Below are 144,179 nucleotides of genomic sequence, written 5' to 3'. Positions count from 1 at the left end.
TTTAGGTATGCTACTGTTAAAATATCAAATTAGAAAAGATGTGTTTCAAGAAATGTATCAAGTGAAAGTTGTTTTGGAGTCGCAAGCCGTGTCTTAGATCACCCCCACTACACTCATTCACAATTCCCTATTCCCTATTCAGCAGACCATAGTAAAAATAAAAAAATAAAAATAGATTAAAGGGGACCTATTATGCTTTTTCTTATTTTTAGCCATAAGTATGATGTTACAATGTCAGATGTTCATATTAAATGTGGCCAAAGTGTCAAATAATGAGGTAAACATACTGTATGTAGTAGTAATCCCTGTGAGGGAAAAGCTGCGCTCTGAACGCTTCCGATGTTTTTCTACTTTCACCCTGAGATGATGTCAGCTCGTGATGGATTTATTTATATGGTCATATGCTGTGAGTGTTTTTTTTCCTTCAATTTCAATTTCTTCTAGTAGCAATACATGGTATTGTAACTTGTGGCCCAAAATGCATTATAAAAGAGATGTTGGTAAAACTGTTGATAGGACACCTCAAACTGCATATAAATTAAATTATGACTCTTTACATTTGTAAAACTTTCCTTCTTTCAAGTGGAAGCATTTCCTGTCCCTCCGAGCCTTGAGAAAGTTAGCTTGCGAGGCAGCTGGATTGATGAGATCACGACATCACAAGATCACGCCTGAATCCATCTCGTCAGGCTTCGAGTTATGTGCTTGTGTCCAAACCGCTAATAGTTCGGACCAATCTGTGTTGCGAATCCAGCTTCCTCGCAAAAGAAGATGGTGATAGGCCGTGATGGACAGACGGTTCATCAATCACCTTCCAGTTTCCTATGACAACTTCTCAGATAGTTCTTTGAACAAACTATACGGCGCGTCAGGTTATTGAGAAAGTCAGCTAACATTGTCTAAGCATAAAATTAACTTTTACCTCCCGAACTCCAGACAACCCAAAACAGCTTCTGTAATAAAACATTATGACCGTAGATAACCGCAGAAGCATGCATAATTCATGTGGATGTATTCTCATGCTAGTTGCATCTGACAATGCGACACTTATCAAGGCTAACGTCTGTCATCTCTGTCTGAAGGAGTGCTCAACAAATTGGAGTGGAAAAGTGTCGGTCCAATTATTTAGCAGAGTCTGAGCAGGTGTCATTACCACCGACTGCATTGATCGCTCGACTTCTCTTCCAGATATCAATTCAGACAAACACGGGCGGCGCAGGCATACAAATGAGATGATGAAATGTGTCTGCGCATCAAAATGTGCGAATTTGAACAATGGCACTAACTGCACAAAAATCACTGGGGTCAATGCAAATAAGCTTTTGTCATGGATTGACCCGGGAAGAAAGAAAAAAAAAATGAAGATTTTACTTTTAAATGAAATAGCAGAGGGAGAGAGAAAGACACAAGATGCTTTAAAAACCTCTCTTGATTCATTAAAAAGTCTCCGTCACCAGAGACGAGGGGGAAGAGGATTAATCTGTGCTCTCAGTGTATGCGTGTGAGACATAGCTGAGTGATTCTCTTCATGTCTCTGAGGGGTAATTAGCTCTGGTGTGGCCTGTCGTTGCTCTACAGGCCCTCTTCGGTCCCGGGACTCGGCTGGCTGTGTCATCAGAGTCGTAGAGCTCCGTCTGTGGGGAGAACAGCAAGCGGTGGACCTCTTTGGATGGAGCCCTGAGGGGTCAGTCTCAAATAATCAGCCTGTCAGACTGAACTCTTTGTGTTGCATACTCCCCAGTGATGGTTTTCAACTGTCTCTGTTAGATATTACAATTCTTTGCCTTTCCTTTGCCTTCTTTTTCTCCACTGTGTTACTTTCCTTTGTTAGGCTTTACTTTCCTTCCCTCTTTCTTCATTCCCTATCCTTTCCTTTTCTATCCTCCCATTTCCTTCCCTCTTGTCTCAGCTCCTTTCCTTCATTCCCTATCCTTTTCTCTCCTTTCTCTCTTCTTTCCTTTCTTTTTTGCTCTGTACTATCCTATTTTTTTCTCTCCTCCCCTTCCTTCTCTTCTTCCTTTTCCTTTCCTTTGATGTCCTTCCTCTCCATTCATTTCTTTTTTTTCAATTACCTCCTTTGCTTCTTCACTCTTCCTCTCCTTTTCTTTTTCTGTTTTTTTATAATTTCCTTTTCTATCCTCTCACTTACTCTCCTTTGCTTCATTTCCTTCCCCCTTTCTCTCTTTGCATTCTTTCCTTTTTGATCCTTTCTCCTTTTCTCCTTCCTCTTTCTCTTTTCTCTCTTCCTTTCCTTTCATGCCTGTCCTTTCCTTTTTCCCTTTCATCTCCTTTTTTTCTCTTTTCTTTCCTCTCCTTTTCTCTCCTCGCAGCTTTCTTACCTTCAAATATACCCTCTGTAACACCACTGGCCACCACTCACTGTATATAACAAACATTTTTTTCCCATCTCTCTCTCTCTCTCTCTCTCTCTCTCTCTCTCTCTCTCTCGCTCTCTTTTTCCATCTCTGCGTATTCTTTTTTTCCCCCTCCGAGTCCCGCCATTGATTTTTCACAACAAGGAGCATGAAGCCTATCAATATTTCTAGCTGAAGAATGAAATCAATCGACAACGCCCCTACACGAGTGGTTAAAAATGAGTGCCCACTGGTATATTATTAAAAAGCCAGTAGCTAGCGTTCACCCACCCATCTCCTCATGTTCTGCCCGAGCTTGCGTTCACTAATGGCTGGCCTGTGACCCGCCTCAATATACTCGATCGATGTGCTGCCTTATGTGCTTAAAGAGACTATCTACATGTGGAGAAAGTGCTGCAGACAAACAGAATGTGGGTTTTGAATGTGAGGTGCAACTGCAGACAGCCAGTTCACTTAAAGCTTGATTATTACATGTGAAATATTTGGGTGGCCACCATAAAATCAGCTGTTTTCAGAACAGAGGCGGAACTCATTGAAATCTGATAGAATTTACTCTATAACTTTTTCAACTATTACTGTGAACCGATTATTGGCCTCACACAAGACAATAAAGCCTGTCTCCAACCTTTCTTCCCTCCATCCCTTCAGTTACTTACACAATTGCTTTTTTGTTGACCAGTAGTTTTATGTGAGGTTGGCATTCTTTTTTTGGCTGCATGGTGCCAGCATTTTCAACAGCTTCAGGCAATGGCTTTCACCTCATCACACATTTCCACCAGCCTCACCAGCAAATCACAGTCCAGAGGCTCACAGAGGGGCAAAAGTTGTATTATTGTGACATGTGTAAACACAGAGAGAGAGAGAGAGAGAGGGAGGAAAGAAACGGTGAATTTTCCATGATTTTAAAGGCATTTTATGAACTTTTTCTTCCTCTTGTGCCTGCAGTTGTCTATTATTGATATTGCCCGCTGCACAGCATCCACCTCTCAAATGTTTATCATCAAACATCGCTCCTTGTACTCCCATTCTCCAATTCCATTAGGCGCTCTCTCTTGCTTGTGGTTTCATACAGTTTTCTGTGTGTTGGTTTTTTTTACCTGGTAATGGCTGGATATGTTGAGCTAATGGTGATGAGCGCCCAAATGGAGCCCACTAGGCAGCTTTTTTTTTTTTCTCCCTCCACAAATGGAGGTCTGGCACTCACAGCCTGCAGTGTACAGGTCAGACAACATGCTAGACAACAGAGCAGATAAGCAAGACATTTCGGGTGTGCTACGATGGCACCCAGCATGTCCCATCACTGACAGTGGTGGCAGCTGCGGGCATGTGTATGTGCTGATGTAAGTGCATATCAGTTCCTGTGTGTGTATTGCGTATGCATCATTTGGAAGTGTTTAAAAATATGAATTGCACTTGGGATAAAGTACTTCTCATAAATATTCCTGGTAAGTCTCAATGCTCCACAAACTTAGTACCATTACTCCCTAATGTGATGTGCTTTCACAATATCCAACCAATCAGACTTTATTGGCTGCATATTTGTGTAGTTACAACGAATATTACACAGCATGAAGTCATAATTTGTAGTCTCAAAGCTCAAGTTGATGTAACCCTAGTGATGTCATAGCTAGGGTAATTTTCTCAGACTTGACACTGCTTTATTAAATGTATTTTATTAGGAATGGGTAATACTACCTACAAAAAAATAAGCAGTTAATGAATTAAGAAATAGCAGACAGATTACAACACAATACATTCTTGCTCAAATGTAAGCATTTGACTCATTGCTCTGTGTGAATATTAAGCCTCATTAAAAACATGAGACCTTTACTGTGGCGCGCCCCCTTTGGACAGATGGCGTGGTCCACCATTAGAATGCTATTTAGCTAATTATCAGGGCAGCACCCACATCCATACCTCCACCTAATTGCCAAACACACACACACACCCTACTTTGCTCTATGTGGTTGCCTGGAGGGGAAAAAGCCAAAGCTGTGGCTTTGCCAGTGAGAATCAGCAGGACACCACAGGGAGCTTCTTCCTCACTGGAGAGAGCTTAGAGGGCCCCGGGATGGATGATGATGGGAACAGGAAGTAGGGGAGGTATCAGCCATCTGTTTGACCTTCCATGTGCTGCTATCAATACTCAAGAAGTTCACAGTATTGAACCAAGCCGAACCCGAGTTCTGCTCCTCACCAGAGCAAAGGGAGTTTATAGTTTGATGATGAGCTGGCGTGATGTTAATTCAGCTAACATAAAGTGGACGAACACGCAGTGATGGACAAGGAGAATTATCCCCTCCACTGTGCAAAAGGCATGTTATAAAAATATAAATATGCACATACGCAATCCATCATTACAATGGAAACAAGAATAATTGGGCCAAACGCTGTGCATGTCAGTGGCACAGCATGAGAAATGGGAATGATGTATGAGTTTTCTTAATGTTTCCTGCTGAGGAGAGCCGCCGCACTGAGAACATATAAACACCTTCACATAAACAAATGGAGAGGCTGTGAAGTGATGGAGGGAAAACCACGTCTGTCAAAATGACATGTCGCATACTGGCAGCTGACATTTCACACTGCAGTCAACAATCAAGTCATTGTTCATTAACTGCACCAGGCTCTGGAAAAAGGAAAAACTGTCTGCATAATATTGATGCCAGCACAAACACATTTTTACATCTCTGCATACACACACACACACACACACACACACACACACACACACACATACATACAGGCACACGACCCCAGATTGGGGATCCCCATCTCTCATCGCTCCCCCAACCCCCACCTTTCCCCCCTCGGGCCTCCAGGCAGGAGCATGTTCACTCATCTACATCCACTGCAGAGACGGGGAGAACGGCTGTCCCACATCCAGACATTCCTTAATGAATGTGACATTTAGCTGATATTTACATGCCATGCATGATGCTAAATTAGCATGCCCAAACACTAAGCTTCAGATTAAACAAAGCTTAGCAATTGCACACACTCTATCACGCAAAGATTTACGACAGGTGACCCATGCAGCTTAGCCAAGACATCCACTTAGTCCTGTTTCCCTCCAAACCTTCATTAAAATGTTACACAGATCTCTTATTTACATAGCAGTGGAGCGAAACACAGTGTCTCAGTAGGGGAAACTTTCAATCCCGTCCGTCTGCTCAGGTTGAAATTGCTCTGCTGACAAGAGGCAAAATATCAATCAGAAGTCATTTCTTCCCACTGCCTCGGCTGTCTGCGCCGCAATCCAACGTTGACCCTCTGTCATAATACATTTGTTTACCGTTTACATCACTCACTGCGCCGAATCCAAAACGCTGAAAGATATAATGGCTCCAGCAAGCAAGAGAATTTAAAACAGCGAGGCCATTTGTATGGTGGATCCCTCTTTACCTCAGCAAAACTGGCTGCATACTGAAACGGTGGGTTTATAAATGCCAGCTGAAAAGACAGGCAGATATGTGAGGCGATAGTGAATGCTTTTTACATTAATCACATGACAGTGACGGTAAAGTCTGCCATCAACACCCCTAATGGAGATGTTACCTGACTGGCAGACAACCACCAGCAGACAGTAGTGCTTATATCAGCAGGTTAGCTCCCAGACAGCCTTGGGAGGCCCGCCGGAGTGCTTGTCAAGGCCTTAACTGATAGGGATTACTGGTTCCAGGAGAATGAGTGTCATTCAAATCATCGCTGTATATGTAGATGTGTCTTATGCATACCTGTCACTCGGCTTCTAACGCAGACTACAACGACGATGTTGCGGCCTTTCGGAAATCACGTCCCTCACTTCGTCGCTAAACGCCCCAGCGGTAGATTTGCATGGAGCAAGGATAGAAATGTCAGAGTGTTAATTGCCATTCTCACGGACATTTCCCCTTGTCTACACCTTAGGCCTATAGCAAGTCACGGTGACTTAAAATGATTTGCACAGGGTCACAGAGAAAGGAAAAAGCTTAAGGCCGGGTATGGGAACGGGTGACATGAATGACATTTTGAAGTTAAAAGTCAAGCACTGTTGGCAGCAAATTCCACAGCAAAAAAAAAAAAAACTTAATTCAGCCAAGCACTACTGTGTGACATTATGAGGATTATGTGTTGTGAATGAGAAAAGCGGTCACCACACTATGATAGCTAGAATTTTGTAGGCAGCATCAAAAAATATGAGGTTTCGTCATCTTCTAGTCTTTTATTTTTCTTCTTTATTTCTTCCAACTACAGCTGTGGCCACTGTCACTTGTTTGTCTGCTTTCACCTCAGCATCCCACAGGTATATGTGAGGTATATGTGTGTGTGTGTGTTTGTGTGTGTGTGCAGCACCCTTTCCAAGGTGTCTCGGAGCTGAGGGCCCATCTGTGGGCTTCCTCCTGAGCCTCTTGAGAGGGCCACAAAGGCGTCTAATTATCCCTGACCTTCTGGCTCTCCCTCTCTCTGCCTCCCACTCCGGGCCCCCGTGGCTCACTCAGGTCTCCTTTCTCCCCATGCACTCCATCCTCGCTCTGTTTGCCCCCGTGCACATTCAAAAAGAACCCCTCCGCTTGGCTCCAGCCGCTAATTGCTGCCATTTCCGAGACAAAGACAGTGTTTGGCGCAAGGCAATCCCCGAAGGTCATTCAAGGAGAAGGGCTCCAATAACACCTGCGTGTATGTCGAGGCTTGGTAGGTGTTTGGAATCACATTATTTTGACAGGCACAACTCTTTGTTTCAAGGTGTTCCATTTGTGGAGAAAATTGATGCTTCAGAACCGGTCATTAACAGCTAGTAAGACAGAGGACAGACAGGGAAGATGTGGTGCCTGACAGAACAGCTTTTATCGCTGAAAGCTGATGAAAAAAAAACAGCTTTTCAAGCTCAAGTCTATGTTTACTTAATATTTACTGTAGAAACATATAACTTAGTAGAGTCAAATTAGAAAAGGAACATTTTATACTTAATTTGTTGTAGAATTACATGCTCATTTTATATTTCTAGAATACCTTGGACCTCATTTTTTGCACTTGACATTGTGGTGTTGACACATGAAAAGCCTTCCTCAAACTGTTGTTGGCACATACTGTCTAAAATATCATTGCATTCCTGAAAATTGTTCCCATAATGGTAAATGGACTGCACTTATATCAGGCCCTTCTACCTTAACGGACAAAGCGCTTCACAATTCTCGCCTCTTATTCAATCATTCACACACACTCGCACACGCCAATGTAGGCAGAGCTGCCACGCAAGTTGTTTCTGATCATCGCGAGCAATTTGCGGTTCATCGTCTTGCTCTTGGACACTTGGACACACGGACAGGAAGAGCTAATGAGAGCTGAGCGAAACGCCAAGCCTGTGGTTAGTGGATGACCTGCACTACCGCCTGAACCTTCTAACCCCAACCCCAGCCAAAACCTTAAACCACTAACACTAACCCCAACCCTAAAATCCAATCATGTTTAAAAGCTTTTTTAGAAACTAAATATATTTAAAATCTTTTCAGCATGTTCAACAGTCCTGTGTCAGGTATTGAAAAGTTCCCTAAAAGACAGTGAAGGCAATCATTATGGAGGATTCAGTTCATGAGAGTCAAACCAAGGGAGGTAATAACATCTTGGAGTAGCAAAGATGCACAACGACAACCAGAAAATGTTCTTCTTTTATTTAATTTCGTGTGTGTATGTGCGTACTGATTTTGGTTTCGAGCACTTATTTTTTTGTGGCACTTAATATTTTCTAGACGGTCAAGTGCAAACAAACACTCTCAACAAACACTCAAAAAGAATTATTACTTCTGTGCAAGTGATTATACCCCCGAGGCCTAAAAGGCTGCTGATGGAAAGATAATCAAGGTCCAGTGTACCATCGATGGTAAACTGGACCAAGAAACATATAATGTTTGAAAATGTAATTGAAATAAAAGGGTTTAAACAATAGGCTGCGTGCCTTTTATTTATATATCAATATATATAAATCCACTTTCTAAAACCTAACCCTAACCGTAACCCCAATCGAAAATAGGGGGCATTAACTGTTTTACCTAAAAAGAAATGTCCTCATATGTTTGGCCACACAGTGGAAGATAACATATTATCATTAGAAAGGATAATGCTTTATTGAAAAGTAGGAATTTAATGCCTACTAAAACACAGGTTTTTTTTTTAACTAAATGCTAACTTTAGCATGCTAACATGCCCATAATGACAACTACAAGTTACACTCTGGTGTGTAGCAGTTATAATGTTTACCGCAGTCACTCTATTTGGTTTAACATACTAGCATGCTAACATTAGCTTTGTAGGAGACAGTGAACAGGGGCAGTAATTAAGATGCCGGCTTATTGAATTTCACATTCAAATTTAGATTTATCACCCAGTAAAAGGTGGCCTTGTTGTCTGCCTTGCATCATTGTGACGCCGTTGAACCAACAAACGGTGATTAGCACGTAGAGTAGCTCCTCTAATTAGCCTTAAAGCACATATTTGGAAATGAACCTCGGCGAGCTCTCGTTCTTCACATTTTCAGAGACCCCCATTAAACATGCAACAGGCAAACGTGCATTTCCCACCTGCCACAAACAATGAGGGACTTCCTATCTCTCTCTCTTCTTCATAAATAGATAATTACTGTATACCAAAATGTCCAGTCAGTAACCCGACCAACAGCATTGCCATGGAGACTGTAATTATGTACGTCCTGATGTGAGGGGTGAAAATAGACATGGGAGAGGAAAGGGGATGACACTGTAAAGCATGTCAGTGAATATCAGAGCTTGAGCCATGCAGTAAATAATGACTCCACTGCCGCACTCTGTCTCCTGCTGAACCTTGTTGGTCTCTGAGAGTTGCCAAGGAAACAGTGAATGAAATAAATCTACAATTTCACGTTGGAAGGTTGAGGGAGACTTGGAGAAGTGTGACAGGAGACCAGGAGGGATGATTTTAGAGGGGCAAATATTCAATTATGGAACCATTTGTGTCCTGCTTACAGTACATGTACAGTACATAGACAGAATAGTGATGGCTGAGGAGCTTTGAGGTTTTCTTCTCTTTTCTGTATGGCTAGTACAGCTTGTTTCTGCCGTGTCATCGCATCAAGAACAGCACATTCAACTGTAATGAAAAGCAATTTTAAGGCACACCTTGAGAAGCACTGGAGATAAACTTTTTTTTTTCTTTCAGTCTACCTGAAAGGGACTTCTTCTTCCCTGGAAACAAACTAACAAGGCCCAGGTATGAGATGAACTCGAAAACAACAAGCCCACTTTGACTGGAAACAATCAACAGCAGCATCACTGACAAACTGGGCAGCAAATCCTTGTTAGCATCTTGTTTGTGTTCATTCGGCGTATCTGTCAGTCGCCTGACTCGTGTTGTTTTTTACGTCCGCGTCTCCAAATTGACAAGTCGAAAGCTGCTGCCCCCCCTGTCCTTAATCCTCCCCACTCGCATTAATTAAACATACCTCCCCTTCTTCTAATTAACAGAGCATTACGAGAGCAACAAAATAAATCAGCGCTCTGCATACATCCAAAGTGATAATGTATTCCAAAGTATTTATCAGGCAACACAATTCTCCTCTCACTCTCATGTAATTAGACACTGATCAAAGTATTGCTTGATTTGATAGGATGCAAAAGAAAAAAATACTGTATAAATTATCAACAAAATAAATGCAAGTCTACACTATAATTAGTCAATAGAAGAAGAATGTGACAGAATTCCAAAACTCTCAATTTAACTTATAAAACACTTTGATTGAATCGGACCTTTCAGGACTTTCTTTTTAAGTGTTCTTGTGGCCTCTGGTGTAGCGTCAAACTTTCTTTTTTTTTGTGGAAGCTGCCACAAACTCTCTTCTACTGGAGGACTCTTACTTTTGAAGGATGGCTATTTGTGGCAGCCGGCTCTTGCAGTGATCAAAGGCAGCAGCTCCTTCACTGCAGTGATAGTTCTGCTGGATCACATTTGTAATTTTGAGTGTTTGCGTAGGTGGGGGAGCTCTCAAACACCCGAGCATGAAGACACACATTTCTTTTGAAAGCCCTTGATCCGGCTTTAACAGCTGTAGACTTTTAGCCTTAAACAGTGCATGCTGACAGAAGTGTCACTTTCTGTCATCCACCCACCGACTCATGTGATGTCTCCTCAGCAGCCAACCTGATTTGTTGTCCAGACCTCTGCAATGATTTAAAGATACTGGATTTCTTTTTTTTTATAGGATGTACATGCACATGTTTGTGTGTTTGGCATATGCTCAGCATGTATACATGTTTGTTCTTTGTACACCGATGTACTGCCTTGTTTCCTTCAATTACACGCGTTCAACTTGCCAGCAAATTCCCAGGTTCATCTATAATGGATCAAGGGATGTTCTAGCTGCTAGTACTGGATCACCTCAGTAAGCAGGCCTCAAACAGCCCGGCATGTCCTGGCGCTTGTCCCAGCGTGAGGAATGGGGACCCCGATGACACGGATGTAGAGCTCAGGCAGCGTCGAGCTCCTCAAATATTGATCAGTGGAGCTGTCTTTGAGTTGGTTAGTCTCAGCCAGTCAGTCGCCCACGGGACTCTGCAGCGGGTATAAAAGGCCACACAACAAAGAGGGAAAGAACTCGGCAGGCTTGTCTTACTCTGTCCTCATTCCTCTGGTAGATGCCGCCGCTTCTATCAGAGCAGAAGTCCTCAGAGAGAGGGAGGGAGCAGAGCATCACCTTTGTATTGATGTTTTGCTCAACTCTGCTAGATGGTGCGTCCCAGAGGATTGACCGAGGGTGGATAGTGGATCAGTGGAGGTCGATAAGCCATACGCGACCATTGTGTCTGATTACCGTGTTATCATACAGCATGTGGCTGTGGTGAACTCGCCATGAATTCATCAAATGAAGAGTTCTAAAAAGGTGATGAATAACAAAACTGTAACATGCCGACCTACATAAAAGATGTAGGTATTTTTGAAAGATGTAGGCAATCTGAGGTATGTTTCTATACATTTATTTTTGTGCAATTTTAATTTGTGTAGAAAAATGTAGAAAAAGCCAGAAAAAAGTATTGCAAAAAAAGTTTGGTTCAGGTGAAAAAGTTGGCAGTTCACTTGCCGCTCTTCTGCCTCGGGCACTTCTTTTGGCGTACCCATGGGCGTTCATTTTTGTGGGTTGACGCCGAGGTCTTGCGGCCTGGTGCCTAGAGCAAGCCAACACAATGCAGTTTCTCCAACGTATCGCCATTCAGTTTTGTTTGTTTTTTTTAGAATTTGAGCTGATGACGGCAATGAACTCAACCCCATGGTAGGCATCACATGACCACAGCATTGCAGTAATGCAATTGTGGAACAGTGTACAAAACAGTAGTGAAGAGAAATTTGGAGACACAATGATCAGAAAGAAATCTTTACAAAATACAAATGCAATCTTATCCCATGTAGAGGTCTATATGATCTAACTGACAGATCATATCAATCTATAGATACCCTGCTAGGGGTATCTCTTAATGCCAGACTCATTTGAGTTAAAAGCCTTTCCGACATGGAAGTTGACCATGCTTCATGATACTGAATATTCAAAATATAACTTTTGGCTCAGCAGCTCACCTGGCTGAGTCCGTAATTAAACTGAACTTTGTGATGAGCTCTAACTTTTACTTTACCAAGGTAAGCTGACCAGATGCCAAAGGCAATCTCACTCTGACTCCTATCCATGCTCTCAGATCCTATTTGGATGCCTGCCACTGATTCCCTGCACGTCAACACAGCATCAGGTGCGCGGCTGTATTTCGACTCATCCCTTGCCCAACTTGAATTTTCATCCTCATGACTGCAGGCTGCCGAGTGGCGACGGCTGGCCGTACATCACCACCCTGCCAGAATCCTGACACAGGCTGCAGATGCACAGGGTCCCCTCACCCCACTGGCATGGACCCCCGCCTGGCCATCTGGTGCCTCCAGAGTAGGTGCCAGTCACTCATCCCTCCCGCCCGCCCGCCTCCTCGCCTGCCTGCAAGACACGGCCCTCCACTGAGGCCTTCGGACCAGCTTCACGGCTCCCGCTCCTACCTCCTCACCTCCCCTCCGCCAACAGTGAGTTATCTCCTGCCCAAGACCGAACCCGTGGGACCCTGACGAGCCAACACGCTGTAGTTGTTCAGAATCAGCTCATATGCACGATGGGGAGCTAGTCATTTGGCTTGTGCAGAACAAACAGGGATGTTCAGAATAAGTGATGTGCATTTCGACAGATTGTCACTTTGCCTGTTCAAGACAAAGAGGAATGTTGGGGGAATGCACAACTAGGCAACCAGTCACTTTGTCTTGTCTTTTCGTAGCGAACTGTTGAAGAGGAATAGATGTGTCGCCAGGGCAGACAAGCTCATACCTCATCAATCCTTCTTCTGTCAATCAATGTTGGGCCGAAAGAAATTTCCCGGTCGAAGCTGCTGGGAGCGAGAGATGAAGGCGCTGATTTGACTAATGACATTTCAGTGAACATTAGCGCTTTAGCCGCTTTTCAGCGAAGCCCATCAATATGGCCACTTCGTTTTTTATAGACAGGCAGCACTTTGCTCCAACCCTAATTTTTTCTGTCTTTCATTTCATTAACTCAGATGTCGGCTGAAAGGAGCAGCTGTTATTTGTTTGTTTGCTCGCTGACATTTCCTTTGACATGGACAATGCATCATGGCGGCCATAATCTCTGCCCATCTAAATCGCTTCTTTTGAAAGGATTCAAGGATTTTACATAAGTCGCCTCCATCAAATCCATTACTTCAGCAACTTGTCAGTAAACATTACCAACTACAGTCAAACTAAATTAAAGTCATGTCTCTTAAATAAGGATGGATTATAATTGCGTAGAAAGGCTAAAATAATTCAGTTTGCGGTTGTTTGGGTTTTAAACAAGATACTTATATTTCAATTCCTGAAAGTCCTTTTGAAAACAAAATCACATTCTGTACCACTTCTGTTATTCATTGCCTTTCTTTAGAAGAAGAAGTTTGCTTAAAAGTCTCCCAGCCACATCAAAACTTCTAAACAAACTAATTTGAGGCCCGACTGTAAACCCTGTCTGTCTGTTACACTCGGTAGTGTGTTTTTGGGGGTTGCGGGGAAGAGGTTGACATGAAGACAGATGTTGTTTGGGCTATGTAAATGCTGGAGTTGTTTAAGGGGTGAGCAGGAAGACAAAATGATAAATGTGTGTCAGTGAGGCACAGCATCCCTCACACACAAGTTTTTCCTCGCGAGCTGGAACCTTGCTGTCTTTCACAGTCTTCAAAGGGCCGAACCGTGCCAGACGGCACGTTTTGCAAACCACAGCAGCTCTTATCTGGATAGTCCTAAACACTCCCAGAGGTCCGTTCTGTTTTGCTGTCATGGGCTTAATCATAAACTGGTGAATGTCCTTGTGGTCGGTGGTGATCTCAGCTCTAGATGAATCCTCATTCTATGCATTTTTTTCTGCTCAAACTGGACCAAGCAGATGAACATCATAAAGCTTTTCAACACACACGTGCAGATGCAGAAGCTTCCCCCACTGCGCTCAGCAGGAAACCCAGCGAGATACCAGCATTCCAAAACACATAACTATCTAAATCTTTCTGCTGCTCCAACACCCTGTGTATCTAACCCACTCTTCAGAGATAAAGAGAAAGGGACCGTATGCAAGCACACACTCGCTGACATACCAACACGGAGATAAATGTCACAGCACTCCTGGTCCACCCCCCTCCTAGATAAAGGCAGGCACAGATGAAAGCCCCTAAGAAAATATAACAGAGGGAGGCATTTGTTGTGTTTGATAGCATCGGCATGGAGAGGACAATAGAGATGCACAAGGAGGGCTCAAGAGGAGCATTCATGGCAAATGCATTACTTCAGAGGAAGCACAAAGACACCACTTGATTCATCACACCTGCAGTGTCTGTGCACCAGAGCTTACCAAGCGGAAGGAAAAAAGTAATCTTGGTACAGTTTGGAGGGTGTCAATTAGAAAACATTCAACCAACTGGGTAATGTGGAACAGTCAGGGCAACTTATAGATTTTGCAGATCAAGGAGTTATTCAAGGTCAGATCAGTGTTGGAGAAGTTGTCAGTTTTGCATTACCTGAGGACAATATTAATCTGAGGCACGTGATAAAACTGTCGATTTGCTGTTACAGTTCAAAAGAACCAAACTGCAGGAAAGGTTAAAGCAATTTTTCCCGGTTTCCTTCATTTTCGGAAATGTCTGACCAGGAAAGGAATGATGACCTAATGGAGAATTATACACTGTGTGGCGCAGGTGTCAAACGGTTTCCTGTTTTCAGTACTAGGAGATGATTTATAACCGTTTTAATAAAGACCCTTAACACATACTCTGAAGGAAGCAAACAACAAGCAGGTTTGTGGGTTCGACAGACTTAATGAATCATATACTGACGCAGAGTCTCATATCTCATATCTGTATGATAAATAAATAGCAGCCTGTTAGATGTGTTTAATAAGTTAACAGCTAGCTTAAACTAACCTAAATAGCTTCCCAGAAATATGTTGTCACTGTGAGTCATGTTATCATGATGAAAGCAAGAAATAGTGCCCCACCCCACACACACACACACACACACACACACACACACCTTTGACCAGAGCCTGGCTAGCTGTTTCCTCCAGTCTACATGCTAAACCAAGCTAGTTGGCTGCTAGCTTTAGTTTCATATTTACCATATCATAAAGCATAATGGCCAAACGTTTGCTAGTTCCAGCTGCTCCAATGGGAGGATTTGCTGTTTTTCTTTGTTTTTTTAATATATTTTGCTTTGTAATTTGAAGGAGGAAGTTGTGATTAGCATTTTTCATTCTTTTGTTACAGTAAAAGATCAATGAGATAAACCATATGTCCCCAAAATTGGTTGTCTTACCTTAAGTTTGGTTTATTTTTTCAGTCTTTATTCCAAGAAGCTTGACAGTGTATGAATGAAACATTTGCTTTTACTATATTTATCTCTCTTTGCTACCTCAACTTGATCTGTGGCTGTAGGCTAATTGATATCACAGAATATACAACTAGGAAGAAGAGATCTTCACTGCATTACAAAAGTGCAGTGACACCAACTCTTACACATTTCAATTCAGGCTCAATGGAGTATTGTACAAGGGTTTACAAGTTGATTTGCGTCCATGTGTAAAATGTGGTGCTTGTTATCACTGCTGTTCACTATGACCTGTGATACAAAGCACTATAGATCACACTAAAAAGAGACACAGTACATTCTTTTCCTTTGCCTTTTACTCCTTTTTGATGTATGTCCTCCACCTGTTTTTTGTTTTGCTTCAGTCTGTCTCCACAGATACAGTGAAATATTATAAATCACTGACCACTGACCGGATAAGCACATTCATACACTCATTCACAGTTTCTCCAAGTACACTCCCCTGCATGGTCACACATATCTTACATCGTTAAGGGGTCAACATTATCCATGTGTGCAGCGGGAAATTCCAAAGAAAGCTAGTTTGTTTTGAGTACAACAAAAGTATGTGAACAAATTATACATGACATATATTCTTAAGCAATGAGACTTGTTTTCCTTCAATTTGTCTTTGATAGATAGATCTTTGACATAAAAATACTTCAGGGAGCAGTCCACCACTTTTACACATGAAGATCAGTTTACTTGCTCATGAGCAGTATAATTCAGCCGTTGAGCACAGTATGTTGTGTTTTGTGTCTCTGGAGGAGCTATTCTTAAAAAAATAAGTTATCTTGGCCTCAGAACCAACGTTTTTAATAGAAAGACTGTGAAACTGAACCAGAGGTGTGGAAAAAGACAGTGGTGGAGAAGTATTTAGGTTTTTTAGTTAAGGAAAAGCACCAATACAGAGATGTAAAAATATTCCATCACAAGTAAAAGTCTAGATAAAATCCTACTCAAGTAAAAAATAAAGTATTAACAGCAAAACTAGGTGGCGCTTGTTTGAACTACTTTATATACAGTGACCTAGTTTTTTCCAGTGGTTCCCAATGTAGGGGTCTGGCCCCTCCAAAGGGTCACCAGATAAACCTGAGGCAAAACTGATATGCAAAACTGTTATTTCTCATTTTCGTTTTATGGTGAAATATTACATCATTTTAACATTTATCAAAATGAAACCATATGAGAGGCTTATAGAGGGAAAAAAACACTATTTGGTGGAGCTGGATTAATCTTTAACAATTTCATAGCTTGTTATATTATCCATTGTGTCAAATATTCATCTGAATGAACTAAAGCTGTTAAATAAATATAGTGGATTCAAAGTACAATATTCCCCTCTGAAATGTGGTAGAGTGAAGAATAAGACAGCATAAAATGAAAATACCTCAAATTGTATTGAAGTACTATCACGGAGGTCATTCACATCTGAAGCCAGAGACCATCTTTGAACAAAGACAGTGGCTATGAGACAAGTTGAGCGGTAGGAATGGTTTGAGTAGTTTGTTAGATTTAGATGACTAGATTATTATCACTGTCGAACACAAAAGTGGTATCAATATTCTCATCAAACTTTTGAGAAGAAAGCCAAGTCTCAAAATGCACATTTAAACAAAAAAGTGACTTTCCAGAGATGTCCAATTATTCCCCTCCAAACATGTATTAAGACATAAAACACTCTGCTATGAACAATCATTTGTGCCTGATATGGTCTTTCCACAAAAAACTATAATTACCTGTTTAAAAACCTTGGCAATGGCATCTACTCTGTCTAATTAAAAATTCCCGAATTTATGAATATGTAAATGTATTTCCTGCTAGAATTTTAATTTTGTATAATCTGAATATTTTGGCTTCCAAACTAGTTGTGATGTCACAAACGGCACTCATAAGCCCAACCCTTAAAATCTGATTTTTAATGAGCACAGAGAAACTTTCCTCTTTAAGCAAATGACTGTGAAAACAACCTTCTAGTACTTTCACAGCAAAGCTCAACTGTAGGAATAAAAAAAATAAAAAAAACTCATTTTTTTTTGAGTGGAGGGAGATTTTTTGTGATACTATTTCCGAGGTCAAGGATGCTGAATAAAATGTATAATTTGTCATTGTCTTTCAAAAGGATCCTTAAAGTTATACATGGGAGCATTTTATGTCCAGTCATTTACTAAAACTAAAGTAAATGTTTGGAAATGTTGGTATAAAGATAAACCATGATGCATACAGACTTACACTTTACCTTGATTTCAAGATGTTTTGCAGCACTTTAACAGCATGATACCACTTCAACCTTTGCTTTTTAAGTTGTAAGCATTTGCACTATCCTTTTGTTTTTTCTGGTAGGATGAGTCACAATCAAATTTTCATTGAAATTCAGTTTAAAAAACAACAACAACAACAAAACCTAATAGATAAAATCATGTTTGTGCGTACAGGTCCCTCACAGTGGGTGATTGTGGGTTTAACAGCAATCAGCTAAGAGCCTTCTGAGGGTTGTATTCTTCAAAATCAGCTAGCCTATCACTTAGAATCCCTTTTTTTAATCTCTTTTGTATGACAAACAACATCTTCAGAAAACATACTCAGCAATCAGCTTTTTACAGTGTGATCTCTGAAAATAGCCAATTTGCTCTTTGTTTTGCCTCCGCCGTATATCATCTTAGACAGGAGTCAATTTGGCTTTCCATTCTGATCATCTGCAAGCAGTCAAGAACACTTGATTGAGCTCGCTGAATGAGTCGCTTTGAATCATGATATTACGCTCATATATCCCATGAATAAACATAAGCGGTAAACACAAAGAGGGTGGTCTCTCCTCTCGCTGGGTTTTTGCCTCGTATTATTTTAATTTTCACCTATTAAAATGCATAATCTCCTTTTACCTCTTCACAATTGCCGAGAACAATTGCAGCCTGAGAGCCATCTATTGTATCAACAGTATGATCGCGAGTAACAAAGGCCTAATTACTACCTGCTGGATATGATGAGGAATAATTAGCTCGATCGCGGAGAGCCACTGACGACGACGAGCTCGCAAGGAGCTCACTGGCGCCCGTTAAGGGAGGGAAATAAATGCATGGTCTGATGTTCTCACGTGAGCAGTCAGCTGGATGTAATAAAAGCAAATGTTATCAGTTGTTATCAGTTAGTTTGGAGAAATAGTTAGATTCTTCTTGTAAGCTGTAATGCTGAAATGAATTTGAAGCAACCCCAAAGAGGAAAAGAAGTAATGATGTGAGAGCTAAATAAACCCCTCAGATAATTACCGGAGCTCCCTGCTCAGAGTCATGTTTAACAAGCTGCCATCCTCGCTGCCTCATGGTAAACTGCTGAGTCCAGCTGAGAGTTGACACTTCACCCCCCCCCCCCACACACACACACACACACACACACACACACACACACACACCCCTCCCCTGTCCCTACAGCCTTTACGCAGGGTCATTAAACAACTATGTGCACCTCCTCAATCTGCAACTGAGAGTTGAGAGCTTTTTAGAGCTTCACACTCTGGGTCAAAGTTTAATCCAGTGCGGCGCTGCGTTAAAAAACTCTGCTTTCTCGGCCCCTGCTGTACCTCCTCTGCCCGACCCCCTCCAGGCTGAACTTCCCTCCCTGTTGGTCCGTGCAACATTCCTACTTCTCAGGATGACCGAAAGTTGCTGCGGCCCATTAGCATTGAACAAAAGAAGAAGACAAAAGAGAGCGACAAGGAGTGGGAACAGAGTGGAGGCAGGTGCATTTTAATGACTATATGTGTGTGTGTGTGTGTGTGTGTGTGTGTGTGTGTGTATCTGTGTATGTACAGTCCATGAAATACACTGTTAATGACTCACACTGGTGTAGATGTGCCACCACTCGGGAAAAACATCATGTCTCTCTCCCCTCCGTGGTTTCTCCTCTCAGATGCTGTCATACATTCACAGGCGGATTTGACACACGCTGTGTGGTTACATGTCAGTGTAGCCAACTATTTGTTTTCCCCTCCGTGTATGTGTGTGGCCACCTCTGTCTCCTACCCAAAACATTACACATAGCTTCATAATTCAGCGGGGGCTTTAGCTTTCTTTTTTTTTTTCCCCCTACAGTGTAATTATATGCTAAAACACTTTCCTCTGTTCCTAATGGGAAGCAGTGATTATTTCACTCGAATTACCAAAATAAGTTATCGTTAACTTATAGTGTGCACATTACTGCGAGGAAAAAATAAGAAGCGCTATTGAATTGTGAAAAGAGAGAGAGAGAGGCGCATGCAGATGAAATATGTTAATAAGCTGCCAAGGCATGAGTGCAACTTCTGGTTAATGGCACAACACTGCAATCTGGCCCTCCAGGGGAGAGAGAAATGAGCATCTTCATCACCACAAGTCCTCTGTCTGAGAGAAAGGAAACAGTCAAGCAGACAGACAGCATTAAAAAAAAAAAGCCAACGAGAAAGACAGAGAGAAATAGAGAGAGAGAGAGAGAGAGAGAGAGAGAGAGAAGCTACCCGTCCGTACCACCCATGCACATTATCCCTTCAACCAGCGGAGAGGGAATCAGAAAAGAGAGAGTGGATAATTTCCTTGAAATATCAGAATAAAGAGCACATGAAAGGAAGAAAAAAGAGTAAAAAAAAGAAGAGGAATTGTAACAAAAGTGGGCAAGTAATACAGGAGAGAGGATGTGAAGCGTGAAGCAGCAGAGATGCAGAATGTTAAAGGGGGGGGGGGGACTGCAGGGGGTCGGCGTGAAAGTGGCGCATCAACACATCTCGGAGAAGCCGGCCGACAGATCCCATCCCTCTCAGCGCTGCGCCCGTTGCATTACACACAGACATGTTATGCCGTTTGAAACCCATCAGCCAACACTTCAAAGATTCATGGTCGACCCACTTCCACTCATGTCTCCAAGAAGATATTTTGACTTTTTTTTTTTTTTCTTCTTCTTCTTCTTCTTCTTCTTCTTCTTCTTCTCCTCCCATCAAAGGCGTTACTGATACCGGAGCTATGTGAGTGGGCGTGACAGGCGTCTGACATCAATATCACAACACAACACAACACCCGTCCTGGAAGTGTATCACACGAGTGGGTGGGCCGATCGGGCCGCTGAAGGGTGAATCCCAGAGACGGGAGGGGGGGCACGGCAAGGTCACGTTGACAGCTCTCAAGCGTGACGCAAATAGGAGAGGCAAAAGTTTCGCTGCAATCAAGCAGCCGGCGTTGATTAAAGCGACGCGCATGTTTTGCATAAAGGGTCTCCCAGTGAATGAAATGGCCTCGTTAAACAGTGGGAGAGGGAGTGATAGGAGGAGAGAGAGAGAGAGAGAGAAAAAAAATTGGGCATTTCCGTGTTCTTTTAATGAAACATCTCATGACAACAAAGGAGCGGTTTGAGTAGCGTGCATGTTTGAAGATTCACATATTTAGAGAATTTCAGTGGAGAGAATGAATTTCCCCTCAAATGTTACTTTTAAAGGATGAGGCTGGAAATGATGTTGTTTTTACTTCCTGTCAACAGATCACATGAAAAGCTTTAACTAACGAGGAATTGATTGCGTGTGTATCCAAAGTCTGATGTTGCTTATGCCACTGCGTCATGGACCTTCATTGTCAACTTAGAGGTTGTTTTGCGTGACACTGACCTATATTAGCACTGGCCTTTGTCACACAACTTTACACAGTGCTGTCCTTTGGAACAGTGGTTGGAAAACTGGTCTCTTTACTGATTACCTATGTAGATCAAGCAGGTTGTGAAAGACGGCAAACTATGGTTGGTGGTAGAGCCCGACCGATCTCAGATATATTGGTATCAGTGTTTATGCTGCCTGATGTGTGCCGATATATACAGTGCTTATAAAAAGTACAGTATTCACCCCTTTGGATGTTTTCACCTTTTTTTGCTTTTATAAATTGAATCATGGTCAATATAATTTGGCTTTAAAACATTTTTTTTTTACAAAAAATAACTATTTAATCTCAAAGTGAAAACAGATTTCTACGAAGAAATGTCAATTCATTAAAAATATAAAATAAGTGATTGCATAAATATTCACCCCCTTATGTCAGTATCACCAATCACACCACTGAGTCTGTGTGGATAGGTTTCAATCAGATTCGCACATCTGGACACTGCAATTTTACTCCATTCTTCTTTACAAAACTGCTCAAGCTCTGTCATGTTGCAAGAGGATCAGACCTGAACAGCCTATGTTTGTTTTCAAATGTATTTATTTATTATTTTTTAAATTTGACTAAACAACATGGAGTTCACTTCTTAAACTGTATATCACAGCCTCCATTACACACCTTTGTCGGAAGTGTTTTGTAACCAAATTTGAGGGACAATTGCAATAAATGTGTGTTTATGTATATATTCTGTATATATAAGATTATCGACATATATATCAATATTTTTACTCCCTAATATCGGCATCGGCATCAGACCCAAAAATCCAGTATCGGTCAGGCGTAGTTGGTAGTGGTCCAACTTGCAGTAACCATCTCTAAAGCCAGAAATATTGTGATTCCAGCATCATGCATTGTTGGTTCTGGACTTGTTAACAATAGGAAACACATGTAGTAAACAGCCTTATCATTTAAGGCAATCCTTCAAACTTTCTGCACCTTCTCGCAAAGGGTATGACATTCTTTTGCTGGAAGCGAGAGCATGTGTTTATCAGATCAAAATAAATGCTACAAAACAAAATAAAAAAGATTATCACTTTAAAACTTGCCAGCTGCCACAAAAAGAGAAAACAACACAGACGTCGCGCTGATGTGATCTCACCCTTTAATTTTTTTTACAGTTTCCTTCCTCCTTCTATTTACAGCTCGTTTGCACTCTTACTCATTTGCGCGCTTTTGTTTATTTCACCCTTCAGCGTCCGTCAAGTCTGGCCTCAGTGTGTGTGTGCCTGCTTTGCTCGTGTGCACATGTGTGACAGGAAGTTACTTTGCTTTTTAAAAGTGGTGTACTTTGTGTCTTTCTGTTAAGGGCATGCGATCGCGTTCCTCCTCCTCCTCCGAAAGATAGACGAGGCGTACAGACTGATGATACACATCGAGGATTGCGATTGCCCTGTGGATGCCTCTTTGTTTCTCCCCGCTTGATTGATAAGGGGTGTCACCTGTGTGTGTTTGAGCGTGTGTGCGCATGTGTGTGTGTGCAAACAGACTGAGAGCAAGGGTAGTAAACTTCTAAGGGGAAAAATAATACGGCTATTTAGCAGCTAGTTGTGCATAATTACGCCGTGAAAAAAATGTGTTTTGCACACTTAGACAGATAGACAATCACTTATGCTTCTATTGCACACACACACACACATACACACACACTCATCATTATAATAGCGTTTCTTAGCAGGCCCAGTTGAAAGCTCCAGTGCTGACAAGAAAATGTATCATAGAAAGACAAGAATTCAGCCTTCACTCACTTAACGCTATTAGAATTTTTACAAGAAAATATGAATTCTGCTCACTGTGTCTTTAATAACCCTAATAACATTTCATGTACATGTTTTGCTACAAGGCACACAGTTGGAAGAGATGAAGGCAGAGCTCCACCACAAACCCTGGCTGGCTAATCAAAAGATTTAGCAGAGCACTGGAGTTTGAGACACACCACCATGTTGCTGTAGTCGGGATGGGAAAGTCTAATTATGTCCTAAGGGCTGAGAGGGGCTTCCCTCGCTACCTCTCTCTACTCTCACATACTTTTTCTTTCCTCCTTTCTTCACAAACACACACGCTGAATCTTTCTGTTAACCATCACACACACACACACACTCACACAAGCTGGGGCTCATCTAACCCCATGTGTGTTTGCCATCTCCAGATCCTCTGACAGCTCCACTCTCTTACCTCTTCACACAGGAGCCTGCTCGACCAATCGAGGCCAGGTGACAGATAAGCCGGCGGACACTCCGCGTTCGGAGCTATAACGACGCTGACCTTTGTAAACACAGATAATCAGTGACTCATTCGGTCCCGAGTCCCAGGACCTCTGTTGTTTTCGGGAAGGTTATCTCCAACTAGAAGTGGAGTCTTCACCCTGCAGGCATGTGGACAGGGTGGTAAGCCCTGCGTGACCTTTTTAGCCTTTGTGTATGCAGAAACCTCAAAGCTGCCCCTGGTTAAAGGTTAACACTGGACATCATAAAAGGGTTTTCTGGGATATCATCAACTGTGTAAAGTCTACAAGTACTTAAACACAGAGTAAAACAAAAGACTCGCTCTGTGCTTTATCACTGCAGGCTGTGCAGTTTATATTCCAGACCTCCTTTACAACTTAACAACAACCCAGACTGTAATCAGCTGTAAATGAATCAAAGACACATTCATCTCATTTACATGCACACAAGAAACCAGAGTATTGGGATAATCATCATGCGCAGAAAATTGCACAATGTGTTTACATAACCTAAAAATCTGCATTCACATACATGAAGTCATTATTTAAAGCCCCCCCCCCCTCCCTCCACACATAAATATGTTTTTCTCCTTCTTCCTATAATTGGATGATTGAGCTTCACTGTGGAGAATGATGTATGTGCAGAGTTTATTTTCATATTCATCTACTAAAGATGGAAAGTTTCTCCATGCTCATTAAAACATACGATTATAAGGGGCGGGTCTATAAGCAGGATTTGTGACATCACGACTAATTTGGAAGCCAATCCTGGTACAATGGAAACTTGAAGCCTCCAGTGCACAAACACTGAGAATGAACTTTACAGTGAAGTAGGAAACATCTTGTGTCCAGCAGTTCAACTTCTGAAGTGAAATACATTTGCATATTTATACATTTTAATGAGGGGGGGAAAAGGAGGCAATGCCATTTTAAGGATTTTAAAGTGGTAATTATATTGAAGAGCACATCAGGGACACCTTATTGTTCCAAGCAGAGTATTTTTATATGGTTTAATATGTCTGGAGGCTCTTTAAGATTTCTCCCCATCCTTATTTTGGATAGACTATCTTAATATAGCACACACATGCCCATATGTGCACTGAAAGATTTACCGGTGGCTACAATCATGCTGCCCATACTCACTATATGAAAAGATACCTTCCCAGCATGATTACAGTGTAAGTTATGGAGGGACAAAAATTCAGAGTCCTTGCTCAATGATGCATTCTTCAGTTCAGCTGAAATCAATACGCTTCACCAGTCTGAGCTGGTCAAATCAAGTGGGTATTTTCCACAGTTACGCTCTTTGAGTACTGAATTCCCTGTTTGTGTTACTATCCCTCTGCCTCAGGAACAGGAAACGGTGCCTGGCAAACCACAAAAAACTTGAGATGAATTTAAGAATGGGTTTCAGAAAGAAAAAAGAGTGTAGATTAGGGGGTTTAGGTGTTAATAGTGCTGACCTTTGAGGGAACGGAGAGCCGCAGAGAGCGAAATTGAGGTATCTATCATAAATTAGCTGCGTTGGACCATCCTGTTGTGGTATAAACTCTAAATAGAGGTATGGTGTTTAGACAACTATGAGCCAATGGTACAAATATATCTTTCTAAGTAAACCCACTGTGCCTTCCTAATTAGCTTGGTGTCACCTTAAAGAAATTAGGTTTGCAGAAAGCTGACATTAACCAGGTTGCTCAGTAAGTGCATATAAACTCATAAATTGAAGATTATCAGCCAATATAAAATCAGCCAGTGAGGCCAAACATGTGCCCCCCAGACAGGTACTAGACAGCTTTGGCACATGTGTCTGTGACCTCCTGACATTTCAGCATGTTGCTCAACTCCCCCTGACTTAGTTTGAGTGCAATGTTTCAATATTTGCCTTGCCCCACAAGGCAACCCAACTCTTTTTTTTTTTTCAGAGCGCTGAATGAAATCAAGCACTCCAGATCCTATCTATTTGATTTCTCACAGTCCTAATATAACCTCTTCCACATGAGGCTTTTTATTACCGCTCAGGGAGACAAGCTTTATTTGCAAGCTGTTTGCTGTAGCAAATCGTTATTGTTCCATGGCATTTCAATTGAATAAGATATCAAGTTATTGTGTCATTCACCGGGCCCCAGACGTGACTCCAATAGGGAAAATAAAATATTGAAATAGGGATTTTAATAAAGGGAGCTGAAGATATGATTCTACCTGAAGAGGGTAGGGAATATCCAACAATAGTGGGAGAAGAATAGTATTTCCAAACTGATAGCTTTTAATCTTAAGCACTCAAAACATCCACATGCAGAGACACGCATACACACATACACACACACATACACAAGCACTTTGAAAACTTGTTTCAGAGTATTGTTACAGTTGATCTTTCTGTCATATGGTGATTAGTTCATTTTTAGCAGAATTGTCATGCCCAGCAGTACAACTTTAAGGTATCGGTGCACTATTTAATGGTTCAGTTCACCCAAATCACCCCCACATGAAACATATTTTCTCACAAACCCTTTTCGGTGTCTAGCTTTGCAGTTAGTTTTTGACTTCTGACATCACTCTAAAATAATAGCAGTGAATGGATTTCATTTGCGCCGCTGAAAGCATTGAAAATGATATTATGCCAGAAGCAACTCGTTCAAACTGATTTATTCTCAAGTGGCACACACAAGTGACTGCAGACAATGTTTATTCAACAGTTTCTTCATCGTTTTAATTTTCAGATGGTCCGTCTTTTCCGCAGGGGACAAACATTAGTTTGATTTACTGTAATAATTATATTTTCTTAATGACTGAATAAGTAGGATGCAGCTGACAATGTTTTCATTATTGATTATTTTTCAATTAACAGATTTATTTTTAAGTCCATAAAATGTCAGTGAAAAATTTCAATCAAAATTTTAAAGTGCCCGAGCTGACATTTTCATGTGTTGTCCAATCAAGACTCAAATCTTCACAGAATGCTCATTATTCTGCTTGATAAATGACTTAAGATAAGAAACTTTATTGTCATTGTACAAGACAACAACACAAAGAGATTGTAATGGCACTAAAACAATGTTATTAATAATCAATCAAAAAGTCAAAATACGTAACCAAAGTGCTATCCAGTGTGTAGATAACCAATAAACAATTAGCAGTATACAATTTAGCAGCAACACAAGATGCTAACAAGTATCAGCATTAGTGTAAGAACAGAATGTAAACACTTAAGGCATATGAGCATGTTGCATAGTAAAGAGTTCAATCAGTGGGTGGAGTGGTATGTGTGCGTTTTTGTGTGTTTGGGTGGGGTTTGGGGGGTGTCAGGCCATGTTCAACTATTTGACAGCTTTGGGGAAGAAGCTTTTTTTCCGTTGTGGTTCAGGGTGGGTTAGGTCATGGATGATGTTGTAGGCCCTGCCCTGATATCGGGCCTGCTCGATGTCCTCGACTGTCTGCAGCTGTGTCCCAATTATGTTTTGTCATGATGAGTCTCTACTCAGCTTTGTGGTCCTCTCTGGTACAGCTGGCGTACCACGCTGTGATGCAGCACGACAGGATACTCTCCACTGCGCACTTGTAAAAGTTCATGAGAAGGTTCTGCTGCAGCTCAGCTTCCTCAGGAAATAGAGGTGTCATTGTGACTTCCCGATGATAGTTGAGGTTTGTGTGGCCCGGCAGAAGTCCTCAGTGATGTGCTACCCCAGGAATTTAAAACTGGAGACTCTCCACAGCCTCTGGCCAAGGATCTGCTCTCCTTGTCTTCGCAAAGTGCACCACAATCTCTTTAGTCTTCTTGATTTTAAGAATGTGATTGCTGGCAGACCACCAGGCTGTCAAGTTTGGCACCTTGCCTCTATATGCTGACTCTTCATTGTTAGAGATCACGCCCCTTGACTGTCTTGTCATTTGCAAACTTGATGATGACGTTTGTTTCATGGACAGGCGGACGAGTAGAAAGTCACGGGTGAAGAGAGCATACAAGAGAAAGCTCAGCACACATCCCTGTGGGACACCATTGACCAGGATGAAGTCGGTAAGATGTGTTTTCCTAACTTGACAACTTACAGATCTAATATTGACAGATGTAGTTACATTTTCTAATTTCTTAGAGTCCTCTAATATCATCACCGACTTCATGCTCAGCAGTTTGTAGTTCTATTAACTCTTGGAAACTTTCCCACAAATGCAGTGGAGCAGACAGCCTTATAAAGCAATTTGGGAGCATTGATTATGCGAGTGATGAATGAGGGTGTGTTGAATTCGATTTGGAATAGTTGTAAGATAAAGCCTCGCAGGAACAAAAAGAGTTAGAGGTATATAGGATATGAGGATGAAAGTGTTCGTGCATGAGGGGCACGATTATTCTGAATAATCCACAGAAACATTAATAAAGCATTACACATTGACCTTTTAGGACCTACAAACAGTTTTTATAAGCATTATATTGTCAGTAGAAAGTACTTATTGCAAGGTCTGTTTATTTCCACTGAATAGCTGGTGTCAGAGATGGATATTTCAAAACTTGAAATAAACATGGAACTACATGTGTATAGCAAAATACCACCAGTTTTAAGTCAGAAATGTGTTTTTGTGTGATTTGGTTGAACCGACCTTTTGAAGTGTCAGACCTGGTTGTCATTGAATCAAAGCAATTAAAGACACAGTGGGAAAAATCCTGAAGGCCACAGGCTTATCTTCCACCGCTCCCAGACAAATCTTCCATCAAACCTGACCAAATTATGTCCACGCCGGTCTGTGTGCGGCGAAAAATGTTTAGACACAGGCGGACACTTTTTCTTTATCTGCTTGAAGTCAAAATTGTTGTGGGACACCCAGCATGACAACGCACACAAGCTCACACCGCGCAAACAGACAAACAGATGCCATCCAACTGACAAACACTCACAAACCTACACACACATACACACACACACACCTTATCACAGCGGTAGGAGGTGGTTTTTTTGAAGCTGTGACAAACTGTCCAGCCAGCGGAAGCTATCCATGGAGAGTTTTTCTGTTCCGTTGTTTGATGCTGTTTTAGTAATTAACTCAGACAAAAGCTCCAGCAGCTCCCTTCTGATGTGCACTCAACACACACACACACTCATAAACACACATTCCAAATCTATCCTCTCTGATAAACAGGGAGTGTGGGGACACGCAGAATGTGTCAACAGCATCAACAGCTTCATTCAGAAATAGTTTCAACATGAGCATGTGGGGGAGTCCGTAGGAGGCTTTTGTTTGCGGGTATGTTGAAGAACTTGTGAGGTTTTGATTGTACTTATAGTATCAAATATGAAACACTTGCCTCATATCTTTCCACAGATCTTGAAACGTGAGACTTACACAGCAGTAATTGGAGTTCCCTGCAATGTAAATATGTCAGCGTATGATAATTCAGTGTAAACTGTTAAAAGCAGCTGTGGTAAAGTGAGAAAGTGCAAAAAAGAATGTTGTAAGGGGGAAAAAATCAATGAAACTCCAGTTATCCAGTTCTGTAGGAGTGAACTGATTCACACCCTCCAAAATGGTTTAACCCTTACATACTGTTCAGGGTCAAATTTGACCCATTTGTACCTTGTGACAGCTGTAAAAACACCATATACACATTTCAGTCAGGAACACTTTCGTCATAGATTAAACCATTTATTGCAACAAATGGTAATACAGTTTTACTTGGCGTTGAATGCTCCACCCTAAGATGCTCCCTGGATTAGCCGGCAGCATGCTGAGCTAATAACATGGAGTGCAATGCAAGATCCCCATGGTGTGGGCTGAAAGAAAGACATGAATTGTATATTGACCCTAGAGCCATGATGGGACCCTGAACCAGAAGGTGGAGGCAAGCTTTGCCAGTAGCAGTGTGAGCAATGGTTAAGCTAGAACAGTGTAGATGGGAGTAATATTTAAAGGGACCGCCTTGTGGGGAGAATGGCTGTGACTGATAAGGTGTGCTGATTCAATCAGTGGCTGTCAGCTGATTACAGCTGGGGCGTATGACTTCCATGTCCTGCATGAACTAACACGTTGCTTCATTTCTTTTAGCTGGACTTTTCCGAATGTTATCCACAGTTTACAAAAATGGAAAAATCAGCATTCAAACATCTATAAAAATGTTCTCCTAGACCATAAAATAATGATTGCGAATGTATTTTTTCCATGACATTAATCAAACAAAAGGATTAATCAAAAATGTATTAATGAATGTGAATTGGTGTAGAGACTAATTATGAGTCAGAATATGAACAGTATGTATGGGTTGACCTTTGAAAGAATCATGCATTCAAAAATAAATACCAGCTAAATATGCTGACGTGGAATGTAGTTGGAGGGTAGATGTTGGGGTTAAAAGTTCATGGTTGATCTTGGAAACAGCAGATGAGAAAACAGCTGTTACGTCATTTTCAATCATATCACATGCTCTTCGTCAGCAGTTAGTGGTTTGCAGTCGTTAAACTGTAGATCCAAATTCAATTTCTTTTTTTGACAACTTCAAATCTCAGCTTTTATGCCAACGTGCGCAACACGACAAGCTCCATCTGCTATTAAAATTCTGGAAAGCTCCAAAACAACCGCTAAATGGACCTCGTTGAGATTGTTTAGTCAAATTAGACGTTCCCCTTTGAATCGGTAACCTTCCCTATTATTTCATAGAGATGAATAAAGGCACTCTAACACACAGCTCGTCACTGGTCTCTCGTTTTTGCAAACAAGCAGCACCAATGACAGGCTCTGTTGATTTTATAACGGACTGTAACTGTGTTTACAGTCACCTCAGAGCTCAGCAGCAACACACAAGCTTCTACTTTTATAACCAGAGGGCTGTATATATTTAAATCTGTTTGTCCCCTTGTCTTGAGTGTATGATGTCATACGATGGATTGGAGGGAGGGTTTCCTTGGCGAATTACTAAATATGTTGCGCTTGAGGAAGAAGAACCTCGACCCATGCTGTTTGACAAAGCTTTTATACCACTTTACAGTCTTCCTTTGGTTTCATATCCAGCCCTCGACATATATAGGGGATCAAAAATGTTTATAGTGAATTTAACAATTTCTTGTTCACATTAAACATTACCTTTTGTGGGTACGTCAACCGTGAAATCTTGTAACCGGTCTGTATGTGGGTAGCAGGAATGGAGCCCCTTGAATCCTGGATTAAATAAGCAATTGAATGTACAAGTACGCCACAAGTTCCCACAAATGTTCTATTGAATCAGCCAATTTCCCATCTAAACCCCCGAGGGCCCACCTGGCGCTCTCAGCTGAGCCACAAACTGCCCTCTCAAAGAAAAATCTTCACCCACATTGAAAACTCAACTAAATTCCAAGGATTGCATCGTGTAGCCGAGCCAAATAAAACATTCCACATGTGTTGATATCAGAGGAGCTTTCGGAGGGGTTGCGGGTTCAGCGAGGCAGACTGTCAGAATCACTTCCAAAGCAGCATCATATCTTAGTGAGGTCATTTAGTCGAATCACCCCCCCGAAGCAAATTGCCTACAGTATGAAGCTCTCAATAACTTTATTACCACATATATCAAGGCCAGGCTTTGGTCTCGCTTGAATTTGTGGGAGACTTGGAAGCCATACGCGTTCGCTGTGTTGCTCTTCTGCTCTCTCCGCGTCGCTTTGACCTACAGTCATCGCTTACTTCTGTTCCCTTTTTTTTCTCTTTCCTACTCTTTGTTTCGCTGCCTGTCTTCATTAAACTTGTCAAGTTCCTTCTGCAGCTATGCCAGCCTTGTATTATGCTCTGCTGTTTTCCATCACTGTGCCCTACAGTTGCCTGGATACCGAGTGTGACGAAGACATGTGAAGAGGCAGAGAACACCTTCTGACACAAAGTAAACATCGAACCTTGTTATATAAAGTATATGGAAACTTTTAGAATCAAAGTGAGGTGCACTTAGAATAAACTGTTGGGTAAATCAACATTTCCTTTCCAGATTGCACTGGAGATATGTGGCCTTCCTCAGCTGGGTCTGCTGCAGATATATGATTCCAGAGGATAAAAGACTGTGGACAGTTGAGATCCTTGATGTCTAAGGCAATGAAGGATACTTAGATTGTGAGTTTTTCCAAAATGAAACCCAAACACACATCACATCAAATCACAGCTAAATCCTACACTACAAGGCCAAAGGAACATGAAACAAAAGTATGCGAACATCCAAGAACTACACCCAAATGCCACGGGCATTAATCTGCTTCTCTAACAGCTTCCACCCTTCTGTTTTCAGGCTGTTGCCCAGATGTTGGACCATGGCTGAAGGAATTTGCTCCGATTCAGCAACAAGAGCGTCAGTGAGGTCGGACAATGGTGTTGGGTGGATGCCTGGGCTCACAGCTGGCGTTCCAGTTCATCCCAAAGGTGTCGGATGAGGTTGAGTTAAAAGTTGTGTGCAGGTCAGTCAAGTTCTTCTGCACCAAACGGAGAAAACTATGTCTTTATGGATCTGGCTTTGTAGTCGGTGGCATTTTTATGTTGAAACAGGAAACAGTTGCCTCAAAGTTAGAACCACAGGATTGTCTAAAATATGGTCATGTGCTGTAGCATCCAGACTTCCTTTCATTGGAACCAAGGAACCCAGATAAACAACCTCACACCAATAGTCCACAAAGATATGTAGACATACTTTTATGTGTGTGTGTGTGTGTGTGTGTGTGTGTGTGTGTGTGTGTGTGTGTGTGTGTGTGTGTGTGTGTGTGTGCTTTTACTTGAGTCTTAAATAACAACCTTTACAAGATGAGATACATTTGTTGTTATGTGGTTAGTAAGTCTAACATTCTTGATAGATTTTATGAAGAAGGCCAGAAAAATAGTGGGAATACACAATTGTAAGAAAGTTATTAAATGACCTTGACAAGTGTGTTGCCTGGAGATTCAAAAATGGCAGCAGAGACAGATAATTATAGCAGATGGAGCTTGGGGGGCAGGATAAGCGTACTAACAGTAATGACACTGTATTTTTTTAACCAGCAAGTTTAAAATCGATTAAAAAATAATGCGAATAATACGATCGGCAATAATGTATGATCATGCTATATGAAGAGGGTCTGCTGTTTGTTATGAAGAACATGTGCTTCAACAAGCTAGGGGCTGTTTGTGCATGAATGTCTTGCTTTCAGACTTCCATGGAGAGCCATACATCACCAAGCCCAGTTAAATATAACACTGTCAAACTACGCACAGTTCTAAACAACAAATCACTTTCATTTATTCAGCTAAAATTTCAACCAAACATGAATAAATATGCCTTCAATCACAGCGAAATGTGTTTAATAGCTATTACATTAGCATAATTCAACTGTCAGATAAATACCCTGACATGAACAAACACCTCCATCTATCCTGTTTGCTAAAAAATATTTACAACAACACTGACGGGACTGAAAACCCGACAGCCGAAGTTACCGCAATTGTACAAACAGTGCTGACTAACTGTGTAATTATTATTACTACCGGTCAAAAAGCAAGCAATTTGTGGAAATGAGAGAGCACTGCACATAAACCCTCACACACTGAATGTGATGATGACTAATAAATGGCCCCTACAAACGTACTTATTTTAACAGATGACAGCAAATAGTCACTTAAAATCTTTGTGTGTGATTTTGTGTGGACTCACTAGTGACAAAAGAAGGATCCTCCTGTTTTTATGGTTAACATCAAAGCCGTCTATTAATGTGTCAGTGTCCTGCCCAGTGGAACCGCAGCAAAGCACGATCAAATCGACCACATCTGCTGACACTTAGCTAATGAGGCCAAACTTCCTCTCTCAAACATGCAAGTTTAGAGAATTCATTGACAGCATACGGTCTGTGGAAGTAATATAATTATTCATGATTATTATACAAATGAACCATGTTATAGTCACGTCTTTGTTCAAATGGGATGGGGTTTGTTTTGTTTTTTTAAGTTTTTTTTTTTTTTCAAAGGAACATTTCCAAGTAATGCTTGAGGTCAGTTTGACACTTCTTAGAGGAAGTTCCCACATGCCATAAAATACTGTAACTATTTCAGGAACACACAACACGACAATGAGTCACTTTGCTCATAACTTATGTAGAAAAACAGGATGACAGTTAAAGCACAATAAAAAGTAATTAAAATGATTATTTGACCTCAAATCTGTCAAAATCAGAATATTTGGTGATTTAAAAAAAAAGTACATCATCATCAATGTCAATATCAAGCATTATCGTCCTGTTTTTAAATAGTAAACAACGTGATTCTCAGTAGATTTGAACTTTAAAATCAGAAAAGTGTCAGATGAGAAGCGGGAGCAGCAGACAGACGGGATTAGCTGCCCTCGGTGCACTGAGGCGGCCCTCCATCAGTTCATCATCTCAGACAGAGAGAGAGAGCCTGCCGCATGTGTTGACTTTTCAAAGCAGTGAAGGAGCACTCTATCAAATGCCATCAGTCCTACTTGTCACCCCGTTGCCCGTTGTATCTCGTCAATGTGCGACATACATTACAATGCCGCGTCCCGTCACTTTTTGTAAAATCCAAAGCGAGGGAGGACGATTCGTGCATCACTTCCACGCAGCGGGGTGACATTAAATCAATACGGGGGGGGCCGTGTATTTGTGGCTCGATCCGTGGCCACAGAGCTAATGACAAAACAAGACAAATTAAGTGTCTGCTTAGGCGCACTTCCTCGGCTTGACAGGGTGATGGGGCGGCGTAATGGGAAAAGAGGGGAAGAGAGGGCAAGAAACCATACAGCTGAGAAGAACACTTCATTTTATAGTCCTCCTTTGGAGAGTTGTTGGATAAGCTGCGCACGATGCGATGTGACACTGATTGCAACCAGCGTGTCAAGGCAAGCTAACCTCTGCACGTATGTGTCACGGAGGGTGTGTTATATGTGTGTGTTGTGTGCGCCTCAAGGGCCCATTGTGAGGCTGTGAGGGTGGCAGAGTTGGAGAGGCACTGACCAAGGACTGATAAAACAGACAGAGGCATATCACCACATCAGGCGCTGGCAGTGAAACAAATGGGGTCAGAGAAGGTCAACAGCATCACAATGTCAGTCTCAGTCTGCCGCTGGTATGACTGTTAGGCTTCCAGAAACAAGAGGCGCTGATAAAACCGACATCTGAACAGACACGCTAATGCAGAACAGCCACAGAGTAGCGGCTCATAGTGTGGCATTGGATTCATATCAGTGAAGCTGAGAAGAAGTGGGAGGGCGGGGGAGTGTGTGTGTGGGGTCGGGTTGGGTGGGGGGGTGCATATGAAAAATCAACAGAGCCTGAAATGATTGTGTCCAATTGCAAATTAAAGTAACAGTTAACAAGAATGCAACGTGTTGGGAACAAGTGTGTTGTTTGTGTTGTTGTGTTCTCATGCCAGGCCCCCGTTTTGTTTTTGTTTTTTTGTTTTTTTTTAAAAAAGCGCTAGCTGAAAACCTTGTGGCGATTACACCCAGCCATATGTCTAGTCTGTGAACACTGTAGCTTCGCAGCCATCCAATCCATTTGGCCTTTTAAAAAACAGCCACTCTCATCAAACGCTTTATAATTAACCATAAAATATGACTGGAGGAACTGTGGTGAGCTGTCGCTTTTGTCTGCCGTCCAAAAAGCGGGCCTGGCTTCCTCTAGTGGGATGATTTCATGAGTCTTTATTGCAAATTAAAATAGAGTAGCCAGGCTGTGTGCATCTCTGTGTGAATGTGAGTTTATTTTGTCTTCATCTATCTAGCATGAAAAAATGAAATACTTAATGATTTTAAGTGAGTTAAAAAACTAAGATTGGTAAGTCAACCCCCAGACTATACTGTATATATATACACGAGGGGGCGTATTTGTGTTTTTAACCCATGCTGAACAGGCCTCTCACTATCTTGAGAATCATGTCAGAAAAAAGTGAAAAGACTATAATGGAGCTACTTATTAACCAGTGTGACATGTGTTGGAGGACTATACCAATAAACATGTACTTCTCCAGGCTCGGTGCTCAGAGTGCTGATGCTCACCAGGGACTGGGTTCGTTTTCTTTTTGATAACAGTCTTCTCTGTTTAAAAAGACACTAAATCTGTGGAAGCAGTGGAACTGTGGAAGTTTTTTTAAATTCCCAAGATTACTCTTTACTTTCTGTTTGTCTCTGTCCTGCCCACTCTTTCTCTCTCTGTATATATTAACTCTATATACATAAAAGATTTTACATTTTGCAAGGGCAAAAACTACTGAAAGCAAAATACAGAATGGCAAATGACAATATCATGAATTCATAGTTGATGTAAATAGGAAAAAGTACACAAGAATAACAATAAAATGTATTCACACTCTCGATACATATATTTAAGATTGACCTGACAGAATAAATCATCATTTCTCTAACTACTAAAATGCTAAAACAGACTAACCCACTATCCATAAACAATCTTCTCTGCATGTTTAGCATTCACATTTCAGTGTGGTTTTTGTCACTCATTTTTCGTGTCTTAATTTATAAAGTTTATTATTTATTAATCATTATTAAAACTACATATTCACATATATAGCAGAATGAAAAGATGATTCTCTGGGGCCAAGATGTTAAACTACAATAAATAATAGTGACGTGGCAAATATGTAAATTTCTCCTTCTGCTGGGATTATTCTATTGTTTGTCTGTGAATCCCATAAAAAGCCCATAAGCAACAGTACTGCTAATGGGTGTCTGTCAAAACTTTGGATATCCAAACTAATTTTTGCTTATTAAAGACACAAGTAGGCACTGTAACTTTTAGCAAGTGTTCCTCAAATATGAGTCATCAGTAAATTTGCTGGGGACTATTTTCAGCGGTGGATTAATACACAATGGTGATCTTGTGAGTCTTTACAGCAGTATGAAGGAACATGTTATCCAGTGTGTGGCTCATTGATCAAATGCTGTATGTCATAGAGGAATACACAGACAGTACTTGTTAGTAGGATGAATTCATTCTTAATGTTGGTCTTTAAATAGGATTTGTTGACAATAAGAAGAATATAGAATATCATCAACCATAACCTTTGATTTTGCGATGTAAATTCTGTGGTAGATTCTAGTTTCTTCACTTATTTTTCATCTTTTATAATGCACAAACATGTAAATACAGTAAACTCCTCACTCACTTTCTCATCCTCTCTGTTTACATCTCTACTTCACTCCCCTGCTCTATTTCTCTGTCTGCTTCCAATTACATTTTTCTCCCTCCCTGTCAACCCCCATTTCTCTCTCCCTCTCTTTCTGTCTGCATTCAACTCCAAATCTCTTTATTTCTCTCTCTCACTCACTCACCCCCCCCCCCCCCCCCCCACTCCTTCTCTTTCTATTTCCCTGTCTCTGCTGAGCACAATTTCTCTCTCCATCTCTCTTTCGACATCCAATTCCATTCCTCACTCTTGATTTTCAGACATTTCTCACTCACCGTCCCTTTCCCTGCGTCTTGACTCCAAATATTTCAGTTCCTCTCTAGCCCGGCTTCTATTTGTCTACACCTGTCCCTTCTCTCTTTCTCTTTCACTCTCTGTCCTGCTGCATCTCTTCCCCCCCCCCCTCTTGCTGTCTGTCTCTATTTGTCTCCGTGGACAGGCTGGATTCTCTCAGGGCTGCACTCTGACATGGTGAAATGGAGTTAGTTTGTTCCTGCAGCGGCGACGGCACTTTGCAGCCAGGATAACAACTCCAGATATTGATGGAGAGCAGGTAAAGGACTTCAGGGGTCACCGTGAGCTGGCGGGAAGGAGAGATGAGGCTTTAAAGTGTTGCACACATTAGCTGTAGATACTGTAAGAGGAGAACACAACTATATGTGAGTGCCAGGTTAAAGTAGAGGCGTCAGTATCTTCAGATGTCTTCAAACAAAGTGCTTATTGGATATTGCTGGAAATCTAGGAACACAGTGATATCACTACATGGGGTAAGAAACAGATCTAAACCACTTTATAAAGAGGTTAAACAGAGAATGAGAGGAACTGAAATGTCTCTAATACACAAAATAAAACATGTAGAGAGACATTGAAACTAGATTGAGGTTCAATATCTTTACATGTCAGTTTGGCTGTTCACTTTACTGTTCCTCTTCTTTTCTTACCTCTTCTTAATAAATGAATAATCCCCATTGAACTTGAATGAATAGAATAGAATGTTTTCTTACAAATAGTACTCATTTCAAAAGCTATGAAAATTAGTGGCAAAACAATAAAATGGTCCTTTAAAATGAGGTTTAAAGTTTCTTTGTTCTGTCTCTGTTCCTGTCAAGTTACATACTAGATAGATAGATAGATAGATAGATAGATAGATAGATAGATAGATAGATAGATAGATAGATAGATAGATAGATAGATAGATAGATAGATAGATAGATAGATAGATAGATAGATAGATAGATAGATAGATAGATAGATTGTGCCAGCAAAAGTGTATTACTTCAGCACATGAAACAGTCTGATGCCACAAAGTTGTATGACTTGAAACATCTTCCAACAACAGCTCTGGTGGACAATTAAGTGTTGGAGCTCAGAATCAGACCAGTGTTGTAGGTGCGATCATTTATCATGGATCTGGAACCCAAGCTTGTTGCATTTAAACTTCTATTACACAAAGTCATTTCCAGTAACTATGAAGCACTGAGGGGAAAAAATAATTAAAAACTGTAGTTCTGAACAAGACTCATTGAAGACACCATATGACACTGCGGTCATTTAAAAAAAAACATTACCTACAGAGCACGAGTAAGTTTCTTTGTTAAACGTTATTATGGGTCAGTCTTTAACGAGGGAGGAACATTAGCTACAGTTAAACAACATAGTCCACACTACTGTTACACCTCAAAATCCCATTAAGCAGCGTTGACTGAAGAGCCTATTAGCTTTTTCGAGTGGGAGCCAAATTTATTTAAAAAAATTAATTTAAAAAAAGTTCCTGCCCGTGCACAGCCTGAGGAACATGATATAACCTGAGCAGCATATGATGTGAAATGTGCATTAATTTGTTGCTGCAGGAATTTCAGTCTTATTGACAATTTAATCATTTACTAAGATTGCATTCTTTTGGAAGGGGGTTTTAATTTTGGGCCTTCGTGGTGAATTAGAGGTACTTTTACGACTTTGAAATTTGTGTCACATGGTGTGCAAGCTGGACACATTTGATTTCGAAAAGTCCCCTCAATTGTTCAGCTTTCCTGGGCTAAATGTCCGTGATGATTCATTCACGAAAAAGCACCGTCATTCCCCACATACCAAAAACCCTTTACTGCTCGTGACCTTCTTTGGTCTTGTTGGGAAATGCAGTCTTGTGATTTGTGTGTGTGTGTGTGTGTGTGTGTGTGTGTCAGTGAATAGTGCAACTATCACTTCCTGGCCAAGTTAGTTCTCATCAGACATCGGACTCTTTTATCACTTCCTGTCAGTCTTCTGTAAATAATCCAAGACTAAATCACCCGTCCTGTCACATGATACGGTGTTTTGTGTGCGGTGGCTTCATGACCAGTCAGACCTTTTGACACATATAAAGACAGGAACACAAAAGACTCACCAAGATGTTAAAATACCATGAAAAATACAAAAAAAATATATCAGCATGACAGCGCGTGTACTGTGTAAGTGCTCTCTACCCACTCACACAAACAGCAGTAACTAGTTTGACTGTTAGAGGTGCCACCCACCCCTCCAGCAACACCCACACACACACACACCACATACACACATACACACACATATTAACTACAAAGGCCAGCGTCTCATCTTCCTCAGTAGCCCTTCTCACTGTTTCAGCTAATCTTCACCATCACAAGCCAGGCCGCCATTGTTGGGATTTCCTCTTCTTAATTACTGGGACACTAGGCTTTGTGCTTGTACTGTGCTGCTGTTTCAGGCTCCATTACTAAACCTGTTGTGTGTCTTTAACCCTCCCGAGGTAGGAGGGCCACAGGGGCAGCTAGGTTTACCACCTGTTGTGGCAATTACTAACTCAACAAAGCATGAGTGGCAGGGAGGGGCTTTTTTATCTTACACAGGAAAGAAGCTATGATGAGTTTATATCATCTTGGACTATGAATTATCAAGTTTGTTTTATTTAAAAGTATAAAAGATGCTTTAAATACATTGTTCATTATTTAGTCTTAGAAAGTACATCTGTAACAAAGAAAAAGTTTCCAATTAACTCTAACTGAGGAGCTTTACATTTGTCATATTAACACAAATGAAAGTCTGGTACAACTATAACAATGAAACTCTATCTACAGCAAGTGATGAACCCTATTGAGAGAAATACACACTATATAAACAGCAAGTGCTTCACAGAGGGGAACTATCTTAATCTGAATGTAGTGCTCTCAGTACTCTCCAACCCAACATGCATAAATAAGAATATGGAAAGTAAAGATAGTTATTTGGTTTGTTCATGAGACAGTTTTTCTGAAAATGATTCCAATAAAATTGTATCCAATCAGAACACACCCTCGATGTATAAAACACACCTTTGTTGTATAAAAAAGTCAGGTTGACATGTTTTCTTCTAGCTTTTCTAACATTTTTTAGGTTACACCTGTTTCCACCTGTGAGTGAATAGTTAGCTTTTTTTGCTACATGTATGAAGATGGTCACAATTCAGGGTTTGTCTCTGAGTGTACCATAAAGGCCCGGTCACAGCAAAGTTCATTTGTGTATCCCTGTGAAATATGTCAGTAGAAGCTTTGTGGGACTTAGATAAATACACACAGGGCTAATAAGTGTAAGCTAGTTTCTAATATCTGGCGAGCTAATGGCTAACACAGTAACTGGCCAGGACCATTCTTGCGCTAGTCAGTCACACGTAGCTCACTTAGCTAGTCCGCAACCATGTTTCATAACCTGGAAAATAAGTTCACACCCTGTATCCAAGTAGCATACTTGTACCTTCAACTTTTGACTCCAATTAATCTTGCCTTTTACTTGAAGCAGTTTGTACAGCAACACAACTGATAAGTCACAATAGTTTCCTCTGTTTTGGACCCAAAGGTCAGCACTTTCAAGATTATTTGCTGATGGTTAGCAGGACAAATTTGCAAAGTCAAAGTTCACCGAAGTTGAACTCGATGTGAAAGATTTGCCACAGATTCAAATCTACAAATGTTCTGATGGCAGATAAACCAATGAGATTAAGGGATAATACTGAAATGTTTTAAATGCTACAGGCAGGCTTTAACATTTACTGTAATGCTTGAGCACACCTCTACTTTTTGGGTACAATTTCTGAGTTTTAAATTTTTCAGATTTAAGCTACTTTATTCTAACATCCAGTGTTTTGGTATGAAAGGAAAAAGTATGAATAAACAGAATGAAGGATAGTTCACTCCTCATTATTTGCAGTTTGTATCTGAAGGACAAATCTTTACACTATTAAAACTGTATGATTAAGGGTTCTTTGAAGTTGGGCAGACTTTTGAGTATATATCTTAGCCAATATGCAGTATAGATCTCTATGTATAGATCCCCTCGAGAGCAGAGGGTTTCTACGGTAGTCACCAAGGTGATTTTAGGGAGGGTAATCTCTCATAATTCAAGTCGGATGGATTCACTGGAAATCAAATCAGCTTCCCAGACTGTGAGCTGAGGAGGCAATATCCCAGTGCAATTCTTCATTGACCTACATAGCATTTCTCCCTGACAGTTCCCTCCCTCTCTACACCTCCCTCCCCTCCATTGCCCTGATCTCTGGGGCTTCTCCCTGTGCTTTAGATGATGAGCAGCACAATATTCATCATCTCAGCCTGCGAACTGGAGGAAGGAAGAAAAAGAAAATGGAGCGGAGAATAGAACATTAACCCAGCCGAAAAAAAAAAAAAAGAAAAATATATATATTTGCACCAAAAATTGGAATTTGCCAGGCGGTTTGCTCCCTGGCTTTCCCAGAAATGTAATTAAGCATCAGAGACAATCGCGAATCTGTGTGTCTCCAAAAAATGATCGCTTGATTAGGTATCGAGGATTGGGTAATTTCCATCAGTGATGATATGAAATTGGGGTGCTGCAAGAGTTAGTCGGATATGTGCGTGTGTGTGTGTGTGTGTTTGCGTGCCACACACACCCATACCCATTTGCAGTTAAATGCTGTCACATGTGCAGACACTCATACAGACCCACATGCACATCCAGAGAGAGAGAGAGAGAGAGAGAGACAGTAGGCTCCCTCATCATTAATTCAGGAGCCATCACTCTCACCCTTCTTCTACCCCTGAGAAGCTCTCCATGCTTCCCGGCAACATTATGCATATTTATTCATACATCCTCCCCGCTTCACTAAATGTCACTGTAAATGTTTCTACTTCTAATGAAGCTATTTCTTTATGTTTTTGTTCTATTCCGTCCGACCCGCCCTCCTCCTCCTTGTCCTCCTCCTCCTCTTCTACCTCTGTGTTTCCCCCTTGCCTCCGTATGAAAGAAGAATATCCCTGAAAACGTCTCAGGTTCTATGTTCTTTTCTCTCTTTACCATAACGTCTCTAAACTCAAGAAGCGCTTTATTCATCCCTCTGCTAATTCTGTTCACACTCAGTTTCACCTCGCCCAAACGCCTCAGCGGAGAAACGCTGCCTTTGTAGCAATTAGTCCAGGCCTTGATCTGACTGAGCACCACCATCCCTCCTCCTCCTCCTCCTCCTCCTCCTCCTCCTCCCACCACCACCCCAACCCTCAAGAGTCAGCAGTGCAGGGATCTGTCAGGCTCTCCTCTCTTTTCCCATGTCTTCACCCAGTCTCTCAGAAAGTGAATATAAGGGAGAGCGGGGGCTCACTTCGGCTGCTGTTTGTTTCTCTCAGCTTTGTCCCGGAATCCATTCACCTCTCTCTTTTTCTCGCCCTGCTTCCCCACCTCTCCTTTTACCCAAACACACAGTAAAAAAACACACACACAAACATGCATTCCACATTCCCCAGAACAAAAAAAGCCCAGGATTACGACACATTGACAGAGTTTGAAGGTGTGTCGATTGTGCCTGCAAGCCTGTTCAAGAGGCTGGTAATTATCAACAGCTGCCGAAATTGTAAAACAGGTACAGCAACCTCTATACTGTGAGACCTGTATAGCCCCTATTCACATACATACACAATAACCTCTCTGCCTGTAGATGTCTTTTACTGCAGTTGTCATGGAGGAGAAGCTGGAACACAGTATGATTAGAAGGTAACAAGGTCCTTTTAAAAGTTCATGGTCCGCACCTCTAATCCATTTTGTAATGCAGATGAACGAGAACATGAGTTTGAATATTCCTGCTGGTAGAAGAAAACCATGTCTGTCATTTCATACTGAAGTTAAAAGTCCGGAGTGTGTGTCTAAGTGATGTCCCTGATGCACTCCATGACAGAGTACTTGTTTTTACAGAAGAAATGCTGCCAAGATGGATATGGTGTAGTGTATATCAAAGGTTGGGGTTTTTAGCAAATAAATCCAAGGGATTAAATGGTCCATATGACAGAAGCAAGCAAGAGCCAGCGTCTCACTGAGATCTGTGCAGCATACGTTTGGATGATATGACATCAGGACTGGCATCATGCACCCACTCATTTTGGGCAGCAGGGCTGAAAATATCAGGCCTCGCTGTGCAGCTGCAATCGGAAAATGGATGAAATCTCTGAATGGGTGGCCCAGTTTATTCCTCCGGGGGCTGCTAGCTGGCTTGGTTCCCCCCTCCTCAGTTAAATGTTTTGGGTACTATTAAGAATTACAAGCCTGTAAGGGTTTACTTGGGTAGCGATCAGTCTAGTTGCGATGGGTACTAATGGTAGGTTTAGAGAAGAGGGTTTCAGGAATGGCAAAATCTCATAGAGGAATTGAAATCAGTAGGAACTTCTGATGAAAACTGCTAAATATTACCAGCTTCTCTTAAAATCCCCTCTGGAGTTTCCCTACAATTTCTAATGGTACTTTCTACATTCAGATGGGTGAGAGACTCAACAGGAGTGTGTTCGTACCAGTATCTTGAAGAATTAATCCATATTTGACAATCTGTCACCTCATGATTTACGTCCATCACCAACATTCCATGTGTACCCTTCATGCTATGAGCTGGATGATCAGGGTGGTTGGATGGGTGTAACGTATCCAACTTCCAAGCTTGGGGCTAGGGTTCACCTCCTGTTACAGACTTACAATTTACATTTTTATTAACCATAACCACAGTCTTTCCCCAAGTTCAACAAAGTTTTTACGACGCTTTAATCATATTTTATTTGCCATAACAAAGATCTTTCCTTAACCTTTACGATACCATAGTTTCTATGTGCAGATATTATAAAAACATAGAATTTAAAAATAGTTGGCATTGACTGTAATCGGATGTTTTGCAGAATGAATATTGACGTTCTTGTCTGGCAGTAGGGTTGCTTTAATAAAGTTGAGCCACCATGAGACTCTAGAACAACTTCATTGCGACATACCTTAGATTATTGAACTCTACTAGTGGGAATACCTTTCCTCCGAAAGATATTGACGATGGAGAGCGCTGTCTAACGTGTCAGTGCATAATTTCCCACAGGTGCTCAGTCGGGTTAGGTTTGACTGTGAAGTCTATAGCTTGTGATTCACATATCAAACCGTTCAATGAGCCCGCGTCGTGTTTTCCCTTTAAATTCGTCTCTTGTCACTTCTCATTCAAAACATCCCAAAAAGTGTTAAATCGTGACCAGATTGTCGAAGTGACTCCAAAGACAGATCTTTCAATGAGAGACTGAAGTGGAACCGTCACTCTGATGGTTTGAACCTGCATGTTTCACTCTGACTGGCTCACTTTGGTGAATAAAGGCCAGGCTAATGAAATCAAGTCCACTGCTCACAGGAGCCATAAAATGTTTGCTTTTGTATCTGAGCTAATTATTCATCGGGGCTGTACTAAAGATTAGCGCGGATGTACATATATGAAGAAGCAAATCCTTTAAATGGCTCTTTTATTGTTCCTCTATGACTCCCCTCCTTCATTTTAGATACGGCACAGGCAGGCACCCTTGTGAAATGACTAGAAGCCATTGTTCCTGTGTTATCCGGAGGACACGAAAGGCTTGTTAGTGCTGCCTTTGATAGAGATGCCCTGCACCATTTTAACATTTGTGTTATCAGTAAGACAGAGAATTACCAGGGCTGTGATGGGAATAAAGCCATTCGATCCTGTCTCTTGCTCTCTCTCCCTCTCTCTCTCTCTCTAGGAATAAAAAATAATAATGTGCAGGGATTCTTGGCTTATCTTTGCTCCATTGTGTCACAAAAACTTTTCAAAAAGGGGGACATCTTAATGCATGTCAAGCTGCTTGTGTCTCTCTGAGGGCAACACACGTCTTAGAATGGAGCGACGACAATAAGTAATACATAGAATTATTTTTTCATCGCTGCTTCAAAGAAAAATAAGAGAACGCTCCATGCTGCAATGGAAATCTGACTAAAATACATACTGAATACAGTGATTAAGTCTGCAACAACCTTTAATCAGCGCACTTGTTTGTAAACCCAGCAGCAGCACACAGGCGGTACAGTAAGGTGAGGCTGAGGAGCAGTGGGTGGCTCTCTGTGAGTTGCTCACCAGCTCTGATGCCCCCTACAGGGCACAAGGCTACAGGGCACTAAAAGGGGGAACTTTGAGCTACATGAGGAAAATAATAATAACAGGAATACTGTTTTAGTTTTAGTTCCCCTTTCTGGAGCATTGCACAATAAGATGAAGTATGAATGGATGTTTTGAACAGAAGTGTCATTTTGTTTACTGTACTGGTATTATCCAGTTTTAGAATTGTTTATATCTTACAACAAAAATGTGATGATACCAAATGAGGGTGTGTGAATGTGTTTATTACTGTAAGAGCTCCTTCATAATTAAAACTGTGGTGAGTCCTGCCTCAAGATTGTAAGGTTCATCCTATCTTTTAAACCTGCAGAATCTTCTCCTGTCCTATCTGATGTTCAATCACATGTTTAACTGTGTTTCATTTCCAATGAAACTCCCTATGAGTCATTAATAACAGCAAACACTGCAGGGACTTTTCATTTTTATTTTAAATGTATCACTAATATCATGTGGTAAGGTCTGTGGTTTGTGTCACATCTCACACCTTAAATGTCACTCGTGTCCAGATCATGTTCAAATATACATCCGTTGTCATTTAGGAGTCTGTGTGTATTTTTGGTAAGGAGGCTGAAGTGGGTGACTGACAGGCTGTCCATAACAGCTTCTTTGTTCACTGAAACATTGAATCTCTAGGGCCCCTATAGCCTCCCACAAAGTAACGTCACACCATATAGTACCTCTATAATACTCTTATGATGTTGCCATAAGGACTTGTAATATGTATGCTGCTCAAATGTGATCTTAAAACACTACATTATATTTGATCTTCACTTCAATAACACTACAATACACATAGGGAGTTCCAGATTGACTGTGATATTTGTGTTGAACTCTTATAAAAACTTATGAAAGGATTCTTATAGTTTCTCATAAGGGCAGATAAAGATAAGAAAGAATGTTTGTGTGTGTGTGTGTATGTGTGTGTGAGCCAAAATAATAAATGAATCTCGTTCAAAATGGCTTACGAGTGCCTAGACGCCTGCGGGTTAACGTATTTTATTTGTAATGTGGCTTTCTGATGCGTCCAATAAAGGCTACGAGCTGATAGAGAGCGAAGAGAGAGAGAGAGAGAGAGAGAGACAGCTGGGTGAAATCTGCATCTCGATTGCAGACACACACACACACGCACGCACGCACGCCAACAATCAAGCGCGCCCGCATACTCATCCCTCGTAAAGGGGCGTGTGGAACTGGCACGGAATCAAACTCTCTGCATTTGCGTCAGTGGAGGAGCCGAGAACAGTGGCGCACGGAGTGGCAGACGCGGGGGATAAAAACTTGTATTTGATCGGCTAGGACTTTTAATATTCTCAATATTATTTCCCTCTTGTGCTTCTATATATTTGGGACTGTCTTTTTCCCCCTCTCACGCTGGCCGGATTTCACTTGTGACAGCGCTGAAGGAGAGGGAGCGAGAAAAGGAGAGAGGGAGAGAGAAAGAGAGAGAGTGACTCGTAGAGCTCAGCCGGGAGGAGAGCAGTCTGTACGCGGAGAGGAGAGTGAGTCTCCGGCCATCGGCTGTGCGTCTTTGCGCGGTGTGGAGCTGGGACTCAATCGGACTGTGCTGTGCTTCTCCCCCCGGTGTTAAATAAGGGGATTTTGGGGGGGAAATAACTTGACTGGCTTTTGTGGACCTCTGGAGAAGACCTGGTATCATATCTTTTTTTTAACAGAATCGGAGGAAGCCTGTCGGATCGTACACTGTGCTCCACGCATGTTGGAAGTGGAGAGAGAGGAGGGCTGGATGCCTGCGGTTTTGCGAGTCCTCAAGACGCAGGTGAATGCAGCTGTTTTTATTTGTCTTATGCTCAGCTTCTACAGAGCTGAGAGAAATATCTCAGCGTTAGTGAGGGTGCACTGAAATGAGATTTTCCATCATTATTTCCGCGATTCCACTCACAGTTTTAATGACATATGCCTGATAAAAATCTGATTGTTAGAGCTTCATTTTCTGCTTTTGAAATTGATTAATTCCACCAAGCATTTTGAAACGAATTCTGTATAACGATGCGTTTGCCTGCTCTGTGTTTTTACGCAGGATTGAGGTTGATGAGTACACGCCAGCTCCGTTCCTTTTTGTGCAGTGTGACCCAGTAAGGGCAGCCCTGAGTAAACGACTCGAGGCTACCATAATTTACGCTTTAATTGATTTCCCCTAAATTTTTCCAGAGTGCCAGATTAATGGTGTCACCGTTGTGAGGGCAAGCTTTAACAGTCGGCGCATCTGGATAGTTACTGGCGCATAAAAGAAATCCCCAAGGACTAAGGAGAAGATACTGTAAGAAAAGAAAGAAAGAGGATAAAAAAAACACTTTCTATTATTTAGCTCCCGAGCAGAAACTAGGCCTATAAAAAGCACCGCAGTTCAGCTTCCATTTGAGCTGCAGAATCAGTCTTTTTGAGGGACAGATGGATTTGGAAGAAGCAGAAAAGGCAAGTTGAAAATTGTGGAGAAGCTGCAGTCTGGTTCGTTATGTAGATCAGTGTGTCACATATAATGATCAGTCACAGAAAGACATGGAAACGGACATCCTGAGGAAATACCACAACTCTATTCCAAATATATGTAAGACTTTAAACGGTTATAATGTCAGATGCGTAATGGTAGCCTGATTTATCTCCTATGATATGTGGTGTATGGCATTATGTCCAATATTGTTTTTTTAATATTCCTGAATAGAGTACTGATGTGATAGGCCTACTACATCTCCCATTAATGCCTTGCTCCCTTTTGTAAGGGAAGGAAGAGGGAGGGAGAGAGAGAGAGAGAGAGAGGGTGAGTAAAAGAGAAAGAGAAAGAGAGAGAGTCATGTCACTTAACGGACTGCTGGTGCTCTGACTCAGTGTGCAGCTCCGCATACATATAAAAAGACACAGGGCTTTTCCCACATAGGTTGGTTATTTGTAATCAAGCCAATCATCAACCTCTCCGAGTCCCCACTCTGAGCCTATAGAAGCAAAGGGGTTGGTGGGGGTGGGGGGGTCACAGTTTTTCGGGGAAGGGGTGTATCCAGTGCCTTTAGAGTCCTGTTTGTATCAAGCGAAGGCGCGTTTAGACAGATTCGGGAATGTCCAGAGCGCACAGCAGCAGCAGCAGCAGCAATAGCAACAGCACCCATACCTAACCTGCTCACACCTTCCGTCTGTCTCTTTACCCCCCCTCTCTTTTCCCTCCTCCCTCACTCCTTCCACAGCCAAGGATTACATCCCACCCGGGCTTCATTTGACGGAGTAAAGGACGTAAAGGGAGTGGAGTCGTTTCTTCATATATCGTGTGCGCTTTGGCTTCTTTGGAGAGGATATGGCACGGACGGCGCATGAGAGAAGAGCGCAGCCGACAGTGGAGAGAGGAAACAGGAGCTGAATGACAGGATGCCAGCTACCTGAGCCCGCACTCAGCAATTCTAAACTTCGTTATATACACACAAAAAAAGGACACTTCTTCTTCTTTATTTGTTAAAAGGAGAAAAGAAGAATATTTGCCAGCACACTTTTTGGAGGAGTTTAATATCGGCGTTTTTTTTTGTATGCGTAATTTTATTTTTTGTGGCGATACAACAAGGATGCATTGTGGATTAGTCTTTATCCTGTTCATGGGAATCCTCTTGGTGGTCAAGGCTTTCAAAAACGGTAAGTGTGACATCTGATATCTGTATAAATAATCCTTTTATGTACTCTGCAAGGCTACTAATCCTAATATTTTTTTAAAAGATTAACCTCCCTCTGATCGGCGCTGATCTTTTGGCAAACTCGCAAAGGCGCTCACCTGCCCACCGCCAACACCTAAAAGAAAAAATCCCCCCTTTAATTATTTCCACAGAGACTTATAGAGATACTATTGTTTGATAGTTGGCTTTATAGAGACTTTATTGTAACGCTATTTTAATAGTCTTTTTTATATCTGTTTTATACGCTTTTGCATTGTGAGTTTATTGTCACCCTTTACAATTTATTGCTCTTAAGGCACTGTTTATCTCCCATACCATTAAAATGTCATAGTAAAACAGTTCTATTGTTTCCTATTACTTAATTATACTTACTCTTTAGAGTTGCAAACTATACTAGACTCACATTTAAAAAGTTTATTAAATTATTTGAATCAGTTTTTAGTCGGTTTCTGCCGCAACTTTCACTTACCAAACTGATTTCTGACTTATAATAGAGTTCAAAAAGTCAGCCCCAAGTGCCCGACTTATACAACTTCCCAAGCATGCTCTGTTCTTTCCATGGTTCGTTTCGATTCTATTGCGCATTGATTCCTCGCTGATTTATTCCGATTCATGTCATTTTCGAGAGGTGTTCGCATAGGTTAGAGCAGCAGATGGTGGAGGCTTTCATAATAAAATAATGAAGCGCAAATGAAGAGAGATGTGAGTAGCAGAAGCGGGGCCCTCTGAAAAAAACACACGCACACACAAAAAACAAAGGAATATTCCTTTTAATGATGAAACATATGCTGCACGGAGAAGTTTAAAGGAACAGACTGTAGAACATTTGACTTCGATAAAACAACATACTTTCTTTTGAAGCTTCTAACCTCCATTCAGACTTGTGCGTTATTTATGTGGCTTATATGTTTCCAAACTGTCTGGAAAGCTGTTTCTTTTCTCATTTCAATGTGAGACAGAAGGGTGAATCTTATCTTTTATCTAGACTATTTTATGTTCATATGTTCTGCTCTTTTCTAATGTTATATTCTCACTATACAGCAGACCATCTGTAGTAAGATGGGAAACTTTGTTCCAATTAAACTGTACAATTAGAGGCAGGGACTCTCTTCTATAGATAGAAAGTTGTCTTTTGAAATAATACATGATAGAAATGTTTAACAGCCTCTTTACTTCAATAAAATACAACCAAAATATTCAAATTGAACTTTACTTTTTTCTTAAAAGTATCAGATTCTCAGTTCAATCTTGGTATGAAAATAAAACTGATAATAAATGAAAAGATTAGGTCACCATTTCAGATTTGTATCCTAGCGACATGAGTCCTATAATCCCAACAGCTTGCCTCAGTGTCCTTGAGCAAAACAGAGATTAAGTGATTTAGTCCAGCTGTTCTCTCGCTGCAAACTGCTGTGGATGAGAGCACAGACTAAGTGCCCAAATTTGAAATGTGAGTTTCTTTTGTTTATGTGCCTAAAGAACCCCATCTCACTCTCCCTTTGCAGATAAATGTGGAGGCAACATCAGAATCTCAACCGCCAACTACCTCACCTCGCCAGGATACCCCATGTCTTATCCCCCTTCTCAGAGATGCGTTTGGGTGATAACGGCGCCTGGTCCCCACCAGCGGATCCTCATCAACTTCAATCCGCATTTTGATCTGGAGGACCGGGAGTGCAAGTAAGTACTGCACCAGTTAGCGATCTTGTCTATGAAGAACAGATGTGCCTTTGGAGCCAAAAAGCCAATTCATTCAATCAGGTTTTTGTCCTTGGGGCCCCAATCTGATCTGAAGTTAGTTTTTAGTTGTGAATAAAGGGGACAGTGAAACATTCTCTCATTCTGCAAACATTACGTGAGTTAAACAGTGAAATTAAACTTCTGACAACAATCAAAAACCTCTTCAAGGTACCCATTTGGCCCCCAGACTTCACTTTGGCAACACGCACACACCCTTTACAGATGTATGTGATTTCATATTTGTGTGTCCGTTGAATGAGTGCTGCAGGATTCATATGTGAGTGTGACTCTCAATCTTCCCTCTCCCACATGCCTATTGCACATGAAACTGCGCCATCTAGTGTCCGTAGGCTCACTGAAGCAGTGTTAATGCAGCGCTGCTCTGGCACTACACAGGGCGGCAGGAATGTCTCAGCCAAAGCCATTTGGTTTTGGAATGTCCTCACTTCTCGTCTTTGTGGGGTGAAGTCACAGGGGTATAATATTGATTTGAATTGCTTTTTCTTTTCTTTTTTTGCAAAATGGGCACAGAGGGAGAGCTACGGGGGCCAAAAAAAACTTCAGCAGAGGCCATTAACCGTGGCTACTTTAAAACCCTGTGAGAAAAAATGTCTATCTTAATGAGCCATTCATTTTCATATTACCTTTTAAACTCCCATTACTCCCTAAACAAATGAGTATTTCTAAAATTAGATCACACAAAAAAAATCCCAAAAAACAAGTCTCAGCTTATTTAAACTGAGCAGTTATTCTGTTAATGTCAGACTTGGGAAATAGGGAAGTTATCTGACTCATTTTTCACTAAGTTTCCGGTCAAAAATTACCTTTTTAAAGGTGGATCTCTCAGTGACAGTCACTCACACATCCTCGTTTGACTTCTAAGCCGTGAGCTGTCGCACCCAACAAAAGGCTAAGCGGCTAACCTGTTGTCAGATAGATAGTTTAAGCCGATGAAACCGGAGACAGACAGTAATGTGATGAGCCTGTGTCAGTGTGGCTGCCCCGAGGTGAGCCTTGCCTGGGCAGACTGCCTCGCTCTGATTGCCTGCCTGCCTGCCTGCCTGCCTGTCTGTGTGTGTATGTGTGTGTGTGTGTGTGTGTGTGTGTGTGTGTGTGGTTTGATGCATGTGTCGGTGCCTCTGCCTTCCTCTGTCTCAGCTGTTTGTTTACGCTGCAGGGCTCGGGAGAGTACAGGGCTTTGCTGGATCCTGTTACTGTATCCCCACTCCACCCAAAAACCTGGACCCTCCGCTCCCTTTGTGCTCCCTGAATGGTCCCGGTATCTGTTTGCAGGGTTTGGTTTTTTTAAATCCCGGATTTCAATCCCACTTTAACCTTTCTTTACTGCTGTCAGAGATTTATGACCGGCTGAACGCTGCTTTCTTTTAGAGGTCTGGATGCTCCTTGACACTTCTTTTGGGTCCGATTTCAGCACCAGAGGGACTATTAAACCGTCCAAGATCCTCAGTAAAAAAGAGAGCAAGGAAGGGACAGGAGGAGGAGGAGAAGGAGGAGGAGGAGGAGGAGGTGGGGGGTAGTGGTAACAATGCTCGTGCTAATCAAATTAGTCAGGAATGAATTTCCTGTGTCTAAACACACACAGTAAAAAAGAATTTAGTCCCTTCAGGCTGAAAGAAGGCAGCTTTTTACCAGGTTGAAAGGAGGGCGGGCGCTGAGTTTAGTGATCCATCGATGTATCATTTACAAATTAGCTCTGCTCTTTCATTTACAGCCACTGAATTTGCAGATTGCGGATTGCCAGTTAATTGGCTGCTCATAAATTTGTTAGCAGATGAAGTTTATGTGGTGGATGTGTTTGCATCTGTGAGCGTCTCTCCCTCCCTCCCTCCACTCCTCACTATTTATTTCTCTCTTTTGCCTCCACCCTATGTGCATTACATAGGAGCAGCAACCTGTGTAACTGAGCAGTAATTTGGTCAGAAGGTTATACACTGCATGTGTAGAGGATATGCTAAAACCCAGGCGGACTGCTGTGAAACTTAAGTAAGTCTGTGTTTCATGTGGGCCATGCAGAGATTGCATCGGGAAACGGGGTCGTCCCGACCTCTAATTTTGGTTTCTATTTTAAGAAAGGTGTACTGTTTCATTTATAATGTTTTTCATGGAGCGGTTTTCACGGGACTTTAGTTCCACTTCACAATATGTTCCACCTTGTGTGGCTTCGCTTTGGCTTCATCCAACATAGACAAACTAGTTTCCTTATTCCTCATTAATTTCCAATTATGGCACTATGTAGCATGAGGTATGTAGGTTATTGTGCTAATCGCTGACGAGGCATGTCATAGGTAACTGGATTATGAGCAGAGGGAATAGTTACTTATGCATCTGTAGACAGTAGTTGTGTGTGTGTGATTTGTGTTGGACCCATCAGACTCTCTGTCGCAACTCCACTCACCAAATCAGACCTTACATAATGGAAACTGATGAGAGCCAGAATGGCTTCCTTATCTGATGGACTGGCAGAGTGAGTGGAGGCGGAGGCGGGAGGGAGCTACAATGCATGCTTCAGTGCACTGCCTTGCAATCTAATTAGTGGGCAAATGGAACACACATGCACCACATGTTCACCAACATGGCTGTTATCAGCAAACCAAACAAGAAGCACTCAAAGCGGCGCTTGCAAAAAGAAAAACAGCCTTTGCTGAGTGGAGTCTGTCCGCTGTGGTGTTGTTGCACGTGTGCACTACCCTTGACAGGTTTGTTTGGGGAAGTGCAGAGGCCTGTATCCTGAGAGCTGGAGGAGGAAAACACTTCATCACAGAGATAAGGAGACTAAGTGAGCCCTGCGATTCTGAATGTAGAACGTGTTTACCTTTCACGCACCGTTGTAGACTTTCACAGAGTGGAGCTTCAGGGGCCGCCCTCGCCTTTCTCGCGGCTAATGAAGTTTGAGGCGAAGGCGCAGCCTGCATCAAGGCAAATATTTGAAGTCAATTCGCTCCGAAAATCAGTGGAATGAGCAAGCTAAGCTCAAGTGAAAAACTGAAGTAAATAGACACGCTTTCGCCCGGCTCCCTCCCCGTGCGCCCATTCTCGTTTTCTCCGTGATCTGATAAGGGCTGTCAAGCTCGTCTGACTGTGGCAGCTCTGCCATCTGATGGGAAAATGTAGGTTTCAGTGGATTTGAATTTAAACAAGTGACAGACAGGTTTCACATCAGGCGGATTGAAGGACAATTTATCTCATTTGTAACACAGACCACAGCTCTTATAGTCCGAACAAGATATTCTGTTCAGAGGTCTGATAAAGTTAAGAGTTTCAGTTCTAAACTCACTTAAACAAGAATCTAAAGAATCTTTCATCCGGAGCTGCAGGCAGTTCTCTCCATCTTCTTCCCTCCTGCTGACTGGAAGAGGATAGATATGATGTGCTCTTGACAACATTATGAATCATTGATGGCATCAGATTTGCTGACCAGACCGAAAAAACAGTTTCTTCTTCAGCACACTGAAATCCCTTGCAGCTAGCCAGCCAGCCAGCCAGCCAGCCAGCCAGACAGTCAGTCAAGGCTGCACTGTTTGTTTTGGAGGAGCCAAAGAGAGAGGGGTTAAAACATAGAGAGAGAATACGAAAACTGCCTCAACCCTCACTCATTTCATTGCTTTCCTCTCTGTCTGGATGGTATTTTTCTAGACCTCACAGAAATTCCAGTGTGACAGAGTGTGCAGTAGATGGAGGGGAGGGGGCATGAGATGTATAACAGGGTGGTATTAGGCAGCAGAGATATTTGAGGAATGCCCTCTCAAGCAGCCCTTTGTGGGGGGATATTGAAGGGAAAGTCGGCAAAAAGCCTCTCGCCTCACCACGCTTCAAAAGTCTGCATGAGCCCGCCTGCCTTCAGGTGCCTGTAACTCAAAGCTAGGAAAAGCACTCCTTTTCCTCTTTTTAATTGTAGACCTCTGCCTTCTCTGTTCCTCTGCCCCTTCCACTCGGATCCCCCGCTGAGCTGCCCCCGTCGAGCTGCTTGGCCTGCTGGGAAGGCAAACATTCTCTGCTGTGTAACCTCTACAATAGACATCCTGCCCCCTCCTGGCATTCCTAGCCAGGCCCGGACTCCAGAGAAGACTAACAGGAACTTGGGAAGAGGAGGAGCAGGGTATTACAATACCGTGGATCTATAGTTGGCTCTGCCTTTGTCATGTGGAATCCCACTAACTCATCTCATATGGTGTCATACTGTCCGACAAAGACCGCCACCTGTTTCTAGGAAGTGAGAGTGGAGGACAGAAGGGGCTTTAGGAAGAAAGATCCACTTGGCCACTTTCCCTAATTCCACTGTTAGCCCTCCACCTGAATAGCATGCAGCAGCTCCGTGATAAAAACAAACAGTGGAGCTTCACAGCCGGGGGAGTGTGGAGCAGTATCTCCAGCCCCTCCTCCCCAACTCCTCTCTCTCACGCTCAACCATAGGCAAATAAGGAGAAGTGGGCTGTGGGACCGTTCATCAGCCGTTGTCATGGGAAAAAATAAATAAGGCAGGAACCTTTTTTCTTTTTTAACAGACCTCTGGGCGGTGGAGGCTTTTAAAGAAGGGAAGCGCTTGTGTGACCCCTGGGGGCAGAGGGGGACAGGGGTTTGGAGTGACATGGATTGTTGTAGATACTTATGGGCTGTTAGAGGGACATTTATTTTCTGTGTGCTTCTTTTCAAAGTCGGTGTCAGAGAAGCATCCGTGCTGGTAGAGTTCAAAGCGGCGCCGCCAAAATAAGCACAGAAAAAATAAAGAGCGAGCGGGAGTGGGGCGACGCCGCTTTCTTTTTAACTACCAGGTACGACAAAAGCTGCTGAAATTATGCACCTGGTATTTTTCCACGGCAATAGACTCCCACAGTTCATAACAGTAGAAAATGAAATTACACCTGAAATTACTTTGAAACAGTGCGCGCTGAGAAATCTCAAAGACCAATCTGCTTTTTGAATGTATCTTGTTTGCACTTCACAGCAATTATAGCAAACCATATTTTGTCAGCATGGTGAAACTTCCAGAGACGTGCCCGGATCCTACATTTCCATTCCTGATATGCCATCCCTGTTTCCTACCTGAAAAATGGTAACGGCTAATGAGGCAGGTGAGCCGCTCAAAGAGAAATGAGAAGCTGCCTTGCTGATAAATGTTAAGTGTTCCCCTTGTTAATTAACCAGAGGGCAGAGAAGACAGGACAGCAGACAGAAATGTTGCATCAGAAAGCAGTTGACCTTCACTGTCATTCCTCTCTTTCTTCTCCGTCGCCTCTTTTCAACATAAAGGGTTACTCTCTGGCTAATGAGCAGGATTAAAGTAAAGTAGGTCTGCGCTCATGTGTCCCAGCATGTGTGCAATACATGTATGTGTGTATGTGTGTGTGAGAGAGTGACCGTAGGGTTGAGGGTCTTTTTTTTTCCTTTTTTTTTCTCCATCCGCCGGAGAAGTGTTTCACCTTGGCCGCGGCTTGGAAGGGCAGGCTGATTGAAAAGCTTTCTGGCCGTGGCATCTGCCATCCTCCCCGCTGCTCTGTCACCACTTTGATTCATGCACAACCTGACCACAACCGGGAGGCGAGCCACTCTACCTCACAGCGGGAGGGGACGTCCACTTCACTGCGGAGGAGTAGGAAAAGGAGGAATGAGGAGAAGAGAGGAGAGAGAAAGAGACGAGACAAGGGCCGTGTTCATAAATAACCGGCGGGATTTCAAGACTCGGTCGCATATCTGCGGCAGCACAAAAGCATCATACAGTCTCGTTTTGTTTTTTCATCTCGATGTGGGAGTTAGTGACTTATGTTTGCCGGGGATTGTATGTCACTAAGCTTATTTCTGGCACACAGCTGATGAATTCTTCATCTTTTCCCTCCTTCTCCTTCTCCTTCTCCTTCTTCTTCTTCATTCCAACCCCAAAACCAAGACAAGCTTCCCTATATGGAAGTTTCTTGTGGAACGAAGCCGCAGCCCACATAGCTTAGAGATGTCATTCGTATGTTTTTTTAAACTTTTCATCAGAAACAGATTGCTAGAAAAGGAGTTCACAAAGAGACACAAGATTGGAAGACAACATTTGATAATCCCAGCTCCTTATCTGGACACATATGTATTGACTGTAAGAAAATTCATACTCTTCTCCCTTCCAGCAACGACGAAAAAGCATTAAAAAAAATCGAGGGCTGTAATTCAATTATGCGTTCCTGTTTCCAAAGGACAGTTGGCAATAAGCACCGTCTCCCCCTTGCTCTGCCTCATCTAATATAATTAGCAACAGGTTTTCCTCTCTCGCCTATTTCTCCTTCCATTAAATGCTGATTTCTTCGTTTATGAGGCCGTGTGGAAAACAACTAGAAGTGATAGGGGAGGGTGAACGAATGAGGAACAATTTCAGTTCCTAGCATGTGGGTGGCGGACCAGTAGTCAGGGGTTGGATTAGTTTGAAACCTCCCAATGTCTCACTTATCCGCCGGTCCCAGAGGAGAAAGCAAAGAGAAGAGGCTCTTTAGTTGAATTGATGAGGGAGGTTGTGGACACTTTAATACGGCGTGTCCAGGCTTGTCAGACATGTTTCGTTCAGTGGTCTAACCTTGAATGGGGGGCTCATGATTTTGATTGATGTGGCCATGGTCATACGCGGCATGTTTGTTGCCCTAACGCCCCGGTGCTTATAGATCCACAACGGAGTGGCAGGTGGGAGGGGGAGCTCAGCGGCTATTCAAACAATCAAGCAAACCCCCAGAGGGCCTCCGGGTGAAGCAAAGTTTGTTTGCAATGGGTAAGAGGGTAGGTAGGTAGAAAGTTTAACCGGAGGACCCTCTTGCCTTAGCCGCAGATCCCCGGGGTCATTTTCGGTCACTGTGTTTGCCCACAGCGGGTCGTGGACTCGCTGGTTGTTTCTCCACCACTCAACCTCGGCGTGATTCGGCCGGGGCGGCAAGCAGACAGTGATTGATGGGGCGGTACCCCACTGCTCTCTGATTGAGTTAGAGCCACTCACAATCCCTCGCTTTGTTTGCTCTATGCTTGATCTCTCCTCACTAAATTGGTTGACATTAGTTGTGGTCTTTCTTTTTCATTGCTTTTTTTTTCCTTTTCTCACGGCTTTATTTCTTCTGTTAGATGGCAGTAATTGTAAAAAAAAAAGATCGTAAATTCAGCCTCACAGCAACCTTTTGCAACATTATCACAGCAGGGAAGTGCTGAAAGTGTTATTAGTTGCCTGTACTTCTGGCGCCTGTCCAGAATTCACAGGATGACCCCTGCCAAGGAATCAAGTGACGAGAAGGCCCTTCGTCCGTGCACGCTTACGCAATCTCCTTAAGGATTTTGCCAGAATGAAGAAGGAAACGGTACTACAGGACAAACAGCCTCCAAGTTGGCATGCAAGTTTGATTGCGGGGCCAGTAAATGGAAGAGTCACCTTGCCCTCCAAATGCTGGCAAGAGACGGCTGGCCGTCAGCCCTTAAAATCGGTCCTGTAATGCCAAGCGTTCAGTCTCAATGCCTGGCACTATCGTAGAGATGCACAGCTTGGCATGTGGCCCTCACAGCACGCCCTATTTGGCTTTTATAGTGCTGCGTCATTGGAAAAACCTGAGTCTTTGAAAGCAGCGAGAAGAATGCAAGCCATCAGAGAGCAATAAAGGATGCGGTTTTTAAATATTAATTCTCCAAAAAAGCCGAACTGCATTCAAAGTAAATTGTCCATATCTGGCAACGAACGATCAAACAAGCCACGCTAGCAAATATGTAAGTATTGTTAAAAAACTGCCTTTATTTATTTTTACCATCATCCTTTTCCCCTTCCTGTTATGAACCAGAAATAGATCGTCTCGTCTCAAGGTTGTTCTGTGGTTTAAGGGTCAGGTGTAGTTGCTGCTGGCTGTTTGTGCACATTGTATACACTAAAGAGGACAATCCCACTCTCTCAGGGCCGGTTCACAGCCTCCCCCCCGCTCCCGGCCAAGTGACTGCGTGTCCAGCCAGATGACCGGGTCACAGAGCACTGAGCCCAGACAGCTCTCTGACCCCACCCCACCCCATCCCCCTCCCATAGGCTGCAGGGAGGACAGAGAAAAGAAGGAGGAGGGAGGACGCCTGGAGGGACGGATGGGCCACTTAATTGAATAATTCCCAGTGCAGTTATTACCACCATCGCCCTCCAGCTTCCTAGCCGTTGCGGAGCCATGTGCAAGAATCTTAGTGAAAGAGAAAGACAGAAAGAGAGAGAGAGGGGGAGGGAGAAAGTGTGCTTCATGCCACTGAACCTTCCAATAGACTCATGTTTGTACCCGTTTGCCAACTACCTCTATCAGTGTTTGGACTGTCGCTTTCTTTTGTGTCTGTTTCTTCAACTCCCAACTTACACACCCTCACTCTTTTTTCTCTATCTCCCTCACCAGTCAGTTTCCTTCTAAACCCACCACTCTCATCCTACCCTCACCGCACTCTTACTCTCTTCCTGTCCATTGTGGAGAGAAATTTTTTTTGAACAGCACCCAACGGCTTTACCTCTAGTTGACCTCAGCCTCATATCTCCCTCCTCCTTTTCCTCCCTTCCTCCTCTCCTCTCCTCTCTCTGTGCTCCTTACAGCCTCCTTTGAATGCAGCATGCTCCTTGCACACAGCTCATTACCCGGCGGGGAGCACCGCTAGCTTCCGAAAGCATTAAAAAAAACACAGAGAGATGATCTGCGGTGTGTTTTCAGCTCGATTTTTGGCGAGTGCATATTGTTGCTGTTCTTTTTTCTCCGTGTAGCACTCAATCTGGTCGTTTTAGACTCATGTTAAGTTCAGTAGGTCACTGGCTTAAGGTTGTTTACAATTATCTCCGTGTTTCTTCTTGTCACATGGTCCAAGCATATCCAGTAATAGTCTGTCCCCTAACAAGCACCCCCTTTTTTTGATGACACACCCAAAATAAATGGGTTACTATTATACTGCAGTATAATCCTGAAAACTAAAAAAAAAGTGTCCGAGTGATACTGAAGCTCATTTGTTATTTCTAATGGAAATGTCTGCCAGCAATAGGCCCAAGACATCCAAAGACAAATAATCCTGTTAAAATGTGGCGATGATAGGTGGTGGATGATTGGTGATGGTTTATGGTTTACACAAATTGAATTGTGAGGTTTCATGCTTTTAAAGTATTTAAAGTTTGTGGAGGTTAAATCATAATTGAACTGGATCCCAGCTCCAAAAACCCTGTATTTGGACTTCTGCTTACTGCTTTGAGATACAAGTTGGGGATTGTAGGTCTTTGTATCTTCATTATACAGTAGGTTAAGATAAAGCAGCCTTGTGCTTCCTCCCTCCCTCCCCGTGGGGTGCGCATGTATCTATGGCACTGAGTCCCATAGGTGCTCTGGGAGGGGGGTGAGCAGGCGACGAGAGGAGGGGAGGAACAGTGTGTTTAAAAAAGGCCGTATACGTGTCAGCCATGCTGTGCCACATTGCCCCCTTTGTCCCAGCGCCCTGTTATTTTTACCCTTGACTTCTCATTGTTGTAACGACGGCGTATCATCTGAGCCGTGCCACAGACCCCTGTGGAGGACTCTCTCTTCGCTCACCTCTGCCTGCCCCTTTCTCCTGTGTAATCAGAGATCCTCTCAAATGTCAAGGTGGGACAAATGGGAGCCATTCCCTCTTGTAATGGCCCCAGAAATGGGCTGGAGCGCTTCTCTTTCTCTTTCTCTCCCTCTCTTTTCTTTCTTCTCTCTTTGAGAAAACACACGGGCCTTTTCAGCCATTCTATCTTATTGGCTCGCTTTCTTTCCTAGTATTTTTACAGTTTTATACCAATTTCCTGCCTTTCTTCTTTTTTTTTTGGTCCTTTGTGAATCATATCACAGAGTTTCTGAGTGTGTTGTGTTAACACGTTCAACCTTTTCAGCAGAGGGTGTATAACTGCCATATTGCATAATAGCTCTCAGTCAAAATGACTATATAATGAGGCCATTACTACACTGCAGTTTTACTTCTATGAGATGTTTCTTAGAAATCTACCCAAAGGGTTCGCCGCTTCATTTGCAAAAGTATACATTCAGATCGTGAATATTCATATCAGCATACTAAGACACATAGAGCGCCTGCTGTATGCTAAGCCATTTCATTTCCGAAACTCACTTAGCAGGGAAAAGTGCTAAATGTGTATTTCCATGTTGCTGTGGGCGGTTTTCTAATTAATTGTTCTTACTCATTCTTGCTGTATTCACGATAACAAGATGTGCAATAGAAGAAGATATGTGGGCTGGATGAATATTCTCAACCCTGCTCACAACCACAGCTATGTATTATACAGTTTTCATATAGTCTTGGACTTTAGACATCAGCAATGCACTGCAGATTGATGTGCTTTCACTGATAAATTATTTATGTTATTAAAGTGGTTGCTTGTATTTTTGTGCCGCAGTGATAGATGCTTTATTCACATACTTTGTATGTGCATGAGAGAGCGACTCATTTTCACTTTTTATTTTAAAAAGGGGAATTTATTGGAATATTTGAAGATAGTTTGCTGTAAATAAAAAGTACAAAAATAAAGGTGAAAATCTGATTTCACTGATGTCATTTTGAAACTGTTAAAGACTAAAATGTTAGATAGTTTCAAAAAATAAAATAAAAAAAGCTCACTTAATTAGGTCAGTCATTGAGATCAGATGCTATCTAAAACAACTGATCAAATAACAGCAAAGAGTAAATTTACTACTTCTTTTGTTTCAACCACTGACACGTATTCACATTTCTATAATCACGTTATTGTGACCTATTTGTCACGCGTCACCATTTTAATGAGGGAAGAAGGTCAAAATGTGCATAACAGGATGACTGAAATGTGCATAGCTCTGTTTGGCCCTTTAGGCATGTCACAGATCCAATGGGAATAGAGAACATGTCAGCTGAACATACTTCAGCATTGCCAAAGTTCAAAGTGCAGTCGGTCCTACATGTGAGGTAAGCAGGGGGGGCTTTAGACGGCCTGTTAACAGTGGCAGCTTTTGTGGTCAGTTTTATTTCCCGTGCTTGTTTTTTAGCCCCCACCCACCACCCGCCCCCTCTCTCCAGTTGACGGCAGTGTGAGGCGGCTCTGTGCTGAGCAGAAAGGCCTCCCCCCACCCCCACCCCCACCCACCCTCGGGGCAGAAATCTCCCTCTTGTCACTCTGTGCTCATATATCGGAATAAAGGATTATTGTGCATGTTGCGGAGGGAGGGGGTAGATGCAATAATTGTGTCTAAATAGCCAAATTCATTAATCTGATTGTTGGCGACACCAGATCTCTCGACAGTGTAATTAGGAAAGCTAATGGATGGAGGCACACTAAATCCATCAATGCTAATGATAATTGCTGTTTAGGAAAGCGAGTACGCTTTGCGAACGTGTGGCCACCAAAAAAAAAAAAAAAATCAGAAACAACCACGGCATCTAAAAATATGAGCGAGCCGAGCGTAACCGTGTTGGGGTGTGACACCCAAAGACGCCCCTCTCGGACGGGTGCAGCTGTGCCGAATATCTTTTCATCCATCTTTTTTTATCTTTCCATCCATACATCCATGTGGCGGTGTCGTGGTGAGCAAAGCAATCATGCCCTTCTCCCCTCGCCCACATGAAACCACTTCTGAACCCCATCGGCTCTGATTGGTCGGTGGTTCACCCCGCTGGTGGGTTGCCACATTCTGAGGTCTTCAACTTCTCCAATAATTTTCTGCGGAGTGGAGAAAGTGATTTTTTTCACTCATCATAGTCTAGCTTGAGTTTTAACCATGAGGTCTTTCTTTTCAATAAAAAGCTTAATGTCGGCAACTTGTCTCGGGTTGGGAACATTAAAACGTAGACCTGGTTTACTGCCCTGGTTTTTTTTTTTGTATTTCCTTGTCTGTCCAGACGAGTTGACATGGGGGTCATTACAACTTACAACTGCACGTGGGCCCAGGGAAAGAGGGAACCCGTTATTCTAGCGCGGGTTAATGAATGTCACATGCAAGAACGAGGCAGTAAGGGAAGGAAAGTCGAGAGAGAGAGACCATTTTAGTTCAGCAGCGTAGGTATGTCCCCTCCAGGCTCGGAAAAACTAAGTCGTGAGAGAGATCAGCTTGTCTCAGGGGCCCCTTGAACAAACATTAATGATGTTTTACCGAAGCCCCAAGTGACAGTTTGTTAGCCGCGACTCGTTAACACGTGAATTCTGTGGCTGGACAGTTTTTTTTGACAGCTGACAACAAGCTCCTTTTTTTTCATGCTAACTCTTTCTGGGACTCACATAGCTGTCTCCAAAGTCCGTTATTTAGGCCTTTTTCCCTCTTGTGGTACCCAGAGATGTTTTGACATGTTGTAGGTGGCATGTTTTTGTGCAATAGCAAGTTATACAATGACAGCTGCAGCAAGAGAAATGCTTGAAAAAGAAAAAGAAAAAGAAAAAAAGCGCAGGGCATTTTGTTCTATACACATATGACCTGAAGGGAGAGTAATAGCAAAAGAAAGAGCTCTTGTTCTGGGGGTTTCCACAGCAATGCCCCGGCTTATAAATGGCCCGATTAAGAAATCTAACCAATTGTACGAGGCTTATACAGTCTGTCATAGCGTTATTCCATTGCCTCAGATTGTATTGCTTTTGTAGAACCATATCAAGCAGACATTTATAGAGGGAGGACAGATTATTTCCATGGGAAAGCTTCAGGCAATATAACTGTTATATTGTTAGGCCGGTGGTTTGTCGCCTTCTCTTTGGCTTTGCAAGGAGGGCTAATGTTCTCGTTTGACACTAGCGGATTGCTTTCTCTCTGTGCCCGAAGAAAGAAGGCAGGCTAATACATTTGAGTCGGTGAAGCGAAGGTCGTTGAGAATTACATTCACCCGGCGCCCACACTCCTCCTCCGCCTCGCCCCCACTACCCCTCTCTTTTTTCCCTTTAATTTCCCCACTGGATTGGCAAACAGTTTTCACTATTAGCACTGTGGTAGGCAGCTCTATGTGTGTGTGTGTGTGTGTGTGTGTGTGTGTGTGTGTGTGTGTGTGTGTGTGTGTGTGTGTGTGTGTGTGTTGTAGTGTGCTGGCAGGCCCACCCACACCCAAAGCAGACTAGGCAGATAAATAGGCGCACGGCTCAACTGGATTGTATTGTCATGAGGAATAAAGACGTCGACAACAGCGGCGACACGACATAACACATCGCCACACGAGCCCCTCGGAGGTTGAATCTAAGTTTAACTTGATGTTTCGGGGGGGAGGGTGGGGGGGCGGTAGATGAGAGAGGCAAGCCCCCAAAACTGTAGGACCATCTGTGGCTTAAAAGTAGGCCATGTTCCTACTATTCTTTTATGATCCTAGATATAGGATGTTAACTGTCCTCTGTCTTCCCCTACGGACTCTCAACCCTAGAAGCAACTCCCCACAGGTGTTTAGAGCAATGGATTATAGCTACATTTAACACTGCTGGCAACAGGAGAGCTTTTTCAGAGGCATCAAACCGCCCCGCCAAGCATTTTTTCTCCCCCCAACATAATGTCTTCCAGACGATAAGAGCCTGTGGATGGATCTATGTTAGCGGAGAAGAGCCTGTGGATCCACTGGCGCAGAACCGCTGGAGTTCTGGCTGACACACCAGTCATTAAGGCACAAATAGAGACGTTTCAAGAGAAGGAGGTCTCTTCTTTCTTTCCTCGTGCAGCACAGCGAAGACCCCCAGGGCGTATTCTCTCTTCCGTGTGCATCCTCTCTCTCCCTGCTGTGCCGCCTTTACGAGGGCCATCCGAGCTGATGATGTGCCAGAGTAAAAAAAAAAGAAATGCAATAAACAGCTTTCCTGGAGGAGCGAGGAGCTGAAATAGAAGCAAAAATAAGAGTAGCCCTCTTGTTTGGGTAGTAAATAAAGAGTCTGTGAGGACAGGCGGACTGAAAACATTCATTTTGTAGCTTCTGTTCATGTGCAAGCATGTATTACACATGCTATACTGTACACAATACGCACTACTGTACATTTACCTACACTTGTTTGCACATATATCTCGTTCATGTACACACAAATACTCGCTCAGCTCCTCCAGCTTTACTGCAGCATGCTCCTCTCTCTTCTCTCCTTCTTCATCTCAGTGATGCATCTCAGCATCAATTTTTTAGGCGTCTGGCAATGCTCAGCTTTTGGCAGTTGCGGGGAGAGGTGGGGTTGTGGTGGTGGTGGTGGTGAGGAGGGGAGGGGGGAGTCAGATAGCTGCAGAGACATAGGCTCTGAGGTGAATTATAAGTCTGCTGATAGAACAGAGCAGGGCTACAGAAAGATTGATGCTCTCTGTTGTTAGCTGGGAACCAAAAGATGGAGAGGAGAGGAGAAGAGAGGAGAGGGGAAGAGAGGAGAGGAGAGGGCCTCTAACTGAGAAATTGATTGCACAGATAGAAAACAGAAAAATCTCAGTGCTGCATCATCTTGGAATATGCTTCTAGTTTATTTTTCAGAACACTCTGCGCTTCACTACAAGCAGACACATGACTTCGATCGACATTAACATCATTGCTGACTGCCAAAAAAGAAAAAGCAACACTGGTTCCACTTTAATCTTCTCGCTATAAATATTTACTGTGTTGACTAAACTTGGCAGGGCGATGACATCATTACAACAGAAACCCGACCCCCGCTCGAGGAGACCCTTTAAACTAAATAACGAGCGACTCCCTGGATGTTTAGCCGCAAATCGGAGCGGGGTGGAGGGGGTAACATTGTAAACACCATGTGAAACTAATATTTTTTTTTACGGAGCTGCAGCTGATAAAGTAGCTGAAACAAAGTGGTACTTGTGTAAGTCGAGCGGAGTTGTTGCCACAGCTGGTGGGCCCGTGAGGAGAGAGGGAAGAAGATGTGATCTTAAGAGAGGGTTAAGGTTAAGGTTAGCTTCTGAATTTCAGAGTTTCAGACTATATGAAGGAGTCAAAGCGGACAACACGAGATCTTTCCAGTCAGTTTTTTAGTCGACCTCCGTGGCGAAGCAGTGGCTTTCATGCAAGGTGCCCTCTAACCCAGGAGACTAAAACTTTAAAATAGATAAAAAGAAGAAGATAAGGAGGCACTTGATGCTTGCTGACAGCTCCATATCACCTCAGATTACTCCATCCAAGCAGAAAGACAAGTGAAGTCATCCATTCCCCCCCTCCTGCATCTCCTCATGGGACCCAATTTCGTGGAGTGGCACTTCTCTCCGGCTCTACATTTAGTTACACTCTGTCTTTTCCCTCTCACTTGCCAACTCCAAACTTATAAAGCATAAAACTTCCACATAAAGAATGTGTGAAAACAAAGTACGCACCCTAACTCCACATATACATACATGCACCTCTCCTAAATCACCTCTGGTAACTCTGTTTTTACAAATATATCTTTTAAAAATTTGAGACAGGTGAAGGAAACCAGTTTTTGTTGATGGTGGCAAAAAAAAGGGTGCGTGTGAAAACAAGTCTGGCGGCACCTGAGGGATTTAGCCCACCCTGAGCCATCATTCAAAAGTGTAAATCGCCTTTTTGTATGAAATCTGGGGCATTAAGTGAATTCAGAATTGCTAAGGAGGTCTGATGTTTTGACAGTAATTTGGGAATCAAGGAAAACTATGAAAATAGGCCCCTATGCCCAGAAGGCACATATTTTCTAAAGAAGGGGAGGAGGAGACAGAAAAGAAGCTTGTGTGTGTATGTGTGTGTGACTCAACATGGCCACACACCTGCTGCACATTATACTTTGCATATATAAAGATTCATTTCTGTATTCGCCGTGTGTGTCGTTTTCCTTTTTTTCCTGCTTTCTGATGAAGATGGAAGAGCCGGGTGCAGCGGGTCATCAGGGTTTGGGCAGGAATACATTCGATAAGTGGCCTGCAGAGCTGAAAACTTGGCAGGAACGGGGCGTTATGGGCAATTAAGTACTGTGGAAATCTGAACCCAAATCTGCCGTTTGGAGCGGCACTCTCCCCGTCACTCTCAGTCAAAATACGGCATGGAGAAGTCATCTCAACCGTCGTGCAAACTCAAACACACACATTCAGGCACCGGAGTCGAAACCACAACTCGAATGCATTAAACGTACACTCTTAACAAGTGCTTGAAAAACACACGCATACACACACACACTGATAACCTGAGGCTGTTTAGACCACCCTCGTCGAAAAGCCGCCCTCATTGCTTCTCTACCAGCTTAAGTTCCGCATGCCAGATTCTGTGTGTATAGAGTGTGTGTGTGTGTGTGAGAGTGTGTGTGTGAGTCATGGCTCCTGTTCCCAGTCCTATTTCAAAGCTGTTTTCCTCTTTTGCTCCTAAACCCTGTGCCGACTCAATTAAGCGGCTGCTCCCTTCAATAGCCGTGGGTCTGAAATTCCATTTGAATGTGATGTTTGACTCTGTGTGTGTGTGTGTGTGTATGTGTGTGTGTTTAATAGCTTTAACACCTGCTCTTTCTATTCACCAGCCTAAGCCAAAGGCCAAAATATAACCACTTTGAATTCACATTTTTCCTTATAGAAAACGAACACACACACTGTCAGTGTCGTCCCGTGGTTAAACAGGAGATAGACAAATGTTCAGATGAAGTTCAGTAGTTAAAGCAGTTCAAGTTACGTAAACCTGACCTCAGTGCTGCTGGGAGTGCAAAACCTCCATGGTGTGTGTGTGAGTGTGATGTAATGAAAGTGTAGCCTGCACACCTGTTCTCTGAGTTTTAACCTGAGACCTCATTAGTACACAGTGTTTTATTTCCACTACATTACCTGCACAATATGCTGTGTTGCTCTGTGTATATGTGCTCCTCAGAGTATGAACGTGTGGGTCTGTGTGTGTGTGTGTGTGTGTGTGTGTTCACATACATGCACGGTATGAAATGAATCGCTGTTTAACACTAATTGCAGCCGAATTCAATTTACTTCTGCAGAACAAAGAACAAAGACAGGAATAAAGTTAAACCCTGAAGGAGGAAATGTTTTACAAAGCAGAGTATCACTAACACTCTGCCTCTTTCTCTCTCTCTCTCTCTCTCTTTGTTCAGGTATGACTATGTGGAGGTGCGAGATGGAGTGGATGAGAGCGGTCAGCTGGTGGGGAAGTACTGCGGGAAGATCGCCCCTTCTCCGGTGGTCTCCTCTGGAAACCAGCTCTTCATCAAGTTCGTGTCTGACTACGAGACCCACGGAGCAGGTTTCTCCATCCGATATGAGATCTTTAAGACAGGTGGGTGGCCTCACCTCATCCTAACTATATGAAACATGACCTGGGATGTCACATAAAATATTATTAACCCTTTCATGCATGAATTATGATAATCTCAGTCAGGATTTTTTTCCTAATCTTTTAAAAAATTCTCTTTAGGCATGAAAAAACATATTATATTAACTTAAATCAACTGATTAACAACCAAAAAAGTGATGCAGATGAAGTGGTAGTGTATGGGATGATGTAGTAGTGTCCATTGTGGTGGCTGAAGTGTAACTATGCCATCCAAATCCATGCATATATATATAAAAAAACATCTTTTGAATAGATGTCCACTGTAGCGACCACTAGGCATGAAAGGGTTAATACTGACATACAACCACACATTTAATATTGTCCATTTAAAGACGCTAAGTTGAAAATATGTCATCATTTTTACAGTTTTATTAAAGTAGGAGTGCAAACTGGGTTGATTATTCCAAGATGACACCATTGCTCGAACTATTACTCCATTTCTCTGATTGATGGTCACATATCCCATGAAACTGTTTGTGTCTTGTTGCCAGGAAACAAGAACTAAAGGTGCTGACAAACTCTTTAGAGGGCTTTTTTTAGATTTATCACATCATGTCATTTGATTGAAAGTTCTAGAGCAGCTCCTAAAGGGACCTTATTATGTTTGGTCAGCTACTGTTTCAAAAGTCAGAAATAGAAGCGATTGTTCCGTATGTCTTTCACACCAGCTACTGTCTGCCGTTCCCGAAAAAGAACACCTTCCCCCTTTTTTTGTGCTATATATACATCCAGCAGTACAATGTAGATGCATGTAGAAGCTCACACTTTTCTATGCGACAGTCTGATTAGTTAACATGATAATTGCATTCATTTCCCACTACAAAATGAATTAACATAAAAAACAATTCACATCTTGAAGTAGCTTGTGACTTATTGCTTTAAGTTTGAAAGAAAACACCGTCACAAGCTTCACATCACAATTAAATCATTTCAAACAATCTTTACTCAACTTTTTTGCCTTTCGCTCAATCTGTCACATGCCACAGTAAGACACAGCACGAGCTCCGGTGGAGTAATTCTGATAATGGGGTAAGAACGAGTCTCTCCGTCTAATTTCATGGTTTGTTTGTGATTTAGTCAAGGCACCAGAGCATCAAATTATGCAATCGCAATATGGCAAGCAATATGCTGCATTCAGAAGCAATGAATCATAGTCCCATATGCTCCATAATTGTAGCACTTTTTATGTGGTGTGAATTATTGTACAATAAAGCGAGGGCATCATTTGCTTGCCATTGATTCAGCAAATGTTGGTTCGCCGTCAGATGGCGACGGCGACGGCATTAACCTGCTTTTATAACCAAAGCCTAGCAGGTTGTGGAGAAAGTGCGATTCAGCGCCATTAACGGGGATTTAAGCAGGATGTGCTTTAACCTATTTGAGTTTCTGAGCACCGCAGTGGTGTCTAATTAGATTTTGGTTCCTTCCTTAATGTTGAATCTAAAAAAAAAAAAAAGCCTCTGGATAATATTAGATGGGAATCAGGTATGAGAACACACAAATATCCTCAGGGGATGTCTATCTTATCAGAAAGGAACACATCAAGTGAGAGAATTTCCTGTTAGTCGGCTGCCTTCCTTTATTTGGATTGAAGGGAAGGAGGACAACACATATCTGGAGAGAGTGACTAGTGGGCAGACAGGTGCTCCAGACTCCACTTTCATTAATTAACCTCGGCAGCAGTCTGTTGGACGGCCCCCCGTGACCTCCAAGACGATGATGAATGGCCCCCGCAAGGTTCCTCCTTCCTTTTTAATCTAGGCTGGTGTGTGTCTGCTCTTGTGTGTGTGTGTGTTTGGGCTTGTGCGTGTCACCATCGCGACAGGGCAGCTGGTGGAGTGTGGGTCCATTTACGAGATCAAAGCAACGCTCCACCCCCGACACACACGCCAGCTCATCTGCGAACACGCTGCTTCATTCCCCCCTCGATAGGCCGGATAAATCCACTACATTCTTCCATGATTAGCGTGGTATTTCCCAGTCTCATCTATTACCCAGGACTGATTATAAATGAGGCGTGTGAGGGGCCCGGTGGCGATAGGAGGGAAAGTGCTGAACACGCTCTTAGAAGTCACTGAGATATGGGGGATCTAGCAAGAAATATGGATGTAAGCGCGGATAGAAGATTCGGGACTCGAGAAAGTTCGAGCGAGATCAAAATCAGAGCTTTTTCTTGCTGATTGAATCCTAAGGGGAATCAGGGTTAGGAGAATAGGGTGGTTGCACAGATAAAACCCAAGACAGAACTATTTCTTTTGGGTATTATGCACCCTGCACAATCCACCCCCCCCCCCTGTGGAGAAGAGCTCCTGCGGAGTGCCATTGCTCCCTCATTGGATCCAGACTCTCTTTATGCTTTTTATTTTGCTCAGTGTTTTGACTACTGCCTGCCGCCAAGAGAAGGGCTCTGAGATCAATTAACAGAGCTGTTTGTTTGAGCGTGAGAGAGAGAACCGAGCAGAAAGAGAGATACAAAGCTAGCTGATTAGCCCATCTTATCAACAAGCGGGGTATTAGTTGGGAAAACATTGTGTTGGCTAACACATGTAATGTTAATGATGATACACAGATGCTCTGATAACGGATGGAGGAATGGGAGGCTCACGCTTGTGCATGCCAATGAAGGAAAATGGAAAGAATGCAGGCTGTTTATCACTGTGATTATGGGCCTGGAGATCACTGGAGGTTGACCTCAGGGACCGGTGCTGCTTTTTCTTCCTGGGTTCAACACAAACAAAGGTCACGTGGATGATAAATATACCCACATAGGAAAATAATGTAAACACATCCTCCCTTCAGGGTTCACACGGCAACCTATACAAGTATGTTTGCGCTCGCAGGTTTACCCACTTAAGTCGTAAACTATGTCAACACACTTTCACACACGCTGGCGTTCACTACCCTGGTTTTCATCAGCGGTAGACTGCGAAGTGTCTTAATTGGAAGAGAACAGGTTGTTTTGCGGCTCTCTGTGGCCGCTTCCTCATCAGCCTCTCTACCCCCTCTCTCCGCTCCTCCATCCCATCCAACCATCTTAATTAGCATGGGCTATTTATTTTATAGCCTGCAAATTGGCAGCCTCGCTCCGCCGGCTGAAGTCTGGCAAGAGACAGGAAGAGAGAGCCGGTGGGTGGTGCGAGGGGAAGGGAGGGGTGAAAGCAAAAGATAGAGATAGTCGAAAAGTGAGAAATATTTGAGCTAAAGGGAGCAGAATAGCAAGTGAGCTGTGAGCGTGTGTCTCAACGGAGGCCTTCCATTTCCAGACAGTCATAAAATGGTAAATAAAAAAGCCGGGGCAAACTACAGCCTTGACTTTATAAACAATCACAAGCGCGGACATAAATCACTAATATCTACCCCCCAAAAAAAGTCGTATATATATGAGCTAAAGTGAGGTTGCACTCCGCTGAAATCCTGGTCCTCCTGTAGATTATACAAAGATCCGTTAATCCCGCTGTCTTGACGGTATCTTGCTTAAAATCCTCAAGTGTTTCTTAAGTGCACGCGCACACGCACAACATATGTTTTCCTTTAACAGCTCAGCAGTTTGCTCGCAGCCACATCAAGGCTGGCCGAGGGCCCATTGAAGTGGGCGAGGAGGCAGAGATAGTGCCACTGGAAGTAACTACCCCCCCACCTCCTCCCCTCCTCCATTCCTTACACCCTCCTCACTCGCACACACACTCAGTCTTTGTCTACTCACGATTACTAAGCACTAAAAAAAAAAACTCACCATCTTTCCACCTTATAGCTCTGTTTATCATGTCACCATGATGCGGGCACTCTCAGTCCAAGCACACACCTGTACAAACACTTTCAAGGTAGAGGTGTATGTGTGTGTGTGTGTGTGGTTGTATTGGGTAGGGCCTTACACACACGGGGGCACATTTGGCTTTCATGGACGGCACGCCCCGATGCCATAGGTCACATCTGGCACGGAGACGTACTGTCATCACACACGCTACCCTCATGGAAACATAAGACAACAAATTTCTTTTAAGAGGAACCAGAGGGAGAATGTACACCCCTCCCTCCCTTAAACCCCTACCCTCCCCACACCTGAGCCACGTCACGGGCACAGTAGATACAGAACAGTGCAGAGCCTCAGGGAAGGTGTGTGTGTGTGTGTGTGTGTGGGGGGGGGGGGTGGGGGGGGGGGGGGGGTTTTAGTGGACGCAAACCCGTCTAACCATCTGTTTCGATGACTGACGCTCCACAGGCTCCGGGTTAATGTTTGATCCAGTGTTGAATGAGTTTATTCTCTACCAGCGATTAACCCTTCTGTTAGACACAGTGGAGTCGGAGGGGGTTGACAAAAGGGTGGTATGAAGGGGAGGCAGTAATGGGTGTGAAGGGGGGGAAAAAAGGGGTCGGAATGGGCTAATGATCAGCCGGAGAGCAACACGGAACATAAACAGCGGTGATTTACGTAGCAGTCCAAGAACAACACCTTCAGACCCGATGGCTCCGGCCACTAATAACCCTGACTGAGTAGGGAGAGAGTTAAATAGATGGAAAGAAAAAAAAAAAAGAGCAGTGGATTTGTGGAAAGAGTGAAACAGAAAGATACAGGGAGGGATTTTAAAAAATGAAAACGGCGAGATGGCTGTCACATTTAACGCCTTTTCCTCGCAGCAATGTTGTTCTAATGATTAACGCCCAGCCTCTAGTCAGCTTTCAGCACTTCTAGCAGCTGCTTAACAGTGAATAAAAGGACAAGTCATCAGGGAGCTAAGAGTTGAAAGGCGCCCTGCTCTCTTAACGCCGAAACCATATTTATTTAAGATTTATTATAATTCCCCAACACTTGTGAAGATTGAAATCAGATCTCCATTAAATATCATTTTGCTGGCAACGACTTGTCCCGTTAAACAAACTCTAATCACTCAGCGAGCGAGCCGGAATGACATTTGTTTACTCCCCCCCTCTCACCCACCTACCCCCCTAACCAGAGGAGAAGGGCTCAATATAAACGAGAGCTAAAAGAATCCATTACTGCCAGCAGTAAACGTTGGAGTGCCTGGTTGAAGGTTGCAGGTAAACGTTGTGTGTTGAAGGTTATACTTTTTCTTGTCTCTTCTTACTTCCTGTCATTAAACTCTGGTGTTTGTTTAAAGGCAGTGATTGGACGACTGGGGTTCAATGCGGCCAAACTATCTGCTTTATCTCAAATGAAGTGAAACATCTAAGTGTTGCTTTGAGATGAGCTCCTGTGTGTCAAAACCACAGCCCGACCGATACTAGGACATTTTTAGGGCCGATGCCGATACCGATATGAGGGAGACAAAAATTTCCGATATCGATATATTGGCCGATAATATTCTTTGTACAGAACATACAGATAAATGCACATCTTTTGGAACGATCCCTTAAATGTAATGAAGATAATGGATGATATTTTACAGTTTAACAATACATTTTCTTGTATAAAATGACATCAGTACCCTAAAACGGTGAACTTATCTGGGAATTGAATAAGTAGAAAAATATATATATCGGCACATATCGGATGACATATTGGCTGATACCGATATATCTGTGATAGGTCAATATCGGCTGATAATATCGGCTGACCTATATATCGGTCAAGCTCCAAAACGTTCATATTTCAATCCATTTCTCTCTCCTGTTTATTGCCCAGTCAACAAACAACTGCAAACAGCTGCAATAAAGCAAGGAAGATGCACAGAGTGAGTAAAGGGCAAGACAACCTGATATATTTGTCTGCTTGTCAATACAGATGCATACGGACGCTTGAATGCCTCTCACGCAGGCATCAACACAAAGCATCCCAGGTGTAGCGAGGGGGAGCTGAGGACGTAAGCCCTCCCGTGTGGAGGCACTAGATAAAAGAGATCTGTTGGATGATTGTCTTGCCGGTGGGACCGACCAGAGTGCTTCTGTCTTCTCTCACCACTCTATTTTGTTGTGATGTCTTTGCGCTGTCCTTTTCTTGGGAGCGGGTGGTACAAGTGCAGCCAGGCACACAAAAGCCGACAATAGGGGAGTTTGTCCTTTGTTAGGCCTCAGTCGTGATCATTCAGGAAGATCACCGAAACAGAAAAATAGTTGTGGGAAAATGAACAATTTGGACACCTTTTTTTTTTAAAGTGCCTTAGTGGCTGACAGATTTTTTTCCCAGTGAACCATTCCCAATGACCACATCTGTTCTGGTCAACTCCTGAGCTGAGATAAGGGTCATGTTGGAGGGGTGATGAAATGGATGGAGAGTGGAGCTCTGAGCCAATATCCACAGGAAATTCAATACACTGACCTGAATTGCACCTCGGGTACCGCAGCTGTCTAGAGCACTCAGGAGGACGACCGTCGTCTTTTTTTCCCAAAGAAGTGGCTCGCATCTATAGGTTTCTCCCCCCCTTGGAAAAAAACTGCCTGACATTTCTTCCAAATCCACCGTGGTAAAGTGCAGATCCGCAGCATCTAGCCACCCTCTCATCCGGGGGAACGTTCACACTCTCCCTCTCTCGACAAAATCTCTCCATTTTCTGGGGGTAAATACGAGGGGAAGCTGTGAAATTAATGGTGCCCACTGTTCTCGAAAGCCACACTTTCTGCCGCTGCACTAAATGTCAACTCTCTTTAGAGTCAAAACGCCACTCACCGCGGCTTTCGACTTGGGGAGAAAAGAAAATCAACATGGTTCTCCCTCCCTTCACTCATTCTGCCGGTGGACAGGCTGAAGTGGGCCTGATGGTCCTGAATTAGGGGGCCCCTGCGAGATGCTTGAGTGACAGTGGAAAAAGCAGTTTGCCACATTCATTTAAGCTACAATGACTGCAGCACGGAGGCTCTATCTAGCGATAACTCCCTGCAATTTTGGTTTCGATCAGCCCCATCTGTGCCCATCACGCGCGCTGTCAGACTAGCATGAAAATGACGTTATCCTGGGCACATTTCTGCCACTAATGGCTCCAAATAATTGCCCTGGATGACAGTAGTCCTCTCTTTTTTTCCCCTGTTGTTGTTGTGTTGTGCGTGTGTGTGTGTGTGTGTGTGTGTGTGTGTGTGTGTGTGTGTGTGTGTGTGTGTGTGTGTGTGTGTGTGTGTGTGTGTGCATGCTTTGTGAAGCAGACTTGGTAGCTCTCTGGCCTCACTGCTGGAGCCTGCATGTCTTAATATCTCTTTCTGTCACTCCCTTACAAAAAAATTTTCCCTGCAACTCTTAGCCTCGTTTTTTTATTTTTTCTACCACATGTCACTCATTCTTAAATAATAATCTTGTGCTCATGATGCTCTGACAAATGGCTAACATGGGAAATGTGTTAATGCTCCTCATCATCTGAAAGGCAGCTCTCCAGGGAGCTGTGAATAAATATTTTGACTTTCCCTTGTGTAATACTGTGCGTTTAAGTGTGTGTCTGTGTGTGTAGATGTGTGTATGTGTGCAGTCGTTGCCCTCGCCTTCCATCACTGACACTGTAATTTCTCCTGAGCACCTCTCATATGTTACACAGACGTATCCTGATGAGGCTTGTGTGTGTATGTGTGTGTGTCTATGTGTGTGTGTGTGTGTGTGTGCGTGAATCAAGCTGTTTATTCATCGTTCCCTGATTCTGTTGATTGAAGCCTTTCACTAATGTTTGCTCTCGCAGTCCAGATGTTCCAGGAGTTACAAATTTTACACATACACACATACACTCAGTGATGGAGTAGGACATTTGTGACCATAAGGGAATGGGGAAAAAAAGGCAGAGAACCAGATGTAGCCTCCAGTTGAACAAGACTATGAAGGTGGTCTCTCATCTGTAGGCCATAAACTATCCTTCATTCAATAGACTGACTGGGAGGCAGAGCTTCTCAATACCCACCACAAAAAAGCCATCCGAAAAACAGGACACTTAACAAGCCGTCGTTCAATAGAACCAATCCTGCCCCTTTCTTTGTCCCCAGTCTCATCTTGTTTTCACTTCTTTTCTTCTTTTCATCCCTCCCCCGCAGGTCCTGAATGCTCCAGGAACTTCACCTCCAACAGCGGAGTCATAAAGTCGCCTGGCTACCCCGAGAAATACCCCAACAATCTGGACTGCACGTTTATGATCTTCGCCCCGAAGATGTCCGAGATCATCTTGGAGTTCGAAAGCTTCGAGTTGGAGCCTGACCCGACGCCCCCTACTGGCGTGTTCTGCCGCTACGACAGGCTTGAGATCTGGGATGGCTTCCCTGGAGGTGAGCAATATTAGAATAGAATGGAACAGAATAGAATAGAATAGAACTTTATTGTGCACCATGGTGGAAAATTGTCTTTGACTCACTAATAACAGACATACACTAGACAGAAATTACATAAGATCCATAGAATCCATAAACTTCTGAAAATCATTTATAAAGTACATAAACATTTGTAAAGTATGAAACATAAGTGCATATCAGTTACTGGGTACGTATTGTGTATTGATCACTTGGTGTATTAGTATTTATAATATGAATTGCACATTTCTCTTTATTAGTATAGTATGCTTTTCTCATTTCTAAAACTTCAAACAGTGTAGATTTTTAGGGCCCGACCAATACTGGATTTTTTTGGACTGATACCGATGTCGATATTAGGGAATAAAAAAAATGTGGATATTGATATTTCGGCCAATAATCTTATGTATACAAAAAATGTACATAAACAAACTTTTTTTCTGAAATGTGGTTACCAAACACAAAGACAAAGATATGTAATGGAGGCATGATATTTTTCCACTTGCATATTTGGACACAGAGGAGTCATTTCAAGGCCACTATAGGAAAGATGTTAAAATATGTATAATCCCACTCTCCTGTACTGGCAGAGACAGAGAGTAGGTGGGTGAAGAGGGGTGGTGGGAGGGTGTCGGGGGGGGGGGGGGGTTTCAATGTCACTTTTCACAGTTTTACCAGGGAAAATTAACATCCTCTACACAATATGATGGCATTATCCGGGCCAGTGGGCTAACTGCCTTAACCAGCCTTGGCAGGGGTCCAAGATTCTGTCTACATGAGCGTAATGCTTAGTCATCGCTCAATGCCAAACACTTCCTGATTACAAGAGCCTCCCGCCCTTCCTTTCCCTGTCACGGCTTGCATTGTGTCACAGGATTTGTTAGTGTCTGCACATTTGGGACTCGGACGCCTGATCTAGGATATGATATTTAAGTTGTTGCTTCTCCAAATCCTGTTGCATAAAGACCACGACTCAATCTCGCAGGAAACGATCCTCAAAGGAATTTCCTTTTTGGAGGTTTCAGTGTGTTTCCCACTAGATGGGTGGTAAAAAAAAAAAAGGCTCACGGAATTAGAAGCGAACCATCTTAGTCTTAATAAGAGGCAGCATCTTCTGGTTGAGCAGGGTTAGGCAAAGGCTGCAGAGTGTGCACATTTTTAAAATATCGCCTTAGAATAGCATTTTCAAACCCATCTAAAAATCAGCAGGTGAGAGAGAGAGAGAGAGAGAGAGAGGGGCGAGCTAGGTTCAAAGCAATGTTTCCATAGCCCGAGATGAAGCTTTGAACTCAGGTGAGCGAAATCACCTTCTTGAAGTTTTCAGTTTTTTTATTTCTTTTTCTTCTGCCGGCTATTCCAACACAGGGCGCGGGCAAGATGAAAGCTTTTTCTCGCCCATCCGTGGCTGAAAATTGAAACAATTTTATCTAGTTCAACCCGGCACACATCAGTATTCGGAGCTCTGAGGTTGAAGTGTAAATCGCGGGCGCCTTTTCAAGTGAGTTTACTTAAAGTTCAGTGTTCGCTGAGCTCACATCTCTGCAGGGTTGAACTGTGCACGGTTTACCTTTTTATTCCGCAAATCATTTCCATAACTCATTTGTACGTTCTTCCCAAGAGGTGAGACATCTTTTCATTTTCAAGATTTTCTGTTGATTAAGAAGAATCTCAAAGGCTTGAACTGAGAAGATGTCACATTATTATCACCTTTGAAGGCATATTTTTACAAAATATTCACCCCATAGGTCGAGAGACGAGATATATCCTGTGTTACCTCCAACTAAAAACACCTTTCCTTGTGAAAATTTAAATATAAACTCAAAGTCTGACACAAAAGAAAAAGAGGAAGATACATCCGTGTCTCTTTTTATCCACCGCTGAGCCTCTTTCGGGGCAGAAACTGGACCGTCGCCGCTCCGAACGGACGTGACATCACACCCTTCGAGTGTTGTTGTGCGTGTGATAGACAGCCTCGAATAAAAATAAGCCACGGGAGGAAAATAGTGTGTCGGCTTTTGCCAGGCGGTACCTGTGGTGCCTGCTGGATCGATAATGCATTAGCACAGAAGGCTGGGGGCGCGCTAGCCGTATGGGGTGCGAAGAGGTGAGGAGATGTCCGGGCACATTCTGGCCTCCCCCAACTCCTCCTCCTCCTCCTCTCAAAGCACACCTCAATGGCCAGGCAGGCTCTGCGGAAGAATAACCTCCACTCCCCTCGCCCTCATTTCCCATAGGAACCGAAAAGCGGGCAGGACTCAGAGTTCATGCCTGGGTTCTTTAAAATTTCATAGAGCTGGGGAGTCATGCAGATAATCCGGGAGATGGCTTTTTTTTTTATGTTCAAGCCGGGCTTTAGCAGGTTTAAAAGCACACACATCCACTCATACGCATCCACCACACACAAGGCACCTAGGTTATGAAGATTAATCTGAGCCATCACACCCCTTGCCCCTCGTATAGTCCCAGTGGCCTGGCCCCCTCGCCTTTCATGTAGGAGCTGGGCTGGAAGAGGTGTGTTTGGATGACAGGAGGGCCACGGGGAGGTAGGGCTGTCACTCGCCACTGATCACAGCATTAGTAATCACAGATAAGCTGCAGGTCCCCCCCCCTTCCAACCCCGCACGCACACCGAAACCCAAACACACACACACACACACACACACACACACACACACACACACACACAGACGAATACGCACGGATCATAGCACACATCAGAGGCACCAGGGCAAGGTCATTGTGCTCTCTCCTGCTCTCCAGCTCTCACCCTCCCATCACTCTTTTCCCCCCTTTCGTTTCTCCGCCTCTCTGTCTCCCCCTAACGTTTCCCCCCTTTCATTCTACTCATTCACCCCACTGGAACGTGTCCTTTTTTTGACTTTTATTGCCCTCTGTCTTTTACTGACTTGCTCCCCCTTTCCTCCTCATCCTCCTCCTCCTCCCCCCCCTATTGTCTCTGCCCAGTCTTTACTTGTTTGGTCTCCTTCACAAAACTCACTGAGCCATGGCTGTGTCCGCCTCAGTCTGCACAACATTAAAAAGAAAAACCAGTCTCGAGATGTGAGATATTTACAGCCAGCAAATAGACAGAGACCGTGACCTACTGACACCACAGGTCCCTCTTCCGCTTTCCTCCTTTTTTTCTTTTTTTTTGTGCTCGCCGGGGCAAGCAAGCATGGAATGCTGGGAGTCTTTTTTCCTCAGACGTCGTTATGGTGTCGGGTTAAAAAAATGCAGGAGTTGCCATACCTCACTGACACACTAGTTTCCACACCTCCACAGGGGGGGTGCAGGGTTGGTAAACCAATGTGTGACATGGTGGTGGCAAACAAACAAATATTGAGTTAACCCAACTCTAACCTGACTAACAATGTTTATCCTTTTTCCCCCCTCTCCTCTCTCTCTCTCTCCAGTCGGGCCGTATGTCGGGAGGTACTGTGGGCAGAACACTCCGGGCAGGATCATCTCTTACACCGGCATCCTGGCACTGACAATCAACACTGACAGCGCCATCGCTAAGGAGGGCTTCTCTGCCAACTTCACCGTCATCGAAAGGACCGTTCCAGAGGGTAAGCTGGCGTAAAAACACAGAGAATTCACACAGATTGGAGGGGGCGGGGGCAGGGGGGTGCCAGGGAGGCAGCAGCAGCAGCAGCAGCAGCAGAGGAGGAACAGAGGCAAAAATTAGGTAGAAATCTAAATAAAATCAGAATCCAGAGAGTTCAGATTGCAGGAGAAGAATCCAAATTGGTTAGTTCCAGAAGAATTAGAGGGCAGTGAAGGAAGCACTAAAGGAATATGGCTAAAAGTAAGAAACAGATGTCTGCACCTAAAGCTTCACACGGTCCTATTATAACCAATTCCCACCCGTTTAACAGAGCTTAAAGAGTTGTTAAATAAACACCTCCTGCTTCTTCATTCGTGGAATGCGTAACAAGGTACAAGTCTGTCTCCCATGGTTTACAAGACTTACATTAACAAACTGTGGGCCCAGACAGGCTCCAAAAGGCAGCTTCCCCACCAGTAACCAACTGTAGACACACACACACACACACACACACATACACACACACACACCTCTAGGGCTTAAACATGCAGCATCGTCGTCACGGGGCGCGACCCCCCGACCCCATTTTGCAAAACGCTCCGACTAAACATTTCATTAAGGAAGACGAGCGCCTGTAGAAGTCATAAATCTGTCCAGAGGCCAGACCACCCCACACACACACACACACACACACATACTGACACACACACAAAAGCTTTGAATAGCGATAGAGATGGATGACATTCAACAAATCTACTAATCATCTCCAAAAGGATTTTCTCTTGCCCGCAGGGGAAGACAGACGTTAAGTACATATACACACACACACACACACACACACACACACACACAACAAACAGAAGGACCCCGCATCACAGTAATGAAGCGCAGCGATGACTGCTGATGTCATTTCTCCTCAGTTTTCCTCCGAGTCACTCGAGTCGCTTTAATCACACGTCTGAGATCAGATTACGCAAATCAGCTTTTTTCACATTGGCCATTTGAGAGGCGTGGTGATATATCTGAGCTGCCATCAGTAAATACCGCCATTAGCACGAGTCGCTAGGTCTTACGTTTCCAACATAGAAAGAACATTTCCAAACTTTTTCTGCGCTCCTCTGGACTTGCACCGCTTTAATGGTTCATAATCCCTTTTAGGCATAATACAGAGTGGATTTTCAAGCTTCAGAATGGTACACTCCAGCTGAGAGCAACTGATGAGAGGTGATAAGGTGATGAAAGGAGGGCCTTGTCTTTTTGTTCTCTCACTTTCATTCCCTCCGATCGCCCTCCTCACCCGTTCACACACCCTCGCTATCTTCTCGCCTATCAATCCCGTTTTGCTCGGTAACCCGCATGATCAGATAGCGTTCCTCGGCCGCGAAACAAGCGTTCCTTTATGTTTTTCTGTTGATCGCAACCCTTTAATCTAGATGATTCGGAGGCCTCCGCGACTACAAAAGTTTGACAAGAACGGGCAGACTTCTCAAAGAGAGCCGCCGATGAGAGCGGAGAGGTGCGAGACTGTTTTCTCAGTGTCACGCTGAGACTCGGACACGCGCACACACACACACACACACACACACACACACTCTCTATACTTACACAACTGAGCATCGACACCGTAAAGCACAAACACACACACACACACGGTGACCCAGTGACTGAGGTGTGGTAGCAGCGCGGCAGATGGGGAGACCATCTGTGTTAGCTCATAGAGCAGCAGCCACATAGCAGTTCCACACTGTTCCTTATCCTGTGCCCTCTGAGTGCAGGCATCTGTGTCCAAACAAGCACATGATTTCATTTTTTTGGGGCAAAGTATGAAACCATAGTCTTGTGTTCAGTGAAGTGGGCTTGTGAATGAAAGGTTAACAGCTCCACACATTGTCAAACTTCACCATAGACAGAAAAAAGAAGTAAGTAAACAATAAAAGAAAAGGAGTTGGTGAAAGTTTGCCTGTATATACTGTCGCTTTAGGGCGTCGGGGTGACATTATACGACTCCCGCCCTGATCTAAAGGTCATATTGTTCATTCCAACACTCGCCGTTGCTCCGTCCACACCGGTGTCAACTTGTCTGACCTCCAGGGGTTAGAGGAGCCGACCTGACCCAGCTGAGTCTTTAACCGCGAAGCCCAGGATGCCTAAAAACGGTTGCACCATGTCAATGCAAACAAGGCGAGCCGCCACCTTCCCTGGGTGGCGTGTCCGTTCAGTGTGATATACGGCCCTGAAAATACAGATACTAAATGTACCTAAACTCCCCCAGGAGACCAAGTTAGGGGGAAAAAGAGTCACTGTGTTGCAAAAAAAGATAAACTGCCTTCTGGGAGGAGAAGGAAACGGATCCAGTCAGTGGAAAAAATAGAGTGAAAGTCACTTTAACGCCTAATACAGACGTAAACTTAGCCCACACTGAATGTTTTATGAAGACATTTTTACGTCTTAATGCGGAACACTTTCATCCCGCTTCCATTAAAAAACTACAGAGAGTGAGAGAAAGAGAGAGGGAGAAACAGAAAGGATTTACTGAGGCGTTGCTGATGTGCTGTTCTTTTCCGGCCAGCAGCGCTGAGTGCCTGTCGTGTGGTGTCCTCCTCCCCAGAGATGAGCTCTGATTCTTGGGGACACTGAAAGCACATGCTGGGTACATTCTGGCGCTTTCAGTGCTCAGAATTCAACTAAACTTGCTTCTTTTTTTTTTAACTCTCTCTCTCTCCCTTTTCATCCTCCTCTCCTACCTCCTATCTCACCCCTCCCTTTTCCTAGACTTTGACTGCAGAGACCCCTTGGGAATGGAATCGGGAGAGATAACATCGGACCAAATCATGGCTTCATCCCAGTACAACCCAAGCTGGTCCCCAGAGCGCTCCAGACTCAACTACTATGAAAATGCGTGGACTCCGGCAGAGGACTCAAACAAGGAGTGGATCCAGGTACTAAATCACCTCACGTGTGTTACTCAACTGCAAATACCACAACATCATTTCTTTAAAGCTGGTTTCAGCTACAGAGGAAAGCTAGATAATGTCTGAAAGGTGAATCATGGCTGTGTGAAACAGTTCGTCAGCTGTCTGCAGTATGTTTTTGGAGGTGAGTCACAGTCTGAGGGTGTATATGCAGTATTAGGAGTGACTACTGCCTGCGTGAGCACAGTAGTGCTGTGCTGTGTTTGTCCTTCAGTCTCTGGAGGTGCAGTTTCTCCATAACAGTTTGACGAGACAGATGATGAATGATAGACCTCCGGGTGGTGGTGGTGGTGGAGTCCACGGCTCACAAAAATCCCCTCTGTCCACTCTCAGTTCAATTCAATTCAATTTAGTTCAGTTCAGCTCAATTCAATTCAATTTAATAGGCTTTATTGGCATGGTTTAAGAATTACATTAAATTTAAATAACAATATATATATAACATAATAATGTATATGCATATAAATATACACACACACACACTATATACTGTATAAGTTATATAAGTGTCACTGTCTGCCTACCTGTCTGTCTGTGTCTTCCTATCCTAACTGATAACTTCACTTTTCCTTAGTAACAGGCTGCCTGCAGGGATTTAGTGTAGGCATCCTGTCTTGCCAACCACACACACACACAAATACACACACACACACACACACAAACACACTCTGTCATATTTTTCCTGTCTGTCGGCTTATCTGCACAAAGCGATCATCGCCCACCGGGGGGAACTTTATGTGGAAAGATTAAGGATTTAGTTCTTCCGTCCCCAGATGAGGATAAGTCACATATCCCAAGTCCACTCACAGCAACAAACCCCCAACGGTGACACAACAGCCCAACACTACCTACATGTATTTGCAGCCAGTTTGATTTATTAACCCAAAGCCTCCATGCCTTGTAAATGCCCAGACTGTTTTTCTTCTTCTGCTGTTTTTTTTTTTTACAGTCTTTGCTTCATTGCTGAAAAGTTTGGCCCCGGCGTATTCCTCAGGGGATAAATAATAGAGCTGACCCAAAGCCAAATATTTGCTTGGGGAGGGCCATAAGCAAGCTTTTCCTTTATTATTGCAATGAAAATATTGTCCTGAGGGCCCCTGTTGCTCCTTCAGACTAATTTAATCAGTGTGTGAAAGTGTAGTGTGCAGGGTTTTTTTTGCATGTGTTCTCCCCATGCTTGTGTGCGTCCAGTTGTGCATTTTTTCGGCTTCGTGGGCGATTTCGGAGAGTCTGGCAGGATCCGTATTGTCCTGCAGAGGAACCCGGCGTGCGTCTGAGTGGATTTAGAAGATACATGGCTTCCCTTACCACTTCCTCTAGCAGTCGGACAGTCGGTTGCATTAAAGCATTTGTCTCTCTGATAGGGAGGTTCATTGTTCGGAGTAAGATCTGTGCGTTACGGGTAACAGCAGTCTTGAACTCTCCTCTACCCCGCTATGCCTCTTTGTCAGCGGAAAGTACAAGTAAACACAATGATTTGTTGCCACTCAAGACTCTCCATTGCTACAAAGTATTGATCATATTGAGGATTTGATTTGACAGTAAAAATCTGGATGCGCTCTAATGGGCGCGCTGAATTCCCGATACTAATCAGATCACGACGCCGAATGGGGGGGCGGCGCCTAATTTTTTATTTCAAAGCCGGCAAAAGAGCCAAGTCTGTGGTTGTGTGGCGCATAATTTACGTTTTCTAAGGAGCAGCGATGCACTCGTGGCGAGCACTCCGAGCAGGAGCCCAATTATCACAAGTGGTATTAAAAGAGTGGAATTCGTCATTCCTCTTTCATTAAGCCTGTCCGTGGTGGTGCTGCAACAAGCTCGGGCCCCCTCGCGGCACGTACAAATCATCTCAGTGCGCCGTCAGATGCATAGTAATCAATTCATTATTTATTTCATTATCATTCCCTGACTGCAGTTTGAGGCAGACTGGTTTATTATTCATGACAGGCGGCCTTTTGATTCCTGGGCATTTTCCTCCGCTCTGCTTTTCCTTCTTCTTCTTTTTTTTGCTCAACATAATCCAGATTTGTCATCCATTTTAATGCTGCCTCATTCTGATGCATGGAGAGAAGGAAGAGGAGGAGGAGGAGGAGGGTAAGATGCTAGAGTCGTGCGCTCTTCTCTGGGTAATTAGATTGGTGTGGTGTGGTTGAGCATTGACTGCTGGGTTAGCCAGGTCATTAATCAGGTCTTTGGTGTACACAGAGATGGACAGATGTCCTTTGAGGGGGTTTGTGGCTCGAGGAGGGAGTAAAAGCAAGAGGCAATAACCCTTCAAAACAGACCTTCATTTAATTTATTTCTCCCCCCCGTTCCTTTCAAATCTGTTCCTTTGCATCCTTTCTCATCCTTCTTGAAAATGCGGGTCTACAGATCTACATCAAGGTAAAGGGAGATTTGTGCATATTATCTGTCTGCATGAGCCACGGCTTTCTTTGAAGCTTAAGAGGATGAACCGCTGGGGCTTCTGCGGCAGGTTGCAGCAAAAATAAATGAGGGGTACACCCCTAGACCGCCCGGCTTAAAGCCTGATCCTCGCTTTTATGAACTCGGGTTAGCTCTACGAAGAAAACCTTGAACGACGCACGGCACCGGAGCGAGGAAATACCTGCATCTGTGCAACACATTCATCTCTTAGGAGGGGAAAGTGTATGTTTGTAGATTGGCGCATCACGGCTTTGAAAAGGAAAGATTCCTTCGGGACCTCAATGGGAGGAAAAACTGCTAAGAGGCTGACACGGCTGACACTGCTTTGTTGACTATCCGGAGTCACTGCATCATCTGAATGATGCAGTAAAAGCAGGAGTGGATCTCTGTCAGGCAGCTGCCATTGATTGCACATACACAGAACATGAATAATTTACACCGCCTTGGAGGGAGACCAACCAAGCCAATACCTGAAAGCCTCTTTATTGAGCATGTCATAATGGCAATATACACTTCATGTCATACACTCGGTTGGGACTTTTTTATCTTTACGAGCTCAAGTTGATTTGCTCTCCTCCGTGTTTATAATTTAACTTCAATAGCTCCTTTCATTATCTACAATCTTGTTGCCGGGATGCATTATCCATGATTACTTTATTTGCACTTATGTATTTGCCGGCATCAGCATGTATACGTGTCTCTGATAAGCTAAATTGTTCGGTCGTGAGGGGAGATTATGAGTCGGAGTCTTCTCATGTTAGAAATGCTTTAATCTTGACTTTCTGATAGATGAAAGCAGCGAGCATGGGGGGACGCATATCAGTGTTTGTTTACACAGTATGCTCCTTTATCTTCTCCGTGAGATAGTCATCTCAAGGTAAAGTCAAGCATTTACAGAGGGGAGGGTTTGTCAGGGGGCTTACATAGGAGTTTGTAACATTGGTTGTGGTTGTGGTGATGGGGGGAAAGGGAGATATGTGCTTTGACCATATTTCCTCATGCATGTATATTTCCTCCAATCTGTTCCACTTACTAAAGATAACAGATTGGGACCAGCCGCCTGACCAACCGAACGACCGCTAATTACCTGCTTCCTCTATGAAAAAAAACCACCACTCTGGCCACCGTAGCGTTGATCTTTTCCACGGCGCCCAGTGCAAAGGTTATCCTGTTTGTCCTGTTTCATCCACATATGCTTTCAGTTACTTCAGGTCAATGAGTTGTAGAAATGCCCCCATTGTCTCTCTCTCTCTCTTTCTCTTTCTCCTGTCCCCTGCTTTGGAGCTCACTGCCACTGCGCCCCAGCGATGAGTAATTTGAACACCGGGCTTGTAATTAACAGCAGCTTTCTCAGTTGATGAGGTCTAGCGAGAAGCAGGAGAGAGTTCGGAGGCCGGGCCGCGGTGAGATCATCATCGTCGTAGTCGTCGCGCCGTACAAAATGCAAACAATGGATGCTGTCTCTGCCAGCCGCCGCCGTTTCCCAGGCCTCGCTCTCAATTGGAAAATCAATGGAGGGGGATGGAGGGAGGGAGGGAGGGAGGGAAGGAGGGGGTAGAGAGACACACTTGAGCGGTAGTCGCCGCCGAAACATGAGGGATGGCATGATGTAATGAAATGAAACAGTGCTGCGTAAGTACTCGGAGACAAAAAAAAAACTCTCAGCTCAGTAATCAGTGTCATTTGCAATGTCTGCGCCACAGATGAGCCAAACGCCTGGAAGCCTTGTAGTCAACGCTATCGCTAAACAGTCATCCACAGCTGTATGTCCTGAGATAGGATTGTAAAGCAGCTTCCCAGACATGACATGCATCCTGGTTGCTTCCTTTTCCATCCCTATCACTGCTCCTTGGTTTCACTATCATTACTCACAGCTTTACTCATGTGAGTGTGTGGCGAGGATGGAAGTGACAAATCCTTCCTCTAACAGCTGAAACCTTTTAATCATGAAACACTAATACCCAAACACACTTTTTTTACACACGCCACAGCAAAACCGCACAACCATTTATTTTATTATAGCGGTCATCCCATCTTCTACGGATATGCCTCTTTTTTTATTTTCTCAGGGAAAAAAGCAGCGTGATTGGCGCATGGGGGAAGACATGCATAATTTAAAAGCCACCAAAGAAGGTGTCAGGGGCTAAAATTAAACCGCAATTCCGTCAGGTGGATATTGTGATAAATGGAGGGTCGTGAATGGAGCTCATAGGTCCTGGAGCGTTTGAGTAATACAATTTTCATGAAAAGGAGAATTAATTACACTTTTAATGTAATGGAGCTATTCCAAAAAAGCTTCCACTACCAACACCAAAAGTACTGTAGGTGAAATTAGTGGACAGATTGCTTAAAAGCTTGGCTTAGGAATGCTTGCATATGGAGCTGGAAAGACTTCTACTAGCAAAATAACTGTTTCAGCTGTCAGCTCACACAAAAAAAACTATCATATTTCTCTCATTACCATACAAAGGATATTATAATCAGATTTCATATGCAGGTGACTGGAGGCTTGGCATCTACTTGATGATTCCAAGCTATCTTCTGACTGTACCACCCTTTGAGATCCGTGAAGCATTTCCAGTGGTTGTCTATGTCTACCAGCTGCTCTTTGACTTTTGGAAACCTCCCGTCCTTTTTCACCCTCTACATTTGTCTCATTGGTTTTTTTTTTTGGTAAGGGAAAAGCGAATAAACTCATTCCCCAGAGGCCTCGGTTATTCAGTCAGCAGCCCACACGCACACGCAGATGGGAAGTTGCCCCCCTCTCCCCTCCCTCTCCCCACACATACACACCCACATCCTTATTACTGTTTGGGGAAGCAGAGAAATGTATGAAAGTATTTGGTAAACTTCTCTCGGAGCACAGATTGCTGCACACGACTCCCTGGCAACTCAATTATAAGCCAATCAAGCATTGAGAGATAGAGCTTTTGAGCCTTTTTTTGCTGTTTTGCCCCCCCCCCCCCCCCCCCCTCTCCTCGCCCGCCTTATAAACCGCATGTCTCCTTCTCTGCACCCACACAACAATGACTGGCCTTTGCCTCAAATGCGTATCATGTGGCCTCGCTGCACATCTGAGTCACACACAGTCACACAGACAATACGCCGAGCAGCAGCTAGACCTAATGATCACGCCTACAGCTGCCGACACCGTTGAGGGATAATTGGGAAATTATCTTTTCAAATTTGGTACAAACACACAAATATACTGTGTGTCACTCATTTGTATATAAACTCATTCAAATGGCCGATGTGTGTTTCGGTAAGTTGATCTAATTGCACGCACACCAGGTTTTAACTGGCTGATGTTACAAGCCCGAGCACGTCTAATTCTTTTTCTGCCTTTCTGGTTTCATTAGCCCGTGAAACGACTGGAGCCGTGTACACTGGCTGTTGTGAGGCAAAAAGGGCTTTTTGAGTTATCAGTTGGCCTCATAACGGGAAGGTAGAGAACACTCCCCCTCCCGAAAAACAGACACACTCAAAGCGTCACACATATTTTGGACCACACTGGAGCGTGAAGAAACTCCTCGGAGACAAGGACACATTGAAGTCCTGCCCACATATCAGCCTGCTGTTGCTTTATGGAAAAGATTCGGAGCAGTCTGGATGATTTCTTACCCAGCCTGGCATGTTTATGGCTCCGAGTGTGTATGTGTCCCCTCCTAGATATGAGTTACAGTGCGCCGGCATGCCCAGAATGTATAGTGTCATTTTGTCTATAGGTGGGTCCAAACACGAAATAAGAATAAGGTGAATGCGACCCAGACACAAACTTCATCTTGTAATATCAGCAAAGTTTCAAAATGCGGCACCTCCTCCTAAACATGAGATTAGGAGTCATTATTCACACCTTTCTGCGCCGTGATTACATCACCCATTAAACATGATTCAGACTTTCGGGGCTTGATGACAAATACTTTATCATCTGAGAGTGATATATTTAGCTAAGATCCGCTGAGAACTGTGTGTGATTTCCTAAACGTTGCTTATTGGTTTTTATGCATATAGGCCAGTTAGTGCTGTCTGTCGCTCTGGGCTAAAAGCAGTCCCACTAGTAATCATTACCCAGGCCTGTTTGTTTTCACGGTGGCTTCTGCGGTACGGAATGGACTGAGCTTTACATCCAAGCGTCCTGGCAGAGCCCGTCTTCTCTCCCTGACCCGCGTAACCTCAGTCTGCCGGCTCAGCCTCAGCCTCGTTCCCTCCGCCTCTAACAAGGAGCCATTAATAAATCATGCTTTGCTTATTACCCAGGCCCTGTTATCAGCCCCGTGTCTGTGAAATTGATCTAGACTGTGCACTTCTTCACCATAGGCCCCCCCCATGGTTCTGTCCTTCACATCTTCTAAGGCATCACTGTCAACGGCTCGTTTGCCCTCCGGACCTTGCCCGTTTCGCTCTTCTCTTCGTCCTCACTTTTTTTTTTTTTGCCACTTCATCTTTCGCCCTTTCCGTCCCTTCTGCTATGTTTCACGTCCTGTCACAGCTTACATTGAGCTTTTGTGCCAAAATACTTACTTAATTATTCAGTTTTCCTTCTTGTCAGTATGGCGCACCCTCTCAATCAGCGTGATTTATTGCACCTTTAAAAGTATTAAACCACAAAGGGATAAAAATATGTTACTATGTGCAGCTCTTTAAAACACCACACCCATGACATGGCAGAGAACCAGCTGCTGGTTAAACGGCTGCCTTTTTTTTAAAATGAAAGTAATAATTTGCAAAAAACAAAAAGAAAAAAAAAATCCCACTGGCCCTGACTATTGATTAAACCGATATATTCGTCCAACCCTCTTCAAACCATAGTCATATTTCAGCATGCTGGGATTGTTTGAGTCTGAGCACCCATGAGTGTTCCCAATTAGCCCCGCCACTCATTTCACTCCCGGCGGCTCTTCTTCTCCATTACACCTAATGAGATCCTTTCAGAGAAAACATCCCACGGCCAAGTCTTCCTATTAGACCTTTTTTTAGGTAAGCCTTTTCAGTAAGCCGCTTTGCCATTGGTCTAGTCTGGATATGAGTCACACCAGCCCGTCTAAGTGCAGATGTTAAAGACATGCCTGGGCCTCACTGCCATCCCCTTATTCTTTCCTCATCCAGCGCTGGCACATATATATGTATAACCAGCAGAGAGGAATTCAGCTCCTTGCGTTATTAAATGAGAAACATCTGAAGCTGGAGGGATTTGATTTTGTCTCTATTTGTGGACCCGAAAGAAATCTGGGACTTACTGAGTAAACCCCATTGAGCCTGTAGACAGGAACAAAAGTATTCCATCTCTGTATATGTGACTGTCTTTTTTGTTAGTCTCCATCCATCCAAATCCTTTGAGTGGCCAAGTGAGAGTGAGAGAATAGCATAGTGGAACGTCATTTATTGCTCCCATCTGTTTGTCTTTTTTACTTCGAGAAGTAAAATGTGAATTCGAGGAGTGACCGGCACTCTGTGGCATGCAGATGTTCCTCTCCTGCTTTTGACTCCGACTCATTAAGCGTGGTACAGTACTGTATATAAGGCTGGCAGGCGAAGCTTAGCTGGAGCTGAGTAAGTATATGAATTTAACATCCTGGAACTCCATGGAGCTCTTTTTGGAGACAGATCTACCCTGGCTTTGATCGCGTCTGTCTGCTCTCAGCTCTCACATAAGGGATTTCACTGTTGTCACACTCTTCCTCGCTTATGCACCCTCACATACCGATGAACTCCTCTGCGTCAATTTCGGTAATCTACTCAAGACTCCGGTCGCCATCCGTCAAAGCTCCGAGCCCATCGCGCGTCCAGATCAAAGCCCACCCGTCCGTCATCGCGATCTGGAAAACCTGTTCCACCGACACCCTGGCTTCCTGCACCGCTCCCGTGTTCTAAGAGGCCTGCACGCAAACGCCATTACTCCTCATTAACATCAGCTCGGCCTGTCAGAGACCCTGTTAACGCTTGTTCGACTTAAGCGCGCCGCTATTAAATGCAGGGGAGTTAGCATACTTTGAAAGCCCTCCAGTCTCACACTGAAACCACTCTTCTTTTTTTCTCTCTGTTATGGATGAAGGGATGGTACGGTGGGGTTAAGTAGCCTCCACAGAGGTCAGGAGCAACGGATTTGTTACCACTGGTGACTGAGGAATTGTATATGTGTGAGTTTATGTGTGTGTGTGTGTGTGTGTGTGTGTGCGTGTGTCCCAGAGGCAGAGATAGCAGCTCTCTTGTTGGCTCCCAATGCAGTTAGACAGGCAACGGACAGAAGCATTAACAGGATCATAAGCCAGTTTGAAGGCTATTCTTACCACAGAAACAAAAGCCAGTGTGACATCCAGAAGGGCGTATGTGTGTGTGTTTGTGTGTTTGTGTTTTTGTGTGTTTCCTGTCAGGGACGGTCATCGTCGTGAGCGGGCATGACGCTCGGCAGACAGACAGTGTGCTCCTTTACCAGGTCTGATGCAAACCAGCGTCTTTCTCTGCTCAGCTTCACCTTTAAATCCAGCAGACACACACACAGATCATATAAAAACCCATACATGCGAACACAGAACAGACGTGCACTGACCCTAAAGCTTCTGGCTGTCTCCTTGTGAAAATATAATAGCTCCTCCGGTAGTGCACCGCAGTTCATGATTACTTTATAAAGCCCTGCATATTTTAAAGGCACAATATTTGATATTCAATCTATCTCTCTTTCCTCTTGGCCGATTTTGATAATGCGATTGCGGAACCCCTCGTTCTATCCGGCGTTCACTTTTATCCAATAAGCTCTTGTCTCCCATCTCAGGAAATTAAGTTGTCATCCTATGTCTCTTTCATTAGCCGGAATATCATTTCATTGCTGTTTATTAAATTCCAGGTAGCAGCTGACGAGACCATGGCCAGAGGTGATTCTAATAGCGGGGGGTTATATTTTTAACTCTCCCGGCGTGTCAGTGCATTATTAATACAGACATGTGCATTAAAAACCTTTCCCTCAAAAAAAAGAATTCATGCCTTTTAAAAGGTGAATAGTATTCTGCTTTCAGCTGAATGTGCTCCACTTAATCAGCAGTCAAACGCTGAAAAAGAGAAAAAAGAGAAACAGCAGTCAAACGCTGAAAAAAGAGAAAATACTGTCGTGCTTACAGCGCCGATGGAATTTAGTCCTTATAAATGATTTTTTCAGCAGCTTTTCCTCACTTATCTCTTCTCTTTTTGTCCTCACAGGTGGATCTCGGGTTCTTGCGGTTCGTCTCGGCCATCGGTACCCAGGGCGCCATCTCCCAGGAGACCAGGAGGGTTTACTTTGTCAAGTCTTACAAAGTGGACGTCAGCTCTAATGGAGAGGATTGGATCACGCTGAAGGAGGGCTCCAAACAAAAGGTAGCTAATACTCAGCGGTCTAATGACATCATCTCTGCACTCTTAAGTTACTCTGCGGTGGAAAAAAGTTTCGTTATCTGTAAAGGTTTGGATAACTTGTCTAAATACTTGCAGCCCTCAGCTCGACATAAGACTTTAAGGCCAGGCTAGATAGTGAAAAGTTTATTTTAGTGTGTGCATGCCCTGTGTCATAGAAACCACTCCATACATACACATGTAATGCACTTAGAATAACCCATCTTTAAGAAGACAGCTGACTTGAATTGTGGTCTGCTCTGAGTCGCCTTTGATTTCAACAACAGGGGGAATACCCAGCTATATGTACTTCTGAGTCTCTGTCTCAAAACATGCAATTATACCATACCGACTGTGTAAGTGGAGAGTATTTACAGCGCGTGTTGCCGTGCTAATAGCGCCGCAGTAGCCATAGGGAAGGTTTTGTTAGGAATGTAGCTTCTGGTTTATGTCAGGCACCCTTCAGCTTGTCGTAAAAAGAAGCGGCGATGACAAAAGACTTGACAAACAAGAGTAAAAAGGGAGATATGGATAGAAGGGGTGGAGAAAAAAAGGAGAGGCTGTCATGTTTGAGCAGCTGGTAGAGGTGGGTCCAAGGCGAGAGGGGAAAAGAAGAAGAGGTGGAGGGATGGCATGCTTGACCGGAGCGTGACAGGCTGTAACTATCGATTGCTGATCGGCCTGTCAACAGACCAGGTTTTGTCCATCTGGAAGCAAACACACCCTCCACTGTGGGTGTCCAGAGGCTGAGGGAAGCATGTGTGTGTGTGTGTGTGTTGGACAGTCCTCACGTTGTGTTGTCTTGTGTGACATGTTAACACCACGAGGTATTTTTAAGCGGAAAAAGTGTGAGGCTGCAAGTGGAACCAAAAAAAAAAAAAAAAAGTTCTCAAGAGCAACACAGCATCCAAACAAGCGTGTTCGTGCTGCTGTGTACACATGCCCTCAGGGCCTGATTCTTTATGGTCTCTTTCAAAGTACACAGTCCCTTCTGTAAAGTGGCGGCTTAAAGGTGCTGTGGTAAGCCCGCTCTGTGTTTTTCCGGACTCTAAAGTGCTTTTGTGCAGAGGGGCACCATTTGCTACATGCTGAGCCTGCAATTTGACGTCTTACCGTAGCTCTGGAAAAAGCCACTTTACAGTTAGCTAGCGGAGGAGAGACTCGGCGTGACATTTAAGAGAGTGGATGAATATTTGTTGCTGAGTCCCTTAGCGGCGTGGTTGACAGGTATTGCTCAGAGACTGGATTACAGAAGGGGGGGGGGTGGGGGTAGCCAGGAAGTATAGACTAATGTTTCAACCCTGGTGGTGTTGTAGTTGAGCGTAGATATGCTGAACTATCTTTCTATCTATCTCTCTTTCTCAGCCACATAGCGACTCAGTCAGGGAGGTCAGTAGGCCGTATGGTCAGCGGTGTGATTCAATTACCCGGAATGAACTGTGATGGACTGTTGGGAGTTGTTACGCTGGGTGGCCGGCCTCTACGTATGGTGCTAGTAAACTGTCAACCGACCCCAGGGGAGAACATTGACATCTCTGACCTTTTAAACAAGACACTGCAGTAAAACATCCACCAGATCTGGGACTAGAGGACAGAAAAGGGGGCACCTTGAGCCAATCTGGTCCTGTCCGTGTTACAGATACCGCATCGGGTTTCACAGGACATGGGCTGTTTGCGACATGTGGTGCATGGAAAGAGGAAGAACAACTTTAAGAGTGTCACGCAACTTTGTTTTATGTGTAAAAGTTGTGTTACACAGCATACCACCACACTGTAAAGATGGTCCTTTTTAGATTTTTCATTTAGATTTGAAGATTTTTATGTGTCATTACCTTCACTCACAATAAAATCAGTTTCTCAGCTCCAGCAGTTTTATTGTTTATTTTCAGCTTTGAGGAAAAACTTGCAGCAACTTAACCTCTTGTGTTTAAAACCAATGCAAATCTCTCCCCAGCGTTTGCTCTCTTTTCTAAATGCGCTGCAGCCCAGGCTTCAGAAAAATATCCACCCTGCATCTCAACTTTCTGTCAATAATTGACTTTTTCTCCTGCCTCTTTCGCAGGTTTTCCAAGGCAACACCAACCCAGCAGACGTTGCCAAGACGATGCTGCCCAAACCCACACTGACGCGCTTCATCCGGATCCGTCCCGTTACCTGGGAAACAGGCATCGCGCTGCGCTTCGAGGTGTATGGATGTAAGATATCAGGTTGGTACTGCAGAGATCCATACATACAAACACACACACACACACACACACACATCAGCTCTGCCTTTGCTTAAACCTACCACTAAAAACACACAACACATTACACCATTTATATCCTGATGAAATATTGAACACATTCACGAGATGATGTCATGATTTAGCATTTCTGCACATGTTCCAGTGTTTGTTTATACCTCTTCCCACCCCGGTCTCTGTTGCACAAACACCTCACCTCTGCCAGGTGTGAGGAGAAGCTATGTATCTGTGAGAAGTCCTCCAAGGCTAAAGAAAAAGCTTCTGCATAATAGAGGAGTGGCGCACGAAGGAGGATTACCTATTTATGTTACCCCATGTTTAGATGTACCTCATTCAATATGAATGGAGCCAACAGCTGGCAGGCAGAGGGGAGCCGGGTGCTGGGTGGGCTCTACACGGTCCCATCCCTCCTGCTGGTCTGGTCTCAGCCTCCTCTTTAGCCACAGTCTGTCGTTTGCTTACAGATCTTTGATTTTGGCAAAGACCTTCTCATCTTTTGCCTTTTTGTCGATGTTATTTTAATGAGACTGGCGTGTGTGTGTGTTTATGTGTGAATGTGTGTGTGTGTTTATGTGTGTTTGTGTGTATGTGTGTGTGTGTGTTTGGGCTCTGCTTTCATATGGTTTTCGCACATCTGCCTGCATCTCAATGGGCTTATGAGCGTATGTATTGAATGTTAATTAGTGCTTGCCTTTGTGTGTACTTCTTCACTTGGAGTATATCTTACAAGGGCAGAATAAAACAGAGTGGATTTGTTTTGTCATTGTTGTTACTTCAGGATTAAGGCTTGGATTAAAGTTAGGGCTCGGATTAGCAGTGGTCGGGCCAGTTGTCCTTGTGTGTTAGTGCGTGTGGTGTCATGCAGCTATGCATTACATACAGTACGTGTGGCTGTTCGTGTAATAGCGCATGGCAGCGTGAGCACAGCAGGGTTACAGCTGGGGCGTGTGTTCCTGGCACGCAACCAAGCCGCTGCACAGAGCGTAAACACATCACAAGATCGAAGTCACCACAGGGCCTCCGTGATGACGTCAGCACCCATGGGTGCTCTGAAGACACTGCCAGCTCCACTGGATGCTACCAGCACAGTCACAGAGAGAAAGAGAAAGAGAGAGAGAAGCGATGAGGCTCTTGAGGGCTGCATAAACTCGGTGACTCACTCCATTCTATCTTATGAGTTATGAATCCCTGATAGCAAAATCTTCATAAAGAACTTGTGTAGAAAGAATTATGGGGAGCCTCTGAGTGCACGCTCACTTTTTCTGAAGGGTGCTGTCATGATAGCAGCCAAAACATGCTGTATATTCAAAGGTGCCTGCCGTCCACTTTAGATGTCATTCAGGCATCAGTAGAGAGGAGGAGCTGGACCTCAGAACGCTGCAAGATGTTCCTCCTAAATCATTATGGTCGCGTGCCCCTGCTGATACACCCAGCTACTCATTAATAAAAAGATCCACCGCCCTGTTGTTTGTAAATAGGCCGTGGTGTATAAATATCTGTGATCAACCCGCTGATGCTCCACCCAAACCCCTAAATGCGGGGCCACAAACCCACACATCACCAGATACACGCTCGCCGTCCGCAAAGGCGCACGCTCGTGTTTGTTCCTCTGGGTGTGTCATTGCGTGCTTTGCCATTTTGGAAGCGTCTGTGATCGCAGCTGAAGTCGATTAACAGCTCCAGATGACCCGGGGAGTTCACCAAGTGTCTAAACTCAGATCAGTCACACACACACACACACATACACACTCTCGATCACAATCTCATACCTTCCTCTCATATCCCACCACTTCAAAGGCGGTCAGTGCGCACTGCCTTAGCTTTGCTCTGCCAGAGGTTGGCTCCCGTGATCACTCTCGAACAGATCTTGGCCGAAGACGAAAGAAAGAATGAGGAAAAAGTCTGAAAATAAGTCAGGAGGCTTCCGCACCGCCAGCGTTTGTTCCTTGAGCTCCAGTTTTTTTGGACTTTCCTAGTCCCGGAGTTCAGGACCGGGAATTCGTCTCACGGGGTCTGCATTGGAGCGGCTTTAGATAACCAGAGAGAGAGAGAAAGACACGTCTGAAAGAGGCCTTGTTCTCGGACTCTTCGCTCACTTTTTCCCAGATGCAGCTAACGCCATTTAGTCCTGCAGCGGTACAGTGCACACTTTGTCTCATACAGACACAGAAGATGTAATAATGCCTGGATTTATCCCTCCGTGGGACCCAGATAGTAAATATGTTATTGCTTACCGCAGGTCCCTGACTCAGTGTCTTGGTATTAAAGTGCTGGAGGAAGGCTAGGAAGGGACACACAGGAAGATTATTTACCACTAATACAAGGGGAGAAGTATCACACGTGGTATTAGTTGGTTTCACAATTGTAAAGGTGTGTTCAGATAGGAAAACATTATGGCAAAGATTCCACAAATGACTCCTGGAGCTTTCCTCCTATTTATTGATGATTCGCATCTTACACTAAAGCTCTCTGAATCATGAACTAATGTGCTTGACCTTTACAAACTGCTAGCACAGTGCCTTAAATAAGCCTGAGATTATACATGTCATTAGATAGAATAATACTGGCAACAATTTAGCACACTTAAAACTGGAAATTATCGGATTATCCCAGTCTTTGCTGCAGTACGAAGGTGACAACGTGTTAAAACATTTTAGATTTAAACAAACACAATTGCTTCCAAGCAGCAGCAACAAGTTGATTTTTCTTGCTTTTGATATGGAGGGATGTTCTAAAGATAAAAGGGTGAGAAAAATAAAGAAAAACAGCTGCTCCCTTTGGAAACAAGTGAGAGATGGATCGAAAGATGGTAAAAGTGGAGAGTTCTGATAGAATACGATCAGAGAAGTAGAATAAAAATAAGCAGAAGAAGAAAGTTTAAAAAATGTGGACGTGGTGTTAAAAGGAGACAGTCCCACAGATGTTGACAGCTGTGGAGCAGAAGGTAGATGAGCGCAGCAGCAGATAAAACACAAAGAGAATTTCTTTTTTTTCTTTTTTTGTGCTGTGTGAGTATATGTGAGCCTATGGAGGGAGGAGGAGGGATAAGGGAGATGAAAAGAAAAAGCGCTCCCAGAATGCAGGAGGTGGAAGCACCAACGGAGAGGAGGGTTTTAATTGGCTGCCTGGAGACAAGTGCTTCAGGCAGAGGAATTAGTATGCATGAGATCTATGGACAGAAAGAGAAAGAGAATAGAGGGAGAGATCACAGTAACATCACAAAGAGTTTGGGGAATTGTCTTCCTCATTTCGACTTTCAATATCCTCGCTGCCCCTATATGAACCTCACACTCAGCAAGCTAGACTTGTGGCGCTGTAAATGATGATGAATATTAAGCTTTTGGACATAGATCAAGCCTTTGGTTCCCTGAATCTCTGCAGGTTTCCATTAGTTTATATAAAAAAAACTAAGCACTTTTTCCCATTCCCTTTTGTTTTTCAGAGTACCCATGCTCGGGCATGCTGGGCATGGTATCGGGCTTGATCACCGACAACCAGATCACAGCGTCCTCTCACACCGATCGGAGCTGGGTACCGGAGAACGCTCGCTTGCTGACCAGCCGGACCGGGTGGACCCTGCTCCCTCAGCCCCAACCTTTCATCAATGAATGGCTGCAGGTGGATCTGGGTGAGGAGAAGCTGGTGAAGGGGATGATCATCCAGGGAGGGAAGCACCGTGAGAACAAGGTCTTCATGAAGAAGTTCCGCCTGGGCTACACCAACAACGGCTCCGATTGGCAGATGGTTTTGGACACCAACGGGAACAAGCCAAAGGTAAGAGGATTTCGGTTACAGACAATAACCTTGAGTAATGTTTAAGATGTTTAAAACCACTGGGATATTTGGGTTCTGAAGCGTAACCTTAACCCAACCCTAACTCTTGACATTCTTTATGGCAAAGTTCTTTCTTTCATTGGAATTGACGGTTTGATTTCAAACCCAAATCAAAAAAATGGTGTTTTACCTTCCAGCATTGTGGAAAATGATCGGAATACACGCTTCTAAAAATGTCTCTCGGATATGTCAGAGCATCAATTCAGATCATGACGCATTTAGTCAATTTTCACCGCGGTGTTGATCCCCGGCAGTTGTGAGTCACTCGGCAATCGTTGCGAGTCAATTTCAGCGGTGCTTTGAATCACATTAGGATAAGCATCTCATGTCTCTCACAGTCTTTTTCCCAGTTCTCTCTTCCTGCTTTGTATTCCGTGCTACACGCAGTAGTTCGACCCTTTCAATGGAATAGTGAAACCTCTCCTGAGAGAAAAGGAGGGGTGAACGGAGTGAGTGAAGGTGGGAAGAAAAGAGGAAAGAGGAGGACAGAAGATGAAAGAGAACATGCGACTTAGAGAAGTGACCTAAGATTTATCTGCAGGTGTCACCGATCGCACGTGGAAGACGCACGGCAACACTTTGCCCAATGCATGCACACACTTACACACAAAGAATATATATGAGCTTGTACACAACCGCACACACACACACACACACACACACACACACCTACCTCCAGGACCAGGAGGAGCTGCAGCAGCCCGTCCCCAATTACAAGCGTCCCTGACAGGGCATAAATCTGATCCAGATGGGCTGATGGTTGATTTATGAAGGGAGTGAGGAGGATCCATATCCCCCCCTCCTGTCCTAGTTAGCAGACTCTCTCCCCTCGTCTAAGAGGTTCCCAACATCTAAAGGCAGTCGCACCATGCTTCTTCACGTGGTCACACCCATTAATCCACTTCCATCAGCCCTCTATCTCCTCTTTCGCTGCCTTCTCTCGCGGATCTCTCACATCCTCCTCTTTTCCCACCTTTATTCCTTCCTTCAGGGTCTGAACTGAAGGATTGTAAATTAGCTTTGACAAAGGTGTGTGTCATGCTGTCTTTGCCCCCTACCCCCGCCCCTATGTCACCCACCTAAGCTGTTCTTTAGATGTCAGGAAGATGAAAGAGTTCTGGTCATCTTCTGCTGTTTCTCATCATCTTTCCATCTTCCCATAATCTCCCCGCCACCCCTCGTCTGTTTTTTTTTTTTTTTTTTTTTTTTTTTAGAAGGCAGGAATAAGCCTGCCTCGGGGGTGTCTGCGTTTGGGAAAAGCTGAATAAGTCAAACAGCCAGAAGTGACATTATCAGCAATATTGTCCCTAATGTCTTTTTTTTTTAACTCGCTTGCTCTGTCTTCTCTCGTCTGTGTCCCTCTCTCCTTTTTTCCTCTACCAGATATTTGAAGGGAACAGCAACTACGACACACCCGAGCTGAGGTTGGTGGAGCCCCTGCTTACCCGATTCATCAGAATTTACCCGGAGAGGGCCACTCCTGCCGGGATGGGGCTAAGACTGGAGCTCCTGGGTTGCGAGATTGAAGGTAAACCGGAACCGCAATCGCATTAACATCTATTCCATCTAAATGACAGCTGATTTGGTGCAAGTAAGGAGGCAAAGGAGCCAAGTAGGAATGGCAGTCCTTCCCATGACAATGACCTTTCTACTTATAGCGATGATTTCTCTATCAGCGGTAATGACATTTCTACCAAAGTTACTACCCAGAGTGACACCTTTTATTTCCCTCATGCCGATGACATTTCCATCTGTTGTGAGGTTTTAAACCTTGGCAATGACATTTTCACTCTCTCAACATGTCAGATTGCCGCACGCACTCATACAGGTGAGCCATCTGTCATCTTAGCTAATGACGTGGCTGTAAGTAGCCTGTGCTTCATGCCTTTGCCACAGTTCTGGTTATTTAAAGATGAGCGTGAGGGCTCCCTGTATTCAACCCACAGCTGTCCAGCTCTCGCTCTTTATCCTGACAAGGGACAGTTGTCTTGTCTCCTTGTAACATCAAAGCTGCCCTCATAACTCGCCACTTCTAGAGGGGGATCAAATGAAAAACCACCTGGCCAAGTAGGATTATCGCAGCCTGGCCCCTATCACACTCCTCCCAAACCCACTCTTCTTTCTAAAAGGGGCTGTACCCACTTTGCCATCTTTGAAATTACACTTTTTTCCCCCCCCAGCTCTTTATCTGTTTTTCTCTCGAAGCTGACGTAGCGCAGAAACAGCTCAGCGATGTAAGAGTGTGTAGCGGGCTCGCCCTAAGTGGATTTACATATTGGATTTCAGGGAGGCCCATTCCGTCGTAAGCCTATGGACTCCCACCGGGAGCTTTAGTCAGATGATAATGCTTGTTTTCAGTGTTAATGCCAAACACACACATACTCACGCAGAGGGGAAACCGCAATCACCCAGCCAAACATGTGGTTACAGGCATGTATACACAATCACACACACACACACACACACACAGGCAGGTGCTTGTACTAATGTGTACCAGTAGGTGTGTGTGTGTGTGTAGCAAGCTGTAGAAGGAGAGCTAAATCCTCATTTCTGTGAGAGGCTCCCCTGACGCAGCGCTGACCCCATCCCTGACCTTCCCCACCCTGAATCTGACAGGGGCTGATCTGCCTCATATTTCATCTAGCTGAGGGAGAGAGCGAGAGCGGTGCCTCACACACACACTCACACATACTCACAATGTCACACACACACACACAGATACTATACACATACATTTTCAGGCAGTTTGCCTCTATCCATCTATGCCTCTCTCTCTCTCCTCATCCTTTTTCCTTCCCTCTGCTTCTGGGGAAGCCCATTCAACTCACTCAGTGTAAACACACACACATGCTGCAGGACGGCTGTGGGGATCTTGGGTCTTGCCCACATCCGAGTGGAGCAGGGCCATAATGATAGGCCGCTATGGCAGCCAGAAGCCCTGCCTTTAGCCAATCCCAAGCTCTGTTTCTACAACTTTGAGCTTCAGCCGCACAAACCCTAAAAGCACCACGCTTTAGATTCAACTCTATTTATACACCAACACCTCCACAGCTTGATTAAAAAAAAAGAGGTGCTAATAGCTAAAGCAAAGTAGTTATTTTAACATCTACAGTACTTTCCCTTTTAAGCTGAGTTTGTCATTTGAAGTGCAGATTGTCCATGTTTTCTTACATTTTGTGAACAATAAAGACATTTAACAGAAATTCTGACATGACAGTGATGTAGCTGAGCCCCTGCAGCAGTGAATTCATGTTTAAACTGAAGTCTAATCAATATGTTATCTGTTGTCTCTCTTCTTCTTCTTCTCTGCAGCTCCCACATTGCCTCCTACAACCATCGTCCCTAGCACCACTCCATCCGACGACTGCGACGACGACCAGGCGAGCTGCCACAGCGGCACAGGTGATGACTACGATGTGACAGGTGCTAACATCGCCCTCATGAGACTGCAACCAAACCCCCCCCCCCCCCCCCTTTTCCTCTCCCTCCTCCTCCTCCTTCCCCCTTTTTCTTCTGCCACGGCTCACGCTCGATCCGCTCCCCTCTATTCCGTGCCACAGCCGCTTTCCCTTCTCTTCACTTCTCTCTGCCGCAGTTCGATTTGACACCGCGGCTAATCTGCCATCCTCCGTGCACGCTCCCGAGCAAGGGGCGCACACACCCACGTGAACGCGGGCATGCTGCACACCTCTAATTAGTTGCACCTGTAGCTCCCACCTTTATCTTTCTCTCTCTATCTCTCTCTCTCTCTCTCTCTCTATACAGCCTATCCCTTCTTACCTCCACCTCTGCAAGCTCACGAGAGGATTATTTCACTTGCACGTCCTCTCTCTCACACACACACACACACACACACCTGCTTCTAAACCTGCGTACAGCCTCCATCTCTATCCTTCCATTTCTCACCTTGCTTGTCCTCCTCCGGCTCTTTTTTTTCTTTTCTCCACCCACTCCTCTCGGCCTCATTGCCCACTAACCCAGTAACTCTCTGTGCCTGCACTGCTGCCTGCACTCCCCCATTAACCAGCAGTCTCCAATGATGAGCATGGCACCGTCTCAGTCACGTGTTCTGAACACGTTACATAAGATAGATATATCAACAGAGAGAGAGAGAGAGAGAGAGAGAGAGGAGGGTGAGAATGAAGAAAAAGACGAGGCATGTGTCGTGTGACGAGCTTGATTTAGCCAGTTACATTTAGTGCGTGTGTGCAGCGTTTTGAAAGGAATCCAGGCTAAGCTAAATGTGCTGACGCTTTGTGTCGTGACAGGTGGTACCACGACGCCAGACACCACCACAGCTGAAGTGGACACTATCCCAGGTAAGCAGAAAACATCAATATTTGCACATAAAAAGGGTTATTCTCACTAAGGACAGAGTGTCTTTTATGATTGCTGCATGCCGGACTGTTGAAACGCGGGGTAAATATTTAACCGCTCAAGGTTTGTTTTGAATATATTTCCATAGATTTATCAAGAAGCTAATGATTGCCAGCTTGAGGCGGCCTCTCTCCTCTGATGTGTGTCTGTTATTAAAGCTGATGATATGGCCCTGAGAGGCTCCTGCTGACAGGGTGAGAGAGGTTGTGTGATGCAGGGCTAGCTGATGATTAGCACTGGTGCTCTGCTGCTGCCTTCTCAGCATAATCACTAATCACTGGGCCGACACAGGCATGCACTAAATAAACACACACACACACACACATATACACACACACACACACACACAAGACAAACAATACAAAACAGGAAAGCAGAATGTAAATGACCGGAGGAAATTAGGTGCTCTTGGGGGCCACATGCACACACATATACACACACATACAGTAGCACTGACTCCTGTAGCAGGTTGATGAGGCAGCAGCCAGCTGAGAGGCTATGCCCCAGTCTGACCTTGGCTAATGGGCCATAGTGTAAGCTCCACCCAGCCACCCTTCACTCCATCAGCCTGCTCCTGGGTCTGTCTGCCGGGACCCCAGCTGATGATAATAGATGAGGGTTGAGGTGCAGGAGCGTGTGTATAAACATAACTAAGTGTCTGTGGGTAAACACTTATCTGTCTGACTTTTCATTTCGAGATTCTTAAAGCATGCACGCTAATCAGCTCCGCGTATGTACGTGCGGCGGGTGCGCGCGTGCCGAGCACCCTAATCTCGCAGGATGTCGTTTCCATCGGCGTTCGGCAAGAAAAAGTCTCTCTCTCTTTTTATCAAATGGCAAAGTGACTCATGTGGCAGCTCATCTTGGATACAGAGCTCGTTGGTAGCCGAAGTCAAAACCTCCCAAGAATGGAACAAAACAAAAAAAGCCAAAGTCAAAACCATTTTAATTGGAAATGGGATTTCTTGACACAAAAAAGCGGCTTGGCGTCTGAAATGCAGCTCCACAAGAGAATTCCACCCTTTGCATTTAATTGGTAAATAGAGTTGTTGCCTGCAGAAGCTTGTTAAAACCTTCCCATTATTAAAGGGGATATTGGCTGGGACTGTATATTTTGTCATTTGGAAATCTGCCTCATTGTATCTCAAAAAGCATCTCATGCCGGAGTTTAAGGCCGTGGCTAACATCCCAAAACGTCTCACTCCCTTGTGTTCCCTGGAAGTCTTCCTTTATCCAATTTGAGGAGCACTAAAACCCACGCTCCCACACATTTTCTGGCCTCGACTGAGCCTTCTTCACCGCAGCGTGTGTCCGTGGGGGGATTGCATTGTTGGAATGGGGCCCCGGCACTGTTACCATAGCTGTCTTCAAACCTCCTGTCCCAGCTCTCATTAAAAATCCTCAGCTCTCTGTGGGTTGCTATGAATGTTGCTTTCTCAACTGGACACCATGACTAGACCCCATCTTCCTCTGCTCCCCCCTTTGTACTGTGCCCATTCTTAATGGTCTTAGTGGCCCTCCACACCTCTCTTAATAGGTTAAGTTCATTAAAAGAGATCATTGAGATGATCCTTCCATCCCAGTAGTTTCTTCCTTCTGAGTGAGCTGTTTTTATTCCCCAACTGTGGAACTCTAAGCTTAGCCCACAGTTCTTTGCTGCCCTCTAGTGTTTGTAGCGTGTAAGATGAGTGAATGAAGACCTAAAGTGTAGCCTGCAGTCATATGATGACAGGCCCTCAGGTCATTGTCCCAGGTAAAGCCAAGAGCTCTTGGCAATTTCTCCTTTTGTAATAAGGAGGATGATGAAAAGTCTCCTCCTGACACCTTACCATCTTGCTTTATCATGTTTGCAGCATTCCTGTGGTTTGCCTGTGACTTCGGCTGGGCCACTGACCCGTCCTTCTGCAGCTGGACGTCAGAGGATACTGGCTCAAAGTGGCAGATCCAGTCCAGTGGTACCCCCACCCTCAACACCGGACCCAACATGGACCACACAGGTGAGAGACCTGAAGGATACTGCTCAATTGCCATACCGCTATACAAGAAATATGCAACCTCCTGTTTTTTGTCGGTCGATGATTAAAGTTCTTTTATCCAACATTAACAGGTGGATCAGGGAACTTCATCTACACGTTGGCGACGGGTCCCCAGGAGACGGAGGTGGCTCGACTGGTCAGCCCAATGGTCGGCTCCCCGGACACAGACCTGTGTGTGTCCTTTTGGTACCACATGTTCGGACCTCATATTGGTACACTGCATATTAAACAGCGCAAACAGACAGCTGATGGACAGGCTGACATCTTACTGTGGACAGTCAGTGGTCACCAAGGTAACCGGTGGAGGGAAGGTCGCGTCCTTGTTCCACGCACGAACAAACCCTATCAGGTAAATAAGAATTCTTTTGTAACTTGTTTATTTTTCCACTGCATCATTGAAAAAAAGGGTAGATGAAAAGTGACTCTTTTTATTTTTATTTCAAGGTGGTGATCGAAGGGCTGGTGGAGAGAAAGAGCTGGGGAGACATTGCTGTGGATGACATTAAAGTTCTCAATGGGCTCAGCATGACGGACTGCAAAGGTGAGGCTTTTAGTGGTCATAGTTACAATGCCTCCATTCATTCCTTTATGACTGTACAGTTTGGACTGCAGTTTATTTTCTTCCACCATTGGATTTAATTGGGATTTTTGTTCAAACAGATCCAGACGTACCCACTGAGCCTATGTTACCAGAGGATACCTTCAATGGAATTAGTAAGTAATTTCACAAGGAGGGTTTATTTAGTGGTATTCCTTTTAAAGAACCATTTTCTCTCAATCCTTCATGGTTCATATCTCATATCTCATTCTCCTCCTCTGCTTATGTGTCTACCCCCTAGTTGAGGAGATCACTGAATACCCAGACTTTGTGGAAACCAACCAGATCAGCGGAGCAGGCAACATGCTGAAGACGCTCGACCCAATCCTTATCACTATCATCGCCATGTCTGCTCTGGGGGTCTTCCTGGGCGCCATTTGCGGTGTGGTCCTGTACTGCGCCTGCTCGCACGGAGGCATGTCGGACAGGAACCTATCAGCCCTGGAAAACTATAACTTTGAACTGGTGGACGGTGTCAAGCTAAAGAAGGACAAACTAAATGTACAGAGTTCATACTCAGAGGCGTGAAGTGGGACTGAGTGCATTTGTGTGACTGTATGACGTGCAGAGCTCACAGAGCGTGCACCAGACTGGCTGTAGGCATATCCTCTCATATATCCGCGAGTAGGCGGACTGTAAGGACTGCCAACGCCCTCAACTCGCTGGATGAGGGACAGGTTCAGGAATCAATGGGAGGTTTGGACTGATCCACGCTTTTCTCAGGAGCTGCAGTAAAAAGAACCTACCAGTAGGGGACACTGTGTACAAAACAAATACAGAAAAAATATGTACAGATGATTTAGATGATATTTTAATTTTCTATTTTGATTTTCATTAATTTTTACAATCGGATGCTGGTGTTGAGACCAATTTATTAATAATGTTTAAAGTATTTATCATTTTCTGGGAAAGAAATGTTTTTTTTATCATCAGTTCATGAAGGCTGTTCTTTATTTTCAAGTTTTGAAAGAGACGTATCAAAATCCTAAATGAACCATATCCGGCAAAACTGTAGATTTGCCCTATGGTGTGGCATACAGGGTGTGCCCATAACCCATGACCCGGAAACATGTACCCTTTCCCCTTTGACCCCTATCACTCTAAAGTGAGGGTCCCATCCATGGCAATGTATGGTTCTGACAGTGCCTTTAGTACATCTCGGTTGGCCTCCTCTGTTGATCTGGGTGTTTTTTACTGTACTTGGTTTAAGTTATAATGACAGAAACCAGGGGCACATTATCTTATAAATACCTGCAAAACAGGATCCAATCTATCAAAGCGCTTTGTTTTGTTTTTGTTGTTTTCTGTCCAAAAAACCACACACTGTAAATAAGTTTTAATATATTTTATTGCCCTTTTTAAAGAAAGTAAAAAGGAAAAAAGCTGCAGTATCCCTTTTTTCATGGGTTGTGTGTGTGTAAATACAATCTTCTGACTGTTTTGTGGAAGGTGCAGTGTTACCGTTTTTTTTTTTCCATTTTAGATTACGTTGCTCAGATGAGCAAACTTTTGTGTGTGCTGATGTTACAGCGATATCAATGTGCATTCAAGCCATCTGTCATCGAAACACGCACTTCACGAAAAACCACCCAAGGGTGAATTAAGAGGTAACAAAAAAATAAATCAGCCGACATGATGAACTTTTGGCTTTTTCTCAGCCCATCTCTCATTTCTCCATCATATCTCTGCTGTGAGTCTGACTGATCACCACTTTTTTTTTACACTTAGCTTCAAACATGCTCATTTCGATGGCAGAGCAGGTAGTAAAATATATAAAAATATCTGCCAACATACCAAAAAAATCCAACAATCATCATTGCTTTGCTTAGATAAACTCATCATCACCTCCAAACATCACTGTGGATTGTTCACTGAAGTAATGCTATCTGGACAATGCAGCTTGAATGCACTTTGTTACTGATTCCCTCCTGATAGAAGCCTATTAAACGAGGGGTTAACACACTAACTGAAGAATGGTGCTATCATTACTTTTAGCCAGACATGTGTCTCATGATAAACCCAGTTTGTAGTGTTCACATGCTGTATTGTAGCATAAAAATGGCCTGTTTGGCCGCAAAGAGTTTTTACGTGTTTCACGTTTAGCAGCCATAACGTTGTGATGTCAGAGCTGATGTCATTAGAACGGGACACTGGTGCGGCGGAGGATCGAGGGGCGACACCTGAATCAGGTCAACTGGCATCCCTCCGTTGGCTTTACCAAAGGATGGTTGCCCCCTCTTGCTGATGCTTGCTGGGGGATCTCACCAACCCACAACTACTATAAGACCCCCAGTTCACCAAACGGTCATCACTCACTAAAAGAACTGACTACTTGCTTTGCCCTGTCAGAGCCCTGGAAGAGAAAAATCAACAGGGGAAATGATAGGACTCTTGTAGAGAGGAGCAATGTCTGTTTTTCTATGTCTTTTTAAGCTTAAAAGAAGTGCAAACGTCACCTTGATGTGAACTCTTCAAAATCTCTATTGACTCTTGTTTTTGCAGATGGATGGTTGGGACAATGCCTCCGCTTAACACTCCAAGGGGAAGTGAACTGAGAGTATCGGGACAAAAGGTCCCACAGGACCCAGAACTCAGTGGGGGTTTTTTTTGTACCACAATGAAACAATCAAAAAACTTGCTTCTGAGATGAGTGACGTCTTTTTACATCTGTGTGCTTTGTATGTTGTGCCGTGGTGAACACATGCTCAGCTTGCTCATTTCAGATTTGGCGTCCCACTCTCCTCAACCTCTACACCGTAACATCTGCGCTTTTTGGCTATAGAGGACCGTAGCTCCAGCAACGTCTGCTAAACTAGAGAAAAAGGATACTGTAGCGTGGACTCAAAAGAAACAATGTTGCACTGATAAATATATTTAAGAGGTTTATGTGTTTATAGCGTTCATTTGCAAAAAAAGAAGAAAAAAAAACTGAAGAAAGTCAAAAACACAAAAAACACATTTCTTTCATCATTTTTATATATATAGTTTCAGATTATGTGATATAATTCTGAAATGTAAAAAATATTGAGATGTTTTCATTATTGAAAAAGGCATAATAGATTTTCCAACAGTAATGTCCCTCCCTCCTTCATTTACATGGCATATTAACGCTCCGTTTTGTACTGTCATTCAAATTTTGTGCAGATTTTTTTTGGTTTTTTTTTTTTTACAAAAACAAGAAAATAAGACTTTTATTTTCAATACTGCTTCTGTAATTTGCTGTTGTAGGAAAAAAATGAATAAACAGCAAGGCCTTAAAAAGAAAAAGAAGGGAATATTTGTATTGTGATCCAGAACACTCTCAAACATCATCAAACTGTGAGCTCCAGATTTGTTCCGCATCACCACCGTGCTGTAAAGGGTTAACTTCAACATCCTCATGAGGACCTCTTTGAAACAACATCTGTTATGTCCATCAGGGTAATGTGGAAGCTCTATTACAACAAGGCGGTGATGTAAACAAGAACGCTCTGTCTACTCTTTGTCTCTCAACCATCACTTTCCAAAGATACAAATAAAAAGCGTCTTCACATGAGGGATTGATCATTTATTCAAGGTTTGGTTATTTATCAATCACAGTTCAATAAGGCTGCTTTGGTAATCTTAACCGAAGAGAGAAAAAGCAACTAATGAAGCTGCTGAGCCACTCAGTCAGTAATAAATGGTGAATATTTATGCCCAGATCTCCAAGCAGATGGAAACAACTCCAGTGAAGCCTCTGAAGTGAGGACTCTCCACCTATTGGAGTGGTAAACAGCGGTAAAAATAATGGCATAGAGCGAAGGGCGGGTGCTGACCACTAATGAGAAGCTGATGTGAGCTGCACTCGTTCAGCGAGCTGGTTTTCATGTTGGCCTATCATTAGCTGAAATTAGGCTCAGTCTTCATTTTCACTGATTTTTTTTTGCTTCTCTGAGGAGGTAAAACCACATCCTAAAGTGTTGGTGTATTACTTTGGCAGGACATTGAAAGTCTAAATAGGACAATATGAATGGAAATCAGTTTATTTATAGTTTCAGTTATATTCCATGCAGTTTAAATATGTGAGACAGAAGCTCAGGATGTTGATGAATGTGTTTAAGCATTAACACTTCTTAGATAAATAGCAGCAATGCTTAGTCCCCATAATCATAAACAAGCAAATTAGACTCCTAACATCATTTGGCTTCATATCCTTCACACACAATTAACTAAAAGAGATTTTGCAACACAGCAGCCGCACTGGATCATTTTTTATCTGTCTTAAACCCACTCAAAACAATGATCTTGCAGAACAGTACCAAGCATTCATTAATCAGTCAAGCAACAAAGCGTCATCGATCATTTCTTTGTGTAGAATATTTCTTGTGGAATTGCAACTTAAAGGAGCGGTTCACAATTTTTCAGGTATGTAAAACAACAAATGTGCCTTCAATGTAAGTAATGGTGTTGCATTTAAAGGTAGATGTGAAGCTTATATGAGGCTTCAGCAGTCTGGGTTAGTCATATCAAGTGGATATCTGACACATTTACTGTCTTTTAATTCCCTCTTTGTGTTTCCCTGTTGAGCTGTGGTGGAAGTATAGTAATAAAAAGAGGGACTTAGGCACTAAAAAGGCTGTAATATTGAACGATATCTACCTGATTTGACTCATTTGAACAGCTGAAGCTTCATATTAGCTTCAAATCAACTTTTAGATACATTTTTGCACAGAAGGAGGACTGTGGATTTTGGCCCTCATCACTTACACTGTAAGTACACTATGAAGGGATCTTCCATTTGTCACTTTGAACAGGTGGAATGATTGCAGCAAAGAAAAACATGCTCCAGTGCTCATTTGGGCTCTGGACTGTCGTTTAAAGACAGATTTGAAAAATGATGAACCTGTCCTTTGAAGTGAACTATAGTAGCAGCCACATATAACATGTGGAACATGTATAATGGAAGTCAAGTCAAATAGTACAGTTTTTAATAGACTCCTGAGTTACTGTCAGTGGTGTATGACCACTTTCTCTTCATATGAAGTGAATTTGCTTAGCAGATTTAAAAAAAAAAAAAAAAGAAAAAAAGATTGTGTTTGTCCTAGAAAACAGTAATCAAACTGTAACTGTAGATTTCCTATTTTCCACTAGATGGCACAGTAGAGTCACAATTTTTTTGTGTGTGTGTGTTTATTTTTAAACCAGTACAAATGCCTCATGGGCATTCTATTGAAAGATTGTTTTTACGGCTGGTTCTACACAACCAATTAAGTTCAAATCATATTTTGAAATACAGGGCACATAGTTTGCTAAATAATGTTCTCATACAATATGCAATGTATCAATCAAATTGTATTTGTATAGCTCCTATTATACAGCAATTCAAAGTCTTTGCGGGTGACTGACAATCGAAGACAATACAAATATACAAGATCAGTTTGAGACCACTGGAAATTATAAACCAATAAAACAGATAAAAGACATTAAAAATAAATGATATACAAATATTTACAACAAGATTAACATAATCCAATAAAGGATTAAATAAAAATTACATAATAACCATTGAAAATTATACTCAAAGGCCAGGCTAAAGAGGTATATTGTAAGTTTAAAAAGGTTTCGTCCTGCACATCCTCATCCATTCATAAAAGACTTGTGCCAGAGCTCCTGTGGGGCCTTCCTGGTTCATACATTGCAAACATGTCAAAAAAAGACAACAAAGTGCCTCATAAAGTAGTAAAATAATTTGAAATCGATATGAAAACTGACAGAAACCAGTGAAAGGATGTTATGGTGTAATGTGGTCTTTTCTTTTGGTCCTTGTCATCATCATATCATTCTAGTTATATACCAGAGATATTATTCACAAAAATGGCAGCAAGTCCTTCAGCAAGCACATTCAATATAGAAATGATGACCTAATGAAATTGACTAGTTACATAGTAAAAAGCTGCTTAGTCCTTAGTGCTTGGTCCTTGTTTCCTTGCATTGACCAAAACAGACCACAAGGAGGCTCCAGAATCTATGGATGCATCAACATTTAATTTATGCTGTATCTCTTGAAAATCCTTATAATCCTAAGAAAAAGACATAATAATGGTTTATATCTATAAATGGGATGTTCCAGTCACCATTGAACATAGTGGGATCAAAACAAACCAATAAAAAACTCTTGGTTTCTTTTTCTTTTTCTTTAAAAATAACATGATAAATTGCTCTCTCTTTTTTTAACAGCCTGAACCTTTTTATTCAGAGGAAATCAGATGTTGAACCCAGACAACACTTAATCATATAAGTCAATTTCCATGACGTCGAATCCATCTGGGTCACATATAGTCTGTCTGAGCCTTTGCTGTTCTCCGTATCTCCTCAAACAGCAGACATCAAATAGTTGACATTCTTCATCTTCATCACTTCCACTTCCTGTTTCTGAGTCTAAACAAATCTCTTTTCTTTTTCTGGTCATTTTGTGCTCTCTCTTCGGTATGATTCACAACCTTATAATGCTGTTGTTCTTTCTTCTTGAGTATGATTCATATCAGAGACATCTAGATGGATGCGACCCCTATTGTGAGTCCTGATAAATTCTACTCTGGACTCTTATAGAAAAAAGAAAGTGTACTTGTCACCAGAAACTATACATTTCTGTCTGTGCATCTAATGCCAGATTCATGAACTACATGTGAAAAACATTATAGTATCTGTGGGCTTAACGCACATTCAACTTTCCACTCATCTCAAGAGGTCACAAGGACATTTTTTTTTTTTTAAAAGCTGCATTCCCTGGTAAACATTCCCTGGAGACTAAACAGGATTCAAGGATCTTCCGGACTTGATAGTTTGTTTTCTTTAACATTTTTCCCTATGTCCCCAGTGCTGGGACAGAAGTATCTTTCCACTAAGTTTAAAGCAAATAAATAGATGGCTGTGCTGATTATTTTCACTGAAACTGATCCAAAGCTTTGCAGTGGCTTGAAATACTTTGTGTGACATCCACTTACACAGTACTGCTATTTATTCATTTGTTTATTTTTTGTGATTACTATGCATTTAATAGGTTTTTTAGATACCACTATTCAATGTACCTTCTTTTTATCTTTTGTATTTGTAACATGGATTGATCTAGACTGTATTCACACAGAACACAATCATACACCTCAGGATGAATTATTTCTGCAATAACCTTTTGTTTTTTTGTGTAATAAGTAATGATTGTGCAATACAACGATCATGATGATGATGATGAAGAAGAATGACATTGAAGAGACATGTTGGCATCATCTGTATAAATAGGCAATTAGGTGAGTGGGTTTGTTCTCTAACAGTGACGTAAGCAGGAGGGCCAGACTGGAGCTGCTAAGTCAGCTAAAATACAACAGGAAAACAGAAGTAAGTGCCTTCAAAACAAAAGTAGCTGAATTTTTTTTTTTAATTAATTAATCTTTCCAGCCATATAGTGTGTGTGTGTGTGTGTGTGTGTGTGTGTGTGTGTGTGTGTGTGTGTGTGTGTGTGTGTGTGTGTGTGTGTGTGTGTGAGGGTGTGGTGGCGGATTATCATAAGCAACTTTCAGGGACAAATTTCATACTTAAGATCAGTTAATTCAGGAAGGGCCTGTCCAGTGCCAAATTTGGTAAAACACTGATTTCTGTGTCAGTGGTTACAGTTAGAGTTAGGTTAAGGTTAGGGTTAAGTTTAGGGTAAGTCAAATAGTGGTAATGGTCAGGGTTAGGATACGTCTCCAGGAAATTAATGTCAATCTATCCTATGTCATGTTCCCAAAAATGAGTTAGAACAATGTGTGTGTGTGTGTCTGTGTGTGTGTGTGTGAGAGAGAGAGAGAGAGAGAGAGAGGGAGAGAGGGAGAGAGAGAGGGAGAGGACGGTAGGGCGAGAGAGATAGAGAGAGAGAGAGAGAGAGAGAGAGAGAGAGAGAGAGAGAGAGAGAGAGAGAGAGAGAGAGAGAGAGAGAGAAAGAGAGATAGAGATAGAGATAGAGAAAGAATGAAAGAAAGAAGAATGGCTGTCCCGCTATTATGTGCATGACTGAATAATTGTGCCACTGTTGTGATAGTATGGTGGGAACACTAAAGCTTTCCTGTGTGTATCCTGTGTGTTTTGGCTGTTACTCTGACATAACTGTTGTACCAAAGTAGGTCAAATATACTCACACACACACACACACACACACACACACACACACACACACACACACACACACAGACACACACACACACGCTCGTATATGTACTGTGCTTACATACATACATATACATATGTATATGTAGTAGGTTTACAGCCTATAGCCTATTATTTTATAGCCTAATATGTCTACATGTAAATATTATTTCCAATATAAATATAAGCTTGCACATGCTTGTAATAGAATCAAATCCAGTGAGAGTTTTCAAACTACTAGCGTGTTAGTTTGCCTTTTATTTTTAAAATCATAACCGGAAACGTCTCATGTTACGCTGTGCGCATTGACGTCAGTGTGCTTCGGGCAGGAGGAGCAGAGCTCTGCGGGTTTGCCTCTCAGCTTTACCCCCTGTAACACACCGAGGAGACGGGCTCCACACAGGCGCTGTAGGGACGCTGCTTGTTTTTTTTCCTCCCAGCCGTCGAGCTGCTCCCCCGTTTGGCTTCAGTATAAACTGCACACGTTTTCCTGTGAGGAGAGGAATGAGCAGCGGGGGAAATCAGCGGTGACTTTTCGGGAGGAAGGAGAAAGTGGCCCCTGGTGCCAGCAGGGCAGCGCAGAGGATCATCCCTTGGATCCCTGGATCTGTAGAGGAAAGCGAGCTTTACTGCTTTATGCTGCCTCGGAAATAACACCACAGCGCCAAGGTAAACAAGATCCTTCATCTCTACATGTTGTCTTCCTCTGTCCCAGTGCAACAAAGACTCTTTTTATTGCTGTATGTTTGAACTTGCATGTTTGAAGCTCTCAATACTAACTTTAGAGTGATGTCACTGCATTACAGGTAATTTCTATCTGTTTTAGTGTAATTTCAATGTCCTATAAGGGTTGATAGTTGTCTACAGCTGTCCAACATGTGTTAATAGTAAACATAATGTAGTGTATGGTGTTTTACATGGTGAAATATCACTAAAACAGCTCTATAGTATTCATTTTAATAGGTGAAAGCTTTGATATTGTCTTTCAGAATGTGATTGGATGTAGTTTAGTCTCATAAGTGTCTATGTGTGAATGTGTGAGTGTGATGTGATCATCTCAGTATGACAGTATGATTGATAAACCAAATCTACTCAGTGGGTATTGTGATCTACAGTAGCTACAGCAGTCATTCATGGTTTGTGGATCAGATGCAACAGGCTGTTGTTGCTCTTCTTCCCACTAATGTGGACGGTCATATGAAAGAGCCTCAACAAGTCATCTCACATGATCTCTTCAAATTACTCAGGGATCACTTAAAAGGAGATGCTGACAATCTGCATCTGTTGAAAGCTTGACTCGGTGAGGCCCCCGAGAGACAGGAAGAGATAAATCTGTGTATCACACTCGGATCCCAACAGGAGAACACAGGCGCTGTTATGTTGACTTACTGCAGAGGACACAGACATCAGACTACACACAGTAGCTTTCTGACATGTAGATACACATTTTCCTGCTTGTTTTTCCCTCCCGTGCGGTGCATGATTGACAGGCGGCACGGCAGCCACTGATTGGATCAAGCAGAGATCTGACATTTCATCTTGAAGGATAGCGTGGACTAGGATGAAGGCCTCGCAAATGCAGCTGAGCGCGCTGACTCCACGGTAAAGCGCTCAGTTTAATCAGGGAAGTGGTGGCAGGAAAGGCGGGCGGGTGGGGGGGAGAGGGAGGCGAGGACGGAGTGAAGGAGGGGATGTCGTGAAGGAGATGGGCGGAGGAGGGCTAATTGAGGAGGAGGGTAAATGTAGGACAGTGGGGGGCAGGGGAGGATGGAAGGATGGGGGGGGGAGTGGTGGAGTTGAAAGACAGTAGCCAGTAGCCACCAGCTATATGGATGTGACCTCAGGGCCCCGGGGGGGAACAGCTGCTGCTGCAGGGGCCGGTCTACCACCTGATTTACAAGACTCCTCACTGCACACAGAGAGCCACACCCAGACCTCTTTTTCTGAATATGTGACGCTTCCTGTGTGTGTGTGTGTGTGTGTGTTTGCTCTGCTCCTGTGGGACCGAAGTGATGAATGTGTGCGATTGCCCACCGCGACACATGCTTTGCACCGAAAGGGGAAATCTCAGTCTCGGAGGCGTAAAGTGGTACAAATAATCGCCTGTTATAGCCATTTACCTCCACCACACACACACACCCACACCCACACACACACACACACACACACACACACACACACACACACACACACACACACCACACACACCACACACACACACACATACATCACACCAAACCAACCACACCATCCAGGCTGTTGAGCGCCGGGTAGACAGTGTGATCTATGATTGGGTTATGTAGGCAGCAAATCACATGCCTGACCAGCAAGCACAAACCTCTGCAGTCTTTCCTACATTCTCAAGGTTTCTTAAGCCTTTTTGGAAATTTGAGGTCCAGTTTGAGCAAAAATTCAAGTCGAGCCTTTTCTGTGTGGTACAATAACTTTCTTTCCGGCGTTTGTTCAATTCCATTCCTCTGAAACTCATTTTTTGCACCAATTTTTCTATTTTTGCAGCTAGATTGCGGGGTGGGCCTTACTTTTGGTTTTTGGTGCGCAACCTCCAAAGCTTCACATAGCCAACACTTTTTGCCTCTTTTATCCTCCTACTTCACTCTTTCTTCCCACTTTTGAGCTCAAATGCAGTCTCTGGCCTTTTCTAGAGGGGGAGGTGGGGGGGCTTCTGCTTCTAAAAACAGCCTCTGAAACACAGCGAGGAATGGCGTAGTTAAATCTGACCCCCTGCTTGCCAAGGTCTGCTGGGAAAATAAGGCCAAACATTTTATGTTGGTAGTAATAGTAGTGGACTGTTGCGGGTGGCGAGATCTGTCGTACTGTGTTTATTATTGTGACAGGCTGGTCTGTGAAAGGGAAAGAAGAGAAATGTTTATGTGCTTTTTCTCACAGCACGACTCAGCTGAAGGGTATTAAAGAGTTTGTGTTTGGAAGTGTGGCTTCATTCACTAACATGAACAGTAGCTTATCTTTCATTAACACTTAAAATAAGAGGGCTACAATCAAGGAAATGGACATTCTTGTTCAAAACTGATAGTCAAAGCTAGATATCAAACTTTGCACTTTGTTGGTAGCAAACAAAAAATGTCTGTTGTACCCAGCATCAAACATCAAGTACTGAGAGCTGGCATCAAATGTGTAGTCACATTTTTGTAGTCTTTTTTTTTTAGATTTTTGGGCATTGATTTCATCATCAGTAGAGATGTGTTAGAAATGAGGGATGGAGAACAATATGTGCTTAGCCGGCCAGACTTGAACAGACCGATATATCAGTCAGCCAATATCATCTGCCGTTATTGGCCTATCACAGATATATCGGTATCGCCATATATACGCACACATACACACATTTTTTGTTATGTGTTTTATTATTTATAGGAATCTATCATTATTAAATTCCCAGTGTAGTTTACTGTTTCAGTGCACTGATATCATTTTATACGATAAAGTTTGTAAACTGTATGTAAGATTATCGGCCGATATATCAATATCACATTTTTTTTACTCTTTTATCGGTATCGGCATCGGCCCTGAAAATGTAGTATCGGTCAGGCCCTAATTACATGATCAGTGTTACCTTAATGTCCCAAGATTTCTCATTCTGTTTACTTTGCCTTTTATGTCAGAGTTTCTGATTTAAATATAATTTGGTCATTTTCAGACTTTAAAGTAAAGGTATAAATTAAGGGGTTTTTGTTTATTCTGACTTATTTGTTTTCATCCATGGTATGATTCACTTGGGCAGGTCTGATCACAGTAGTCATGCTTGGATCAAAACAACCTCACTGAGTCCCTTCAGATGAAGCGGGTCTCACTCCAGTCACAAACGAAAGCTCAAACAGTTCCATTGTGGTGGTCAGTCCTGTAGATGGTTCGCTCTGGTCTGATGTGGATGAGTTGGTTAACCTGTTGTATTTTTTCATTGGTTCAGTTTGTTTTCACAGAGAAAGACAAAGCAAAAAGAAATTCAGTTGAACCAAAATGCATCACTGAAAGCACGAGAATGTAAACAAGAAGAAGGTCCAGAAGGAAGAAGAAAGAACCTTCTCTCTGCCCAGATATCAGGAAGGCAGCGTCCTTTGTTATGAGTCCGGGTTGAACCTCCATTCACTGTCTGGCTAGCTGCTAGTAACTGCACACCTAGTTACAGGAGCAGTTTGGCTCAAACTTGCTGAGTACTCCTTGAAATTGGGTCAGATTGAGGTCAGATCATGTTCCCACCCCACAAATTAAATCACTCCAGATTTAGTTTGTGACCGGGCAGAGACCACTTCCTCTAAAGAGTCTTGGTGTAACTGACTTGGTCTGTTCCTGAGTATGATTGCTGCATTCAGATTACTCAAACAAGAACTTGATTCAACTGGACTAAATAAGACACGTTTGACAACACAAAAGTATACTTCTAGTACCAGTACTGAAACTCACGTATTATAGCTGACCAATGATCCAAAAGCCAAATATGTTCAGTTTATAATGACATTAAACAGAGAAAAGCAGCATCTCTGAAACCAGCTGTTAGCCTTAAAAAAACAATTATTAAAATAGTTAATAGATTAATAGATAGAAGTTCATAGTTGGGACGCCCAAGTGTCCTACGGTTGAGACACTAAAATAGAAGTACAAAAAGTCAATATCTTTTAAAATTGGCCTTTCTTCATACCATTCTTCATACCTTTGGTCATTACTGACCATTGATCAGTTCTAGTGCACCCCCTTCGCTGCCCTGTATGCATGAACATATAGAACCAAACAATGCGAGCACTGTTCTGTCATTGTGAATGTGGTCTGTAAACGCTGATTTCTCAGGGGTTTTCAGTGAGTTACCAACAACTTGCCGGATCGGACACAGAAACACAGTATAGCGTCATATATCGGATCTTATGTCTTTGGAATTCTTGCAGCTTTGCATATCTGATCTAATATCGTCAAAATGTCACGCAACATTCCACACTGTACTGTAGATACAACGAAAATACAACCACTTTGTAACAAGATAGACATTTCATACTTAAAAGAATCAGCCATTCCCACCGAAGCTGCAAAAGACCATACGAGGAATGTGTTCTTTTGTTTCTTTTCATAAAGACCAGACATTACACCAACTGTTCCTAGAAAGTATTTAAATGTATTTAAAGTATATACAGCAGTGACTGAGGAAATAAATATATGTACCTTAAAAGGATGACGATCACTTGCCAGAAACAACTTGATGTCTAGCTGTATATTGTTAAGGAACATCGAGCTTGAAAGGTTGTCTAAGTCAACCCTTTTTTACTCATAGTCTGCTGCTCTGATTAAATGCTACAGCAGAGCTCAAACAGTTTTCAGAACAAGATGTTCATTCAGAGGCCTTGAGAATTAAACATGACGGCTACTCCTGTACTGTTCCCATGAGCAAATACATGTAACTGTGGAACGCTTACCGTTTTAAGTCTGCATATTTTTCACCCTACCACGGTAGCGGAAATGGAGGCCCTCTAGTTCAAGTGTCAAGTCTGGGGCCTAATGAAAGACAGCTGAGTGTCATTAATGTGCCAGTTTCTGCACATTAAGGCCCTCGGCAGAAATACAGCAGAGGTGTCCACAGCTGGCCTGCGTCAGGGTTAAAATCGGATTAAGACCAAACTTTGACATAATTGTCCATGTAGAGAAAAACAGAGCAGAGCAGCACAAGACCTAATGCAAGCAATTTTCACACAGCCTTTGTGACGTGTTGCCTTCTGTTGGACACCGTGCGCACACGTAGACTTGTTTTTAGCAGATAAAGTTTGTCTGCCAGTTGTTCGCCAGCAGACATAGCTCTGGGGAAAAGGTCTTTGTCCTTGTCTCAGTCCTCACTATCTGTTGATGAATCATTTCAAGGATTTTTTCTGAGACTGCAGACTGCTGTCATGCATCTAAATGTTTCACTGTCTCCCTGTGCAGTGCTGATTTTCGTGCATCATCTCAGAGAGTTGATATCTTTTACAGCCATTTGTTAATGTCCGGTAAGGTCCACTTTGGATGTGTTGCTGACACTGTATGATGCAGCTTCCAGGCTTGTTTTGCTTTTCCCACAGCTTAGATTACATTGATGGCCTGGTTTAGGTTTAGGAATCAGACACGCTTGATTCATAAAGACAATATGCTGCCGTTCTGGCAGCTCACAACATTTTCAACTGCCTGTAACAAGGCAGTCTGGTCCTCTCACTCTGGCTCTCTCCCATTCTTTCTCTTCCTTTCTCCATTGAATTCAAAATATGTCGTCACGCCTTCAAGGGAGGAGATATGGCTGGTTCTTAGGCAGAATGATACAGGCTTCCTGTGTGATCTGGTTGAGCTTCCTGTGTTTGAGCAAAGGAAAGGCCGACTCAGCAAAGTCAGGGACTTTGGAGAGGCTTACTGTACAGCAGCTTGCAGCACCATGGACTGAGCCCTGGGCTCACACTGTAACAGCCAGGCAACTCCACCAGATCCCAACAACTAGCCTACATTTCAGCCTAATGGTCGGTGGTGAGAATTGGATGCTCTGACTTTCTCTAGATCTGCTTTCAGTGGATCACCATAAACGGTAAAACAGATGGGCCCCTAAAAATGTCCAATTTTACAGATGCTTGAGCACAGCTACTGTCAGGTTTCTGTCTTGTACTTCAAAAAATCAGCAGTATAACAGCATTCGATCTGCAGTTTGTGTAATTAGTTATATGGAACACATTTTCCTGCCCTTAAGTCCAAGAATGTATAGAAATTTCCCCATTTAACATATGTTAATTGTTTTTCTCTATCTCTGTGGGGTTAAGGCAGGTTTGATTTTGTGTCTCTTGTGAATTAGTCTTTTTAGAATGATTGCAGAGGCCAGGTGGGGAGGACAAGTCAGAAATAACTTGTTAGCACTGCATAGCTATTTTCAACACAGAGATGGAGCCATGAATAGTGATATGGATTTGGCCGTCCTCCAAAGGCTGTGGTTTTCTGCCTCGATTGTTCCTACTGAACTTCTGCGGGAAGACATGTTGTGATGAGACGTGAACTGTATTCAATACGAATGTATTTTGCAGAGAAGAAACCAGAACCAACTGCTTAAGTGTTATTGATTGTCTAACTGGAAAAAAGTAAAGTCCTTCCAAGGCAATATCCCACTGCTAGAAATGTATCTTTAGCCTTTGTCACACACAAGAGGAATGTTGGCAGGCTTCAAGCCAACATATGCGGCTAAGTGTTTTGTGTTAAATGCAGAGCAGAAGTTTCAAGATCAGCAACAAGCTGTCTTTTCAGCTCCTCATAAAGCTGGCATTTAGACACCAGCAACTACCTCTATTATTCTATTAAACTATTACAGAGTGGATGATTATGGGCCTCAGTGCGGATTAAATTAACTATTTTGGAAACTGCTGTGAAGTACTTAATTCTCTTGTGGCCGTCACTTCACATGCTTTAGGCCAGGAATAAAAAAATAAAAAAGTAACATCTTGACCATTTGCACTATATATCACCTGGCTACCACTTTGATCTGCTACTGTTAGAGCCCTTAAACAGTCATGGTCCACCTAAACACGTGTTCTCACTTATTCAACTTGATTAGAGCTGCTTTCAAGACCATGTGCATGTACAGAGTCTGCTTGACTGACGTCTCCCTCACTCTTGGCTTTGTTGAATGTGTTACGGCAAGACAACACCTTAATCTTTTTAATCGGTACATGAAGTTTGGTGACCTCACATAATTCCCTGCATAGCTGCACCCTACGTCAAGCTGAACAGAGGTGTAATCAGTTAGAATAAGTAGAAACCTCTGTGTGGGTGTTAATTAAATACATTTAATTCAGCTGCAGTCCTAAGGTCACACCAGCATTTAAAGCGGCAACATTTCACAGCAAAAACAATTAATATCCATGAACGTATGGTGATATGTTGATATGTTTGTGGGGGTATAATGTGAACCTTTTTCATCAAGTTCAACTATGCTGAACTTTTACATGTGTATTGGTGCATTGACCAATAGCAAACCCCCCTGATATGCTAATTTAGGAAAAGGAGAAGCTAACATAGCTTATAAACTGTGTTGTACCATATGGTTTTATTCAAACTTGGTGTTTCTTCAACAAAAGAGGAATGGTTAAGTCAGTGGTACAAACGTGTCTCTTGAATATACTGTGTGAATGTATTGTCCTGTTAGTGTCTAAGCTAGCTTAGCATCTGATTATTTATCAGCCTAGCTCAGAGAGCTATTGTGATTGACGGTTAGCTCGTCTGCACATATTTCGTGAAACTGTGCCACTGTCTGGTATGACTACGAAGACTTTTCTGTACTTGTGTGTTTTTGCCGTTGACATAGTGTTCTCACTCCCGCTGGGTTGACGTAAGGCAACTTTGGCTAACAGTTTCTTTTTTTCTTTTTCTTCTTTCTTCTAAAAGCAGACGTCTGCTAACCAAACCTCAGCTTCAGAAAAACACACAAAAAGCACAGAAAAGTATATTTACATAATTAGCTCATGGTTGCTCATGTGTAGAAAGATACTATCAGTTTGTTCCCTTTATGAGTTTTCTGCCTCGGCTTTGGTTATACTATATTTTAACATGTCAATGGTAAACATTTAATCAACCACCTCAAGTTTCATACTCATACTTTGAAGCTACCTCAGGGATATTACCTACTTTGCATTGTCTTATCTGTGGTACAAATGTTGGAGAATATGCTTCTCTCGTTAGCTATCGCTACAACTGTGTGATGCAATCTTCATCATATTCTGGGCCCTAAATCACTTAACATTTTTTCAAAATGTGAAAACAGAAATAGAAGCTGATGTCATTAACACATACAGTACCTGTGTATTTCTTTGAAGCTAAAAATAAGACAGACTGGGGAAATCAGACGTGATGGAAAGTCTTTGGCATTCCTTCTCCTTGCTCAAAAGTTCCATTGCGACCTGAGCTGTTCAACGCCCTTTATGTTCATGTTTCTTTCTATCTCAAGAATCCTCTTTTAAGGAAAAGTTTGAAAACTAGAATGCTCTTGTAACGTGGAAACTATGATGACATTTCTAGGCTTTTGTACATTCATGCCTATCATCTAGAGTATTTATTTCAGTGGAAATATCGCTTTGGAAACCAGAGTGGATTGTCTGCCCATATCTCTGTCCTGGAAGCAAAGAAGCAGCAAAAGATTAAAGACATAGACATCTGTCTCATTACTATTATTTATCTCACAGAAGCTCTTTTAGTAAAGAGGGGACGGTGAGTGGGACCACTTTAAGGATCAGACCCTCTGTCATGGTCTCAGAGGGCAGCCTGATTCATTGCTTTTGTCTGCTAGGAGAGGGTCCTCCAGATCGTGTCGGGAGATAGTGGCGGTGTCGGTGGGGGGGAGGACAGAGACACAGACGGACACTGTTTGGTATTCTCCTTCAGTTCTGGCTGGGGATTTTACATCTCAGAGCTCAGACATGTTCCCTTGCTCTGCGCTGTTTTGAAGGTTATGTGAAGTTAAGAGGCCATCGGTTTGGTTTGGCTTTTAATGGAGGGAGTGAACTGAGAAATTGTGTGGGTGGTGTGAGGGAGGAGGGAGAGAGGAAGGAAATGGGGGGGGGAAGAAGGAGGGAGGATGGAAGTGAAGGATGCCAGAGATATGCCACAGACATCGGAGTGGCTGAATGCATCTTGGAATGTTTTAGTGAAATATTAACTAAAATCAAGATCCTTAAAGAATATGAGGACTGAAATGCTTAAGCCATGCAGACCTGTTTAGTTTCACTTACTTGCCTTCAGTAACTGATATTAAACAGGTCTTAACAAATATGTAGTCAAATGGAGGAGGGAGGATTAGGAAAGACTAAAGGGCTAACTCAGCAAAAGCAAGGAAAGTCTGTAAGATCCTTTCCTTTAGGCTAGAGGCAACCCCTTTCCCTCCGAGTTGGGAAATGTGCGCCGCCCTTTCCTGTTTTCCCCTCTTTTCCATTCCCCCTTTTCACAGCTTTAGAATAACAGCCATTCTCAGTGAGGGAAACCCAGACGTTTTCCCACAAAGAGCACAGTGACTCTGTGCCGCCACCAGTTCTTTACTGCTACATGCTGTATGCTGTACTGTGTGGAGCTGTTTTTCCTCACTGCTGGTCATTATTCATGGCAGTGCTTGCTGAAAGTAAGTACTTCTAAGCACTTGCAAATGCAACTCAATTTGAAGGAAAGTAAGTCCACTCATTCATTGCTGAGGTTTGTGTGGCTCAATTAGGATGGGTTTTCTACACCAGGGATTTTCACACCGTGGTCTTAGATCCTTTAGGGGACTTTGAGTGGACAGCAAGAATGCCTCAACACAATGAGGATATATTACAACAAGTATGTACAATGATATAAAACGGAGAGAAGCAAAAAAAAAAGGGGGTGAACTGAGCCTTTAAATAGACCTTTCACACATACCAGTCACTAAGTGCTTCACAGGTACACAAAAGAAACGCAGTAGATAAGAAGGAACTAGAAACAAGAGGGAAAAAAACACAAGTTAAGACGTAAAATTCAATTCAAATGTTATTTCTCACATATGCAATCATACACAGTACAATGCACAGAGAAATGCCTGTAATGTATCTGTTCCAGCTGAGTTAACACAACAGTAAACCAAACAATAATTTAAAACAGCGATTCAAATTAGACACAGTACACAGAGTTGAGAGTTGCAAATAGTGCAGACTAACTTGGTGGTAAAATATGGTATGTACTGTATCCAGATGAAAAATTGCAAAATTGTGCAAAGTGTAAATTGTTGTGATAGTCTTGAGGAAGCCAGATGTGGTCATGGAAGAAGTTCCTCTCTGTATTGGCCTTCAGGCAGCAATAACACCTTCCTCATGGCAGCAGAGATAAAAGACTGTTACTGGGGTGACTGGGCTCCCTGACAATTTTCTTGGCCTTTTATCTGCATCTCCTATAATAAAATGTTCTGCAGGTTGTGAGGAGGGGGGAGGGGAGGGGGTAATAATCCAGACATCAGTTTTATCTGCATTTAACTGCAGGAAATATTTTTCCAACCAGTTCCTTATTGCACTTAAACAGTTGTTCAATACAGGGCAGTCTATCAAACTCATCAGGTTTGAAGTAGATGTATAACTGAATGTCATCAGCGTACAAATGATAGCAGATGTTGCTGAAAGTACTGATAATCTGTCGTAGTGGAAGCATATATAAAGAGAATAAAATAGACCCCAGGACTGCTCCCTGGGGGACACCACATAACAAAGCAGCAGTGTCTGACAAAAGTTCTCCTACAGAGTCTGAGAAAGCACTATCAGTGAGAAAGGAGGGGAACCACTCTAACGCAGTCCCAAAAATGCCCACCAGGTGTTTTAGCCTGTGGATTAATATGTGGTGGTCAACAGTATCAAATAAAGAACCAAAATCGAGCATTTTACATCATCTGCAGCCATTAGTGAGCCATTTCATTGGAGGGTAACTTGGAAATCTGGAAAACCAGATTGAAATTTGTCACACACCTTGTGCAAAACCAGTGTTTAAACGAGTTGCCTTTCAATAACCTTTTCTAAAATTCTGGAGAAGAAAGGGAGTTTAGAAAAATACCTGTGTTTCTCTGGTAGGCAGGGGTTCAGGTCTCATTTCTTTTGGATAAAAAAGAGAAGTTTATAGTTTTAACTAAGCAGGCAACCTTTAAAAACTTGAAGAGATTAATTTTTCCTAACAAGGCTGTAACATCGTCTCTAGAGACAGGACAAAAGGAGTCCAAGATGGATGGGTTACAGGAACCACTAGTGAGTGGACAGGGTGAAACGTTATTGCACTCACCTTTAGAGAAAATTGGCAAATTTGGAGTGCTCGGAGAGACAATACTGTTTATTGTATCAAACAGCACTTTGGGATTTCTCTTGCTGGAGGACATTAGATTAGAGATATAAGAGGATCTGTCAGCCTCCACCATGTCATTGAGGACACCTATAAGGTCTTTGAGATATAACCTGTATACTTCAAGCTTTGTGGCTTTCCACAAGTGCTCAGTCATCCAATATTTGCACCAAAAACTGCAGATAGTTAGATTTATCCATGGGGATTAATTTGTTGATGGGATCTTTGTGAGCTACCTTATCCAGCACTGAGGAGCAGTACTTGTTAAATAATTGGACTAAAATCTCCACATTGCCATCCTTTAAAACAATATTACTGTCAAAGATCGTAGAGAAATTAAAAGCCGCAGCCCCAAATATGAAACAGTTGGAAAGAGTTCCAGATTTATCTGAGCAGCTACAAAGCTCCAGTGCCAGAACACAATTTAAACACTGACATTTTGTTGTGTGTGTAATGAGGTTTATTTCAGACTTTTAGCTTAAAATAAAAATATCCTGACAGCTGTGACGGGATTCATTCATAGAAGGGCTGCTTTATTACAACAATGCCACAATATAAACCTGGAATCACTGTGTCACAGCTGACCTGCCAGATGTGTAGCAGAACACAGAGCACTAATTACCATCAGATCCTGTGTTAATGAAGTTACCACTGCCACTGTGCCGCATGCGTAAATGCGCATATCACTCTCAATTTAAAGACTTATCGTTTCTGCTGACGTGTGTGATGCTGAAGGTGGTTAATAAAGTCAAAGGAAATAATTTGACACACTTCCAGAGATTGCTCCACAGACTCCTCATACTGATGTCTAATGTGTGTGGGAGTTCGTGGATGGTAGGCAATGGACCAAACCATTGTGAGGCATGTGTGGGGGGCGCAGTCTTTCCTAATTTAAAAACACATTATTGGCTGCTTTAATTGCTTTAATATTCAGCGAATCAATTGTTAGAGTAAACATTTTAACACTAGTTAAATAAACTAGGGAATCCATCTCCTCTGTTTTTTAAAGCACATGGTAATGGTTAGAGATCTGGCAGGACAAGATGTTGAAAGAAATAGGGTGCTGCAAATACAGCATCCCAGAAACATGGGTGTCTTAGCTCACATTTCACCAAAGTGCAGTAAGAGTGTTGCAGGTTACTATCCTGGTCAGGCAACGTTCAGTCTCTCAGGAATGCCTGAGAGGCTCGGCCCATTTTAGTCACGCACCACAGTGTCTGCCATGCATCACACATCATCCCTGCCAACTGATAGAGCCCATAAAACACTGGACTGCCTTTAGTCACAGTTCAGGTGTGTGTGACAAGTGGACAGGCACTAAGGAATAAAACATGGGTGTATGTATGGTGATGTCAGAGTGAGAGATACAGGAAGAGCGTGGGAGCTTGGGTCAGTAAACTGTCGAATATCTGTATTTTTATACTTTCCCATGGATAAATACTGTTATGTTTATGGTTGTTATGCAACAAATCCTAAATTTCTGTACCACAACCAATGTATTCCAGCTGTTTATGACAATGTACTTATAGGAGCATGAACTTTTCAACCCCAATAAATCAAACTGACTGTTATTTATTGCGATGTTACTCAATGATACATGATAATGTTTTCTTGGCTCTATCTCGCCCGTTCAAAAAAAAAGTCTGTGGATATGGCTTCACAGCATCACAGTTCAGCTTTCCCACTGAGGAGTGCAGCTAGTCTGTTGTTAGGCAGTGCTGGAAATATTATTCTTAGCAACTAAGCATTTATGAAAATATCAAAATATCTTGGGAGGTCAGAACTTCTGTTTGTTTGTAGAGCCAGGAACTCCTTTCTTATGCTTCAATAGTTTTTAATTCATGATGTTTTAAGCCCTTGTTGCACTTTCATGTGAATTACTGCTGTTTTATTATTATAATATATTTAATACAATGGTTTTCCAATGTGTTGGGGTCATGAAGAATACACTCATATTTACCACATGGTTGCAGCTTCTCGCTGGGCTGAAACTTGGTCCAGCAGAGAAATCTGGCATTCAAAAACCAAGACAAATATTCTTTTAAAGTGCAGGAGGTCCACAGGGGAGTGAGCCACACCTCTGCTTATCTACCATGAAAAAACAGTTGCAAACCATGTTTGCTATCAAGTTTTATCTGCTTGCTTTAGTTACCCAAGAGACGTAGTTTTCTAAATAAATAAATGCTTGATAGAAAGCATGGTTCGTAGGCTGTTTATCAGACAAACAGCAAAAAAAAAAAGTGTGATATGGAAAATAAACATAGCAATAATTTTAAAATAGTAAAAATAGTACATAGTAAAAGTAGCTTTTTAAAAAAAAAAAAAAGGATAAATACAGTGTATAAAATCAAGTAAAATAAGTTCAGTAGTGTATCAGTGTGGAGATGACATGGTGTCAGAAAAGCTTATAAAAGACTCAAGTGAAGAGGTAGGTTTTTAGCTTTCTTTTAAAAGATGTAAAGCAATTGGTGTGATTGTGCACATATATAAATGTGGAAATATATAGACACAAACAAGTATAAAACAACCATTTAATAGGTCTGAGGTAAACAATTGTAAATGTTGCACTTCCAACTGTGATGGACCATTTGACGAGCACTTCGGTTAGAGCATACTGACGCCTTTAACGGTAAAAGACAATCCTGTGGCTAGACTAGTTAAAAAACATTGGGTTTAGATTATATGTGTAAGATACAGAAATAGCAAACTATAGAACTTACCTCAAGGGCTGCTATTTACTATACCTTTTCCGATTTTTCAACCATATCTCATGGTTGTCATCAGCTCTGATTTATTTTTGTTGGTTTTTTGCAAATGTTTTATGAGGAAGGCATGCGTAGACCTCAAGGATACACACAGTGAGTTTTGATGAGTAACACCGAATGTAACGGAAACTTTCTTTACAAGAAAACTCTGCAGGGCTTCTTTACGTCATTTTCATGTACGATTAGTGTTTTTTCATCTTCATTTTGTCTTTTTACTTCTAAGATAAAACAGGCAAAAAAGCTACATTTGTTATATTGTCCATCTTAACCCAAACCACCTTGAAATGTCTGACAAGTCTTATTTACGACTTCAGAACTTGGAGATTTTTCGAAGAGCGCTTGAAGGCAGCATAACATCCTGCTCCAAGCCCTTTCTTGGCCTGCTCTCTGGTATCTGCGCTATATTTTACCTTAGTTTTTACTGAACATTCCTCTGTGCAGCTGCTAAGCTTCACAAGCTGAAAGACAACATGGTTATTTTTCTAACTTGACACCTCACTGGCGTTTTATAAATGTAGTTTGCATGTGAATGAGTCCTTGGAACGGCGACCTAGAGCTGAAGACGAAACCCCGGTAATAATAAAGAGAAGATATCCAAGTGTGGTTTTGTTGTGAAAGGAATGGAAATTTGACCTCCCTTATTGTAAGCTTGGCGTTCACTGAAATCACTCGTTCATCATCTTGGATACAGCTGTCATACTTTGAGATTCACAACATCTCACAATATGAAACCTATTGATTATAAGACATATACACTTAAAATGTGTCACCAAAAGCTTCAATATGGTGATGGTGATGTTGTAACAGTGGCCAAGCCAGGTTAAGTGTTGTACGCACACACACACACACACACACACACACACACACACACACACACACACACACACACACACAGCAGTGGAGATTCAAACCAGCTGATCTAATCTGGGGGGCCACAGACAGGACGTCTACTCTCCTGTGTCTATATAAACGGACACTGACTCCCACGCACGCACGCACGCACACACACACACATACACACACTCAGGAATGCATCACTCAACACCACACACACTGGACGTCAGAGCTTCTTTTACCACAGTGTAAGGCAGTCTTTTAATGCAGCCTCCATGAATAGCCAGCAACAGCCACAGGTCCAAAAAAGAAAAAAAAAGATTTTGTCACTTTATCACCGTCTGTCCATCTCTAATTTGAACCTCATGCTGTAATATCCAGTGTGGTCGATGTTAGAGCTACTGTGGAGATTCTCATAGAAAATGACTCCCATGAGTTTTTGATTTATGATCAGACGGGATATTGGTTTTACATTCCACATGTTAATTAGATTCGGCACAAAGGTGATCCCTCGCTGGCCCGCGCACCTTAATACAATACAATACAAGACCATTGATCTGGTTCGTCCCTGTCAGAGCTTTCCCAGCTGTCGTTTATTAGAACTGCCAAAAAAGAGTCCCTAAAGCATGTCAGTGCCGGCTAAATCTTTTGAGACAACGGCAGTAAAGCAAAAATTTACAATGGTTGTATATTTAAACTCTGTACATACAGTACAGTTTAAATATAGCCTCAGCTCTGTTCTCATGATTGTATATTCTCATGAAGGCTTTGACCTCAAACTTAAGAAAGTCTTCCCACATGTTTTTTGGCCATACTAGCAGCATGGCTCTAGGGATAGCAATGTCAGTCTGACTTTGTTTGATAGACTGAAATATTTGAGCTACTATTGGGTGGATAACAGCAGAATTTTGTAATCATTCATGGTCCAAAATGACTTTGATAATATCCTAACATTTATTATTGTAGCGCCATTAGCATTGATAGTTTTGGTTTTCCATTTAGCGCTTCCATTAAAAAAAATCCAAATATTTACTGCCTGGATTGGCACAAGATTTGGTCCAGACATTGACAGCTACCAGACGATGTAGCGATCCAATTGACTTTGTTGATTCCCTCCCCTCCTGGCTTTTTCAGTAGCACTATATCATGAGGTCAAAATTTGTGGTTTTTAATAAAAATCCTTGGATAACATCGAGTCAGCCTACCACTTTGGTCCAGACTGAGATATCTCAACAGCTATTGGATGGAGTTGCCATGAAATATGATTTGTGTTCCCGACAGGATAATTTCCAATAATTTTCCTCTAGCGCCATGATCAGGCCAAAATGTAACTCCCATCAACCGTTTCACGTGTTTCTTGATAATTGGCACGATGCTAACACTGCAAACTAGGATGGGTCCATGGAAAACATTACTCCTGCTAAACATCAGTCAATGTGAGCGTGTTAGCGTGCTCGTGTTAGCATTTAGCTCAAAGCACTGCTGTAGAATAACCTCACAGAGCTGTTAGCGTAGCGGGAAACTGTTCACAAATCAGCTGTACAGTGCAGAGAAAGGTCATAAGTCCTCTTATTATTAGTAAGTCAAGAGCTTTGCATTAAGAGGGGGACAAGAGACATGGATATGGTGGAGCAAAGGGCCTGCTAGCAGACAAGGGATCAATATACATGAAAAGAGAGGGACTCCGGGGAGCGGTGTTGTTTACAGTAAAAGGAATGATGTGAAAAGCAAGGCTGCCGTCCAAGCTGTGCGACATTATGTGTGTGTGCATTCATGTTTGCGTGCGAATTGAATTAGCCGCCTGTTGCCCTATGACCGACTGAGAATAGCCAAGCCCCTGCCACCGGATAATTTATCACCTCCAATTATAACCGAGCCATTTAGAGATTGAATCTGTCATCCGTGGGAGGCTCTCACTGGCTTTTCAGGTCCCTTTTGTCCAGGAAATTATGAATCGAAGCATTCAGGCCACCAAGCACGCCAGCTATTGTTACTAACAAAGAGATATTCAACAATGACATGTTACTTTTCAATACAGCACAGGTGAACAAAGGACCGCGGTACGTTTGAAAGATTCTATTCTATCTGGCTAAATATATATTTTTTCTGTGTGTGTTTTCAGATGGACCTGAAGCTACTCTTGATATCGGCCTTGTTAGGAGTCTTCTGTAATGCTCAGAAAGGTAAGATTACTCATTTTGTCCATCATTATTCTGTCACATCATGTAGTTTTGTTGACGTCAGCTCGCATAGTAAACATATAATGATGATCCTTTCCCCCGAGAGAGAGAGAGAGAGAGAGAGAGAGAGGCAGGCTACTTTAGCTTAATGATGTCATTGACCAGAGCCGTAACTCCACTTTAGCGTCATGGAGAGTGGAGGAAAATGGAAAAGACGGAATATTCCTACTCTGTCTCCAATTACCATCGAGCCACACGGTGTTCCAGATGAACTGATGTGTAAACACGGGGGCTTAACGGGCTGCTTACTTTGCAGGGGCTGTGCTGTACCCTCTGACTCTGCCTCCTCTTCTCTTCTCTCTTTGTTTTCCATCCAGAGGGGAACGAGTGCATCAATGCCAACGCCAAATACTGCGGGGAGTGCATCCAGGCTGGAGCCAAATGTGGCTGGTGTACAGATCCAGTATGTGAATCGAAGCCGTCGGCTATATTCAGTGCCGAGAAATGCAGTATGATGCCATTATGATGCCATAAGGAATATAGCTATTATAAGCGGCATTAGGCATTTTGGATAGTGCCTAATGTAGGGCTGTAGCTAAGAGCTGTTTTTGATCATTTATTTGGAGTCACTGTTTATCCCGTGAAATATCAGAAAATAATGAAAAACACAATTTCACAGAGGCCAGGATGACTTCTTTAAATCATTTTTAGTTTTAGTTTGTTCTTTTTTTCATTGTTTTGTTTAACTATCTAGTTACAATTACATAACGGAAAAGCAGAAAAGTTGATTGACAGAAATGAATCAGCAACTTTTGATCATTTATTATTGGTTTCCATTCAAAAATACCAAACATTTCCTAGTTCCAGCTTCTCAGATTTGAAGATTTGATGTCTTTCCTTGCTTTTGATTTTTGGGTTTATACAGAAACAAGCAATTTAAAGGTGTCCCTTTGAGCTCTGGAGAGGTGTGATGTAGATTTTCTACCTGTTTTCTGATGTTTTATATACCATACGATTAATCCATTAATCAAGAATGAAAAAAGAATTAGTTGCAGCTCTCATCTTCACATTTTAAATGGAGGAACAAACCAAAAATGTGCTTGATAAATACCTTAAATGATGAATAATTTCAGAACTTACATGAAACAATAAACTCAATGCCACTGATGTTGCTGGCATGTTTAACCCAGTGTGTCCAGTCTGAATTTAAAGGTCTGATCAGAGGCCAGAATATCCTGACTTTCAGTCTTTTTTCTGACAGATAAATTCCTCAGAATCTATTCTACATGGATTGCAGACTATTTGTTTATGAACTGGACCAAAAATACAGTGTTTGGCACTAATGATGTACATGTAGATTTGGTCTTGTGCCCACGCTGCTGTGTTTGTATATTTGTTGTTTTTCTAATGTGGGATATCTCCTACAGTGTCATTTGTGGGAGGTTTATGTTTATGTCTGGATGATAATTAGGTTTGGTTTGATTTTAGTTAATGTGCCATGAACTAAAACCATTCATTTAGTGCCTATTACAGGTAAAAACACTGGATCTTAAATGTCCCATAATTCAAGTGGATAGTGACAATAATTAGATACTTCCACATCTTTCAAAGTCCATGTATCCAGTTTGTAATGTAGGCTTTTAAATGAGTAGTTTACAAGCCCAGTCTGAGAAGTAATGATGTCATGACTGATGGCATCATCAAGGGTATTTTCTCAGACGTGATAAATCTCTTTAAGAGCAACAAAAGATATTATAGTATACAAAATATTTCCACAGATTAAATAAACATATTTTAATTCTTATCTCTCTCTGCGCTGCTTCTGTCAGGACTTCCTGAAACAGGGCGAGACCGTGTCGACACGGTGCGATGAGCTGCACTCTCTGTTGAAAAGGGGATGTAAGGTGGAATTGATTGAGAACCCGCGTGGAGAACAGAAGATCCTTCAGGACAAAAAGGTGACAAATCGCAGAAAGGGACCAGGCAAACTGAAACCAGAGGAAATCACTCAGATCCAGCCCCAGAAGCTCAGCCTCACCCTCCGATCTGGTGAGGAACCGCTTTAGCAAAGCTTTTTCTCAGAATATTGTTGTTCATCTTTTAACATCTGTAAATGTATGATGTATGTGTTTATAGGAGAGCCACAATCTTTCAACTTGACGTTCAAACGAGCGGAAGATTATCCCATCGACCTGTACTACTTGATGGACCTCTCCTACTCCATGAAGGACGATCTGGAGAATGTCAAGAACCTGGGAACCAGTTTGATGCTGGAGATGTCAAAGATCACCTCTGACTTTAGGATAGGTGAGGATTCTGACTCTGATGTGTGATTTCACTGACAGCTTGTTTCCTTTTGGGGGCAACAAGCAGAACGAGAGCTTTAGAAAACTAGGACTAAAAACAAATTCGGTAGCTAAGAATATTTATTTATATGTTTTAAAAAAGAAGACATAAATAATTTGTAGTCATGTCCTATTGCTTCTACAGACGTGTAATCCCAAGGAGCTGCACAGTTGTAGACAGACACTGTATTTTCAGGTGTTCTGCTCTAGGTATTTAGTGCCACCCAAGTTTAAATGACCTCGTTCTGACCTACATAAACAAACCAAAGGAGTAAACACTTAAGAGTTCAGTGACCTCCTCTGAATTCATTCAGTGTCGACTTACCCTTAGACTCAAGTGCTCAATCTCCAAACCAAACGATCTGAAGTCATTTGAATAGAAACTCTGAATCAAACTTTCTTTCCTTTGTTTTTTTTGTTTTTTTTCCAAAGGCTTTGGTTCCTTTGTGGAGAAGACAGTGATGCCTTACATCAGCACCACCCCGGCCAAGCTGCTGAACCCGTGCACCGGCGACCAGAACTGCACCAGCCCCTTCAGCTACAAGAACGTCCTGAAGCTGACCAGCGACGGCAAGAAGTTCAACACCCTGGTGGGTCAGCAGCACATCTCCGGAAACCTGGACTCACCTGAGGGGGGCTTCGATGCCATCATGCAAGTGGCTGTGTGTGGGGTAAGCAAAAAAAAAAAAAAAAAAAACCCTGGAAAAACAGCTGTTGCTATTAGGTGATCCTGGGGGAAATAATCACGCTCAGGTTCACAATTTGAAGTTATTTTCCCATAATTATGCCACTTGCTCGGAGGGATGCAGCGCCAGTAAACGCGTTTATGTGGAGATGTGTGAAAAGGTATTTTATGAGTCCTTGGTGTTTTACAAGCAGATTTTTGGATGCAGGGATAATCAAAAGATGATGTGTCTCATTCTGAGCTGCTTAGATTCCCCCTTAGTTTTTATGGAGTGTAATTATAGCTGGTAGCAGGTATTTATTTTACTAACTGGATTATTTCTTTCTCATCTCTCAGGATCAGATCGGTTGGAGGAATGTGACTCGCTTGCTGGTGTTCTCCACTGACGCCGGCTTCCACTTTGCCGGAGATGGCAAGCTGGGTGGAATCGTACTGCCCAACGATGGAAAATGCCACTTGGAGAACAACATCTACACCATGAGCCACTACTATGTAAGAAACACAGAAAGGTTTCTAGATGGAGAAAAAACCCTGGATTATCTTTTGTCATCTACTTGTGATACTGTGTCAATCTGATTTTTCTTCTCCGTCTTATTTTGAAGGACTATCCCTCCATTGCTCACCTGGTTCAGAAGCTGAGCGACAACAACATTCAGACCATCTTTGCAGTCACAGAGGAGTTCCAGCCTGTTTACCAAGTTAGTTCTTTTAAGGGCTGACATTATTAGTCAATTAGCCAATAAACAGGAAATTAATCAGTTAACAAAAACGCCAAATATTCACTGGTTTCCCAATGTGAGAATCTGCTGCTTTTCTAACATAGTAAACTGAATATCTTTAGCTTTTGGAATTTAATTACCAGTATGTCAACTTTACCTATGGGGATTGATTAACTGAGAATATAATCAGCAGATTAAACAGTAATAAAAATCAATCCTTGTAGTCCTAATCTCTTCTTTTCCTTTATCTTTTTAAATCCCTTTCACTTGCATGTGTGTGTTTGGAAGATGCCCAGTTTGTAAAAAAAAAAAAAAAAAAAGTATCCACCTGGGTTAATACATCTGCTGAGAGTTAATGGCGGCGTCCCCTTGAAGCTCTGATTATTTCCTTCTGCCATGCTGTTGCTTTTCAGGCCACTTCCATCAGTTCCATCTGAGTTTGATCAACGATTTTTTTCATCACCTCACAGAAGCTTCAGTTTGCTTTAGAGCATCAACAACCTAATAATTTCAGGGTTGAAATCAGTGTTATGTCTATCTAAAATCTGGCATGAAATGGTTAACGCTGTTTATTTTTGGGGGCTTTGTAACTCTACTGTGATGCATTTGTGTGCTACAGCTGGAACAACACTCTTTTAAAAGTGCATAGAAAAGTATTCCTGATCCCACGTTTTTGCTCATTGGGATTCCAGAGATCACAAGATTAACAGAACTTTTACACATGCTTTTGTTCTAAACTCTTATCTCCTCAGGAGCTGAAAAATCTGATACCAAAGTCTGCAGTGGGAACCCTGTCTGCCAACTCAAGCAATGTAATCAACCTCATTATAGATGCCTACAATGTAAGTATACTGTTGAGATTGTTCACGTCAAGCATTTGATTATCATTTACTCACATGAGCCACATTAAAGCATACTGACTGAGTAAGAACACCCAAAAAGCTTTTTCCCCTAACGCGTCCTCTCATTTAATACCCATCTAAGCCTTTGTGTATTGTACGCTGTCAAAACAAAACTACCAGATGACATTCCTGTGTAGAAAATAACAACATTCATATTGTTATCTCTGGGTTCTTGGCAGTCTCTCTCCTCCGAGGTCATTCTGGAGAACAGCAAGCTTCCAGATGGAGTGACCATAGCTTACACGTCCCGCTGTAAGAACGGGATGGTTAGCGAAGGCGAAAGTGGACGCAAGTGCTCTAATATCTCCATTGGTGATGAGGTGAGAATTAGAAAATGTCTTTTGATGAAGGTTGTCAGTTTTTCAATCACACAAGGCATCCTCAGGCCATTGAAAGGCTGAAAATGTAAAATGACTTCACTTTGAAAACCTGCAGATCAAAAGTTTTTTACTAACCATTCTCATAGGCCTCAGCTATAACAGTAGATGCCCCATTTACAAACAATAGAAGATGTGTGCACTAGTTTGGGGCAGAAAATACATTACCATGATGTCATCATAGCATATCATGGATATTCAGAGCATGTAGAAAATGCTGGGAACTACAAAAAAAGAAAGTTTTAGAGTTAAATGTGTGTGTGAAATACAAGCAGAACATTATTGCAACACAACACATTTGAGCTTCCAGCGATTATTATATAAAACCAAACAAAAATATATAAAAATAGACTGTGATCAACTGATATTGGTAAATAAGTAAGCAGTAATAGGAGCATCAAAGCTCGCTCCTGTTACATATTAGTGACATTAGCGTGATTGAAATTCTTACTGTGTGCTTTCAAAATGTACCAGACTCTAGATAAATACCAGATGTCTCACATTTGTGTACACTCTCACAATATTAGATGGCTGCAATGTGCAAAGATTCAATCTCAGAATTGCGTCAACACAGGATTTAACAATCATCAAACTTGCCCCTGACTCAGTAACAGAGTGAGCCGTCTGACCTTAAACCAAATATTTCTTTCTCACATGTTTTTTATGGAGAAACCATCCAGCGTGTTATTAAAATCCACAGCTCTGAACAGATCACTAGATGCAAATAGCAAATTATACCCTCTGTGTGTTTTACGGGAGATTTTCCACCCATCACTTTTGCAACGTGTATCGCAACAAAAACACTTCTCATGTTGATCTTCCCGTAACCTCTCATTAATTCTAGTTTGTTTTGACATTAATGCTGTGTGGAAACTTCTGTATTGATTAATCTTCGCAACTCTTGTAGACTTAAAAAGGTAAACTCGCTCTCTGGCTCCCTCTTTTCCTTTATTCCTTTGCTGCTAGGTCACATTTACCATCAGCGTGACATCTAAAGGCTGTCCAAAGGAAGGCAAGCCTGAGACCATCAAGATAAAACCTCTGGGGTTCACAGAGGAGGTGGAGATTACTCTCAAATTCATCTGCGAGTGTGAATGCCACAAAGATGGTATCAAGAACAGTAAACTCTGCCACTTTGGCAACGGGACTTATGAATGCGGAGCCTGCAAGTAAGTCCACGAATATTTCTACAAGTGTATAAAAACACTTAAAAACATTCATATTTCAAGGATTTCTATTTCTGTTGTGATGAGGCACAGAAATGGATTAAAAGCACAACCTCACACATCTGTCCCCTCCTTCCTGTCCCTTTGTCTCAGATGTAATGAAGGACGTGTGGGCAGACAGTGCGAGTGCAGCAGCAACGACGTGGCGACAGAGGATATGGACCGGACCTGCCGCAAAGACAACGGCACCGACATCTGCAGCAACAACGGAGACTGCGTGTGCGGCACATGTGAGTGCAAGAAGAGAGACAACCCCGAGGAGAGGTACAGCGGGCTGTACTGCGAGTGTGACAACTTCAACTGCGACCGCTCTGGAAACAAACTGTGTGGAGGTAAGAGTGACAGGAAGATCTCCTCTAAGAATGTCAAATGATGTTAAGAAAAGAGAAAACCACATTAAAGGATTCCTCATCTTTTTCTTTTCTTTTCTTTAGGACATGGACGCTGTGATTGCAGGGTGTGTTTCTGTGATCCCAATTGGACCGGGAGCGCCTGTGACTGCTCTCTGGATACCAACACGTGTCTGGCCAGCAATAAGCAGATCTGTAATGGTAGAGGGAAGTGCGAGTGTGGCACCTGTAAGTGCACCGACCCCAAATTCCAGGGTCCCACCTGTGAAACCTGCCCCACCTGTCCAGGAGTGTGTGACGAACACAAGTAAGGCCAACATGAAGATCTGTCCATCTGTCCATGAACAAGTACTTATACATTTCAAGTCTTAATACAATACTCACATGCTACTGTATGTGTATTGAAGAGTTATTGGTAGCTGTAGCCACTAGACTCTAAGAAATGCAGGACTAAAAACACATAGTCCTTTCTTCCTGAAGAAAATACATTCCAAACTTCATGTGAAGCTAATTTGCAGGAATCCGACTTTAGGCAAATTAAGTGCATATTTTCCAGTTAAGGTCTGTTTAGTACAAAATTCCCTCATTTGTCTTTCTCTGAACTGTTTCCTCGCTGAGTCTCAGTGGTCTCGCATGTAAATTTGTTTCTGAGTCACAATACCAGCAATGATGAAAATGGATGCCAGGTCAAAGATACCTGGTCAAATGTCACTTTAGCTTTGGCTTGAACTTAAGAATGTGTTTTCACACAAAACAAAGAATGTGGATTTCATCTCCCACAGCGTTCAGTTACTCTTTAACGTACTTCTGGCATCTAGGTATTGTATTCAAACAGACTTGGAAAAAATCTGAAACTGATCTTTAAAACTTCATGATACTCTAATAATACTCTGCTTTCATTGATTATATTGTTAGGAAGAAACTATGCAAAGGCAGGACAAGTATCTACATCTTTAGACAGTATAGAAAAAGTGAAATTCTAAAAAGTGCAATACTAGAAGAGACCAAAAAGTCCCATATAGTATAGTAATATAAATTAACAGTATATGGGTATAAATATTTGTATCACTTACTTTCATTGGTCTCCAGCCATGCAGATGGTTTGGGTTTTATTTGCCCAGGTTTTAATATATCTATCTAAGGTAAGGTGGTGGTGTATGGAATTTGTCCATGATGCTGTCATCATTGAAAAATGACATTTAAGAAACAATATTTAAGTAGTTTTGAATGATCCACAGTCATCCATTGTCCTCATTTTCATCTGAACTACTTTCTCCTAAAAATATTGTCCTCCTGAAAGCTGATGACAGTGTTCTGTGGATAATCCAGTGTAAAAAGGACACTGAAGTCTTTTTTAAGTGCTTTGAATAGCACATGTGTCATTTCATTCACCTCTCTTGTAATGGAGTGGGAGCAGATATCCCAAAATCCTGGACAAATCAAGCCAAAACTCTCTGCATGATTACACACAACTGAAGATAAACATTTTTTATTTGGCGAAACCGACCTCACTCATAGGCCGAAACTACCATACGCGCAATCCCAGGGGCCCTTGAGCAGACAAAGGCCCTCAATGATGGGATTTTTTCAAAAAGCACATTCTTTTTTTTCCTTTTTTTTTGTCAGGCTCCACAGAAATACAACACAAGGCTTGACCCATTCTCTTCATGTTGATAATTATGGTCACTGTTGGAAACCTAGTATGTCCAAAACAAAATTTTCTCGGTACAAATGGTGGTACAAGGTACTATTGCAGCCTTGACAAGACTGCTCATCACTAACAGTAACCCTCTGTCCCCTACAGAGAGTGCGTCCAGTGTCGGGCCTTCGGCACCGGGGAGAAGAAGGACACGTGCGAACGCGACTGCAGCGACTTCAACCTGATTAAAGTGAAGGACAGGGACAAGCTGCCTCAGCCCAATGACGCCTCCTACCCTGTGATGCACTGCAAGGAGAGGGACGCCAATGACTGCTGGTTCTACTACACCTACGCGGTCAACAACAACACGGAGAAGGAGGTCCATGTGGTGGAGACTCTGGGTAAGCCGGGCTCACATGAGGCAGGGTGTGGAAGTTAATTACAGGGGTGCCGGTGGTGACCGGGATGCAAAAATAGTTTATTCACATATAGCCGTGTGACAGTATGTTTTTGCCATGCTCTGTTATTTTTACACTGTTATTTCAAGCTGCATGAACACTCCACTGAACCCCGTTGTGTTTCAGACTGCCCCGCCGGTCCTGACATCATCCCCATCGTGGCGGGGGTGGTCGCCGGCATCGTCCTCATCGGCTTAGCCCTGCTGCTCATCTGGAAACTGCTGATGATCATCCACGACAGGAGAGAGTTCGCCAAGTTTGAGAAGGAGAAGATGAACGCCAAATGGGATACGGTGAGTGTCTGGAAGCGTACCTGCTCCTGTGAAATATGAGCAGGATAATATTTTTTCTATATTTGGCAGATGTTTGAGTCTCCCCCCCCCCCAACCCCTAGTTGTAGAGTGACTTAAATGTGGAAAACAGGTGTTGTTTGGCCGCTCCGCAAAGCCAGTCGCTGTTACGGAATTAATTTGCGAAGATCAGTTGTTGTTCTGGGCAACAGATGACATTTTCAGACCTGTTGATATCATCGTGAAGTACCTCGCTCACATTCTCCAACAGTCTCGCAGCTGCAGACACGGATCCGATGTGTTGCTTTTGAGTGGCGCTCAAAATAAAAGGAAAAATGTCAGAGGCTGTGTGTACTTTTTTGGGAATGTTATGCACTCTGAGCATTGCCAGAACTTTTTCCGGGGAGTGGCCACAGATCCTCCCCTCCATGCTTCCTCCCCTCTACAGATTCATCAGCCAACATCAATATGACAGAAGACTGGGTTTCAGCAGAACTTCATGCGCAGGGATCTGCCTCCACCTAGTGGCAGAATCATGTCATACCTACAGTATATGTGGGTTTTATGAAGCATATGTCCCTGATCTGCACTGAGGCAGCTCTGTATGTTGGGGTCTTTCTGATTACCATGGGCAGGGCGGCCTATGGCTCCACATCCCTGTCATTTTAGATAAATTAGAGACTGTTAGTAGAACTGTACAAATCTGGATTTTCCAACAAGATCATGGTCCACAGTATTTACTAAATATTAAGAATTAGTCAATTGTAGGTCTGTCACAATAATGATCGACTTATCGTACAGTAATATAATTATCAACATCATCATGTCTATATTTGGACTTATCATATGATACATGGACATGACCTTTGACCTCAATATTGCAACACTTCACATTAGCAGCTAAGAGGCTATTCATGTCACATTGGCTAAGTGAGTAATGTCCTCCATTCCTCACTGTGTACATCCTGAGTGGAGACTGCAGAAGAATTAAAGGTAAATAACTCTGTCCACAACCATAATGGCAGTCTGTATTTTTACACAAGTGTAGAACCCACTCTCCAATCCCACCCCCCACCCCTCTTGCAATATTATGTTATTATATTATCATTATATCAGTGGTATAAAATGATCTTCAAATGACAATAATATTGTTTATCGCGATTATTTCTGAGGTAATATATCATCCAACAAAAGTCATGACAGCCCTGTTAAATTGCAATATTCCCATCTTGTGATCAGTGATCACACAATAATAACCACCTTCCAACAACAAGGTAACAGCAAAATAAATAATGTCTGCAGCAGTGAACTATTTTTAACATTTCTTGTGAGAAAATCAAAAGTCAATAAGATGAAAATCAAAAGTGGGGATGTCACAATCACACTGCTTCATTTTTCCTTTGATCACAGCTGCACAGTGAAGACTTACAATGAACCTTCACTGAAATAAGAGCAGAAGTGTCAGTATGTCAGACAGCAGAATAGCTTTATAGAAATATAAGCTGCACCACTGCTTTACATTAATGGTTTTCTTTAATAGTTCTAATAGTATTTTGTATGATATCCATGTAGAGTTGTGACAAGCTTTGGAAAATATTCATGCAGGTTCTCTTCAATCTTTTATGTTTGAATTCTTCTCTCTCATCCTGTGTTTCTCATATAATCTTCTCCTCATCACTTCCACTGCCTTATTATTCTTTTTTTTTCTGTGCTGCTTTGTTACTATTACCTTTTTTCCTCCCCTGTTGAACTCTATTCTGTCCTCATTTTCTATCTGTAGCAAGAAAACCCCATATACAAGAGTCCTATCAATCAGTTCCAGAACCCGAGCTATGGACAAAAAGCTACTGTCCTTTAAGTTTGTATTTCTTTTCCTTTCCACTTGATTTTCCTGCATGGTCTGTCTATGATTATGCACCTCTTGCTTTCACTCAGTTTTACTTTCTACCTCTTTCACCTGTTTTTTTTTTTTTAAAAACCTCAAAGAAAACTTAGGTGGAAAAGTGGAATCATACTAAGAGTAATATAGCTTTCATAGTTAGGGAACAACTGCATGAGTGTGGTGTGATAAACAAAGAGCTGTACGTTATAAAACAGTTCAAAATTGTCTCCAGGCAACAAATACAAACACTTTTTTATGGTAAGTATGTATGCTGGTATTTCATGAAATGTGAGACCTCATTTGTACCCCCTGATATTTTTATGTTATTATGAAAGCATGTTGTGACGGAGTGTGATCTAAATTGATGACATATACAGTAAATGATAACACGGTGGTGTAAAAGTAACCCAGTTTTTACTGTGTGATTTGAACACATCATTAAAAAAAACTAACTAAACTCTTATATATTGCTTCATTGAGTAATAACAACACAATCTTTTCTCTCTAGGGTGAAAATCCCATCTACAAAAGCGCCGTCACAACTGTGGTCAATCCCAAATACGAAGGCAAATGATGGCACCTTTTTTTTCCCAACGAACTCTGCTATCGAGCGTTTGACGACTGCAGTATTCACCGTAGGTTTGGGTTCTGAAGGGGAACTCCAGGTGGAATTTATGTTGTTTCCTCTTGTCGCTTTGTCATTATAATGTACCATTCTGCCACTGCATCTGTATTTTTACTAACACATATGATTTATATGCTTTTTGTTTGTATTTTAGATGTACAGTATACAATATGTGTATATACTTTTTAAGTTGCATATTTGCAGAAGTTGAAGGAGTTTGTATTCCTGCCACAGGACTGGTATGGGCAGAGGATTTAGCTTTTTTTTTTTTTAAAAAACAACATAAAGTGGACAACATGGATATTTAATATATCCAAGAATTCTTCAGCTTCTGTCTCTTCCTCAGACACTTTGTTTTTTGTCCTTCAGCCTCTTGTTTCTTCTCCTCTGTGTCTCTCTGTGCACTGACTTCCTGTGTGTTTCTGTGTGTTCCAAATAGGACCTGAGTCTAATATGTAAATCGTCAGCCGTAGCAGCACATTACGTCAAAGTGTATGTGTATATATAGAAAGCAGCTGCAATAAGAATAATATTAAGCATTCAACTCAGATTGGACATTTGTGTAGAATCACAATAGATCATGCAGTGGTGACTAGTTGTAAATGTAGTTTTGAACTGCAGCTTAGAAACGTCCAACGTTGAAGGTTTTATTGCACTCTTATTGAGTACTGTTGTTTTAACTTGAAGGATTTAATACACGAGATGAAGATTAATATCAACTGTCATTATTGGTATGGTTGATATACTATCACAAAGGGACTGTATACCACTTGTTGAAATTATGAAATTACAGCGATGTTGAACAATCAAAAGATTTGTTATGATACAAGTTGCAATTAACTAATGACATGCTGTTTTTTCTAACTACAGTGACTTTATTACTCATTCTCAGGTCCTGTCCTGTGTCTTGTCAAGCGCGCCAAAAATATGTCATGATGTTTTTCTGTCAGCTTGTTCAGTGATCTCATTTGGGAGAGTCCATATGAGATGTTTTGTGTGTTACTTTTTTTTTTTTTTTTTTTCAGAACGTAAGACTCAAACAAGAGTATTTCAGTTTGTTCAGACGTCAGATGAATCACCTCCGAAGTGTATTTGCACCCAAATGCCTATGAAGTACCACACTCAAGCCTTTACAGTATTGTTTTCGAAGTGCCTTTTGTTTCAATACCATGATCTCTCCCGATGCTGTTATGAGTTATTTATTAAATAAAGTACAAAACCTGTGTGTTTCACTCTGTGACTTCACTGAGACATAAACCCACTGTGAACAATTTTAAGTTATTGTTTTTTTAATTAAATATGCACAGGTGTGGCTCCTAAATCATTGTATCATAGTAGGCTATAAAGGAGAAATGCCGTACTTCAATGTTTTAAGGATACTTTCTAGAGAACCTTAGGAGCAGTTATCTCAATATACATACATGTATGTGTATACACACCACTCACATGTACACATATAGCTGAGTTCACAATACACTAAAACATATGGAGCATGACATCCAGTTTACTGATAGGGGCTTATACAGAGGAGGACTGAGCATTGAGCTATATTCAACTGGAGTAAAAATCTTAGCTAACATGCTAATAGTATAGTATAATATACAGTCACTGGCCACTGTAGGTGGTAATTCTGCTTTATGTTTATTATTGAGGTCATAGTGGGTGATGGTGTATTAGGGTGCATTATATTGAATGGTGTTCCTAATATTTTGTCCACACCATTAACATACATGAGGGGGGCACAATATTAAGAACTCCAGTCATTATAATGCATGCTATTACACCACCATCACCCACTATGGCCTCAATAATAATAACATGGCAGAACTGTTGTATTGGATTGAATTAGATTGCACAGGTGTACATAATGAAATGGCCCGTGAGTGTAAGTATACAGTATATAATAATTAAAAAGGGTAAAATA

General features: G+C 42.8%; 2 protein-coding genes across 3 annotated transcripts; both read left to right on the top strand.

Annotated features, from left to right (window-relative positions):
• The first annotated feature begins 46,375 nt into the window (after window positions 1-46,375).
• On the top strand, window positions 46,376-108,203 carry nrp1a (neuropilin 1a). 2 transcript variants are annotated; one of them, XM_062441751.1, is made up of 18 exons: window positions 46,376-46,531; window positions 47,949-48,384; window positions 49,928-50,102; window positions 67,156-67,337; window positions 75,354-75,581; window positions 79,016-79,171; window positions 81,922-82,088; window positions 91,740-91,895; window positions 93,973-94,117; window positions 97,596-97,927; window positions 99,371-99,515; window positions 101,300-101,410; window positions 102,256-102,306; window positions 104,218-104,361; window positions 104,472-104,749; window positions 104,845-104,941; window positions 105,061-105,114; window positions 105,240-108,203. In XM_062441751.1, the coding sequence occupies exons 2-18, from the start codon at window positions 48,282-48,284 to the stop codon at window positions 105,524-105,526; spliced, it is 2,811 nt and encodes a 936-aa protein (XP_062297735.1). In that variant the 5' UTR covers window positions 46,376-46,531; window positions 47,949-48,281; the 3' UTR covers window positions 105,527-108,203. The 2 variants fall into 2 exon arrangements, with proteins under 2 accessions (XP_062297735.1, XP_062297736.1); XM_062441752.1 differs by having other exon boundaries at window positions 46,377-46,531; window positions 101,300-101,389; window positions 105,240-108,201.
• A 5,314-nt stretch (window positions 108,204-113,517) lies between these two features.
• On the top strand, window positions 113,518-143,472 carry itgb1a (integrin, beta 1a). Its single transcript, XM_062441753.1, has 16 exons — window positions 113,518-113,806; window positions 130,700-130,760; window positions 131,135-131,220; window positions 132,587-132,806; window positions 132,894-133,064; window positions 133,535-133,773; window positions 134,124-134,279; window positions 134,390-134,485; window positions 135,259-135,348; window positions 135,588-135,728; window positions 136,752-136,954; window positions 137,105-137,343; window positions 137,446-137,668; window positions 139,166-139,401; window positions 139,585-139,751; window positions 142,139-143,472. Exons 2-16 carry the CDS (start codon window positions 130,700-130,702, stop codon window positions 142,202-142,204), a joined length of 2,394 nt encoding a protein of 797 aa, XP_062297737.1. The 5' UTR covers window positions 113,518-113,806; the 3' UTR covers window positions 142,205-143,472.
• Window positions 143,473-144,179: the final 707 nt, after the last annotated feature.

The sequence above is a fragment of the Scomber scombrus genome, chromosome 20 (genome assembly GCF_963691925.1).
Source record: "Scomber scombrus chromosome 20, fScoSco1.1, whole genome shotgun sequence".
NCBI classification, from domain to species: Eukaryota; Metazoa; Chordata; class Actinopteri; order Scombriformes; family Scombridae; genus Scomber; species Scomber scombrus.
Note: the sequence above shows the minus strand (reverse complement) of the source record. Positions and strands in the feature narration are given on the sequence as shown.

What these genes read in the sequence shown, in the direction of transcription:
- nrp1a (XM_062441751.1), top strand. Translation starts at nt 48,282, where the DNA reads ATGCGTAATTTTATTTTTTGTGGCGATACAACAAGGATGCATTGTGGA. An exon ending in GGTCAAGGCTTTCAAAAACG is followed by an intron (nt 48,385 to 49,927) that starts GTAAGTGTGACA and finishes CTCCCTTTGCAG; the next exon opens with ATAAATGTGGAGGCAACATC. An exon ending in GGATACCTTCAATGGAATTA is followed by an intron (nt 105,115 to 105,239) that starts GTAAGTAATTTC and finishes TCTACCCCCTAG; the next exon opens with TTGAGGAGATCACTGAATAC.
- itgb1a (XM_062441753.1), top strand. Translation starts at nt 130,700, where the DNA reads ATGGACCTGAAGCTACTCTTGATATCGGCCTTGTTAGGAGTCTTCTGT. An exon ending in CAGCCTCACCCTCCGATCTG is followed by an intron (nt 132,807 to 132,893) that starts GTGAGGAACCGC and finishes ATGTGTTTATAG; the next exon opens with GAGAGCCACAATCTTTCAAC. An exon ending in TATGAATGCGGAGCCTGCAA is followed by an intron (nt 136,955 to 137,104) that starts GTAAGTCCACGA and finishes CCTTTGTCTCAG; the next exon opens with ATGTAATGAAGGACGTGTGG.